This window comes from Malus domestica, chromosome 17 (genome assembly GCF_042453785.1).
Source record: "Malus domestica chromosome 17, GDT2T_hap1".
In the NCBI taxonomy this organism is placed as follows: Eukaryota; Viridiplantae; Streptophyta; class Magnoliopsida; order Rosales; family Rosaceae; genus Malus; species Malus domestica.
In genome coordinates this window covers 15,450,419-15,571,301 of record NC_091677.1, presented here as the reverse complement: position 1 = coordinate 15,571,301, position 120,883 = coordinate 15,450,419, and the positions used below count along the sequence as shown (strand labels likewise).

Here is a 120,883-nt window from a genome sequence, read left to right as displayed (position 1 = left end):
GGATGTTGTTGAGAGATGTATTCAACTTGGTGTAGGAAGAAGGTGAGGATAAAGTCCCGCGAGACTCTCGCTTCGATTCAAACTGAAGCTCTAACTAATCCTCCCATCGGGGGCGCCTCTGTTTTCCCCCAATGCGCTCCTATTGGGGTTCACTGGCCTTTCTTTCCATTGCCTATGGGTTCTAGTGGATTCCATCTTAAGTGTGTTCGTACTCTTCATGTACTCCTTATACCATATGATTATTTCTTCTGCCTTATCAAAACACTCCGCTAGAGTGATGTACTCATACTTAAGCTTATGGAGCTTCCTTCTAAGCTCGAATTTAATGGGAATTCTCTTTTTTAATGTACTGGAAGCTATACTGTCGTCGGTTCTATCTACCTGCGTAAACTCTATGCAGAATCGCTTAATGTAGTCTCTGAGACTTTCATCGTCCCTGTAGCGGATCAGGAATATGATGTTTTTTCCTCGCTTCACCTCCTTGTATGCAAAGAAGGCCTTAAAAAATTACTTACTTAAGGTTTTGAAGTCCGTGATAGATCCTGAGGGAAGGTTGGCGTACCATTTCATGGTGTTTCCTTCAAGGGTAGAATGGAACATTTTGCCTATTATTGACAGCTAGGACAGTATGGGAGAGAAGGAATATTGCTCGTGAAAAGGAATGTTGTATATTCCTTGACAGATAGACTATCACATGGTTTGTGAAAATGAATGTTGTATATTCCTTGACAGATAGTCTATCACATGGCTTTGCTGTTTTTCTTTTTCTCTAGTTGCTGCATCATGACAGCAAGCACAACACCTGTATTGCTTTTCTTTATTGCATGCGTGTATGTAAAATGTATATAAACAATGCTGCCATTGCAGCAGAATTAATAAGATGAAAACAACAAAGTTGAAACCAAAACTTCAATATGGTATCAGAGCAGGAACCGTAGGGTCCTGCCTCTGTTGATTATCCTTCTAGCTTGTTCTTCTTCCTCTGTTCATCATTTGCTGTGATGGCAGAAGATATCTCATTTAGTTCTGAGGCTACAAGTTCCTCAACCCTAAAACCAGCCAACATGATACACGGGGAGAGCAACCCACGACTGTGCTCTGTGTTGTTGAATGAGTTCAACTACTTGCCGTGGTCACGAGCTATATCTCTTGCCCTAGGAGGAAGATCGAAACTAGGGTACGTAAATGGAACCATCAAACCTCCAGAGTCTTCCTCAGCTACCTTTGATGCATGGCACTCAAATGACCAGGTTGTTATGTCCTGGATACTTAACTCGATGGAGCCCAAGTTGTCCGAGATCTTCAGCTACTCAGATTCTTCACACATCTTATGGGAATCGATCAAGGAAATGTACGGCAGTCAACACAATGCTGCTCGTGTATTTGAACTGAAGAAAAGCCTCGCTGGGCTTAAGCAAGGTGATCAAACTTTCATTCAGCATCTTGGAAGCATGAAATCTATGTGGAATGAACTTGATCTATACCGTCCACACACCACTGAATCCGCTGTACTCTTGAAAAGGGCTGATGAAGATAAAGTGTTCCAACTATTGGCAAGTTTGGGAGTTGAGTATGAAGACTTGCGTAGCCACTTACTAATGACCCCTGAGCTACCATCTTTCGTCAACGTGTGTCATGCAGTCCAAAGAGAAGAAACTCGAAGGAAAGTAATGCATGTTGAGCCCCGGTCTAGCCCAGAAGCTAGGGTTTTCACTAGTAACCACAACTTCACTAGTGAAAGGTCTTCTAATGGAAGGAAAGCTGACTGGAAATGCACATACTGCAACACCAAGGGGCACGTACGGGAAAAATGCTGGATTTTACATCCTGAGTTAAAACCTAAGTTTAACAAGGAAGGAAAAATGATCAGGGATGGGAAAGGGTTTGCGCCTAAAGCCTTCCAATCTCTGAGTTATCCATCTAATGAGATGTCAAACTTCACCTCAAACCCTATCTCCCTGATCAATGAGTTTGCTGCCTTTCTCCAAAAGAAGAGTGATATCGCTGAGGGTAACAATGTCACCACGAAAAATCCCACAGAAATGCTTGGAAAATTTGCTGGTTTTTTGGCAAATTCAAACACCATTACATCCGGCAATATCCCAGGTATCATTTGTGCACTTTCCACGGCTCTCAATGTATATCTCACACACGATTTTTGGATTATAGACTCAGGTGCCACTGACCATATAACCAACAAACAAGCTTGTCTACATGAGTTTCAAAAATTACCTAATCCTACTCATGTGTCTGTAGCGAATGGGAAAGGGGAACCAGTTCTAGGAAAAGGAAAAATTAAATTGATGGGGAGTGATGTAGAGTCTACGGCACTATATGTACCCTCATTTCCATTTCAGCTTCTGTCCATAGGAAAAATCACACATACTTTGAACTGTCTTGCTATTTTTTCTCCTCACACAGTTGTATTTTAGGATCGACTCACTCAGAAGAAGATTGGTGAGGGTTTTTTCTTAAATGGTCTGTACTACCTCTCAAAGGAGTTCAATCAAGTTAAGGAACCCATTGCCAACCTAAGTCATGTCCAGAAGCATCAACTTTGGCACCAACGCCTAGCTCATCCCTCCGAACCAGTAATGTCTAAATTATTTCCAAATTATTGTACCAACACACATGAGTGTGAGATCTGTCAAATGTCAAAAGCCACTAGGCTACCTTTTGTACCCTCTAAATCTAGAACTAGTAAGCCTTTTGAAGTTGTACACTCAGATATTTGGGGACCTTCTCGTGTTGAGTCATTTGATGGGTACAAGTATTTTGTTACATTCATAGATGACTACTCTAGGGTTACTTGGTTATATCTCTTAAAGTCTAAAAGTGAAGTTTTTACAGCTTTTCAAGACTTTCATAAGCTAATAACCAATCACTTCTCCTCAAAAATATTTACCTTACGGTCAGATAATGGCACCGAGTATACCTCCAATAATCTGTCAAATTACTTGAGCAGCCATGGTATCTTGCATCAAACTAGTTGTGTGGGTACACCACAACAAAATGGTGTGGCTGAACGCAAGAATAGGGATTTATTGGAGAAAACTAGGTCTCTTATGTTTCAGATGCAAGTTCCCAAGAGATTCTGGTCCCAAGCACTCCTTACTGCAGCATATATCATTAACAGACTTCCCACTCGTGTCCTGAATTCCAAATCACCTTTTGAAGTTATGAAGGGAAGAACTGCTGATTTAACTCATTTCAGGATTTTTGGGTGCACTTGTTATGTTCACGTTCAAGCAAATCATCATGATAAACTCGAACCTCGAGCTATCAAGTGTGTGTTTATGGGGTACTCGAGTTCTCAAAAGGGATACAAATGTTATAACCCACACACTGGGAAACTGGTTGTCTCTAGGGATGTACGGTTTGATGAACACGTTCCTTTCTTCAACAATCACTCCCCAAATAGTTCTCAGGGGGAGAGTCTAATGGATATTTTTCCACTACCAACTCTTGCTGAAATCCATACAGACACCCCCCCATACCACCCTATAAGTGATCCTCCAGTTGATGAGATGGTCAGTGAAGATATACCTCGTGCCCCAGCACCAGTTGTTGCCACACAACCAATTGTAGCAGCACCAAAAAGGAATCCAACTCGCGATCGCAACCCTCCTCGACGGCTACAAGAGTACATCACTTACAGTGCAAGGCATCCCATTTCTGAAGCCCTCACTTATCACAAACTGTCAGCATCTCATGCATCCTTCCTAAGTCAGTTGGCAAACAATGTTGAGCCTAAAAACTTTCAAGAAGCAGTATGTATGCCTGTGTGGAAAGATGCCATGCATGATGAGCTCAAAGCACTGAATGAAAATAAAACCTGGAGTGTAGTAGATCTTCCCAAAGGGAAGAAAGCCGTAGGGAGTAGATGGATTTACAAGACCAAATTCAACTCTAATGGTACCATTGAAAGACACAAGGCCCGGTTGGTTGCTCGGGGTTTCACTCAAACTTACGGCATTGACTACAAGGAGACCTTTGCTCCCGTTGCCAAAATGAACACCGTGAGGGTGTTGTTATCAGTAGCAGTCAACCACGACTGGCCCTTGTTTCAAATGGATGTTAAAAACGCATTTCTTCACGGTGAGCTTCAAGAAGAGGTGTACATGAAACTACCTCCAGGACACCCTCAAGAAAAAGAACCTACCAAAGTATGCAAGCTTCATAAAGCGATATATGGACTTAAACAGTCTCCACGAGCTTGGTATGCCAAACTGAGCTCCGTTCTTGAAATAGCAGGGTTCACAAGGAGTCATGCTGACTCCTCTCTCTTTGTTCGAAGTGGTGACCAAGGGAAGCTTCTAGTCCTTATATATGTTGACGACCTTATCATCACGGGAGACAACATGGATGAACTCGAGGCTCTTAAAAGGTCACTTCACCAACAGTTTTCCATTAAAGATTTGGGATCCTTGAAATATTTTCTGGGAATTGAGATGGCAACCTCCTCCAAGGGTTTATTCTTAAATCAAAGGAAGTATGTTCTTGACCTTCTTGATGAAGCACATATGGTCAACTGCAAACCTGCCCGCACCCCACTTGCTAGCAAACTTCAACTGGATGCTCCAGGTAATCTTCTTTCAAATCCTAATGTGTATCAACGCATGGTTGGGAAACTCATTTACCTCACTATCACAAGGCCTGATATTGCTTACTCCGTAAGCCTTATCAGTCAGTTTATGCATTCTCCTACATCGGTTCATTGGGAAATTGTCAAGAGAATACTTCGATACCTCAAGGGCTCGATCGGCAGAGACATACTCATGCAGAAAAATGAGTCTAATCACATTCTGGCCTATACCGATGCGGACTGGGCTGGTAATTCCCTTGATCGAAAATCCACCACCGGTTTTTGTACCTTTGTAGGTGGAAACCTTGTCACCTGGAAAAGAAAAAAACAAACAGTGGTTGCACGGTCCAGTGCTGAAGCTGAATATCGGGCCATGGCCGCAACAGCTTCTGAACTCATCTGGTTGAAGAGTCTCCTTCTTGATTTTGGCTTCACCAGCAAGGAACCCATGTCCTTATTCTGTGACAATCAGGCTGCCATGCATATTGCATCCAATCCTGTATTCCATGAACGGACTAAACACATTGAAGTCGACTGCCACTACATCCGCACTCAAGTTCAATCCAAAGTCATTGAAACTGTGTACACTCGAAGTCATGATCAACTTGCGGACCTTTTCACGAAAGCTCTTGATTTTACACAGTTTCAACGGTTATTGTTCAAGCTTGGATCAATTAACCCCCTTGATCCAGCTTGAGGGGGAGTATTGACAGCTAGGACAGTATGGGAGAGAAGGAATATTGCTCGTGAAAAGGAATGTTGTATATTCCTTGACAGATAGACTATCACATGGTTTGTGAAAAGGAATGTTGTATATTCCTTGACAGATAGTCTATCACATGGCTTTGCTGTTTTTCTTTTTCTCTAGTTGCTGCATCATGACAGCAAGCACAACACCTGTATTGCTTTTCTTTATTGCATGCGTGTATGTAAAATGTATATAAACAATGCTGCCATTGCAGCAGAATTAATAAGATGAAAACAACAAAGTTGAAACCAAAACTTCAATACCTATCAAGGCATCGTTATGGCTGTATAAAGCCATGGTATTCCTGTTTGACATAACATGACTAGAGGGATCAGAGTCTCCCTTGAAATACCTCACTCTGATTGCATAAACTTGCCTGACGAAACTTCCTACACTAGGGCGTTGAAGATGGGATCACCTTCGTAATGCGACTGCTCGCCTCCTTCCATAAGCATTTACCTGGGGCCACCGAGGTCAAAGGTTATAATCGTGGGTTGCTAAGAGGAGTTAGGGCATAGAATGCGTGAGCCCAGCTGGTGGAGGTAGGGTATCCATTCTAGGAAAGCTTGGATTGTATGATGGCTCAAGACGATCAACCATGTGTGAAGACGAGAGTGTTTGCAATGGACTATCAAATTGAACTCTTAATGAAAGCACCAAACTACTGTTGGTGCATATTTTAGATAGCCACTGTGAATGTGACTTGCACAGATGAAAGCTAAACAATGAGCGTTAAGCCTTACACCTGGGGTGGTGGTTCGTTGTGTAAGGACTCCAATGGTTAAGCCAAGTTGAGTATAACTAAAGGTATGATAAGTGTTTAACCCCTTGAGAAGAAGTGGATTGCCTATTTATAGTTAAGGATAAGCTAGTATGAATCATCCTGATCATGCCCTAATTGATCAATGTGAATAAGAGTTAGTCCTATCAATGTAGTACAGTCTGTCTATCACAGGGCATGGGATGGCGTACCTTCCATGCCTATAAGTCAAAACAAACACCTCTTACGAGAAGGAATGTACGATTCTGATGGGACAAGGCAGCTGGCTTTCTGAGTGGGAGCAGTTGGTGTGATTGGGCAGTGTTATTAACTCATTCCACCAGGAGTGAGTTCGCTTCAGCAGAGCGTGTATTGATTATCGTGCCGAATAACCACCTGATAAAACTATCTCCTCGTAAGAAGGTATCTGGCCTCATCCTCACTCCGGGTTGGAGCATGTGGAATGGATTCGAATGTTAATTGTTCCGATAAGTGAAAATCAGGGTGTTACATAGTACACTTAGGCCATATCTAACCAAATGAGGGCCAGATGGCTCCTTTTAGCCTTATAGCCCTCCAAGAAATTATATTTTAATGAACAGTGTCATGCCATATTTCACTCCAACCAAGGGGGCCAAAGGGCCATAGCCAAACATAATTTATTATTTTAATTGAATTAATGTTTTTCGGATAGGATTTCTTGTCAAGATGTATAATAACAGAAATGTTTAGTAATAATAGAAATACCACATGGCACTATTTCAGTAGTGGAGTTTGTTAGTATAGTTAGAAGGGTATTATTGTAAGGGATTGTATAGCTATTATTTCATTAAGTTCTGTTGTATACATTTTCTCTAATCAATCAATACAATCTCTCTTGTTTCATTCTATTGTCTTCCTCTTTCTCTGTACCAACTTCATCTTTTGCAATGCAGTTAACATGGTATCAGAGCCACCAGGCTCACGCTATGGATTCTGGTGGTTTCTCTTCATAGTAGTTTACATTTTTTTTTCTCCTAGTTTAGTTTCTCTTCAAATTTCCATTAGATTTTCAATGTTTCTACGAGCTTGGGTTGTTGGGATCGTGATTGTTGAAATTGTTGGGTTGAAGTTCTGGTTTAGAAATTTCACCACCGAGAGCTTCTTTTTCTTGGCTTTGGGTTCTGATCCCAGTCTCTCTTGGGTAGTTCTTGTTTTTTTGATATTTTCTTGAATCTGTAATTTTCTCTTAGGTAGTTATTGTTTTTCTTTGTAATTTTTTTTCTTCGAAATTTTGGTTCTTGCAATTCTGGGTCACTTTGATTTTAGCTTATCTTTCACTTTTCATTTCTGGGCAATCTGAGATCTCAATTTCTGAAACTGGGTTGTGGTGATTTCGATCCAATTCGATTGTTTTTCTTCGAAATTTAAATCCCAAGGCAATGTTACAGGGCTATGCAATTGAGCTTTACTTCGATCCAGCCCTCGAAAACTAGGTCTTGAAGGCTTGGAATGTACTCGCCCGCTGTCAAATTGGTACCCGGCTATTCGAAATCGAATCACGACCTCACATCACCCTCTTCTCAAGTCTTTTTATCGAATCCGCCAAGCTCAAAAATGTGATCAGAACCTTCGCTTCCTAGCAAGAGTCTCTGGCCTTGTCTTTCTCTTCGATTGGGAGCCTCCCAAGTGACACCAACGTCATGTTTCTATCGCCAACTCCATATGTTTCGTTGCTGCAGTTTCAGTCCTAATTGTGTGAGACAATGAAGAAAGAAGTCCATGTGTTTGATGAAATGCCCAGCTTCCTTATGGGCAACTTCCTAGAGAATCTTATTTCCATTGACATATGTAATTGCATGTTGATGGCCACTTTCACTGGCAAGATCAAGATCTACAGATTTTGGTATGGTTGTAGTTGAAGAAATTTATGAAGTTGCTTTTTCAGAGAGTTGTCAATTGGTTCATCACTATTTCCGATCCTGAAGATGCTTTTCATTGACTTGTTTGGTGCTGGAGTTGGAAGTTCGAAGGTCTGAAAAGTGGGTTGTTCGTCTGAAATTGCACAGTTTGAAGATTTGGGGAAGTTCACGCTAAAAATCAGGTGAATTCGTCTCTGCTAATGATTCTGTAGTGTTTGGAAGTTTTGGTTGAGAAATTTGATATGCTAATATCATAAAGTGTCATTCTTTCTGTGTATATCTTGGAGTGTCATTCTCTAGGATTTGAGCTTCTTAGTTGAAGATTACGATTTGTAAATGCAAAGGCAAGAAGTGTCATTCTTTCTGCGTGTATCTTGGAGTGTCATTCTCCTTGGTTAATTTTGGTGTTAGTATCTGGGAAGATTTAGTAAGCTATCAGGAGCGTCAATCTCCTTGGTTGATTTGGTTTCTTGGAGTGTCATTCTCTTTGGTTGATTTGGTTTCTTGGAGTGTTAGTCTCCTTAGTTGATTTGGTGCCAGTCTCTGTAAAGTTTAGGTAGTTCCAAAAATATTTTTTTGCTCAAACTCCTCTGTAGATGACAAACACTTCAACAGATTAGGATTAGAAACTATATTGTGCAGAGCATTTTTCAGCAGCAACATACATTTCAGCAAGCCTCATAGGTTGATTAATTGAACTCTCAAGGATAAAAGTATGCTTGTCTGGCTTTCAAGAAGTGGTTTCCTCGCTTCTTACAATGTCTGCCAAAGCCCACTTTAATATGCTTTTTCCTCTCTGAAAAGTGATTTCAGGGCTTTTGTTGGCTTAGAACTGGATCATTCGCGCATTGGTTTCTCTAAGCTCTAACTTCATCAAATCTTTCTCCAACACCATTAAGCATGTCCCTATTGGAAAACTCGGATCTCTCAGTCACATGGTCCTCCTACCAAATCCCAGGCTTTACCACAACCTTTGTCATGCATTCAAAACGTCTTGCAGTTCCAGATCAGTTTCAGAGCTCTAGCGAGTTCAACCTTCACTTGACTACACCAAGTTCAGTTTGAGGGGGGAGTAATAACAGAAATGCCATATGGAACTATTTCAGTAGTGGAGTTTGTTAGTATAGTTAGAAAGGTATTATTGTAATTGGGATATATGGCTATATAAGGGATTGTATAGCTATTATTTCATTAAGTTCTGTTGTATACATTTTCTCTAATCAATCAATACAATATCTTTTGTTTCTCTCTATTGTCTTCCTCTTTCTTTGTACCAACTTCATCTTTTGCAATGTAGTTAACAATGTAATCTTAATAATTTTTCAGAAAGGATTTCGAGTGACACATGTCGCTCAAGTGAGTAACTCTCCAAATTTCTTGTCAATATGTAATCTCAATAATTATTAGGATAGGATTTCAAGTGTCATGTGTCGCTAAAGTAAGTAACTCTCTAGATTTCTTGTCGATATGTAATCTTAATAATTTTTCAAATAGGATTTCGAGTGCCATGTGTCGAGATGTAATTGGTTGTGCAAATTTTAGATAGGATTCTTATCTATGTGACACTTCTTATCTTTAACTTCCAATATCCCTAAATAGGCTGGATATTGAGGTATAATTCACACACCTTCATCTTTGCCCTCTCCAATATCTCTTTCAATTCAAGTTTGCAATGAATTCCAACTTCGAATCCTCTTCCCATTCCAACTGGGAATCCTCATCCAATTCTGAATTAGAAGATAAATAGGTGCAGATGAGACGAGAAAATGAGGAGTCCGATGAAGAAGATGAAGCATGGCACAACATAACATCTATAGCAGCAATGGATGGGGTCATGGCATGTAAGGTAACTGAAAAACAACCTCAATGGGATGGCTATGTTGTTTGTCGCTCTTATAAACCACTAAATAGAGAGATGGCGCATGAGACTCTATGAACAACTACTTCAACTTCAACTCGACGTACACAGAAGAGGGTTTTAAACCTCGCTTACAGATGAGGCGTCACGTCTTTAAGCGTTTACTTCATGATGTCCAACATGTCAATCCATATTTTCAACAGAAGATGGACAGAGTAGGCTACCCTAGTTTCTCACCTTATCAAAAGGTTACTATTGCACTCCAAATGTTGGCCTATGCCTCCCCAGCTGATGTGATAAATGATACATATGGTATGTCTGAGTTTACATACATTGATAATCTTATTGAATTTTGTCACACAGTTGTTCAGATTTACAAAAATGAGTACCTCTGTGAACCAAAACAAGCATATCTGGATCGCTTCTTCGCAAAGTTGAAGACTGTGGCTTTCCGGGCATGATAGAGTCATTAGATTGCATGCATTGGCAGTGGAAGAACTGTCCCACCAGATGGCAAGGAGGATTTAGCAAAAGATCGAGACAGCCGACTATTGTGTTAGAGCCGATTGCCTCGTTTGACACATTGATCTAGCATGCTTTCTTTGGAGTCCTAAGATCCCAAAATGACATTACAATACGTAGGCGTTCACCCCTCTTCAATAACCTGACGGAGGGTAAATCACCTCAACTTGACTACTACATCAATGGGCGTCAGTACAATATGGGGTAGTACTTGGCAAATGGCATCTACCCAAAGTGGGCAACACTTGTCCAAGCAATTGCAAACGTTGTGGATGATGCCCAAAAGTGGTTTACCTTTCACCAAAAGGCATACCTAAAAGATATTGAGAGAGCTTTCGGTATTCTACAAGCACGATGAAAGATCAGTAAGGAACTGTCAAGGGGGCGGAGTCGAGATAAATTGAACTCCATCATGATGTCGTGTATCATATTACACAACATGATTGTGGAGGATGAGCAAGGTGGCTATATTGATAGAGAGTCTGATGACGACCAAGATTATCCAAATAGGTCAAGGAAGGCTTATGTGAAAATATATGATGGGCCTAATTTGCCCTTAGATCTAAGAACTGGTAATATCTCTTTAAATGAGTACATGAGGCGCCATAGGATGACACGTTCACATGCCACAAACAAGTACCTACAATAGGATCTTGTTGCACATCTTTGGGCCAAAAAGACTGTGGAGTAAGCGTTTAAGTTTTATGTTGTTAAATTTTTTTTTAATGTTGTTTAAGTTTGAATAACTCCCCCAAGTAGTACTAGGGTGGAGATTGTGTTGTTAAATGTTGTTTAATGGCTTAGGTAGCTATAGGAAAAAAATAGAATAATTTTTTTTCTAACAAAATTTGTCCCAATAATAAAAAAAAATTAAAAAAAGGCTAGCTGACGCCATGTAGCTGTTGCTAGCTGGTGTCATGCTGATGTCAGGTAGCTGTTGCTTTTGAATTTTTGGCCAGCCTGGGGCTGGCTAGCTCACTCATTTTGGCCAGCTAGTTGGCCTGTTTTCCAATTTTTAGCCCGGTTGGGCCCACGAGCCCTTTGGCCTACCCCTCGGTTGGAGACAGTTCTCATGTCATTTCGAGCTATTTTTAAACCTATAACCCTTTGGCCGGGTCGGTTGGAGATGGCCTTAGGCTTCCATTCAAATCAGCATTTACCACAATTAAGCTTATCATAGTGCTTACAGGCATTCTTATTATACTCTAGTCCTGCAATTTGCTTGGGTACAAAATTTGGCTTATTTTTCCAGTTCTTTCCAGCCTTTTGATTGCCAAAAAGACCAGTACATTTAGGGAATTTTGATCCTACATTCAAAATAGCAAAAGCTCTCTTAGTGGAGCTCTCAGTATGTCTATCCAATCATTGCTCAAAACCCTTCCCAAATCCTTAAAATGCTCAATCACAGAACATATAGAATCATAGACATAGGCAAGCCAATAAGCAATTTCTATACTACTCTATCTCTAGATAACTCTTCACCGTAACTCTTCATTTGATAAATGATATCAAACATACACGAAAAGGGATTCATCATCTTTCATTCTAGTGTATTCAAAATCTCTACATAATCCTTGTAGCTTCACACTCTTATCCTGTTTATCAGCTCTAAATTCTTGCTATAACATTTCCCAAGCTCCTTTGATGTTTACTCATTTGAGATTCTGGTAAAGATTTGATCAGAGACAGCTCCTTGAATCAATCCAAGGGCCTTGGCATCTTTCGTCTGCACCTCAGCAAGAGTGCTTGATTCCTTTTTCTCCTTCTTTGCATCAGTGGCTCTTTCAGCCAACTCCTTCAATTCAGGGATTCAAACCCTTTCTCAATGAGATCCCAAAGTCCATGAGACTTGAGAATGGTTTTCATTCTGATTCTCCAGAATTTGTAGTTTCCGCCATTGAAAACTAGTGTACTAAGTTTAGAACTAGTTGATCTAGCCATATTAGACTCAAATCTGACAGATTTCAGTGTTTACAAAGCTCAGTATTGCAGAGATGAAGCTTGTTGTGAGCTTGATCTGCTAGCACAAATTCACTCCCAAATGAAAGTTTAATTGAACCTAGGGTCTAAGGCCATGTTATATTATGTAATTTAGGTGGTTTATGATGGTTTTATTGCAATAAAATTCAACAAGAAATTGAAATGAAGAAAGTTGCAGAGAACAATGGAGAAGGGGAGAGGTAGAAGATGATGGTGCTGTTACACAAATTCCTTACTTCTCGATGAAGCATTACAAGCATGTAAGGTGTGAAAGGCCATAGGCGTATAGCCGTTGGACCTCCACTACTAAACAAACAGAAGTGATCATGCGTAATGCACATGGATCACTGGAGTAACTCATCCAATATAACAGATGGCACCCATTAAGCTTATAAGTTTTTTATAATCCTGACCATCCATTTACGAACACTTAAACTGAAATGCAAAGCTTTTCAAATGAATCAAAACATTAAGTTGAATATCAGAGTGCGCAACGAACAAGACTAACAAATAATAAGAATATTATTAAACAAACGAGAATGCCGAAACGGCTATAAAACCCGAAGAGACTGCATTGTAACTAACTTCTTCTTAACTGAATAACAAGCATGCTATTTATAATAAACTAACCCTAACCCTAAAAGGTCAGAAACCGAAACTCTAATGCTAACGGGCTAAGCCCAGAAGACCAAACATTGTAATAAACCAAAATACAAATATTTTCCAACACTCCCCGTCAAACTCATGTCGATATACGACATGGATTTGCAAACAAGCAAATGCGGACTGGCTCCGTTAGACGGACAGACAGACAGGCAAGCTCTGCAACGCGGACAGATAGACGGGCAGGCTCCCCAACATGGACAAACAGACGAACTAGCGAATTGGCAAACTGATTATGGTTGGCAAACTAGCTAGTATTGAGAGTAAGAAAAGAACCCGTCACTAAACGGACGAGATTTTCATACCTCAATTGTACCAACAAATGAACAACGCCAACAACTCGTGTTGCCCTAAAACAAACTTAACTATGTTTTTTTTCCTTGCCCGTGTGGGCCTAAAACCAACAGCAAACAATTTTCTTTTCCTTTTTTCTTTTTTTTTCTTTCTTATTTTCTTTTCCATTTTTTTCCTTACTTCCCTCTTCCCTTTTCCCTTTTTTCATTTTTCCTTCTTTCTGGACTGACAAACTGGAGATGCATGCCATACACCTCCAGCATTAGTGCGGCGGCAGTACGATTGCAGGCGCAAAGCAAGCAGACTTCGACAAGGAACAGAGGTTCAAAGGCGGTCAAGCTGCAGGGTCGATTAAGCAGTGGTGTAGGCGTGATGCTCAGGCAGACGCATCCACGGTAGTGATTTCTAGGTTTCATTCAAATACAGTGATGGATCGGGGTTAAAAGTGGGTTTTGCGGCAACAGTGCGATGTGGGTTTGAAGACAGTCAACAAGACGGCAAGGCAGGATCTGGAGGAAAGGAAGGTTCAGGTTTTTGTTTTCTTTTGCAAACTAAACCAACGACAAAAACAAGAATACATACATACTGACAAACAGAATACCAACACGACCAAGCAGATTAAATCTCGAAGGATTGAACCTGCTCTGATACCAAATTGAATATCAGAGTGCGCAACGAATAAGACTAATAAATAATAAGAATATTATTAAACAAACGAGAATGCCAAAACGGCTATAAAACCCTAAGACACTACATTGTAACCAACTTCTTCTCAACTAAATAACAAGCATGCTATTTATAATAAACTAATCATACTAAATAACAAGCATGCTATTTATAATAAACTAATCATAACCCTAAAAGGTAAGAAACCGAAACTCTAATACTAACGGGCTAAGCCCAGAAGACCAAACATTCTAATAAACCAAAATAAAAATATTTTCCAACATTTTCTTCATAAACATGGCTGCAAAGCTTAGACATGAACAAATGGAACGCGCCTGCAGTATTCTGCAAGAGCCCACAGGGGAAAAATATTTCTATAAGAAGGATAATGTAGCATGCAGTTCTTCTTGAATGATCCAGTGATTTCCTGCCATACATAATTAGTGATTAGAAGTTATAAATCGTTTGAAGTACAAATTTGAGCATACGTAGAAACAACACAACACGATATGTTATTTTGTTCATATTTGAACTCGTCAAGTTTGCGATACTAGTAATAATAAGAATTTTTTTTTTTTTTTTTTTTTTTTTTTTTTTTTTGGTGGGTTGGAACTAATGTGGTAAGCAAGATACCTGCTGAGGAAAATCACCATTTTCCATCTGAGAATTGATTATCAACTTTGCTGCACAATGAAGAGGTGTGGGGTCTCTTTCCGCCTGCCCTGCATGAATCAAACCCATCATAACCCAAGCTGTGTGTACTAAATTTGATCGGTTTCCTTCAAGAGGAACGTACTCCTGTATCACCCGTCATAAAGTGAAATACTTTAGTCCAAGACAATGAGATTAATTAAGAATTACTTGCAGCTAGCTTCAATCATAATCCACCTCTCATATTTTACCTTTTTTGGACATGAAAGGTAGCTCTCTCCCCAACCACCATTCTCTTTCTGGATTGCGAGTAGAAAACTAATAGCTTTGCGGATGGCTGCACAATTGTTGAAGGTCTTACCAGCAGCAGTTAGACCTCCAAGGGCAAACCAGGTACCATATGTGAAGCAAATTCCCCATTCCCCGTACCTGTGCAAACGTTTCTTCACTAAGTTCTTTTTCTTCACTAGTTTTTAATCAAAGAAAATTATTAAATCAATTTTGATTTAATCATATGATATACCATGAACCATCTGCCATTTGTACATTTTCAAGGTACAGTACAGCAGCCGTAATAAATTGATCAATCTCTTCCTTCCTGTGGCCAGGGTATAACTTCTTAAACAAAACAAAAACCTGGATTGCAGATGCAGTGCACTCAACGTATTCATGCTCAACCACAATGGCCTCAAAGAATTCTGTGGGATTCAACATCTGAGGGGAAAAAAGGACAATATCCTAGTTGGTATATACTAAATAATAATGATTTAAAAAATTTTAGTTTGTTACGCGTCTGACTAAGACTCTAATTCCTTAAAATTCTTACTTCCAACCATTCTGCTGCTCCTGCTGGTTCCCAACCTGATAAGCCACCATTCTTACTCTACAATGAGACATATAGTGAGATTTGTAATGAATAGAGAGACCTAATAGACCATGAACTGAAGAAAAAATGTATTGAAATGTTAAAAGTTTATAAAAATTTTAAAGTAAGGCAGCCATGCATTAGCTCCAAATTTGATTGCGGCAACAAAATGCAACTCAAACTCATATCTATGACTGTCAGAAATAATAGTTGTCACCTGTAGGGAAATTAGGACATTGACAGCATCGTATAACCGCTCAGGCTCCATTTTTTCACCAACTATCTCTGGTGGCATCATCGATAAAAGCAGGCAACACTGTAGAGGGGGTTATGGTGAGAAAAATTGAGATAACATTTAGACATCTAAGTTGAATTTTTTACCTTTAAACCCTCTGCAGTGCAATCAGAAAGTTGCCATCCATGGTCTTGATCAGAGAAAGTCCACGATCCTTTGGAAATGTGGCGGTACATGCTTTTGAAATCACCTGACGGATTGTCCTTGACCTTAACAATTTCAATCCAAAACAGTCACTAGTTAGAACAAAATAATGGATGCACATTTACATTTTACAATTATGAAAGTTGAGTTGACCATATAAAAACGAACCTGAGATTTCTTGATGAAGTCATGTCCTCTAGCGAGTGTGGGTGCAATTTCATCAGTTAGATTGGAAGCGAGCAAAGCTTGAATGGCAAAACCAGTATCCCACAGTTGACTGCCAAAACTCTGCATGTATCAATAAAATGTATCAATTTACAATGCTTTCCAATTATTTAGAAGAGTAAACCTTTGAAACAGAAAAAAAGGATCAAAAACAATTCATCGTATCATATACTGTATTAACAAAATGTATACTAACTTGCATCTTCATCCCATCCTCAGCAACCCATAAATAATCCGGTATCCTGGCAAGATGCTTTTTAAAATAATCCCCATTTGGATCTTCCACCCAACAAGCCAGCATGCATAACACCTTTTCCACAGCTCCAATGGTAATGTATCTGCTGTTTTCATCTTCATAATGAACATGCTTCATTGTTACTTCAAGAGCCCTTTTCCTGATCAGCTTGTTAAACGGCCAGCGAGTAAGAAGAGGCTCCGTACATACGTACAGACTATCCCATAGAAAGTCCTGTATCCAAGGATGAGGGTAGTAGATGTCCACCTGCAATCAAATTATTACTGCAATCAATTTATTTACCAAAACAAGGAAACATGAACTAATTAGCTAACTTAATCAAGTTAAACTCACTTTAGCGCAGTGATGACGCACTCCCTTCCAATTAATTTCGTCATAAGGTTGAGCATAGAGTTCTTCCCTTAATTGTAGTATGAGAGGTGTGATTGGACCAACAAATCTTTTCCCATATAAATATGACATAGGCATGTAAACCATCCTACAGTAGCACCACATTTTTGCTGCATTTGCATGATGTAGAAGAGATTAAAAAAGAAGACTAAGGGTCGAGAGAGACTAATTAAATCAATCAACATGTGAAAGATTGAATTATTTGTACTTGTGGAGTACGGAATTGCGCGAACCTGGATGCACAGGAAGAAATGAAGGTAGAATCCAAAACTCTGGGGGCATTGGGTTGCTTCCGGACCACTCAAACACACCAAGTATCTACAAGAATCAATTAAGCAAGATTAATCAGAAAGAGAAATGCTCTTATGGTTGCAGTGCAGTGTTCTCAAACTGCACTAGTACTAAAGTGAAGCAACTGTTTCCAAAAAAAGAAAAAAAAAGTGAAGCAACTAGTCACGTTTTATTTTCGATAAAAAGAAAGTATTATTACATTGATAAAGTAAACACAATTTAGACACACAATGCCAAATATGACTCCATCATTCTTCAATATACCGAAATAGTCAGGGTTAAATATGATTTTGGTGTGCTACATGCAAAGTCATATTTGACTTAATCTATTGTTAATAGGGGCCCACCACTATTATAGGGTGTATCAACAATAATATTAGTTTTGTGTGTCTAACTAACATTATTAAGAATTAAGAGCGATACATCTTTATACGTTATCGATATTGCCCCGTTATCGCTATTTGCTAGCAAATAATCTCATGAAATTCAGCTATATATGGCATAGATAAAGTATCAATATGTCGTTGACGATTTTCTATAGTGATAGTGCTAAAGCCTAATAAAAGCAATTAATCTTAGTGTTACACATAGGCATACCGAAAGCCAAGTTTTACCCCAAGAGGGGATGTGGGTAACACTGCCATGATCAAGAATCCACTTTCTAGCTCTTGCACAAGCATTGTCTTGGCCACCATCAGGGCCTTCTCCAAGAATACGCATACAAATGTAGTTGAGAGCTGTGCAGAACATGGTGCTGTGTCCTTCAATGTGAAATCCCCAACCACCATCTTGGTTCTGTAATACCCGAAAAAGTAATGGATATTAATTAGCATTATTTATTCAGTATTTTTTTAGGGTCATTTTGATTCCGGTCCCTAATCAACCTAGTTGTTAGAATGAAACCTTAATTGTTTAAATAGTTTGATCAAGGTCCCTAGCATTATTTAAGAGATTTAACTCATGCATTTATGCATTCAATATCCCACAAATTATGAAATTTAAATAAATCCAAATAATATTGTTACAAATATAACAATTACTTAAAAATCAATAATAGAGTAATTTGTTCTACGCGTACTTCTAGCAAAAAAAATGTACCCACGTATTATTAATATAATGCAAGTAATAACTATTGCTATATTTTAAAACATAAAATAAACACATATAATTAGCATGGGTACATTCATAAAAAAAATATTGGTACAAATTAAATTAAAAATATGGGTACATATTAAAATTCAAAACTATGAGTACAAATTAAATTGAAAATATGGGTACATATTGAAATTCAAAATTATGGGTAGAAATTAAAACTAAAAAGAATATTGGTATAAATTAAAAAACAAAAAAAAGGATACAAATTATAAATAGATATGAGAAAAAAATACTAAAAAAATTATATCTGAAAATGATTAATAAACATTTTTAAATTGACTTATAATAACTTGTAAATAATTTAATATTCAAATAATGACATGAAGAAAAGTCAAGGGACATTGATCAAAAATGAAAAAGGAATACGGTTTTAATTAAGGGTATTTTTTATATAGGCGCCTCTTTTAATAATTTAATTAAACATTCTTCTTACAATTAAGGTGCCACTTATTTTGTAAGTAACATCCTTTTAATGCCATATTACACGATTTGCCATTATGATGTACCTTTAATTAATTAATAATTATCATGTTAATATCCCAAATCTCCTAAAATGTAGTAGATTAGTTTTAAAAATCTTAACACATCAAACCTGGTCTAATTATGCTTCTAACGTGCATTTTATTCCTAACTCCATACCATACAAGTAACTAACGTTCTATCTTATTCTACAACCATTAGCAATTTTTTCATGTCACTGCTTTCCTCAATTGGCCGATCAAACCCTCTTTCGTTCTCCCTTGTTGGTCATATTCATTTCCTTCATATTTCATTTTATGTACACCTCTTAATCTGAGTATCTATATCAAGGGGTATGCTTTTTGTTTTTGCACACTTTTTACCCATCTTTCCATCTTTTTCACGTAACATGGTACATTTGGGAAATAGAATTTAGTGGTACATTTTTTTTAAAAGGATAATTTGGTACGTTTCAAACCAATATATTGGTATGTTTTAAGTTAGACTGGGTACGTTTCAATTTAGCATTGGTACGTTTCAAGTTGTTATTGAATGTTTCAAGGTGAAATGGGTACGTTTTAATTTAGCATCGGTATGTTTCAAGTTGTTATTGGTACGTTTCAAATTGACCTGAATACGTTTCAAATTGATTTCAATTTAAAATTCACATTTATATATGGGTACGTTTCAATTTAGCATCGGTACGTTTCAAGTTGTTATTGAACATTTCAAGATGAAATGGGTACGTTTCAATTTAGCATCGGTACGTTTCAGGTTGTTATTGGTATGTTTCAAATTGACCTAAATACGTTTCAAATTGATTTCAATTTAAAATTCACATTTATATATCTTGTGCCGCCGAATAGCACTAATCTCAGTCCAAAGACTCCAAACTCATCCTTTTTATCAATAACTTTTATATTTCAATAATAATTTTATGATGTGAACGAGCCAACAAAAGGGGTATAAACCCTGACACCAAAAAAAAATTCAAAATACAAAGTTTATAGATAATATTGGTGATTTAGTTAATAGCCATTAATAATATCCCTAAAAAAAAGGTATAAATCCTGACAAGCCAAAAAAATTCCCCTTATCAACTAAAAGGATAAAGTGGGAAATCAACATATAGCATTTTTATTTAAAAAATTAAACTAATGACATGTAAATAAAATAAATTTAAAAATGATTAGATGGACACTAGTTAAAGCGTCTTAATCAAATTTTTAAAAGAAACAAATGTTTAATAAAAATTATGTAAAAAAAGAATGGGGGATTCTAATTTTCCCTTTAATTAATGAGAAGGAGAAATGAGGGATAGGAACCTAATTTATCCTTTGTTTTAATACAAGTGGGACTTTAGATGTAGAAGTGAAAACTCTTGGGCAACTTAACTGCAACCCTTGTTAGTAGTTTAACACAAAAAAGCACATTTTGAAAAATTAAAAATTTGATGCAATTTGTGTGAGCAAAGACCATATATATATATATATATATATATATATATATATATATATATATATATATATATATATATATATATATATATGTATGTATGTATATATATATGTATGTATGTATGTATGTATGTACCTGATGATAGTATATGTAACGCAAAAATTCTTTGCGGTGTTCTGCAGGGAATACAATATTAAGATGTCCCGTAATGTATGTGCACATGACCTGCAAATTGAGTAGGAAATTGGAAAGTAATTAGCAACCCCCTAAAATTCGGAATTTGGTAAAACTCGAGAATATATGTGCTATATATTTTTAAGCCCCAAAATGGGAACATGAGATTCAAATAACATGATAGTAAATAGTAAATGCTCACCAAAGGAGGAAGGAAAAACAACGGGCCAGTATTTTCAGCCGGCCAATGGCCATCACTAGCTTGCAAAGCTGAAAGGAAGTGGACAGACCTTCTCAATGCAGACGTGGCCTTTTCGTATGTGATTTTCTCTCCATCCTCAACTTTCACTGGGGGAATTGTTTGTTTGAAGTTTTTCTCCCTTAGGAACTGCTGGTTAGTGAACAAAAAATTAAGAGCGATACTAATGAGAGGATTAAAGTTATGATGATGATATTATTACTAATTAAATGTTATTAAACCCTAAAATTTTAATGGTGTTGCCCATCAGATAAGAAATGAAAACTTGTAAGTACCAGAAACAAGACAAACAAAAAGTAGATGTTTGTTTGTTTGTTTGGTGGTTTGTCCTTTTTACAACTTGATGTGCATTTGCCGAACAAGGCTCCTTTATTTTCCCCAACTAGGAATAAGATCGAGAGAAGCCCAAAAGCCCCCAACCAAGAAGGGGTATATTTATATTAAGGGTGGGGAATAAATTGGTATCAAACTCGACATTACAAGATTCGAACATAAGTACGTGAAGAGGAATATTATTAAACCCTAGTACCAACCACGGTATATTCATCTTGAGAATGTTAATTGTTACCAAAACCATTGATCATGTTCGACGAACACAGCTTACAACTTTCATCGTACTGTGCTCTCCAACATATGGTTGACTAAACAATCTCTAAATTTAAATTGATTATTATTATTTTTTTTTTTTTTTGCAAACATAATCTTAAGATGACGTGAAAAAGTAAAATAACGTCTCTGATTATGCAATTATTATATGGTACATTAATAATAAGTGGTGGATAAGTAGGTGCACAAATAGAGTGGGCACATGTATTGTTTCTAATTAAAAACTACATGGGGTGGAACCTAGATAACTAGAACTCACATTTAGTAGAAACATGATCAAATAAGTATCATAGGTTCATATTGGTGGGAAATGTTATTCTTGTCAAATTGTGGCTTATATTTGCAGTAAATTAATTGACAACATTATAAGTTTGGACGAACTAATTAAAGTATACCTGCATTCGCCATAGGAGGTCACTATTAGGTTTAACCTGATAGCGATTATTGTAGAAATGAAGACGAGCTTCTTCCACCTCAGCTCGCTCTTCGGTAGTTCCTGCTTCAGGGTCAAACTCAAATATCTGCCTACCCACGAAGTTGTTTGTGCTGTAGATGTATGGATCATTGCCACCATCTGCGACCTTAAGCTTCCACATTTTTCAATATTCGTTATTTCTTTCTTCTTATCAAGCACCTGTTGCATGCAAGCAATTTATAAGTCATAATGTATCTTTATAGGAAGTGTAACTCGCACACTCATTTTTACCTCCTACATACCTTGTTAATTTTTATTCAATGATCTTCTTCAATTCATTTGATCTGATAGTCGAAAATTAAGAAGGATGTGCGGTAAGCAAAAATAGGTGTAGATAGCACTACCCTATTTATATCATCACTTTTTGAGAGAGAGAGAGAGAGAGAGAGAGAGAGAGAGAGAGAGAGAGAGAGAGAGAGAGAGAGAGAGAGAGAGAGAGCGTTGTATATAGAAACGTAACTATGCTTTCAATGGGCGAATGTACAAGTTAACTTCCTTTCTATATATATAGATAGAAACTTAACTGTTTTCTTAATGTGATCACCTTCCTTTGGATATATATAGATAGAAAGTTAACTGTTTCCTTAAATGTTTTGTTATTAAGAAGTTACTGTGTGGAAAGTAAGTTTATTTTGATTGCAATAAAATAAATTAATTAATTGAGTTTGTTTTCTTAAATCTTACGCATCCATAATAATAATTTTTATGAATATTATTATAAATTTGATATGTACGATCAAATTCGGTTATCATTTTAAAATCATATGATAGTATACTAATGTCAAGTATAATCATTTTTTTAATACAAGTATAACCAAAATTTTATCAAGGAAAGAGATTAAAAAGATAACAAACAAAGAGTATCAAATATTGATTTTAATTTACTGAAAAAGTCAAACAAATTGTTAGGCACCTTTAAGGCCGAGTTGTTTGGACTGAAAACATTTGTTAGGCACGTTCTAGCCCAACCAACTGAACTTTAACTAATGACTTAGTGCGGTCCAAGTTTTCAAAGGTACTTTATGATGTAGGGATGTGGAAGGCAAAGATACCCTTTTTCACATCGAAAGAAGGTAATTCAGTTGATTTTTTTTTAATTTTCATAGAGGACAGTTGCTATCTGGTGGAAAAATTGTAGTTTCAAAAGGACAAAAGCTCGAGCTGTGAGATGAAAACTCATCCTTTGGCAGTAGTCAAATCAGCAACTTATATTGGATCATAAGGAATGAACTAAGAGGGAAGTATAAGGGGATCTTTTCTACTAAGGTCATCGAATCAAGTGATCTGAACTCTTGAAATTTGGTCTAATAGCTAAAATTATTATAACTTTTAAAGGGGATCCTTATTTTTAGTCATTGGATCAAATTTCAAGAGTCCGGATCATTTGATCCGATGATCTTGGTGGAAGAGATCAAAGCTCTGCACAAAAAGACACTTACTCAACACAAAAAGACTTCAAAACTCTGCAAACCTACTTGTTACAAAATCTTTTTGTTGTTCAGACACTCATTTTCTTTAGGGAACTTTAACGAAAATCTTCCGGTACTGTTCACTTTAACCAAAAACCACATTTTTACACTAAAAAGTCAATCATGGTACTATTCACTTTACCTTTTATTTTGTCATTACCATTAAAACTAAAAGTTTTCAAGATCTTTTCATTAGTTTTCCTTTTTTCTTTATAGATCTGCAATATCACTTGTAGAATAGATTTTTTGTATTAACTTCCTTTCTAAAAAAAATTCCCTTGCTTGCAAGAATTTGCCTACTTGTAGTCAATTTTTGCCTGAATAAGTTTGTAGTCATTTTTTGCCTAAATAAGTTTAAACTTTGCCTGAACACTTGTATTTGTCATTTCTTTTCAAATTATTAGCCTTATATGCAATTTACTTTCTTGTTAATTAACATTTGATGAACAACTAACCATCCTTTACTTCCCGGTCTTTCCTTTCTATCATTACTTGCATTACTTTTTGTCTTTCAATTTACTTTGCGGTTGCAAACTAAGATCCGATTATTTTAGGATTGTCTCTTGTCATAAACACCAAAAAAATACAAAGTCCTTGATGACAAGGCATAGGAAAAAACTTAAACTATAGATTAAACTCCTCTATGACACAATCTTATGATTAAAAAGTTCAATTTGTTTGTGACACAAGCAAACGGCCAAAATGAATACCGATTGTTTTAAGAAAAGTAACTTTGAACTGAAAAAAGACAAAACTTATGATGGGAAAACCCAAAAGCACAACTCTTATCTTTTTTTGTTAAAGTCAAACTATACTCGGAAAATAAACAAAATGAATACAACCAAAATGACAAAAGATTTGGTGCTAAGTTGTCGGACATACATCTGGTCCCTCACCATACTTCCACCTCTTTGTTTCAACCTTTTGTTTTCGTTGGAAATAGAGAGACAACGATATGGGACTAATTACGGTACACACATTATATACACTTACATACATACATATATATATTTATTTTCGAACAATCGATATTGTCTACACTAAGAGAAAAGAGTAGACTTAGTCTCACAATGTGCTAACAATAATATGGTTCAAATTCGTTTTTGGCAAGAATCGAAGCAAAGACTTCTCACTTACAAGTGAAAAAAAATACTACTAGACCGTAGTACTAAGTAGCATTTATTTAATATATTTAACATCTAACAATTAAGTAAGCAACCAAAAAAAAAAAAGAATATATCATTTTTAATTACATATGACTGTTAAATAATTTGTGTATTAAGTAAATGCATAAACACTAGTACTAATAAAACACATGAATTTGTCAATTAGTCATTGTCATGTACTATAATAAAAACTAGTTATAAAGAACTAGGCAATCCGAGTATTAAGTAAATACATGAACCCTAATCAAACATCAAACGAATACGGATGAATAATCACAAACATGAATATGAAACATCTCAGCACAAGAGAAACGAAATTTTCGTCCCATTTCTATTCAATTTCCATATCATTAGCCTAAATAATTCTTAGATTTTTTCTTCAAGTCTAGGTTTGCGTCTAGTGTTCAATTTGGGAGTTTCTGTTAATTAGGGGTTTTAGGATTGATGTATGAACTATGCCAAGTCGCCAACGTCACTTAAATGTTGTTGGCATTTTATACTGAGATATATAAGTCATTTAGTTTTAGTACAATGATATTATTTACACTTAAGAATAAGCGATTGAGCTAAGTCACACAATGAATCAGCAATAATAATATAGTTTAAATATGTCTTAAGCTAAATAAATATGAATAATTAATTTTTATATGGAATGGAGTGTATTCAATAATATGTAGGACACTAATAAAAAAAACTCATTTGTTAATTTGTCAATGTCATGGATAAAGAACCAGTTAACAATTGATGGCCATGGTGACGTAGTATGTCCAAATCAAACTTTCTCTTTTGTTCAACCACTTAAACCATTAATTAATGAAACTCAATTGTATGCTTAATTGTGTAGTAAGAAAGATGTAGGAGCAAGTATGGAGAGTCGTGAAAGCACAAAACCCAGAAATGTGCTAGTTTGACTTGTGCAACTATATATGGAGAAAACGAAAAGTAGAAATGTGCAAGTAAGTTGATAGCAGGAAAAATACGCCAATAGCTAGCTGGTAATATAGCGAAAAAATTAAGAAATGTATGGCGTGCACTATACTGCAGATAACTAGCTAAAGAGATATAGCAGAAGAAACCACGCAGATTTCCAGGATTTGAAGATTGAATGGGCCTCGTGGATTAGCAAAGTTTTTTTTTTCTTCTAATATCTTAGTCAACATTTTGTGTGATGGAATCTCTTATATATTTTGACACAAATGCATGCATGTTATTATAAAACCTGATAGTTTTTACAGGATATGAAAACGACACTAAAATAACGAGTTTCGAGTCAAAATAATAATTAATCGGATCGTTATCGGATCATCCATTAAAAACGGGTCCTTAACGGGTTTACGCTCACGTAACCTGTGGGTAACACGTTTCGACTGTTAAGAAAAAAATTATTTTGATGATTTTAAAGTTAAACTACTAAATAAAAAACTTACTATAAAATACAACAACCATAGTGTATATATTGTATATTAAATATGTATTATTGTATTTTTATTCTATATAAGTTTAAAAAATTTAAGTTTTATTTATTTATTTATTTTAATTGTGAGATTTTCTTATTATCGTTAATGTTATAAATTTTACTTGATCTATTACCAAATTTTTTTTTTTTTGAGAGAAAGACGATATTAGATATTCATTGCAAATAACGCAACACGAGTACAAATTGAGAACAAATTGAAGATAGCGTGCATATTGGGTAGGGGTGAGGCCCACTGTTCTTTAAAGACAAAATATATCTTCTTTTTTTTTTACCCCCTCAGGTTTTTTTTTTTTAATAAATAGGGTAAATTATTATAATATTTTAAATGAATAAAAAAAAATTTGCCACGTGGCATAAATTTGGCAGTCATGACAACACAAATATGACAGTCACGTCAGCTCTTAACGAATCAATGGATGAAAAATGTAACGGATGTACTATATTGAAATAAAATAGTAGGTGAGGTATGAAAGTGAAATGTTTTAAAGTTGTTGTAAATAATTGAAATCAACCCCAAACATGAGGGGGTAAAATGTAATTTACCCAATTATTAACCTTATATGTAATTTACTTTCTTGTTAATTAACATTTGATGAACATCTAACCATCCTTTACTTCCCTGTCTTTCCTTTCTATCGTTACTTGCATTACTTTTTGTCTTTCAACTTACTTTGCGGTTGCAAACTAAGATCCGATTAGTTTAGGATTGTCTCTTGGCATAAACACAAAGAAAATACAAAGTACTTGGTGCTAAGGCATAGGAAAAAGCTTAACTATAGATTAAACCCCTCTATGGCACAATCTTATGATAAAGAAGTTCGATTTATTTGTGGCGCAAACAAACGATCTATTACTTATTTTTTCAATATTGAAGAAGTTCCTGAATTTAAATCTCCTCCGAATACCGATTGTTTTAAGAAAAGTAACTTTCAACTAAACAAGACAACTCTTATGGTGGGAAAAACCAAAAAGACAACTCTTGTATTTTTTGTTGAAGTCAAACCATACTCGAAAAATAAACAAAAAGAATAAAACCAAAACAACAAAAGATTTGGTGCTAACTTGTTATATATACATCTGGTCCCTCACCATATTTGCACCTCTTTGTTTCAACCTTTTGTTTTCTTTGGAAATAGAGACAACAATCTGGGACTAATTACGGTATACACACATTTATCTAATATATATATATATATATATATATATATATATATATATATACACATACATACATACATATATGTATATATATATATATATATGTATCTATATATATGTATATATATTAAGGGGAGGGGGTGGACTTAGCCTCACAATGAGCTAGCAATAATGTGATTCAAATTCGCCTTTGGCGAGAATCAAATCTAAGACTTCTCACTTACAAGTAAAGAGAAATACCACTAGACCATAGTACTAAGTGACATTTATTTAATATATTTAACATCTAACAATTAAGTATTTAACCCAAAAAAAAAAGAGTATATCATATTTAATTACATATGACTGTTAAATAATTTGTGTATTAAGCAAGGTTCTAAAATACACTAGGTGCTAGTCGGGCGGTCAGTTGAGGCCTAGCACCTAGGCGCCCAGGCAGAAGCCTAGACGGTTTAGGCGGATTTAAGTAACAAATCATATAAATTTACTATATAACATATGAAATCACATTGAATCATACATTATTTTTTGAAATAAATAATACATATGCATGTATGTATGTAAAATTTTAGACTTTCTAAATTAGTTTTGTATCATTTTAGAAAAGCCCATATTAATGGGCCTTTATTCTCATTAATAAAAGTGAAGAAGGTTGGACTTTTCATTGTTGTTTTAATATATTACTAGCAGAGAGCACACACTTTGTGTGTGTGAACAATTTCTCTTAACAGAGAGCACACATTTTGTATGTGTGAACAATTTCTCTTAATAAGTGCATATTTTTTTTAATATTACATAATTATTGTTCTGTCCTCCTTATGTAAATATTGTGTATCAAAAGTGAGGGTAAAATTGGAAAAATAAGTATACGATTGTCATTTTCTAAAAAAAAGGGTAAAATAGGAAAAATAAGGATATGATTGTCATTTTGTCAAAAGGTACAAAATTACTATTTTGCCCTCCTTTTTGTCAATAGTGTGTATCAAAAGTGAGGGCAAAATAGAAAAAAAAAGGGAAAAAAGTTTACAATGAGGGTTCTCTTTATAGTATAGATAGATAACTTCCACCACCTCAGTTGCTTAAAAGAAAAACCTAATAGCTAAACTGCTATAGCCTAAAGTAACCAACTGCTTGAAAGTTAAAACCCTAACAAAAGCTGCAGCACCCATCTCTGCAATTGCAGATTTATCATCTACAACTTGCGACCGTCACCCTTCTCTGCAAGACTGCAATTGCAAGCTTCAAAGCTCTCTCTCTCTCTCTCTCTCTGCAAGACTGCAATTGCAAGCTTCACATCTACAAAGCCCTCTCTCTCGGACTGCAATTGCAAGCTTCACATCTACAAAGCTCTCTCTCTCTCTCTCTCTCTCTCTCTTTCAAGACTGCAATTGCGGCCGTCACCCTTCTCTGCAAGACTGCAATTGCAAGCTTCACATCTACAAAGCTCTCTCTCTCTCGTAGACCATGTCGAGGCTCATTTCAAGCAAACTAAGAGGGCGATGGCAAGGCGGAGACACTGGGATTGTGAGTCGCGACAATATGTTTTTCCCCTCTCTCTCTCTCTCTCTCTCTCTCTCTCTCTCTCTCGTAGACCATGTCAAGGCTCATTTCAAGCAAACTGAGAGGGTGACGGCAAGGCGGAGACAATAGGATTATGAGTCACGATAATATGTTTTTTCCTAGACCGCCCAGCATCTGCCAAAGCCACCTAGCCCACTTAGGCGGCCGCCTTACGCCACCTAATATCTTTGGCGATTTTCATAAGCGATGTGGCCGCCTAGACTATTTTTTAGAACAATGGTATTAAGTAAATGCGTAAACACTAGTACTAATAAAACACATGAATTTGTCAATTAGTCATTGCCATGTACTATAATAAAAACTAGTTATAAAGAACTAGACAATACGAGTATTAAGTAAATACATGAACAGTAATCAAACATCAAATGAATACGGATGAATAATCACAAACATGAATATGAAACATCTCAGCACAAGAGAAACGAAAATTTCCTCCCATTTCTATTCAATTTCCATATTATTAGCCTAAATAATTCTTAGATTTTTATGCAAATCTAGGTTTGCGTCTAGTGTTCAATTTGGGGGTTTCTGTTAATTAGCGGTTTTAGGATTGACTAGAAATTGATGCCCGCGCGTTGCTGCGAGATTAAAGGAACTATAAGGCATAGTTCTATCTTTACCTTTCCAAAAGCATTTAAATTGAATTTCTATCAACAATTAGAAACAACACAATTGTAAACATAAAGTTAGGTGGCCTAATGGTTAAAAACTATGTAAACCGCCTAGTAGACATCAAAAAATAAGTACACGAAAATTAAGGACTTGCTTCAGCTCGGAGCTCACAGGATTAACTTAAGTAAATCTCCCCCTAAGATCCTTAGATGTTATTTATGCTATATATACAGGTACCTGCTTATGAGAAAGAATTTAATCATTATGTATGTGTTTTATGGATATTTTATAAACTAATACAAATTTTGAAGCAGCAGCAGAGTTTGTTTGCAATTACCACATAGATAACAGAAGGCAGGCAGGAAAAGAAGAAGAAGAAAGAAATAGAAAACAATAAAAGAAAAACAACCATTTCAAGGAGAAAGAAATAGAAAACAACAAAACAAAAATAACCAAGGAAATGTTACTTTTCAATTCTTAATAATGTCATCCAATCGTTTAGTATAAAGATAAACTGAATTTGCCTGTTGAAAATTTCTAGAAAATTTGCTATAAAATGTTACCTCACATTAGACTTCTTAATTGCATTCATCATATGTACATGGAGATGAGAAAGAGAAAAAACCTTTGCAAATGCTATATACCGAGCCGCCCTACAATACTGAATATTTCAGATAGCCACATTGTCTGTTTCAAGATACCAACACGAAAAAATGAAAAATACCTAAACAACGTAGTGCATACTCAGAAATATGTAAAGTTCCCCAAAAAAAAATATTATGTTTCAGAAAATTGTGTTCAAATTTCAAAGTTGATATAACAAAGGCAGCACTAAAACGCAATAATTTAGAACAGAAAAGGAAATGTAACTAAAAAAAGTTGACCGTTGAAATAAATCGGTTGTATCTGGAAAGCCTTTTTGTTGAATTCTTTAACAACCTAATGCAACTCAAACAATGAAGCTGAAAAGAAGGAAAAAAAAATTCACTGAGTGGACTAAGTTTTAAACACAAACCAAATACAAAGTTGCATTTACACCATTGCAACATGCTATCACTCCGGAATTCTCACGTAAAACCATACGACACAGAAAATAGAGTGAATGAACAGAAGTGAAACACTAATACAAACTAATAATGTCCAAATTACTTATACAAACTCTCTATAATATAGATATCCAGTCCAGTTTGTTAGATATTTTGGTCCCAAGGTATTGCACTATCTTTCATATGACTAATGAAAAATAAGCAAAATTGAAAAGGTATGATAAGCAGAAAACAGAAGGCTGGATGGGAATGGGTACTCCTTTTACTGTTTGTTTTGTTGAAGGATTAATTACATTTACCATTTCACACATCACTCAATGTATCCATATAAAATCACTTCTTCGTATAGAAGCACCGCATCGTGACTTATCAACCTCATGAAAACAACCATGTTCAGTTAAAGAAATTCCCTAGACTATCTTAAACTACTTCTTAACTTTGTCAGCCATACCAATCTAGTAAAAAATACACGTTTCATTCAATCCTTATTAATTCTAACTCCAAGTATCTCACCCTGCATATTATAGAAAAATCATAACAGAACATATAAATGAATTAAAAAACAGTGAAATCCAAGTATGCAAACCAAGTTTTATGCAATAATATAAAATGTGCTTTAGCACCACTCCTTATCCTAACCTTAATTCTCAGAACACCAAAATTCCCAACACCAATTGACAATCCAACCATGAATTTGCAAAACTTTCCCAAATCCCAATCTGGAGCATGCATTAAATCCTATCTAAAACTTGAATTCATTTTTACATAACGAAAAGTAGAAACATTGGGAAGGCCTAATTTCCTAAACTAGCTCTTGCTTTCTCACTCTTCAGCAAAAGAAAAAACAACAACAACAACAATAAAGCATTTTCCCACTAAGTGGGGTCGGCTATATGAATCCTAGAACGCCATTGCGCTCGGTTTTGTATCATGTCCTCCGCTAGATCCAAGTACTCTAAGTCTTTTCTTAGGGTCTCTTCCAAAGTTTTCCTAGGTCTTCCTCTACGCCTTCGACCCTGAACCTCTACCCGTAGTCACATCTTCGAATCGGAGCGTCAGTAGGCCTTCTTTGCACATGTCCAAACCCATTTTGTGTACGTGTTGATGCTTCACCGCCCAACATTCTGTGCCATACAGCATCGCCGGCTTTATTGTCGTCCTATAAAATTTTCCCTTGAGCTTCAGTGGCCTACGACGGTCACACAACACACCGAATGCACTCTTCCACTTCATCCATCCAGCTTGTATTCTATGGTTCAGATCTCCATCTAATTCTCCGTTCTTTTACAAGATAGATCCTAGGTAGCTAAAACGGTCGCTCTTTGGTATTTCCTGATCTCCGATCCTCACCCCCTAACTCATTTTGGCCTCCATTTACGCTGAACTTGCACTCCATATATTCTGTCTTTGATCGGCTTAGGCGAAAACCTTTAGATTCCAACACTTCTCTCCAAAGGTTAAGCTTCACATTTACCCCTCCTGAGTTTCATCTATCAATACTATATCGTTTGCGAAAAGCATACACCAAGGAATATCATCTTGAATATGTTCTGTTAACTCATCCATTACCAACGCAAAAAGGTAAGGACTTAAGGATTGTTGATGCACAAAATCAGTGAGGACTTTGGTACAACAGAAAGTATTACGTTTGTGATCTTCGCTAGATTGTTTCGGTCATTAGTGTGGATAAGTATGTAAATGGATAGAGACAGGAAAACAAACACAAGACGACGTGGTTCACCCAGATTGGCTACGTCCACGGAGTAGAGGAGTTCTCATTAATTGTGAAGGGTTTACACAAGTACATAGGTTCAAGCTCTCCTTTAGTGAGTACAAGTGAATGATTTAGTACAAATGACATTAGGAAATATTGTGGGAGAATGATCTCGTAATCACGAAACTTCTAATTACCGAAGTGTGGTATCGTCTTCACTTGCCTTATCTGTCTCATAGGTAGATGTGGCATATCATCTTCACTTGCCATATCGTCTTCACTTTTCACCATAATTAAAAGACAAGTCTTATGGTGGGAGTATGATTTAGTTTTTAGTCTATTACTTATTGGTGGGAGTATGATTTAATTTTTAGTCTATTACTTATTTTTTTCAATATTGAAAAAGTTCCTGAATTTAAATCTCCTTTGAATACCGATTGTTTTAAGGAAAGTAACTTTCAACTAAAAAAGACAAATCTTAGACCATCTCCAACTCTTGGAGTAAAACCTAAAATTTTTAGTCCAGAAAATTTTTGTTTTAACTCATAAACAGATTTTCTACTCCAACCACTCTAGCCTAAAATTTTAACCCCAGATTATTAAATAATGAATTTAGGCTAATTTTTTTTCAAATTAACTTTAAAAAAATTATGTATTTAAAATTAACTTAAAAAAAATATGTAGACCATCCTAAATTAATTTTATGAACATTTTAACCTAAAAATATTTAAATTCCGATAATTATTGAAAAATTACTAAATCGATACATGAAACACTATGGAAGAATAAAAAAATCAAGATAAAGATGTATAAACACAAAATACGTGAAACACGCAAGACACACAGAACACATATGAAGCACATACAAAAAACATGATAGAGATGTACAACACACCAAACATGTGAAACACATGACACACACGAAACACATACCAAATACATACAAAACACATGACGAAACGCATGAAACACAAACCTACACACATGAAATGCAAACCTTCAATCGTCTTCTATATAAGCATAGGTTGAATATCTAACCATCACACAACATATTCACCAATCATCCAACTTTCAAGTGTTTTTGTTTCCTCAAAATCATCAATATCTCATTAATGGGTGATAAAAGAATGCGTTGCTTGGCAATGCAAATGGCACAATACCAAGCAAGCCTTACAATTGCAAATGCAAAAATGAACAAAGAAGCCGAATTTGCAAACTCACTTATGCAATATGAGCACCATGTCGAATCTAGCTATTGTGGTTGTCACATCCTAGTCTCGACTCCGCTGTAGCACGATATTGTCCGTTTTAGGCCCTGGCCATGCTTTCACGGTTTTGTTTCTGGGAACTCACACGAGAACTTCCCAGGAGGTCACCCATCTTGGGAATGCTCTAGCCCAAACTCACTTAACTTCGGAGTTCTGATGGAATCCAAAGCCAGTGAGTTCCCAAAAGGCCTTGTGCTATAAAGAGGTGAGCATGTAAGCTCAGCCAACCCGAATCTCACCAAATCCTGGTGAACAGTCTGGGCACCTACCTCGATGGCTTTTTGAACCGAAATCCGAGTCAGCTGTCCTCCATTGTTAAGACCGTGCAAGATGATATAGCCAACGTGGTCATCGTAGTAACGTGCTTGTATCATGTTGGCTTCGAACGGCTGATTGTCGGCCAGATAGACCACGACCGATTTACTGTCCCAAAAAATGAGAACCTGATATAATGAAGAAGGGATACAGTTTGTTTGATGGATCCAATCTCGACCGAGCAATGCATTATACTTGGTCTTGGAGTCGACTATGAAGAATGCGATTATGTGATTGCGACCTGCAACGCTTACAACTCTCATTTGGTTTGGGACGTGTCACCGACAAAGCTGCTCATGGTTATCCTTGATGGAATAAGTTCATCGTGAGATCGTCGTAGTGCCTTCATGACGGAGACAGGTATAATGTTAATCGTCACCCCACAATTGACAAAATTTTTAGAAATTGGATAACCTTCAATGTGAGTCGTGACATACAACGACTTCAGATGTTGAAGATTAACCGAAGAAGAGCGAGGAAATAGTTCGGCCAAGGCTACTTTAAGCTTGTCTTCTTTGCTTGCTTGCCCATCTTTTTCAATGGCGATGAAATCGACCTGTGTTGCCTCCTCGATAATCACGTCCCCATCCAAGAAGTTTGGTTGGTGCGCGGTGGGTTAAAACTAGACAGGTAAAACATAGACCATGTTGAATTCCATATTTTCAAGAACTGAAGGGCCCATTGGATCTTGATCGTTGTTTTCTGGGTCATCGAGTGCAATAACGTGCTCTGGAGCATCTTCGACTTGATTATCTCGTTCTTGTGGAACGTTGACTAAACCTATTTCATTCTGGTTATCGTCCTCGAGATTGCTTGTTGCTGGGGTTTGATTTTGTCCCTGTACCGCTTTACGAGCCATTTCCTCTTAAGCGATTCGAGCATTTCTTGTGTCTAGGTAAGTATCCAAACGCACCACTCATTCTTTTTCATCGGCCGTAAGGCCGAAGAGAGATACAGCTGAGAAAACTTTGAAATGATGTCGTAAATACTGAAGGTCTTCAAGAGAAAAAATGTGCTCGGTGGTATCTAAATCAGTGTATGGGTTGACCTCGAAGTCGAGGACTCGAGCTTCGCATATATGTTGGAACTTGGCCTTCATCGCTGGATCAGTGGTTTTCTGGATAATCTGTTTAGCATCAGGGCAAGTTAACGCTAGGTCGAGGGCTTCTTGACATGTCTTGGGCAAACTGTACAAGTCATTGGCGGAATGGTTTTTATGAAAGTCCCGCATGTACTCTAAAGCCTCGCCGAGAAACGGGGGGTGCAGATTTTATCATATTTTAATTAGTGGCTCTGGCAAAGGCAACGGATGGAGTTTAATTTCCACTTCTTCTCTGAATTGCTCAAAACGAGCTTTCATTTTCTAGGGTCGAAGAAAGAGTTTGATGCACTTATCAGATTCCTCGATTGTAGTGTCAAAGTAGCGATTGATCACCTTTTTTTCCTAAAGCAATTCGTCCATAACTGATGGGGGCTATAGGCCGTCTTTACGACCTATTACTTCTTTCGGTTGCCACTTGGTAGCCGAAGTTGCCTGCGCCGCTTGTCGTCGAACCATGCAGTTGATCCGTTAGCATCGCCGCTTCTGAGACTTAGATAACGCGGTATATACGCTGGTAGGAGAATTGTAGCTATACCATCGTTGGTCTCGTGGCTCAGGCGGCTTAACGGGTTTTTGGTTCGATGAACTCGAGCTACTAGAGTTGTGCGAATAATAATCCTCATTGTAGAACGGCGCGTCAAAGTCAAGACGATATCTAGCCGAGGGCAGGTCGTCAGGTCATTTTTTAGGGCATAGCCTTTCGAACACCTTCTGGCACTGTCCTACGCGGAATACCGTCGGGGATGTCGTTGCGACCGTAGATGGTTGTCGCAGTGTTTGAGCATAAAGAGGTTTTCCTTTTGGCTCAGTTAGGACAACACGTGTTTGGCAATGACTGCATAAAACCATCGACTTATCGGTTTCCTCTATGCTAGAGTCTGACATTGATTCCACTATGGCTGGTCCCGACAATTCTGTAGATGGTTCGTTTGAAGATAAATCGATCTTAAGTCGCTGCCAAGAGTTATGCTTTGGGATATGTTGTATCGGAACGAACCTAGCCTATCATTTCCCTTCATTTTTAGGTAAATGAGCATCCACCATACCAACTGTCGTCGAAGGGAAAGGGTCGACGTCAATAGTCATTTGTTTCTCAGGAAATTTTAACTTTCCTTCATCGATCCAGCTCTGAATGGCATCACGAAAAACGACACAGTTGTTTGTCGTATGCTTACTTGAGTTATGGTATTTGTAATATGTTTTTCCCTTCAACTCTTCGGCCTTAGGAACGTTATGCCCTTGCCGGAGTTTGATAATCTTTGCAAGCAACAACTGGTCGAAAATTGCATCAGCCTTAGTGATATTAAAAGTATAAACTTTTGATGTTTTGATTGTGGCTTCTTCAGAGGCTGGACGATTTTTGGCATCCTTGGAGTTAGGATGGGTCAATGCCTTACATATGTATAGCTTATCGATTACAATTTTGACTGCGTTTACACTGGCAAATTAGGAGTCTTCTCCTTCAACCGATGCATAACTGACCGAATGATTCTTGTAGATTGTTCCTCAGGTCGGAGATTTCGATATTTTTTCTTCCTGGAGTAGATAATCATATTGCTCGACATGTTGAGCCAGTTCATACATATCCTGAAATTTCCCCCCCAAGAATTTCTTTTTGTATTTTACGTCTAACCCATTCAAAGCAAGCCTAACAAACTCGACTTCAGGCAGAGGTACTCGGTGCCAATTTCTGGCCGATTTAAACCTTGTAAGATAATCCATTGGTGACTCATCAGATGCTTGAGCCATCCTGGCCAATGAAGACACTGACATTTCTATTCCCGGCCGATAAAATTGCTCATGGAATTTCTCGACTAGTTCCTCCCAATTTTGGATGGAGTTAGGCGGGAGGTTGATGTACCATGCGAATGCCGAGCCTGTTAACGATAAGTTAAATAGTCGCAGTTTATGGAAGTCACTATTAACATCTCCGCATTGCACAGTGAACCGGGCTACATGTTCTAATGAGGACAGGGACGATTCTCTAGCAAAAAGGCTGAAATCTGGAATCTTAAAGCCTTTTGGATATTCGAACTTTTCTACATAAGCTAGGTATAGATAGATGAACTTTGGGAATTTCGGCCCTTTTTCCAGGGCTGAATCAATCATTTTTTTGGACCTCAATTACATCGATGGATGCCGTTTCTGCGCCTTGGACAAAGTCGTTCATCTTGCTGCTTGATCCACCCTTTTTTTCCAGATCAATCATTCTGAGCCGAGCAAATCCTGTCTCGGCTAGTGACGCTGTTATTGAACTGTTCTTTGGAATAGGTTGTCTAGATTGGTTGGCGTAACCAATATTATATGTATTGCTAACTAGGACCTCGAGCAGTCTAGTATGCACGGCGCTGTAACTACGTACTTCTTCGAGTATTCCTTTTATTTCTCGGCTGAACGTATGCTTAAACTGCTAAGATTATTCTTCAAGCCGTCTTCGAAAAAATGACCTAGTCGGTGGATCAGAGCCTTCACCACCATCCTCATCACAATCTTCTATTAAAACACCCCCGATTTTGTTAGGGGTTCCTGCATTGTGAGGTTGGTCGCCGAGACCAACCTCTTTTTCTCGGAGCATCGCGCTTATGGCCTTAGGTGTCACGGCGACAAGAGGATTATGTGCCTGTGACGAGTCCTCTTGTCATGGGTTCTGGACTGCAAGGTTGGTCGTGGACTTTCACATGACTGTTTTGTTTTTAACCGATCGTGTCTCAATGGTCATGAACTTTGTATTTTTTAGCACTATGGTCCCACCGGGCGTGCCAAAATGTTGACCCTAAAAACTACCTAGCCTACGTGGTGCGCAGGCCGAGTAACTAATAAGTTAACTACGTCATTCGGTTGACATCGGTGAGGAACCAAACCATGCAAGAGCTTATAAGAGGTTGGGCTTCTACTTCCAATTGGTCTTATGGTGAAACCTAAACTTTCTTCATCGTATTAGAGCAGGTTGTCCCCCTGTGTGAAGCTCAATGGCCATAGATGCTCCACGTCACCCGGTTTGCCTTATCCACGTGTCAGGCTTGAAAATTTGTCACAAATGAAGGAGCATGTTGAGAATGAATTTTGCATTGATGGGAGGAAGGACCTTTGCATGGGCTTATAAGTAAGTTGGGCTACTCCCCATATTGTCAATTGGTTTTATGGTGGAACCTCAACTTTCTTCATGGCATCAGAGCAGGTTAGCCCATGTGTGAAGCCTATCGGCTATACGTGCTCCAATTCACTGAATTTGTGTTGTTCACGTGTTAGGCTTGAAAATTTGCCACACGTGAGGGGGCATGTGAGAAAGTGAGGACAAAGTCTCAAATCGGTGATAAACCAAACCATACAAGAGCTAATAAGATATTGGACTACTCTCCATATTGTCAAGTAGTTTTATGATGGAACTTCTAACTTTTTTTCATGTGATACTCGAACCATCATGCCTCCAATCAATGCAGGTTAGTACCATTCATCCTTCTCGTCCTTGTTTCGTGATGCTTATCAAACTTTGATCCTAGAACCATGTTGTTTAAATCTTTAACACATTCTAACACGGGAACAATGTTTGAGTGCACCCTAGGGTTCACCTTCTTAATTATCCACCCATTTGTAGCTAATTAACGAACTCTTATTGTACTTGTACACATGTCAATAATCAGATTATTTATTTAATTTAACACCGTTTAATTTTTTTTTTCTACAAATAATTAATCAAATTGATCGTCTATATTTATCACAAATGGAAGGTACTTTATCAAAATGATTTTAATTACCAAAATCGTCATCTTCTTCACACATAAATATTAAACGGTCTTTAGTTTGATTGATTTTTTACGGAAATAATCTTAAATAGTATTTGGTAAGTGAATTATTTCAGTTATGGAATGTGTACGACAATGGTATGTTATTACAAGTGAGTTGTACGTATGGTGTATCCAGGGAGATGAGTTTAGGGAGAAAATGTTGATTCGTAGGAAACAAGTTTGAAAGGTGAATAGGAGTAACTAAATGGGTAAGATTCATTGTGTAAATGCAAAAATAATAGATGTAGAAGCTCGTGATTCCTTTTGTTGTTGAGATATTATTATGTTTAGGTTTACTTTGAGTTGCAACAAAATAAATTAATTGAGTTTGGTTTGGGCAGTTGAGTTTGAATTCAACTACCAAGTTGCATTTATTTGGAATATTGAAATCACTCCGGCGCCGCCGCCGCGGGGGGGGGGGGGGGGCGTGTTTGGAGAAATAATATAATTCAACCAATTTCCAATTTTTACAATACGGGTCAAGGAATTAATAAAGGGGTGTGATATCCACACATTCTTTTTTATTTTTCTCATACTTTTTTTATTTTCGATATTCAGATCGGATGAATTTAAAAATATCAACAGACATAAATTAATAAAGGGTGTGTAAAAAGTAAAAAATGATGTGTGGATAACACACTCCTTAATAAATTAGTACCGAAGTGGTCATCACGAGATTCAAATTTAACACACTCCTTAATAAAATGATGTGTGGATAACACACCCTTTAATAAATAAAAAATCACTAAATATCATTAGACAACAATATTAAATAGCAGTACTCAACCAACTTAAAGTAGACAGCTCATGTGTTGTTGCATTATTAGCCAAAACGGAAAGTCTGTTTTTTTTTTTTTCATCTCATGCATTTATTGGGCTTGTACTCGGCCATATCAAGCATTCACATGGTTGTGCTTAAACAAATTAATTGATAGTTGTTTTTATTTTTTTATTTTTTTTTTATTTTTAAAAAACGATATAATCTATCATAGCAAAAAGAGGATAAGCTTAAACTCACAATAGGTTAGCAATAATATGATTTAAACTCGCATTTGACGAGAATCAAACCTAAAACCTCTCGCTTACAAGTAAAGATGAATATTATTAGATTGTAATACCAAGTGACTGATTAAAAGTTGTTTAAGAGAGACAAGAAGAATGCTTAATTAGAAGAAATTGTCAAAAACAAGCAAATACTGTGTGTTCAATATGAAGGAAGGTAGATGAAGGGAGTTAGTATGCCAATAATATCTACACTAAAGGCCAGGAGGATGGGCTTTGCCATAATAATATGGTTCAATCACGCCATTGGCAAGAATCGAACATAAAACCTCTCACTTAGAGTAACTCCACGGTTGCAAAGGCCCCCCCCCCGGGGTTATTCATTATTTAGTCCACCCAGTGAACAGTAATTGCCCTTAAATAAACAGTAACTGTCTTTTGCATCTCCATCCCTACACTAAATAGCCCTGACAATAGGTAATAAAATATTTTTTTTATTTTAATTTATAATTAACATTATATTATTTACTTTGTATAAATTAATATTAGATTATTACTTTTGAAACTTCTACCATTTTGTTTTTTGCTGCACTTCTGACACACAGCAGAGCAGCACACCTTAATGCCCTTCTTAATTTTTGCTGCACTTCTGTAGTTTATGGCTTCGCTAAATGGTGTGGTGCAGAGGGGTGCCGTGAAGCTGGATCGCCCGGTTAATTTCAAATTGTCATCATTCAAGTCCTGGCTCCCTCATTCTCAATCTCCTGGATCCGCACTGCGTTATTTGGCTCCACAGCTTCCAAGGACGACGGAGGTCAGTTTTTGTTTCCCCAAATGGGATTCGATTGAATTTTGGAGAAAAATGGAAGCATTATTTCAATTCATCATTTAAATAAATGTTTAGAATTTGAAAATTTTGAGGTAATAGAATAAGCATGGCAAATTCAAATGAGTAAATGAAATGTTGCTTGTATGCCTGTTGTTTAACTTTTTTCAAATCAAATAGTACCCGGAAGAGATCGAGTAGTTGTAAGGTTGAGGCCCAGAAATGCAGTGGAGATGATGGCTGATGTCGCCTAGACGTCAATCTTGTGTCACATGGCCTTTGAGCTTTCGAGCTAGCAACTCCTGTCGGGCCTCTCCCTCGGACCCACTCGGGCTTTCTGACCCTGTTTAAGAGCCAGTTCCTCGGGCAATAGCCCACAGTGGAACTGCTCTTACAAATGAAGAGAAATACCACTAGACTGGAGTACTAAGTGACATTATGCTTTAATTATTTGTTCGCAATAGTTTTCATAGATCCATTCACATAGGTTTCATGTTTAAGTCTCACAATATACAGTAGGTGGTGATTGATCAAATATTCAAAATTGATAATTTTAATTTGGTTTCCAAGTCGTGGGAAAAAGTATGCATCGATCAGAGGCTATTGTTCTAAATAAAAATACGATGTGTATGCCTATCAATAGTTGGACAATATGTAATACTTTATTTTTATTTTTTTTTAAAGGATAAATCTCAGTTTACTACCCTCAAGTTTCGTGGTTTTCAACATTTGGTACATGAAGTTTTTTTTGTCCTAAAGTCATACCTGAAGTGTTAATTTTGAAACAGTCTCATATATCTGTTAGTTTGGCTGTTAAGTCTCCCGTTAATTGATGACATGGCGCTCATGTGGACAATGATTGGGCGCCACGTGTCATTAAGGGGTCTACGTGGAAATAAAAAATTTAAAAAAAATTTAAAAAAAAAAAACCAAATCCCCTTCGTCTTCCCCATAATCCCCACCCGTACCCACCCTCCCACCCCTTCTTCCACTCCCAACACTCTTTCTTTCGCACCACTTGTACCCGGACTCCCTCGACTCTTCCCCTCGCTCTCGCGAAATCGACTGCAACACCCTCTCGTGGGACGACCAAACCCCCTTTTGCAACCTCCACCTACAAAGTCAAGTTCATATGCAGCTATGGCAGCAAAATCCAACCCCGCCCCTACGACCACCAGCTTGCCTACGTCGGCGATGACACCAAAATCCTCGTTGTCGATCACAATATCAAGCTCTCTGTTTTCATCTCTAAGCTCTCCTCCCTTTGCGACACCTCTAACGACGTCGTTTGCTTCAAGTACCAGCTTCCCGGCAAAGATCTCGATGTTCTCATATATGTCACCAACGACGAAGACCGTGACCACATGATGGTCGAGTACGGCCGGCTCTACAGTGCTTCTGCTAAGCCCACCAGGCTCCAACTCTTTCTTTTCCCTCTGGACAGCAACACTTCCGCTAGCTTCGGCTCCAGCTAGACCAAGTCCGAGGGCCAGTGGTTCGTCGACACTTTGAATTCGATTCAGATCGGGTCTCCTGATGGATCATCTTCGACGGTTCCGGTCATGGCCTCGCCGACAAACCCCAATTTCCTGGGGATCGCCACACTAAAGAACCGGTGATGTCTCAGGCGGAGATTCAAAGGTAGATCCAGGAGTTGCAGATGATGCAAATCGTTGCTGGTCACGAGCCGACCACCATCTATCACCGGAAAAAAGATGAAATGGGAAACCCTAGGGGTTACACCGACGATTATTACACACAAAAACTTCCAAACAACATTTAACCGGCCAAGGGTCGTCTCCCGTGGGAATGCCACCACTTGTGCCATTTCCAACTACGTATATGCCAGAGAGGCACATGAACATTGGGGGTTTTTTTATGACGACTGAGGTGGGAGGGTTTGCTAAGAAGGGGTAGGTGATGGGGGGTGGGAGGGTGGGCACGGTTAAGGATTCTGGGGAAGACGAAAGGGATTTGGGTTTTTTTTTAATTTTTTTAATGTTTAATTTCCACGAGGACCCCTTAATGACATGTGGCGCCCAGTCATTGTCCACATGGACATCACGTCATCAGTTAAGGAGAGATTTAACAACCAGACTAACGGATGTGTGAGTCTGTCCCAAAATTAATACTTTAGGTATGACTCTGGGATGAAAAAAACTGCATGTACCAAATGTTGAAAACCACGAAACTTAGAGCAACTTCAGCGTTGTTGGTTGCTCGGGGGACAGGCAAGGAAAAAGGGCCCAACGGCCGGGGGATGGGGATCCAGCGTTGCTGGTTGCTCGGGGGACAGACGAGGAGAAAGGGCCCGAGCGACAAGCCCGGCGGGGATTGCCAGCCCGAGAGAGCCTGAGGGCTGTGTGACGTATGGCTGATGTGCGGCATCGGTGCATGCGCTCGGTGTTCTCTGCGTCCTCCTTCCTCCTCGTCCTCCTTCCCCTCCTCGCCCTTCTTCCTCCTCGGTGTTCCATGGCTGCTGCTGAGAAAAAGAGAGAGAGAGAGAGAGAGAGAGAGAGAGAGAGAGAGAGAGAGAGAGAGGACCGGTCCTCCTTCCTCCTTCCTCCTCGTCCTCCTTCCGCTCCTCATCCTCCTTCCTCCTCGGTGTTCCATGGTTGTTGATGTGAGAGAAAGAGAGAGAGTACCGGTCAAAATTAGGAAAAAATAATAATATTTTATGGATTGGGTGAGAAAAATAATAATATTTTATGGACTGGGTGAGAAAAAAATATTAATATTTTATTACTAATTGCCAGGGGAAAGGTTTCCAAGGGTGGAGATGCAAATGACAATTACTATTTATTAAGGGCAGTTACTGTTCATTAGGTGGATTGAATAGTGGATTGCCAGGGGGAAGGGCTCCAAGGGTGGAGTTGCTCTTAAGGGTACTAAACTGAGATTTAATTGAGTTGTGGGTTGGTGATTTATCAATAACTAAGAGTGATTCCACTTTAGTGTATGCCTCAAATATAGCTATATTCTTTATATCATGGTAGTGCTACCAACTACAATTGTAGTGAATATTTAAAAGAAAACTAATAAAAAGAGCTTGAAAATTTTGAGTTTTAACGATAAAGACAGAATAAAGGGTAAAGTAAATAGTATTAGGATTAATTTTTTAGTATAAAATATGATTTTTTGTTGAAGTGAACAGTATCAAAAACTTATCGTTAAAGTTCCTAATATTTAAACCTCGGTTGAACATTTTGTTGGACGATATTTTTATTTTTAAAGAGGTTGTAGGGCCCCTTTCATTCAACGAATCAAGTAATTCGCTATCAAAATTTATTCAGCGGTGTTAAAACGTTAAATAACAGAAAGCTTTTATTTTTGTTGTAAAGGCAAACAAAAATGGATTTTATGAAGAGTTTCGGAAAAGTTTCATATTTTTAATGTAAAATATATTTGTTTTTCTTTTTAGTTCTGCTAAGTTGTCTCACTCAGTCTCTATCATGTCATTGTCTATGTGCACTGGCACAATATTCAAATCTTTCATCGTATGCAGATCCCGAGCAGGTTGCAGTCAAATATGTTTAGCCTATCGGCTAGCGTATATGTATATATAGATTTAGAGGAATATTTTAACAAAAGGAATTCTCATTTAAAAAAAAAAAATTGAGATATCTTCTTGATCGTTGGATTTGACTTTAATGAAATTATATGGTCTATGATTTAATCTGAATCACACAATTTCATTAAAGTCAATTCAACTGTCAAGAGAGTGTCCCTATTTTTTTTTTTAAATAAGGATCCCTCTTGTTAAAGGGTCTGTAGATTTGGATTTTATCCGGATTCAAATTGTGAGGATCTTAAGAATTCTCACATTCTAATTATTTATCATAAATCGTACGATGATAAATTATTTTAATTTTTTTTATTTAATAATAAATATAAATAATATTTAACGAAAACTAATCGAACGATATACGATGAATAATCATGATGTAAGAATTTCTAAGATTCTCACAAAGAAGATCCAGAGAAAATCATCATGCTACACACACAACACACACACACACATACATACATATATCCTTGGAGACAACTTTCTTATCATTTGTCAAGCAATTTCATTGATGCTCGGAACATGCAGAAATTACAGATTCCTATATTTGTTATTTTTTATTTTTTCGAAGTATCTAGAATTGATTGTTCATGATCTTGGGTGATCGATTATTAAATCATATTATATATTATAATTTTGGTCCGTAGTGTAGCAAATATATTCCATTTTTTGGAGAGATTAAAGTGATACGATGTTCCCAACACAATACAACCAAAGATGCTGTGAAATTTCACCAAAAAAACAGAAAAAAAGAAGTTAATGTGCTCATTGGTACCAGAAAATGTCATCTCTCAAATGAAGTTAAGTGGCAAAAGAACCCTTTTAAATTTGTTTCAGTTAATTTTAAGGCCCAATTCATTGTAGCTAATTGTGATGAATTAGATGGAATGACTGCATGAAGCAATCCCTCCTCAACCAATTCAAAATTGAGAACCTAGCCATATTAACCAATATGAAGATTGAGATGTAGAAATACATTTCAACAATAATAGGTTAATGAGGTTAAGTTTAGGTCCTTGAATGAGTGTTGATTATCTTAGGCCTATCCCTTTCAGAGCTCATTCTTTTACGAAAAACAACACCCGAATCAAGCTCGTATGAGCAAGATCGTGAAAGGTGATGAACCAATATTTATACTATATATATTTTGCACTTTTACATTTCTTTTCTTGTCTAGTTTAGTTGGAAGTTTTAAGTATTTGTGATACTTTTGCCATATTGTGTTTTTAGGAGCAGTAGGATCGAGTTTGGTGGAAAAGTATGCAAATGATAGAATTTTTGAGTGATTCCAGTTGGAGCTGATTCACAAGAGATTGAAGATGATCGTTTCAAGTTTTTAGCTTAAAATTCCCAGCCAATCATTCCCAGTTTAAGAATGAAGACAAGGCAGCGTGCTGACAAGACAATTTGGATCTCTAAAGGTTGCATGAGAGATAAGCATAATTAAAGCCTAAATTGAGGAAACTTTCTTGCTAGCTTGTGAAGCAAACATTTCAAGCCTTCTAAGGACAGCTCATTCATTGAAATCTAGGGACTTTTGGTCTACCAAACGTATGGAGGCAGGGCACGTTCTGTTTGTCCATTTAAATTAGGAAATCAATTTTAATTGACATTTATTTTGTGTCTCCTAATCTGATCCGGAATGTGGATGATTGGAGTCTTTTTAAGTACGCATTAGGGGAATTTAAATAGTGAGGCGATAATGGCAAAAGGAGGAGTTTCTTTTTTTCAGAGGAGAAGAGAGAGCTTAGGGAGAATTCTTGTAAAAAACGGTGGTTCTCTTTCCTTGATTCTTCATGGATAATTCTTTATGCATTCAAACATGTATAACTAATTTCCTTTTGCTAAAGTGAGGTTGTGAGCCTCAACATGATTACGTAGGTTTCTCTTTTAATTGCTTAAGTGTTGTTACATGCTTGCTTTGATATTTTCAATCACTGAATTAAACTATCTATGTGTTTTGATGTTTGATCACCATTATGATGCTTAGAAAAGTCATCGGATGCAATTTTGAACGAATATCACGTTAAAATTGGTTATGCTTCTTGTGATTGAGGATTATAATTTCTCCTAAGATAAATTTCATACTTTTTAGGGATTACATGGTTTACCAAAAGGATTTTCACAAAGATTAATGAATCACTCATGTTTATATTTAATCCAAATGTCATGGATAAATTGCATGTTGTGGTATGTGTTTTAGCTTGAACTAGCAAGGATGACTGCACATTACTGCAGGATTGAAAATTGTATAACACATTTAGAAGTTCTAAAAAAAATTATATATATGTATATACAGTAGACAATATTATTCACATACATGTGCAAATTTATTTACAACTCTTTCAAAAATACGGAACAACATAGGTGTTCATGGGCAAAATGAAGTTTATGGATATAAATTTTCAAATTCCATACATGTCAAACTTCATTTAGGAAACTGGAACCATAAAGAATAAGGTGATAAACACACAAAGACAGTTCACAATATGAAACCGTTGCTTCACTAAATAAGGAGTACCAACAAAATCATGCTTGTTTTGCTGCAAAAGAACAAAGTAGAAAAAGGGAAACAAATAGTCATTTCTATTTTTATGTTCTGTGGAAAAAACTTGGAAGAAGAAGGAATAGTGAAAATATCATATTTATTTCAATTTTTTAGACAGAGAAAAATAGTACATAAACCAACAATGAAGGCACATTCTGAGAAAGAATTGATGAAAACACATTATACACATACCTACTTAAACCTTTCCTCCTTTTGCTCAGCCTATATTTGGAGTAGATTAGACAGACTTGGGCATAAATTCAGAAATCAGTTAAGAATGATACCGAAAAGTAAATTGCAGTTTCTTATTATCATTTCTTTTAGAAAAGACTAACAAAATTGTTTCTTAAAATAACAATATGTATATAAGCAGGATTGTGCTTAATTTTCTCTAATTAAAGAAATGGTTTGCACAATTTAGAACCTGATATAACAAAACCATAACAAAAAAGATTTCCAGAACTTGAAGTGCCTTTTGAAAGCTCGGTCCTACTACGAAAATCTACAAAGGAAAAAATTGTAAACCCAAATTAAAACTTCTTCTCTCACTCAAAAGAAAAATGGAAACTTTATATGAAAAAAAATTGAAATTCTGCATAATCAAAAGTGGATCAAAACTCTAAATAGATTATCTTAACGCGTAGAAGTTCATTGTTAGAGTTTGAAAACAATTGAAACTTCATTTTAAACACACACTTAATCAATTGATTTACATTTAACTGGAAAGAAGGTAGTGGTCAGTTTTACCTATCTTTTGTTTAGTGTTGCTCCATTTATAATTTGTATTAAAAGCTTGAAGTTTTACTTTCCTTCCATTTCCCTGTGCATAACAATACATTAGCTCTCGTTTACCTACAACAAATTGAAAACCATTTGGGGAAAACACCTAAGCCTTTGGTTATTAGATTCTTGGTAGCTAGGCAAAGCAAGAAATTTACACACAACAAAACTATTAAAACTTTAAAACCACTTCCCAAATTAGGTTCTCTGCCTGGCTAATGATCATATTGGATACAAATTATCATCCCAAACACTGCAATCCTTGAATTTATTTTTTTTCTTTGGGATTCTAGTTATCATTATTTAACTGAAGAATACAATTCATAGAACAATAATTAGTAGATAAAACGGAAGGCAACAAAAATAGCAAAATTTGCAGTTAACAACATAGAGCTAAGTGAATAATACACAAAATTGAGATAGGAATGCAACCAAATGTGACTCTTACCTGGTTTTGGTTACGCTTCTATCAAGTGCTGCCCTTAACTAACGAAATAAGCAATCTCTTCACGTAGCACATTTAGTCATCAATCCCTACATACTAAGATATTATGTATTACATTCTAATTTTTCTTTACTTACATTTTCATTCTATTTCTTTCGGTGTGTAAACTTATACTAATTCTCCATAATTTTCAGTCAATTCCATTGTAATTTAAATAAATATTGAGTATATACATGCTTATAAACACACAAAATTCAGTTTTCCATACGAAAGCACATATGTCAAGGCAATGTTCCTACAGTATTCATTTAATCAAATACAACAACAACAACAAAGCCTTTTCCCACTAAGTGGGGTCGGCTATATGAATCCTAGAACGCCATTGCGCTCGGTTTTGTGTCATGTCCTCCGTTAGATCCAAGTACTCTAAGTCTTTTCTTAGAGTCTCTTCCAAAGTTTTCCTAGGTCTTCCTCTACCCCTTCGGCCCTGAACCTCTGTCCCGTAGTCACATCTTCGAACCGGAGCGTTAGTCGGCCTTCTTTGCACATGTCCAAATCACCGGAGCCGATTTTCTCTCATCTTTCCTACAATTTCGGCTACTCCTACTTTACCTCGGATATCCTCATTCCCAATCTTATCCTTTCTCGTGTGCCCACACATCCCACGAAGCATCCTCATCTCCACTACACCCATTTTGTGTACGTGTTGATGCTTCACCGCCCAACATTCTGTGCCATACAACATCGCTGGCCTTATTGCCGTCCTATAAAATTTTCCCTTGAGCTTCAGTGGCCTACGACGGTCACACAACACGCCGGATGCACTCTTACACTTCATCCATCCAGCTCGTATTCTATGGTTGAGATCTTCATCTAATTCTCCGTTCTCTTGCAAGATAGATCCTAGGTAGCGAAAACGGTCGTTTTTTGTGATCTTCGCTAGATTGCTCCGGTCATTAGTGTGGATAAGTATATAAATGGATAGAGATAGGAAAGCAAACACAAGATGTACGTGGTTCACCCAGATTGGCTACGTCCACGGAATAGAAGAGTTCTCATTAATTGTGAAGGGTTTACACAAGTACATAGGTTCAAGCTCTCCTTTAGTGAGTACAAGTGAATGATTTAGTACAAATGACGTTAGGAAATATTGTAGGAGAATGATCTCGTAATCACGAAACTTCTAAGTATCGGAGTGTGATGTCGTCTTGACTTGCCTTATCTGTCTCATAGGTAGATGTGGCATCTTCTCTGGAAGTACTCTTCCTCCATCCAGGGGTGGTATCTTTAACTGGTGGAGATGCACAAGGTAATGTATCAATTTCACTTGAAGCTTACTTGTAGTTTCAGGCTTGGTCAAGCGCGATACAAACCATGTAGTAGGAGTCCCCCAAGTCGCCGAGCTAGGGGGTCTGCTGATGCATAAAATATAAAAATTAAATTATACCTCTCATTTATAACCTTTTGATTTCGCTTCATCAGCAGCTAAACCAAAATTTAGATAGTACCCAATATAATTGTCAAATACCAGATAGCAACACCATGTAAAAATCATATTGGGTGACCACACCCACACTAATACTTTACAAATAAATTTGAACTTTGAATTACATGGGCTTCAAAAATATTTGCAAATAAATTCGAAAGAAGATGAATAAATTAAAGAAAAATCATATCTACTAGCAATTCAGACTCACCCAAAGTTGCTATCGAGCTCTGCCGAAGACAACTCTGCGTGTTGACAAAGTCTAGAACAACCTGGAAATTCAAAGAGGTCAAATTTAAAGCCAAATAAGCAATCATTTACTGAAAAATTTTCATAAAATAAGTGCTAGTTTCACAAATAAATGAAACCCAGATTAAATTTCTTGATAAAAACTAAGAACTTCAAAGCTTAAGAAAAAACCCATGAATCCAACCATAAAAAAGATGCAAACTTTCGCCCTGGCAAACCATGCATAAACCAAAAATGATATCTTAAACAAAACACATGATTCCAACTCAAAAAAGCTCAAATTTAAATCAACCAAAACAAAAAAAATATCAAACATGGTTCATTGTCTCTCTTTGGATTTTAAATCACACAGTGTTACCCATATATTATCGTCTTACCATTTCAAATACTCATGCATTAGATAAAAAAAATGATATCTATGTTAAAATTACATGGACTGCTTTATCATGGTTTAAGAACGCAACCACAAATCATAGTATCTACATGTTCCTCAAATTATCTAAAACACTAAAACCAAACCCTCACTTCCCACTACATGTTTAAGATACGTGAATCCATACAAACCTCTTCACCATTCACCAATACCCTTGGTGCTATAAATCCAAAAAAAAAAAAATCAATAAATAAAATGGCTACTAACCAAAGCATCCTTTGAACAACAACAACAACAACAACAAAGCCTTTTCCCACTAAGTGGGGTCGGCTATATGAATCCTAGAACGCCATTGCGCTCGGTTTTGTGTCATGTCCACCGTTAGATCCAAGTACTCTAAGTCTTTTCTTAGAGTCTCTTCCAAAGTTGTCCTAGGTCTTCCTCTACCACTTCGGCCCTGAACCTCTGTCCCGTAGTCACATCTTCGAACCGGAGCGTCAGTCGGCCTTCTTTGCACATGTTCAAAATCACCGGAGCCGATTTTCTCTCATCTTTCCTACAATTTCGGCTACTCCTACTTTACCTCGGATATCCTCATTCCCAATCTTATCCTTTCTCGTGTGCCCACACATCCCACGAAGCATCCTCATCTCCGCTACACCCATTTTGTGTACGTGTTGATGCTTCACCACCCAACATTCTGTGCCATACAACATCGCTAGCCTTATTGCCGTCCTATAAAATTTTCCCTTGAGCTTCAGTGGCCTACGACGGTCACACAACACGCCGGATGCACTCTTTCCATCCAGCTCGTATTCTATGGTTGAGATCTCCATCTAATTCTCCGTTCTCTTGCAAGATAGATCCTAGGTAGCGAAAACGATCGCTTTTTGTGATCTTCGCTAGATTGCTCCAGTCATTAGTGTGGATAAGTATATAAATGGATAGAGATAGGAAAGCAAACACAAGATGTACGTGGTTCACCCAGATTGGCTACGTCCACGGAATAGAAGAGTTCTCATTAATTGTGAAGGGTTTACACAAGTACATAGGTTCAAGCTCTCATTTAGTGAGTACAAGTGAATGATTTAGTACAAATGACATTAGGAAATATTGTGGGAGAATGATCTCGTAATCACGAAACTTCTAAGTATCGGAGTGTGGTGTCGTCTTGACTTGCCTTATCTGTCTCATAGGTAGATGTGGCATCTTCTCTGGAAGTACTCTTCCTCCATCCAGGGGTGGTATCTTTAACTGGTGGAGATGCACAAGGTAATGTATCAATTTCACTTGAAGCTTACTTGTAGTTTCAGGCTTGGTCAAGCGCGATACAAACCATGTAGTAGGAGTCCCCCAAGTCGCCGAGCTAGGGGGTCTGCTGAAAGAGGTGACAGACAAGGTAAGCAATCAGAGCTCCGACTGATTGTTCACCTTCTCCCCATCTTGCAGCAGCATGAAGGATAAAGAGAAGAAAAATGAGAAGAGATGATATGATATACTTTTGCTTTTGAAGAAGTAACTTTCCACAGGCTTATTCTTGAACTGAGCTGGAGGGTTTTCTGGTTTCCTCCAGAGTATAAGGCCGACTGAAGAATTTGAGGGTCAAAACAAGTCCATCAAATCTAGAGTACGTTCCACCCTGCTGATATGGGATACTTTTGCTTTTGACAAAGTAATGAATGTATCGGCACGTGTGCTGTTACGCTTGTCTCCACATGCTTCCTTGTATCCTTCGCACTTGCCCTATCTGTTCCTCAAGCAGATGCGGAATCTTCCCTGGAAACATAAGATGTTGAAGATGAGTACTCGAGAGCAATGCCAAGTAAGTAATCAGGTAAGGGGTTCCAGGCAGTCAGTTCCTGGCTGGAAGCTTGATTCCAAGTGCTGACTGATTGCTCTCTTTCTCCTTGTCTTGCAGGTAAAAACAAGGCCAAAAGAAAAGACAGGGAAAAAGCATGATATGGGATACTCTTGCTTTTAACCCTGATGATATGAGATATTCTTGCTCTAGTATAGCTTGTTTGCAGAGGTATTATCGGGGGGAAAGAAAGCTGAATATTTCGAAAGGCTTCGTTGGGAGTGCCCTCTCAGATATGATGAAGGGTTGAGCATTTTTGCAGGTCTGCCTGTCCGTTGGGGATGGAGGTCGACATATATAGGAGTCTCCCTAACAACAAGTAGTAATGCTATTCCTTTACCCTGCTTGGTCATAGCACGGTAGTGGGAGCTGCCAGTTTCACATGTTTTAACTCTGTCAGAGCACTTTGAAAAAGTGGTCTGTGGTATCTGGCTCTCGAGATTCGGAGAACGATGCCTCTTCGATTTTTGAGAAAGCAATCATGCTGGGGGTATGACTCTCGAGATTCGGAGAGCAGTGTCTCTTCGATTTTTGAGGAAGTAATCATGTTGGGAGTCTGGCTCTCGAGATTCGGAGGGTGGTGCCTCTTCGATTTTGGAGCAAGCAATCTTGTTGGGAGTGTTGTCTCGAATGTGAGTAAAGGTTGGGCATGTTTGCTAGTCTACCTTGCCACGAAGCACAAAGGTTGACACACAGGGACTTTCCAATTATCCAGCAATGGTACTGTTCCTTTACCCTCTCTTCGATTTTGAGAAAGTAGTCATGTTGGGAGTCTGGCTCTCGAGATTCGGAGGACGGTGCCTCTTCGATTTTGGAGCAAGCAATCTTATTGGGAGTGTTTTCTCGAATGTGAGTAAAGGTTGGGCATGTTTGCTAGTCTACCTTGCCACGAAGCACAGAGGTTGACACACAGGGACTTTCCAATTATCCAGCAGTGGTACTGTTCCTTTACAGTTGTGGGTAATAATATGGTAACTAGACCTTCAAAATTTATGTGTCTAAACTTTTGTTAGTGCTGTTTCTTTGCTATTCTTTTACCTTTCTTGGTCAGAGCGATGTAGTGAGAGCTGCAAGCTTCACGTGCTCAACTTTGGCAGAGAACTTTGGCAAAGTTATTTGTGGTACCCATGAGCTATTGTTGCGTGTGGGAAGTGGGTGATTGAACAGTAAGATTCATGTGCTTTCTACTTCACCAGAAGTCTTCGACAGAATGCCCATAATTTCTGCAAAGCTGAGTGTGCGTGTGACAGGTGTTGACAAGGCTAGAAAAGTAGGTGCCTCTTCGATTTCTGAGATCGGCCCTCATGGTCTCTGAGCAGCCCAGCTTTTGAGAAAGCGAGCGCCTCTTCGATTGATTCGGAGAACGATGCCTCATCGATTTTTGAGAAAGCAATCATGCTGGGGGTCTGGCTCTCGAGATTCGGGGAGCAGTGTCTCTTCGATTTTTGAGAAAGTAATCATGTTGGGAGTCTGGCTCTCGAGATTCGGAGGGCGGTGCCTCTTCGATTTTGGAGCAAGCAATCTTGTTGGGAGTGTTTTCTCGAATGTGAGTAAAGGTTGGGCATGTTTGCTAGTCTACCTTGCCACGAAGCACAGAGGTTGACACACAGGGACTTTCCAATTATCCAGCAATGGTACTGTTCCTTTACCCTCTCTTCGATTTTTAAGAAAGTAGTCATGTTGGGAGTCTGGCTCTCGAGATTCGGAGGACGGTGCCTCTTCGATTTTGGAGCAAGCAATCTTATTGGGAGTGTTTTCTCGAATGTGAGTAAAGGTTGGGCATGTTTGCTAGTCTACCTTGCCACGAAGCACAGAGGTTGACACACAGGGACTTTCCAATTATCCAGCAGTGGTACTGTTCCTTTACCCTTGTGGGTAATAATATGGTAGCTAGACCTTCAAAATTTATGGGTCTAAACTTTGTTAGTGCTGTTTCTTTGCTATTCTTTTACCCTTCTTGGTCAGAGCGATGTAGTGGGAGCTGCAAGCTTCACGTGCTCAACTTTGGCAGAGAACTTTGGCAAAGTTATCTGTGGTACCCATGAGCTATTGTTGCGTGTAGGAAGTGGGTGATTGAACAGTAAGATTCATGTGTTTTCTACTTCCCCAGAAGTCTTTGACAGAATGCCCATAATTTCCGCAAAACTGAGTGTGCGTGTGACAGGTGCTGACAAGGCTGGAAAAGGTTGGAAAAGTAGGTGCCTCTTCGATTTCTGATATCGGCCCTCGTGGTCTCTAGGGAGCCCAGCTTTTGAGAAAGCGAGCGCCTCTTCGATTTTTGAGATTGGCCTTCGTGGTCTTTGAGCAGCCCAACTTTTGAGAAAGCAAACGCCTCTTCGATTTCTGAGATCAACCCTCGTGATCTCTAAGCAGCCCAGCTTTTGAGAAAGCAAACGCCTCTTCGATTTCTGAGCAGGCGCCTCTTCGATTTCTGAAGCTTCGTCGAGTGCAGATTTTTATAGGGGCTGGCATTAAGTTCCAAAGCACACTTAAATCTCCACCAGTAGAAGCTTCATTCTTGCACTTCTAAGATCTTGATTTGTCCGACCTCTTCTCTCTTCAACACCTTTGAAAATGTCTGGCCCCTCCGACCGTCGTTTTGACTTGAACCTTGTTGAAGAGGCAGCCCCGCCTTCTCCAGACAACATATGGCGCCCATCCTTCGTCTCCCCTACTGGTCCTCTTACCGTTGGGGATTCCGTGATGAAGAATGATATGACCGCTGCGGTGGTGGCCAGGAACCTTCTCACTCCCAAAGATAACAGACTACTTTCCAAACGGTCTGATGAGTTAGCTGTTAAGGATTCGCTGGCTCTCAGTGTTCAGTGTGCAGGTTCTGTGTCTAATATGGCCCAACGCCTATTTGCTCGAACCCGCCAAGTTGAATCATTGGCGGCTGAAGTGATGAGTCTCAAACAGGAGATTAGAGGGCTCAAGCATGAGAATAAACAGTTGCACCGGCTCGCACATGACTATGCTACAAACATGAAGAGGAAGCTTGACCAGATGAAGGAAACTGATGGTCAGGTTTTACTTGATCATCAGAGATTTGTGGGTTTGTTCCAAAGGCATTTATTGCCTTCGTCTTCTGGGGCTGTACCGCGTAATGAAGCTCCAAATGATCAACCTCTGATGCCTCATCCTTCTAGGGTTCTGTCCAGTACTGAGGCTCCAAATGATCCCCCTCCGGTGCCTTCTCTTTCTGGGGCTCTACCGACTGCTGAGACTTCTCCTAAGCAACCTTTGTGAAGGCTCCCTCTTGTGTGCTTATTTTGACTCATGTATATGTACATATTTGTAGCTTATCGGGGATATCAATAAATAAGCTTTCCTTCATTTCAACGTATTGTGTTAAATACACCAAAGCCTTCTTCGCTAAGTTCTTTGAATTTTCTTTTGTTAAAGCTTGTATGTTGAAGCTTTCTGAGTGGAGCATGTATGTTGGGGTAGTGTTCTCTTAATTTCCCGAATGAGGAAAACTTCTCGGTTGGAGACTTGGAAAATCCAAGTCACTGAGAAATTCAAATAAAATTAAACACCCAGAAAAAAAAAACATACAAAAAAGATATGCTCGAATTGTCAAGGAAATCAAGATACTAATAAATATAAAGGTATGTTTGAATTGTTAATGAAATAAATAAATAAGACAAAGCATTTACAAACGTTGATTATGTCTGATGAGTTAATGATATGTGATTGCCCTGGATTAGTCTTTCTATCCTTTTCAAGCCATGAGATGATTGCTTCTGGTGTATTACCAAGAATATGGAGGCTGTGCAGATAGCGGCCAGTCTAGTTCCAAGACATGTTATCGAAGCGGTTTACAGGATTGATCTGCCCAAACCCAAATCATATGAAATCGAATCGAGAAAGTGTGAAAATAATCAAACCTGATCTTCCGCAATCGTCCAAGTAGAGAAAATTTGGACTTTCTGTGGCGAATTTCTGGAAAATTTTTTTATAGGCGAAGGCTGATGGCGATTTCTTTGGCTCGAGAAAGTTCGGTTTTGGCATTCTAGGGATTTTAAGTGGAGTTGATAGTGAAATTTTGGACGAATACGGCAAATGGAAAACGAAGGGTTTGTGGGAGAAAGATTTGGAGTCGTCGTGGTTTCTGGAAGATTGGAGAACGAAGAGTCGTTTCGCCCCCCCCTTCCCACTCCAAGATGACGCACAGGTGAAGAGTGTTTTGTCGAAGGAGAAAGTGAGAAAGTGAAGCGATGATCACTCGTAGGCAAGGAGAGTAAAACAGTCTTTTTGTTGTGTTAAAAGAGAAAAATTAACTAATAACAAAAGAATTGGAGGGCATTTTAGTCCGTTCACTATTAATGAATAGTGTTCTCTCTTAGGATGAACGGTCTTTTATGCTGGTTTTTAGTATATGTATAATGTTACAAATAAAACTACACAAGGAAAAACTCAACCTTCAAAGCATGTGTGTTTTCGATTACTTAAACAATTGGAAGAACTACGTAGGACTGTTGTTGATAAAGGTTAAACTCTAATGCCTTGTCAATCTAATTTTCTTCAATTATTTATATTATCTTGAGTTTCTACATTTACTTGTTTTGTTTAGTTGGATCACTATTTCTATAAGCCAATTCCCATTTTAGATATTTCTTTAAGTCACGTACAATATGATTTAGTTTTGTCAAATTATTGTAGTTCTTAGAGTTAACTAAGTTAAATACTCCAAAAATCGTAAATTGTTTATACCAGTCCTTGAGGAGATCGACCTTGTTTGAGCCATTCTATACTACAAAAACTTGTTATCTTACAAACAAATTATATGGTTTAACCCTTGTTTTACAGGTGGTAAAATCTTTATCAAAAGGACTATCTAAGAAGAGCTTAGAAAGACCCATGAACAAGTGCACTACTCATTTTATAAGGTTGAGATTACTGAAGCCACAACTCTCTCTAGGAACTCTAGGAATCCACCTCAATTAGAATTCACGTGGGATGACGTTGAATCTAACATCTGTGTCAGCAAAATTTAAACCATATAAGGAATTTATTGAGAAAGATTATCTCAATAAAGAAAATGCTATGAAAAGAGAAGGGCTAGAAAAGGCCCACATCCAAGAAAGAAGAGTTTTATTGGAGAAATGTCACTACACCTTCATGATTGAAAAAGGAAATACTATAAGATTCTTTCCTTGATATGAATGGTGTGCTAAAAGGTACAAATTTTCTGAATACACTCAATGTATAAGTACTTTTGATATCCCATTAAAAACTTATATAATGAAAGAAGGAAAAGCAGAAATGTTAATACATCCACCACAAAAAGACTATTCAGATAAATCCACACAGAACAATTGCTTCTCCTTATAAGGAAGTCCCAGAAGGAGGACAAAATGCTTATGTACAAAATTTAGTTGCAACTGTGATAGCAAAATAATTATACATATTTGTTTCTCCAATCTTTAGGTCAACGAGCTTCTAGGATAGAGAACTTATTAAAGGAAAATGATTCTCTCAAATCTAGAATTTGAATCCTAGAGAACCAGGAGCATCTTCCAATTTTTCTGAAGGAAAGAAGAATAAAAAAAGAAAAGGATAAGGTCAGCCAAACCATGTTCGAACTAATCATGATCTTACGGACTTAGGAAAAACCCTAACCAATGACAAATTTGTTGATGCTTTGGCCAAAAGATTAAGCTCGATGAAGATAACTGAGCCAAAAGTATCAGTCATTACTGAAACCTAAATTGCTGATTTATAAGATGAATTTACCAAGTCAACCTTAGACCCACAAGTGAATAGGATAAAATAGAGCCACAAGGTCACAAGAACACCCATTTAAAAAAATTATTATCATAGGCCAACTCCAATAGATTTTCAATTTGAAGATAATGATATGGGTGAAAATGTGCAGTATGATGGACGATCAATTGTTAAATGAAACATTGATGGGCAAACAGAATATCAAATCATTAATACTATGAGATAGATGATGATGTTCTCATCAGTCAGCAAATTACAACGAAATTTTGATAGAGCTATTGCACATGCAATTGTCATCAGATTTATTGGACAACTTCGCTTATGGTGGGATTTTCACCTAAGCGAACAAGCAAAGGGAATTTTTTTTTTATTGCCATTAAGGACATTTGAAAACGTTAATGGAGAGCGAGTAGTTCATGAGGACGCAATGAATACCTTGATTTATACCATTACCCTCCATTTCGTTGGATGTACTGAGCTCCAACTTGATCGTTCTAGAGAACTTCTAATGAACCTAAAATGGCTGACTCTGTCTCATTTTAGGTGGTATAAAGATGTTTTCTATGCCAAGGTTTTCACTAGATCTGATTGTAATGCTTATTTATAGAAAAAAAAAAGTTTCTTTCTGGATTACCTTCCTTATTTGCTAAAAAGGTACGAAGTTGTATAAAGGCAAAGTTCGGAGGAGTTATACCTTACAGGTTGTATACTTATGGAGAGCTTACTTTTGAAATATGTGTTGAAGGTTTAGAACTTTGTAACGGTATGAAGCCAAAAACACAGCTTAATAAACAAAGATCTTTTGGATCAAAAGAAATGGAAGATTTTTGTTAACAATTTGGGTTGGAACCTAAAGGCCGAACATCGTCTAAAAACCCCTTTAGGAAAACCAAAAATTTCAAAAAAAATATTTAGAAGATAGTCTACATGGATCCTTAAAACCTTATAGGATGTTTCGCAAACGAAAATTCCAACTTGGCAAACAAGAAGGGGGAAAGAAAGGATTGTTTGCTATAAGTCTAGAAATGTTGGATATATGAGACCTCAATGTCGAATGAAAGAAAAAAATTAATAACCTAAATCTCAATGAAGGTTTGAAGAAATAATTATGTCAGCTGATGCTAAACTCTTTTGATTCCGAACAAAGCAAAATTGAAGTTATAGTCCTCGAAGATGAAAAAATGTTTACTTCAACAATCGAAGCAAGCAATTTTGACTCGGATGAAGAATGTACTTGCAAACTAAACATCTGTGTTATCACTAAAAAAACAAGTCTGGTCTTAGACTTAATAGATAGGTTAGAAGATCCATCAGAGAAAAGAGAAATTCTAGAAAAATATTTAGATTTGGCTAGAGAAAAGGAAAAACGAAAGCTTAACAAGAACATCTCAAAACAATTGTTGATAGGATAGCTGAAAAAACAAGTTGGTAAGAACCCACAATATCTAAAATACGACATGAAATTAATGATACGAAAGATGAAATCAAGGGATTAAAGCATAAGGTTCAAGTTCTAGAACTCTATCATTTCTCGATTGAAGATGAAGTTCGGAGTTTTAAGACGTAAAACTGAAACTGAAAGTGACTTTCAACATTTGATAGATAACTTGGTAAAAAAGAAGAAGATTAAGTCACCAGAGTATGAACTAGTCTTGGAACTAGCCGATCCAAACAACAACATCTCCATCCTGAAGTATGTTAGTAGCATCGATAAGGTAATTTCTCTAACGTGGTATTCTATAATTACCTTTATTATTTACAAAACTTTTAGATTTTCTAGAAATACTCATTGACTCCAGAGCAGACCTAAATTGTATAAATGAAGGAGTTATGCCCACAAAGTACTTCTAGAAAACTTCTCAATGTCTGCAAAGTGCAACTAACCAACTTATGAAAATCCAGTATAAGGTGTTGGGTGCCGCCTTAATTCAAGACGAGGTTTGTTTTGAAATTCTTTTTGTTATGGTTAAAGGACTAAGCCATGCTGTGATTTTAGGTACTCCCCTTATCAATACGTTTTACCCATTTAAAGTTTCTGAATAAGGTATTGAAACTGAAGTTGAAGGAACAAAGATAAAATTCACTTTCTCAAAGGAACCCCAAATGCAGTATGTAAATACCATACAAAAGAATATTCAAAACAAACAAAAATTTCTTCATTCTTTGAAAGAAGAAATGTATTTTAAAAGGCTTGAATAACAACTCACCACAAAATTAGTAAAAGAAAATGTTGAGTCCATTCAAAAGGAATGTGAAAAACAAGTTTTTGCTAAAATTTCTAGTGCCTTTTAGGATCATAAAAGGCATATTGTTGTATTATCGTATGAGCTTGATTTTGATGAAAAGAAAATCTCCACTAAGGCTCGACCAATTCAGATGAATAGAAAATTGATGGAGATCTGAAAAAAAGAAGATTAACGAACTTCTTGAAAAGAAGTTATTTCGAAAAAGCTACCCTTCTTGGAGCTGTTCAGCATTCTACGTGAAAAATACCGCTGAACTCGAGCGAGTAGCGCCCAATTAGTCATTAATTATAAACCTTTAAATAAAGCATTCAGATGGATTAGGTATCCTATTCCAAATAAGAAAAATTTATTAGACAAGCTGACTCAAGCTATAATATTTTCTAAATTCGACATGAAATCTGGATAATGGCATATTCAGATTGCTGAGAAAGACAGGTATAAAATTGCTTCAATGTACCATTCAGACATTATGAATAGAATGTAATGTTATTTAGGGTTAAAGAATGCTCCTTTATAGTTTCAAAATAGAATGAATGATATCTTTAATCCTTACTCCACTTTTACCATTGTTTATACTGATGATGTTTTAGTTTATTCTAATTCGTTAGAACAATACTTTAAACATCTAAATATTTTAATGAAAGTGGTAAAAAATACAGGTTTGGTTGTCTAACTTGAAAGATGAAACTCTTTCAAACAAAGTTTCAATTTTTAGGTCATAATATTCAATAAGAAATTATTTTGCCTATTGATCGAGCTATTGATTTTGCTGACAAATTTCCAGATGAATCTGGATTAAAAAAAAAAAACAATTGCAAAGGTTTTTGGGAAGCCTTAATTATGTAGGAGACTTTTATAAAGACCTAGCGAAGGATAGCAAGCCACTCTACCAAAGGTTGAAGAAGAACCTTGTTCCTTGGCCAAAAGAACAAACTCGAGCAGTAAAACTTTTGAAAAGAAAAGTCAAAGAACAACCGTGTTTAGCGTTAGCAAACCCATAAGCCTTCAAAATTTTGGAAACTGATGCTTTTAATGAAGGCTATGGAGAAATCATGAAGTAAAGAACTTAAGACAACTATGAGTCTTTAGTCGTTTTGCTTCTAGTGTCTGGAAACCAGCCCAAAAAAAACTATTCTACTGTTAAGAAAGAACTTTTGTCAATAGTTCATGCTATGACAAAATTCGAAAGTGATCTTCTTAACAAATGTTTTCTGATTAGGGTGGATTGTAAGGCCACTAAGGATATTTTGTTGAAAGATGTTAAGAATTTAGCATCAAAATAAATATTTGCTAGATGGCAAGGGATTTTGTCAGCTTTTGATTTTGATATTGAATATATTAAAGGTGAATCTAACTCTTCGCCTGATTTTTTTAACACGTCAATTTTTGCAAGGCACACATAGGGAATAATGAGCAGAATCTAGCTCTCTCTAAAAGGGGCTCCACCTTCATCCAAAGAGGTTTTGCTTCATCCACCCAGGCAAATCCAAATCCAATTTCAACTGCTATCCATTATAACAAAGACAGTGAGAAAGCCATCACCAACAACCCTTTTACATAGTCGATTGCAATTCCTTTGATGAACATAGAGGATTCAAATTTATTACCATCTCCTAGACAAATTGGTGAAAAACACCATTGTGATCATATCCTTCCTTTTTATAACCAAAGATATTAGTATGAACATATTTTAATTGAAATTAAATCAGTTGATATTGTTCACAGATATAGAAGTGAATCAAACAATATGACTTCTTTCTCAAAAATTCAAATACTAAAAGTTACCTCCCTAGAAGAATGGAGAAATAGCCCTTACCACATGCGGTTGTACTCTAGTCCTGATATGAGTCAAAGAGGCTACAATTTTTGGAATTACCAAAACGCGTGGGATTTAGTTTTATGTTTTCAAAACATTCGATATTCCCACACATGGTTTATTCGATTCTGACTTAGATCTCTCTGAAAGAGGTCCCAAATTGGTTCCGAACTTAGTTTATTGTTTGGGGTCTTAATATGAATTACTTGCCTCAAACAATTATTGATTTTTTTTTATAGAAAACTTTAGAAAAGAAAATTTTTGATTATCTTTAAAAGATGCAATTTTTTCTATGGTTCATGATAATATATGAACTTCCTTAGATCTTGAAATAGGATTATGGTTTTGTTGATGATGATTGTGCATGGGAATTTGTTCTGCAACTTAAAAGAAAAATATTTATTCGCTGGTGGGATAAATTCCATCTTGATCATCTCAAACCACCAACTTGCAAAACCTAAAGAATCCTGCCTGATAGGCAGCTTGTAGATGAATTACCCTGCTCTACCCCTGAATCATCTACAAATATTGAAACACTTAATTTTTTGATAGATTTCTGCCCTTCTTGTTCTAAGAAGGATTTGAAAGAAAAGGGTCTTAAAATTCTAGAATTCGAAGGTTTAGACGATGAGGAAATGGAGTATAAAGCTCCTATTTGTCCAAAGAAGTAAAACATAAAATGGTTTTTCTCTGATAAAAGAGAAAGAGTTAAAGAAAAGAAACGATGTTGTTTGATATCTAGACGCCAACAATTATTCCTTCCTCGAATAATTGTCCTTGGTTCCTATAGTTATTTGTCAGTGTGTTTTTTTTTTTTTTTGGAATCTTTCTATGTAACCACGTGAAGCTGAGTCAGATCCACTTTATAAAGTGAAGATGTCGCCCAATGTGCAAGGCTGCTTTATGGTGCTCCTCTGCTTGTGCGACAACTGGTCTTTAAGTTTGCTTTTAGTTTTTTATTTAAAGAGCTTTCTAGCTTAATTGTGTGTACACTTAGAAATTCCACTTTGTAAAATACTCTCTTGAGTGCTTTCTTTGTTGAGTACTGCCCATGTATCAAAACTTTGGAGTGCTTCCTTGTAGCCTTAAAGATCAATAAATTGATGTGAGTTTACTTTATCTTTATCTACTTTATGCCTATTTTAACTTTTTTTTAATCTCAGTCTTTAACTATCCTTTACTTTATCTTTGTTTATTCCAATTTTTAATTATAGTGTTTTTATCTTTATACATATATTCTCTGCCTATTTATAAATTTAATTATAAATTAAAGCAAGATTAGACATTTTTAGCAACAATTAGCTACTCTGACGTCTATGGGCCATATTTGGTATCAGAGCCAAACTTGCTAGTTATAGGGCTTTTAATCAAGCTAAAAATTAAACTACATCATTAGATCAATATACTCTACAAGAACTTCTCACTAAGGTGGGGGCAAGTTGTCAAAAGGTCGTATTGCGGTGTGAAGTCGAAGTGAGGTGTGTTAAGGTAGAGGTAGTAAGTCTGTTGATACAATTAGCTAATATGACGTCTCTGGGCTAAGTTTTTGCTGAAATTCCTAGATTGGCTTGGAATAAAATTGTTTGTCCCTTGCTATCCATAACTTTAGCTCTGGGTACAATGGTTCATCGTTTTATATGCAATCCAATAAATCACAATGAGATTTTGTGATCCAGGGTCCCTATCATTACCCTTGGGTATCTACGCTTAAGGTAAGAGTTTTTAAAATTCTTGGGTCGGATAATGACGTTGAAAAGTTTGGGTAACAATTAAAATAAATTGGCCCTTCACTTAAGGAAGACTTTACTAATCCCAACATGGAATTAACAAAATTCCTATGACGTTTATCCCGAAGGCAGAGTAGAATTGAGGTATCTAACCCTATTCTGGTTAACGGTTTCACCGCAACCTGTATCAGACTTATATGCAAATAGTTATGACCCTTTTGCATATGCTGATCTATCTAGTGTTAAGAGAGTAGTTGAAAGTCTGCACTAGCATCGGTGACTGAAATGGTTTTTACTGTTTTAATTAAATAATCTGATTAAATTTGAATGTCCCTTTCTGATATATGTCGCATGTCTGAACTTTAGGGATATTTTAGTTTTCTAAATCCTATTTATATTCAGGATGGTTACTCCTTCAACATTCTTAACTCTCATATTTCTCAAGCTATTACTGTCGTTAGAATCACTACTGCTACCTATAATTCTCTTACTCAATGATCTAAGTAAACTAGCCATTAGATGAGAGTTTCTCTACTTCTGTTCCCTAGGTGATGTATGGACATACTTACTACCTACGCCTGAACACGCCTCACTTCGGCTTCACATGGTGATACGGCCCGTTGATGACTTCCCCCCACATTAGTGAGAACTTATTGCAGAGTATCTTGATTTAATGATGTAGTTTCTTTTACCTTGATTAAGAGCCTTATAACTAGTGGGTTTGGCTTTGATACCAAACATAGCCCAGAGACTTCAGAGTAGCTCATTGTAGCTAAAAATGTCTAAGCTTTAATTTATAATTAAATTTATAAACGGGCAGAGAATATTAAATATGGCTTAGAGACATCAGAGTAGCTAATTGTAGATAAAAACCTCTAATTTTGCTTTAATTTATAATAAATTTATAAATAGGCAAAGAATATATGTATAAAGATAAAAACACTATAATTTTTTTATAAACAAAGATGAAGTAAATGATAGTTAAAGACTGAGATTAAAAAAAAAAATAGGCATAAAGTATAAAAATATAAACTCACATTAATTTATTGATCTTCAAGGTTATAGGGAAGCACTCCAAAATTTTGATACAAAGGCAACACTCAACAAAGAAAGCACTCAAGAGAGTATTTTACAAAGTGAAATTTCTAAGTGTACAGACAACTGAGCTAGGAAACTCTTTAAATAAAAAAATAAAAGCAAAATTAAAGACTAGGTGTCACAGAAACAGAGGTGCTCCATAAAGCAGCCTTGCACATTGGGGGCATCTTCACTTTATGAAGTGGATTCGACTCAACTTCACGTAGTTGCACAGAAAAATTTCAAAAAAAAAAAAAACACACCGACAAACAACTACATGAACCAAGGACAATTATTCAAGAAGGAAAATTGTTGGCGTCTAGATATTAGACATCTTTTCTTTTCTTTAATACTTTCTCTTTTATTAGTGAAAAAGCACTTCATGCTTTACTTCTTTGGATGGACAAAATGACACATTCTGTAATCGTCATCTTTGTCATCATCACCAAAATCTTCATCCATGTGATGCTTGGATGACGCGGCTTGAAACTCCATTTCCTCAATTTCTAAGCCGTTGAGTTTAAGAATTTTAAGAACCTTTCCTTTTCAGATCTTTCTTAGAACAAGAAGGTTGGACTCGATCAAAGACTTAAGTTTTTCTGTCTTTGTAGATGATTTAGGGGTAGATCAGGGTAATTCAACTACAAGTTGCCTATCAAGCAAGATTCTTCAGGCTTTAAAAGATGCTGGTTTGAGTTGATCACAATGAAATTTATCTGACCAGCGAATAAATATTTTCCTTTTGAATTGTGGAACAAAGTCCCATGCACCACAATCATTATCAACAAAACCATAATCTCATTCCAGGATCTAGGGAAGTTCATATATTATCATGAATCATAGAAAAAGTTTCCTCTTTTCAGGATAATCAAAATTTTCTTTTCTGAAGTTTTCTAGAAAAGAATCAATAATTGTTTGAGGCAAGTAATCCATATTAGGACCCTAAACAATAAACCAAGTTTGGAAAAAGCTTCATCTTTCGAGTTGAGATAACCAAACCTGCATTTTTTACCACTTTCAAGAAAATATTTAGATGTTTAAAGTGTTGTTCTAACGAATTAGAATAAACCGAAACATCATCAATATAAACAATGGTAAAAGTTGAGTAAAGATTAAAGATATCATTCATTATATTTTGAAACACTAAGGGAGCGTTCTTTAATACCAATGGCATTACATCCCATGCATAATGTTCGAATGGTACATTGAATGCAGTTTTGTACCTGTCTTTCTCAACAATTTAAATCGCCAATATCCACATTTCATGTCGAATTTTGAACATACTACGGCTTGATTCAACTTGTCTAATAAGTTTTTCTTATTTGGAATAGGATACCTAATCCATCTGAGAGCATTATTTAAATGTTTGTAATTAATGACTAACTTGGGCGCTCCTCGTTTGAGTTCAACAACATTTTCCATGTAGAATGCTGAACAACTCCAAGGAGAGTAGCTCTTTCGGATTAACTTCTTTCCAAGAAGTTCATTAATCTCTTTTTTGCAGATCTCCATCGGTCTACTATTCATTTGAATTGGTCGAGCCTTAGTGAGGATTTTCTTTTCATCAAAATTAGGCTCATAGGGTAGTTCAACAATATGCCTTTTACGATCCCAAACGAAACTAGGAATTTTAGCACAAACTTGTTTTTCAAATTCCTTTTGAATGGACTCAACTTTTTCTTTTACTAATTTTGTAGTGAGTTGTTCTTGAGTCTTTTTAAAATGCATTTCTTTTGTTTAGATAACAAATAAATTTTTCTTTGTTTTGAATATTCTTTTGTATGGTATTTACATATTGCATTTGGGGTTCTTTTCTAGCTGTTTTTTTAGCTATTCTATCAACAAATCTAAATATTTTTCTAAAATTTCTTTTTTCTCTGATGGATCTTTTAACCTATCTATTAAGTCTAAGATTAGACTTTCTTCTTTAGTGATAACACAATGGTCTAGTTTGCAAGTACATTCATCATCCAAGTAAGAATTGTTGGCTTCGGTTGGTGAAGTAAACAGTTCTTCATCTTCAAGGAATTGTAACTTCATTTCGCTTTCTTAGGAACTAGAAGAGTTTCCCATTAGCCGACATAATTGTTTTTTCAGACCTTCATCGAGATTTAATTTATTAATTTATTCTTTCATTCGACATTGAGGTTTTATTAGGGGTGGGCACTTAGAACCGAAACACGAACCAAATCAAACCGCACCGAACGGTTTGGTTTTGCGATTTTGAAACGGTTTTGGTTTTGAAACCAAACTGCAACATAGAAAATGGTTTGGTTTCAGTTTTGTCTTTTGAAAACCACACCAAAACTGAACCGCACCACAAATATTAATAAACATTTAATTAAATGTCCATATTATATTTCATGTTTTAATTGGTTGTTTGTTAGAATCCATACACTTAGTATGGGACTCAACCACACTAGAATATCATCATTCATCACTTTCTTTCGTTCATTAACTTGAAGGACCTTTATTATTTTATACCATCACACACACATATATGTACACGGGTGGACTAATTTTGTGATCAAGAGTTGAACAATGATCTAATTAAGTCCACTCATTTGAAGCATGATATCACATATTCTAGTATCAAAGTTTCGCTCACGTTTAATGAATTCAAATTTATTCAACTTGTTTTATAATAAACATTGTAAGGGACACCCTACAAACATGTTTTAACATCACAACTGCATGCAACATGCTAATTGTTTACATAACAAATGTCTTTTTCCTATTGCTATTGGGAAATGCTTATTAATATGTTAAATTGCAAATTGTACATTTTTTCTCAAAAACCAAACTGAAACTGTTTGAAACCACACCGCACCGAACCAAACGGTTTGGTTTCATTTCGGTTTTGGCTTCAAAACCGCACCAAACCAAACTGCAAAAAAATTCGATTTCGGTTTCGGTTTCACTCAAAACTGCAACAAACCAAACCGTGCCCACCCCTAGGTTTTATATGTCACATTTCCACAATTTTGCAAACAAGGGGTTTTTTTTTCTTTTTCCGATCCTTTCTTCCCCTTACTTGTTTGTGAGACTATCCTATAAGGTTTTGAGAATCTATGTGGACTGTCTTTCGATTTTTTTTTTGTGAAATTTTTTGGTTTTCCCAAAGGGATTTTTTAGAAGATGATCAACCTTTAGGTTCAAACCCAAATTGTTCACAAAAATCTCCCATTTCTTTTAATCCTAAAGATTGTTGTTTATGAAGCTGTTTTTTCAGTTTCATATCGTTACAAAGTTCTAAAATTTCAGCACAAATTTCAAAAGTAAGTTCTACATAGGTATACTACCCGTAAGGTATGACTCCTCCGAACTTTGCCCTTATACGACTTCGTACCTTTTTGGCAAATAAGGGAAGTAATCTAGAAAGAAACTTTCTTTCCAGAAATCAACATTAAATCAAATCTAGTGAAAGCCTTGGCATAAAAAACATTTTATACCACCTAAAATGAGGAAGAGTTAAGACATTTTTAGGTTTATTGGGAGTTCTGTAGAACGATCAAGTTAGAGCTTAGTAGATCCAACGAAATGGAGAGTAATGGTATAAATCAAGGTATTCATCATGTTCTCATGAACTACTCACTCTCCATTAACATTTTCAATTGTCCTTGTAGCAGCAAAAAATTTTCCCTTTAATCTAGCTAAAGTAACGAGATCATATACAAGTTGCAGACATGCCTGCAAGGATAGACGTACTTAACAGACGTCGAGTCAACATCCTTTGAGGGTGTGCCACCCCTATTGGATGGTTTGGACGCCCCTGGACGGTCCGGTACACTGACAGATAGCCAATCAATATGTCTTGGCCTGGAGCACGACAGATCATTCGGTTCGTAGGATTCACTTCCCTAGAAGAGGAAGATACGACACAATAATGAATCTAAACTCAATCGCTGTCTTAAATCATTTTCATCTCATGAGATTAATCCGGATTTCGCCCGAGACTTAAATTTCTTAGTCCAGTATACTAGTTTGGATGAGCTAAATGGAATTGAAATGAGATTATCATCAATGATGTTTTCACTTATATGGTAGTTATCGACATAAATGAAAAGCGACGATATCGAACTGTGTTCTGTTGATTAAGTGACAATGTAGAACTGATTGGACAACTAAAGTTACAATCTAGGTAAAATTCCTTACCAATGTGTGTATTGGACCTATCGTTCCTACACTGCCCAAGGTAACCCTGTTGTGTTACAAGTGGGAAAAGAAGTGTTATGAGATGAATGAAATAGTGCAATATGATGCACGCCTTACGGCGTAAGGTTTCTCTTAAACGTCATGTGATTAAGAGCAGCATTATGAAATGTGGTTAGTGTTTTCTCCATAGGGATATAGATACGGAGATTTACATGTAAGTTCTCGAAGAATTACATGGACTATTTCAAATAGTTCCAAAACCACGGAACATCCTTTGAACTTGTTTTGAGGCGTTCACTTATGGATTGAAAAATCCGACTGATGTGGTATACTCGTCTAAGCGATTATTTGATCAGTTAGGGATGAATTATGGTGTGATAAACTATGAAGTCTTATTCCAAATTGCTAGAGTTACAGTTTATGTCGTTGACACGAATCTCACTAAGACTCCGGAAGAGCTTGATAAAACTGCATCGCACCTGAAGATGGAATTTGAGATGAAGGATCTTAGGAAAACTTGTTTATGCCTTGACCTAAAGTTGAAGCATTGTTCTGACGATATTTTGGTCTACCAGTCGAACTACACCCTGAATGTGTTACCCTTGAGTATACCTATGATCGTCCATATGTTATATGCAAATGAGACCCTTGAAGAGGTTATGGAATTCGAAATTCCATATCTAAGTTCAACTTTGCGCTTCGTTGTACTTAGCTCATTGTATTTAGATAGGACATTTTCTTCGCTATTGATCTTGGTAAAGATGCAGCACCGCGCCTATACACAACCACTGAATTGGTATTAAAGACGTACCCTGAAGGTACTACATGGGCAAATCCCAACGCATCTTAGCGGATCCAACCCTTTGATCCTCGAAATGATGCTTGCCTTGTTTGTTATGCTGACACATGTTAGTTATCAAACCCATACAAGGCAAAATCACCAAATGGTTATGTCTTTACCGTTAGGGATATTGCAATATCTTAGAGGTCTATAATATGACCTTAGTTGCAAAATCTTCGAATCGTTCCAAGACTCACCTTACTTCACTATGCCACAAGTGAGACATGGTTAGGAGTTCTTGTTGAGCATATTCGAAGTACTTGCTGTGTTTTCATCCATCGTTGAGTCCCAACAACGATCCATGAAGATTATGTCGTATGTATCAACCCGACCAAGTCATGATACATCAACAAAGTCAACACCAAGACATATTGCGTCCACATCTACATCAGCAAAGCATCAGGAGATTGAAGTCATGCAAGCCGATCCCAGACAACCTTGCCGACCTCTACATGACGTCACTGCCGAAGTCAACCTTCTAGAAGCTTGTCCAAGGAATTGGTATGCCTAACTATTCATATGCAATGCTTGTAGTTCTCATTTGGAAGTTATGTCAAACTCAAGAGGAGTATCCAGAAGTATACTCACTTGATCTTAATATATTATTTTTCCCTACGATTAGGAGCATTTTTCCCACTGGGTTTTTGCTACCTAACTAGGTTTTAACGAGGCACCCATCCTGGGCTGATCATACCCTTGTGGGCTATTCTACTTGCGTCCAAAAGACGTATAATTTTGACTTAATGCAACTTCTCACTTTTCTCTTTAGTCTATGGGTTTTTCTCCTACCTTGGGTTTTACCATAGCAAGGTTTTGTGAGTTTTACTTTTTATTCATTCTTCTGTTGATTTGAGACCCGCATTTACTCATTGTTTCGACGACTTCATCAACTATACTTACTTCATCACTGAAGATCTGATGAGCTATTTACTTTAGTATTTACACACTCAATAGGGAGTGTTGCAGTCCTATTAGATTAGGAATGTGATTGTGTAAATCTTAGTATATCTTGGAATATCTCTTATATTCCTATTAGGAGTAGATTACCTATTAAATGTTGTAATCCTAAAGGGTAAGGAATTAACCTTCCCTACTACTATAAATAAAGGCACAATGGGGTGGAATAGAACACATCCACAATAACACATCTCTCTCTTTCTCTCTATCTATGCCGCACCTCTCTCTCTCTCTTTGGCCTCCATAATTGTTCAGTAAATTATGCCTACAACAGAAAATACGGTACACAGAGCCTTAAAAACGATATTGGTGTATATACACACACACACACACACACACATTTCAACGCCATATTAACAAGTTATATTTACATATTGATTCCAAATATTGATGTCTTATTAACATTTATCAAATATTGATGATATCAACGATATCCACTGAATTTGAGCACTTCCAGCGCCACCGATGCTGACGAACAAGATCGGAAGTAAATTTTTATTGCATCTCCTTCTACTTTCTAGCAGAAAAAGCATCAATCTTTGTTGAAACTTGTATCTCTCACGGTAGAACTTTTCTAGAGTAACGAATTTGTGAATTTATGAAGGTAGACGTATGGATGAGTCGGTCGTAGGAGATGCAGTACACAATTTCAGGTCGTGCAAAGGTAATTTTTTGGGTTATTAAATTTATTTGTATAACCCAAACAAAAAAAATCTCAGTGTTTGATTTTGGTTTTAAACTTTTGAATAGTTTTCACTTAGTATTATAGCCTAATCGTATTCCTTTACTTATAAGTGAGAGCTCTGAGGTTCGAATCTCGTGAATAACCAGTTTAATACCAATTTATTCTCTCACTCGGACTATCCTCTTAATGTAAATATAACATTATGTCAAAGAATTTTTTGGATTCTCTCCTCTGTGAGAGCTATTCCCTCCGTCTGTGGGGGTTTCTCTCTCCTTTTGTGAGAGAATTTTAACAGCTTCAATTTCTCACTCCCCCTTGTTTGCACTCGAAATATACCCATTTTTACTTATTTGGACAATTTGGGTAAAATATGGCATTTGGAGGATTAATATGCAAGAAAGCTAACTTGGAAAGATATTTAGATGCAAGTGGAGGGGTTTTGACACTATAATATTGTTCTTCCAATTTGTTTTGGTGGTGGAGATTTGTCAAGCTTTGTTTAATCAAGATACATGCATCCTTGCAAATGGGTTGGAAGGCAACATACGGATGTGGATGCAAAGAATATGTGAAAGAAGCCAACTTGCTTCTTTTGAATGTTAGTTTATTACAAGTGGGGAGACATGTGATGAAAGCATGTGGTAGAAATGCAAGTTTCCCTTTTAATATTGTTTCTACATGCAAGTTGGCAAAACCAATGCAAGTTGCCCAAGCAATGAAATGCAAGCTACCCAAGTTTCTTTTGGGCAGATGCAATGTCCTCAGCAGGAGGGTTTCCTTTAGACCTCTATATAAAGGAGCACAAGCACAAGGATTATGGACACTCAAAACAACCAATCAAAACTCTACTCAAATTAGCTCATCAGCTTCCTTGTAGACATTTATTTTTAGCCAAGCATCCTTTGCTTTTCTTGTTTATTAGCTCTGCTACTCACTTGTAGTATCGATCTTATTTGTAGCTTTTATGTACAACCCTCTTTCAATCATTTAATCTACAAGCAATCTGCAATATTAGTCATTTTCCCTTGTCATTTACATATTGTTCTATCTCTCCATATAAGTAAAGTCCTTATTTTTAAGGCAAACAAAGAACCTTAATTTGAGCAACTCCCACTCAATGGTACAATCTCTTGGTTCGAAGTCAAAAGGCACAATCTCAATCATTCAAATCCCGTCTACTAACGGCATCTAGTAGTGGCACGCCCGCACCCACCAATCTCGTATGTGAAGTAAATCCCCGGCTTGCCCGCAAGGCCCCATGGCGAATTTAGGGAGCAAACACCCCTCCTGTTTCTTCCTCCCCTCTCTTCAACTTCTCCATCCGATTGCCGTTTTGAGAGTCGGCAGCTTGGAATTTTCTTTTTACTTTATGCATTCTTTTCCCACCTTAGTTCCTATCTTGCACCCTTATCCCTCAACCCCACTCCCTGCATTTTTCCATCACCAACCTACGGTTTAGTCAATTTCAACCACTTTCTTCTGCACCATCTTCCTTCTTCCTCACCAAAAAAGTAGATCTTAAAGTTTTGGACTCGATCTGGAATTTCGATTGTTATACTTTAAGATTTGATTCTTGCTGAGGGTGTGCTTGCCATTTTTGGGTTGATTTTGTTGTGCCTTGGTCTTTGCCGATCCACTATGGATTTGGTTTCTCCAAGGTAGCTATTATGATGGGTGTTGGCTAGAGACATGCAGCGTCAGGATGTTTCTACTTTATGGGGACTAAGGTTTCGGATGTTTTTACTTTTGGGCTTACTCTTTTTTATGTCTTATTGTTTTCGTTTGCTGCTAGTGCCCCTCTTAGTCCTTCTCATATTTGTGGATTTCACGTCTACAGTGGTGGGTCGGATTGTTCGAGAGTCATGTTTGACTCATCCTTTGATCACTTGAAGATGAAGCATATTGCTAGTTCCGGTTGGATGTTGCAATACCATCTTCTACAAATCTCCTGTCGAGGATTTAGTCTCCTATTTGGTTCACCGGTTTTCGGCGATGGCTGTTGTCGGAAGATTAAAGAAGTTGCTAGGATTTCTTTGTCTTTTTTTTCCCCCTGTTATGGGCTTCATTTTCTTTTGTTAGACCTCATTTTCTATAAACTTACTTTGTTGGTAATGAAACCCTTGAACAAAAACAAAAACAAAAAGAATTTTTTGAATAGTTATGGTCAATTTGATATGTGAAATTGAATGGGTCCTTTGATTTATGAAGGATTAAAGGTTCCGCCCCGACTGTATAATAAAGGAAATAGTTCAGTGTAAGAATATAAGCATAAGTCTGAATCTATGAACTTAGTTATTGGTCTTGAGATTGAATGAGAAGTCTTATTGGGAATGGATTTTGTAATCCATATCACACTGGACTACTATTTAAGGGATTAGTTTCCTGTAAAGATTCTAATAGGGGAATCCTTATGGGATATGGCAAGGATTATGTTGTGTATATATAGTGGTCTCTGCTCTCACAGTTGACATGCTCGATTACGGACTAAGACCTATTAATAGTTAAGAGCAAAACCAATTACTGGAGAGAGGAGAAAGTGCACTGCAACCCTACAGTGAAACTTGGACATGGCTGCTTCTTTGAGTTCATCTGCAGGTATGATCTTCTCCGTACATTAGTTTAATGAAAATCAGTTTGTATTTTGATCACAGTAATTCATATTACTTGTTCTTGGTTTGTGTTTCATATAACATTCAGCCCCTATAATGTGTGCAGTCTTCCCCCTCGCACCCAACACACTCTAGTAAATGTAGGAAGTATCTCTCGTGCAGTACGGATTCAAAATTTTGTTCATGTGAAGATAAAACAATAGAGTCAACTTATATATAGTTTATGAAATGTTAATGTATGGTCACTTATCGTTGAATATAATATTAAATATGAAGATTAGATACATGTGCTTCTAATGTTTAAATCTCATCATTTGATATCAAATGTAAAGGTGAGTGACAATTAATTATTCATATCACCGATGATCAAGAGAGCATTACTGTATGTAATTCGTTAACAAACTCAAACTTTGAATACGAATAACATTTCTAATGAGTAGATTTGCAGTTATGGTCTCTTGGCTTACAAGGGCCCCTTTGCAAGTATGCTCTTCGGATTTCGTCTCAATATTTTTACCAACAAATTGTTCTAACATTACCCTTTTTTTTAAATATTTTTCCTTACCGTTTGGAAAACGAATTTATATAGTATGTTAATACCACTACAAGAAAATTGGGTTATACTTGTATATTAGAAGTTCTAGTGTTCCACTTCCACGCTTACTTGGTCAGGATGTGCCCGAGTGGACTGGGGACATTTAATATGTTTTTTCTTTTTCTTAGTACAACAATATATTTTACATTAAAGGAATGGGAAGTACGGTTAAATCACATAATAGATAATTTATTCTGATATCGAATTCGTTATTTACGAAATTCAAACCTAAAATCTCTTATTTATAAGTGAAGAAGAAGATCATTAGATCGAGTACTGAGTGGTGGGACTTTTTTAAGTTAATAAGTCAATCAATTGATTAATTGGTGAGTTGAATGTGGGTCATCCTCTGCTCTTTGGATCCAATTCTTGCTACATTCAACTCGGTATTACAGTGCAACACGTTGTAATCTCGTTACTTGGTTCACATGCTCCTCTGCAAAGCAAAACAAAAGATTAAATTCCCAAGATATCCAGTTTGGTACTTCAACTTACACAAACGTGGCTTGTGGGCCTTTGCTGATCCTTAGTTTCTAGAACAAAATAGTAAAACACTAGTCGTTCAAAAAAAAAAAAAAACAAAATAGTAAAACACTAATACTGTTAATGAAAACCGAACACATAATAAAACACAAATCCCACCACTACCAGAAAATAGGACTTGTCCTACAAAAACTTGCTCGACCGAGAAGAATTTTGTCGGGTAAAAGCTCTTTACCGGATATATATTTCTGTTGGTAGGGCAAAGTTAATCAACATTTCGAGTTTATGGAAATCTTTACGAGACAAAACAAGTTCAAGGACAAGGTAACATTCGTCGAGCAAGTTCTTAGCGCTAAGAGAAATAAAATGGCGCGTGATATTTGAAGGTTTGTGCGACGACAAACTGGAACGTCGACTAGGTCAGCTTTAATCGACAGATAGTTTTGTCAATTCATTGTTTCCCTCCGTTGTGCAAAGGCTTAATTAGGTCTTAAGGTAGGGCGACCAACCTTTCCCAACGAACTTCCACCAAACTGGCCCTACTATTTGCTTCAATTATGAGAACTAGGGAGCAGTATTCGTGATAGAAATCAGAGGAGTGGGTGCAAGAAGAGGGATGTGCGTGGTAGCCAATTGTGGGGGTTCGCATTGGGCATCTCTAAGATTTCTAATGGAAATAGTAGAACTAGTAGTTGGAAGGGATATAAACATGTTTGCATATACTTCGAGATCTCCTACGCTAGGAATCATCCAAAAAAAACATTCGGGGTTAGATAATGGGATGAAATCATTTAACGGTTAGAAAAGAAAAATCACAATTTGAAGGTCACTTTAACTCTGATTTTTTACACAATCCTTAACCCTAGAAGAATACAATGAACGAACCTGTATCATCAAATTAAAATATTTAAACTAGTGGATACAAAAACAACCTACATTCTACTTAATGGAAGTATAGAATAAACTCTTAAGTGTTTTGGAATCCATTCTTTTGACGAGACACACATTCTACAAAACTAGTTTCCATGATCCAATGGTCAAACATGTTTCCATATACTTCGAGATCTCCTACACCAAGAATCACCTAAAAAAAAGTTCGAAGATTAGGTAATGGGACAAAATCATTCAACAATTTGAAAAGAAAAATCACGATTTAACAGTCATTTTAACTTCAATTTTGTTGATTTTTTACAAATGCAATCCTCTACCCTAGAAAAATACAATGAATGAACCCGATTATCAATTTAAAATCTTTAAACCAGTGGATATAAATCCGACTGTGAATCACACAGACGCACAAGAACACAAAGATATATCGTGGTTCACCTCAAGTTGAGGCTACGTCCACACTAGTGTTGATTCCGTTTCACTATGTAAATGAATGCTAAATATACATGGAGGCCATAGAGGCAGTGTTCGCTTTTTTTGCTATTTTGTTTGCTCTCCCATTTCCCCTCTGTGTGTTTCCCCTCTATATGTTTTCCTCTCCCATTAAGTGAGTGTGAGGGAGTCCTTTTATAGAATAAGGGTTTCATCCCCTCTTACATAAATCATAGGCTAAGTAATGAAGCCCAAATACTGAGGCCAAATATATTGTATAACAGGAGTCCCAAAGTGAATAGATGTCGTCTAGAACTAGTACTCAACATGAGAGGGTGCTTAACGTCAAGCAATACTCAGCTAGAGGTAGCACACGTTGCGAGGTTGCTCGGCTGGAGGCGGTGCCTGTTGCGAGACAGCTCGGCTTGTGGCGTTCTTCATCGCAAGTATGCACTCAATGTCAGTGTGAGCTCATTATGAGTTAATTCTCGACATGACTCGGATCCGCTTGTTAGGTTTGTATATGGGTCCATGCGTTGGTTGGAGACTTCAAATCCAATCCATGTACTGGCCGAAGTGACTACATGTCGTCTAGAACTAGTATTCGACATGAGACGGTGCTTAACGTCAAGCAATACTCAGCTAGAGGTAGCACACGTTGCGAGGCTGCTCTACTAGAAGCAATGCTTTCGGCGAGGTGGTTGCTCGGCTTGTGGCTTTCTTCATTATGAGTATGCACTCGACGTCAGCGTGCGTTCATTATGAGTTAACTCTTGACATGACTCAGGTCCGCTTGTCGGGTCTTTGAGTCAGAGCCATCCGTAGGGTCTATGAGTTGGGTCCACAAGTTGGGTCCGTGAGTCGGGGTTCGAGCTCAAGGGTGTCCAAGCACATAGATGTCCAAATGAGCGAGTGTCCGAGCAAGTGGGTGTTCGGTCAGATAAGAGATCATCGTTCAGACTAAATCTTTGTCACTATAAGCATGTGGCTCATCGATCTATAAGTTGATCAGTAACAATGTTGATCAACGGAAACCTGTCAATAAATAATAGTATAAGCATGAATGCATAATTAATAAATCAATCACAGAGTTTGGCAAAAGTATAATGTCATACTATGCAAATTGTGTGGTAAATGACTTGTTTCATATGTGACACAGTTAAAGGCATCACAGTATCACTAGGCAATGAATAAATATTGCATAAGTAATTGCCTAAATATGTAGGTCACTAATGAAATATGATAGAAAGCGTTCTGAGCATACGTGACTATTGTATCATGTAATCTTAATATAATGACAGTAGGGAGACACACAATATATTATATAAATATATTTTCATTCAAATAATGAGGATACCTAATTTGGTCAGACCATGCCACGAGTTATGGGAAATAGTCATGTGATAAACCATTAATAATAATGTAAAACATATTATGATAACATGTCATCCCGTTCATTTAGGCAATAGTGCTGGCGTTTCCACTGTTTTTGTCAAAAAGCAACTCCTGCTTTTCCATTTGGTACTTTTCAAAAAGCAGTTTCCCTTTTCAAAATGATGATATTGATAAAGGTCTCGGGTTGCAAACATAATAGTAATAAAATAATGATAGTATTTGATGTCATAATAAACACATAGCAGTAGTGGAAAAGCAGAAGTTGGTACTTTTCCAGTGGGGACGCACTATATATGTATGTATATATATATATATATTGTGAGGTGCCGTACTATATGCAAACAGATCATATATATATATATATATATATATATAATATTGTAACTGTAAAGCAAATGTTGTAAAGCAAATGCATGATGTTGTCTCCTGTTAAAGAATATACACACATATGTAAAGCAAACGCTACAGTAACAAGACCAACACAAAATAATAATAAATTATTAAATAATAAACTAGTTAATGAATTAGAATGAGACTCATCCTCTTCGTTGGTTTTCCACTAGTGGTCGTGGCAAGTTTGCAGCGCCTTCGTCTGGGTTTCGTAGGCCGATCCACGGTGGTGCGGCATTTTCATAAAATACAACCAATTCACTGCTGCACTCCGGACCGCCAGTCAACCAAATAACAACAGGATCCTTCTTGTTGGTGCGGGATTCGAAGAAGAGGTAAAACATGTTAGCAGCATGAGAATGCTCGATCTTTTATTTACCGGCATGGTGGCCGAGGTATTTGACGGAGACACTAGAATCCATGAGGTTGGGGAACCCATCAGCCTCGACGCGTCGGTGATTGGCGTAGAGCAAGGCGACGGGGCCCAAGTAAGACTCAGGGTTCCACCAGTAGCTAGGGCAGGATGTGCTACAGCAAGCGCATAGAATGCACTCATACATCCCATCCAGCTTCGCCCTATCCTTCTTGCTCTGCTTTATCTCATTCCCATTCAACTCCGCCGTCGGGTTCTTCGGCTTCAGCCACGGCTCGATGCTCTTATACTGGTTGTAAAAGTTCGTCATATCCACTACCAGGTCCTTGATCACAAAAATGTACGGCAACGGAGTGATCATCGAGGCGTCCGCCTCCGACGGTGCTATCTTCGTCAAGTAGGCCAGGCCGTTGCAACCGTCAATGTTCATGGCATAAGAGTTGTATATCCCTTCCCGGCAAGATCACCGGAAGGTGAGGGTGGGGTCCATCTCGTTCTTGATCTTAATAAGGGATTCAAGCACCATAGGCCCACACTCATTGAGGTCGATCTCATACTCTTTAAGCTCCGGCTTCTTCGGGTTGTCCGAGTTCCACCAGTAGATTGAGAAGGTTTTGATGTCCATTTTATCTTGGGCCTTGAGGTCCACCTGCTGGGCCTGGGCTTCCAACGTCATAGCTCGGACACAGACGTAACAAAACGACGATGTCGCAGAAGCTATGGCCCTTCGTATCAACCCCGTTGCCATTGTTGCATCTACGAGCTTCAACAACTGCGGACAAAGAGAGAGATAGTGAGAGAGAGGCCGTGATTGTGTTTCCATCGATGCCGCCGTGACCGAGAGTTGGAACGGAAGACATGGGTTTTGCAGTGACTGTGCAGGTGTTTGGTTCTTGGGTTTCTGCAGATTTATGGTGGAGGTTGTGAGGTTTGATGAAAAAATGAAAGAGAACTGACATAGCTTTTCATGTCGATTCTCACAGACGGCGTCAAATGTTGATGCACAAAATCGGTGAGGACTTTGGTACAACAGAAAGTGTCAAGTTTGTGACCCTAGCTAGATTGCTCTAGTCACTAGTGTGGATAAGCATGTAAATGGATAGAGGCAGGGAAGCAAACACAAGATGTACATGGTTCACCTAGATTGGCTACGTCCACGGAGTAAAGGAGTTCTCATTAATTGTGAAGGGTTTATACAAGTACATAGGTTCAAGCTCTCCTTTAGTAAGTACTAGTGAATGATTTAGTACAAATGACATTAGGAAATATTTTGGGAGAATGATCCCCTTTTGTAGAATAGAGTTCTAGCTTTGTTCTGACATTGACATGTGTCGTGTTGTGATTGGCTTCTGATGTTAACACGTGTCGCGCTATGATTGGCTTCTGATGTCGACATGTGTCACTCTGTGATTGGCCTTCTGGTTGGAGGGAAACTCTTCTGTGTCCTTGACGGTATAACGTTGATCGGTGCTCGGTAGTTTCGAAATTGGTCAAGTATTATACAAACAGAAGTATAGAATAAATTCCAAGTGCTTTGTAACCATTCTTTTGATGGGATGCATTCTACGATACTAGTTTCCACAATCCAACCGTCAAACATGTTTGCATATACTTCAAGATCTCCTACCATAAGAATCACCCAAAAAAAAAGTTTGAAGATTAGGTAATGGGACAAAATCATTCGACGGTTAGAAATGAAAAATCATGATTTAATGGTTGTTTTAACTCTGATTTTGTTGCTTTTTAACAAATACAATCCTCAACCTAGATAATACGATAATGAACCCGATCATTAGTTTAAAATATTTAAACTAGTGGATATAACAAAAGCTTACATTCTACTTAAGAGAAGTATAGAATAAACTCGAAGTGTTTTTGCAATCCATTCTTTTGACATGACATGTATTCTACGAAACTAGTTCCACTATCCAACAGTCAAACATGTTTGCATGTACTTTGAGATCTCCTATGCCAAAAATACCCAAAAAAGCGTTCGAAGATAGGTAAAGGGACGAAATCATTTGATGATTAGAAACAAAAAAATCACGATTTAACAGTCGTTTTAACTCTGAACTTGGCTAATTTTTACAAGGCCCCAAATTGAGAGTAAAAACACACACAAAATTGACATGGCCATCAGATTCGATGATTTTTTTGACCCACTTGAACTTAATGTTCAAAAGACGAAATACTTGTCTTTGTTGGGTCAACTTTCTAAATTCTATCGGCTAGCAGTTAACGTTCGTCGGGCAAAGCAAAAGAAAATCCACACAAAAATTTTCCAAAAATTCAAATTCGCCCTATAACAAAGGTAAATCGACAAAACCAAAATTTCATTAGCCAAACTCTATGTCCCACCAACTTTTTTACTAAACTAAAGATTTTAGGTGACCTTGCTTGACAAACTCTTAGGTCATCTCCAACCGAAGGAGGGCCAGAGGGCTCGTTTTAGCTTTATAACCTTCAAAGAAATTAATATTTTAATGAACAGTGCCAGACCATATTTCTTACCGTGTCCAACTGAGGGGCCAGAGGGCCATAGGCCAAACATAGCCCTGTGACAAAAAAAAATCTTCAACCCAAAGGGCCAAGGGACGGTAAGACCAAATATAATTTATTATTTTAATTTATGAAGATCCTCCCTGTTAACGGTGGGTCTGAAGTCCTAAAATGAGAGTCTATTGGTATCAAAGTTTACTGTCCGTATCGCCAAACGCGTCCCTCCAATAATCTCGTTTCTTCCCTGTCAACCCTCGAATTTACATATTCCAGATAAACACAAATAAAACAAAAACAAACTAATCACACGCCGAGAGACAAACAGAAAATTACAATATTTTTATATACCAATAATCTAAACAAAAATGCTTACATACAAAATACACAAAAAATTGCAATATTTTTATATACCAATAATCTACAACCTCAATTTTACTTTCCTTTTTCTTTTTCTTTTTTCTACTAAAAATCTGAAAATTAGAGATTAAGAAAATTAATGAGAAACAGAAAAAAAAAAGAAAAAAAAAAGTGAAATTTCAAAAGGGCACTCGGGCCACGAATAATGCGGTTCTTCTTGTTGTCCCTTGCAGCGTTTCCAGCGAGCTCCAACACCTAAACAAAATTTCACAAGAAAAAAATCAGATCAAACGCATAAAAGTTCGAGATATACAATGCCAATAAACATGAAAATCTTAACCAATCAAACTCCAGGGAATCAAAACCCACCAATAACGAACAAATGTTGAATTTCAAAAACTAATAACACATTACTAAACCGATTTGTATCCAGAAATCGGATTAAACCGAGAAAATTATACTCATAATTAGATCGACCCAAATTCTAAAAACATGAAATTGCAGAATCAAAATCAAACCCAAAACTAAAAACAATAGAACCCACATAGATGAAAAAACAAACTAACCTCAGCGGCGAGGTATTGTAGCACAACGACAGCGGCTCTCCCGCCGCGTACTCCGTCGCCCGATCCAAGATCTTCAGAATCGTCTTCACCAGCAGCGGCACAGTCAGCCCGTGCGCCGGCCGATACGGCCTTGTTTCGGGTCTCTTTCACAAGACACAGAGGTTTTGCTATACTCGTGGGGGAGATGCACATTGTACGAAACGTGTTTGGGAGATGGAGGAAGTCAACCTGGGGCTAGCTGGCTGGCTCTTTAGACCAGCCGGTTTGCCTGATTCCTATTTTTTTGTCTCGTGGGGCTACGAGTTTTTTGGCTTATTCCTTAGTTAGAAATGATTTTCATGTTATATGTTGGATTATTTTGGACCTTCTGATTCTTTGGTTGGATTGGAGATGATCTTAGTTTTTGTCCCACCAAAATTTAGGATTTTCAATACGTGTCAAAATTTAAAAGTTTTTACTCTAGGAACCGTCCGCCAGGCAAAGATTTAAAATGTATAACCCTCAGACCCTTCTTCTTTCTTCCTCCTCGTGCCGTGCAACACTCAAAGCCTCTCTGCTATCACTCCCTCTCTGTCCTCTCTCTTTCTGAACTCCTCTGTCTGTCTGTCTCTCTCTCTCTCTCTCAAATCCTCCCCTCTCTCTGTCTCCCATTTCTCAACTATAAGTTTGTTTCTCTCTCCCTATTTTTATTTTATTTAGAGAGATTATATTCAAATACTCCAAATTACTTTTCCCATACCTTTTTAATTTTTTCATATTTTTCTACCAAGTGTTAGTAGGGTTTAAAATATCAAAAAAATATAAAAATAAAAAATAAGAAGGTTAGGGAAGTAATTTGGGGTGTGAATATAATCTCTCTTTTATATTATTTTTAATTTGAAATTGTTAGGATTTGATTATTCTATGATTAGTGGATTGATTATATTAGGATTTGATTTCAAATTGTGATTGATTATGGTGTGATTTGACTTGGAAATACTTTGTGATATGTGGGTGGGGTGAGTACAGTGGTGGTAGTGGTGGTGGGGTGGGTATGGTGGTGGTGGGGTGGGAGTAGGAGGTAGTGAGGTGTATAGTGGTGGTGGGGTGGGTGTGGTGGTGGTGGTAGGGTGGATACAATGGTGGTGGGAAATTGATTTAATTAGAGAAATTTGTAGGAGATTTATGAAAATTTGTGAAATTTGTAGGAAATGTTTACATTTTAGAAACATTTGAAATATTGTAGGAAATTTTTGGAAATTTGTGAAATTTGTAGGAAATGTTTTAAGTTTAGTAAAATTTTAGAAATATGAGAAATAGTAGGAAATTTTAGAAATCATGATTTTTTTTTTCATAGATGTCTTCATGCCTGATCATTATTGGCAGCTCTGCCTTTGCCTCTGCTTAGAGTGAGGGGTTGACCCCAAAGGCCACTTAGGAGACCAACAAGATCCAAACAGCCACTGCCAAGTCGGCCCCCGGTGCGAGTAGTTATGTGCCATTAACCTAGATGGCATGATTTGCCAAGTGGCCTCATAGTCGCAAACACCACAAGCATGTGGCAACCCCTGGCATAGCCTCATCCTACCCTTCTCAAGGTAGTCCTAGTGCAGAGAACGATTCAGCGGCCGTGGAAGAGGTGGGAGATAGAGAGCTCCCCATCGGCCCGAGGACCAAAAAAATCGGGGGATTTGTAGGTTGTTGGCGATCAACTTGATCACTAAAGTTACACATAAGCGAATTCGAGTTGCATACCTCCCTAGTCACCGTTGAACAAGTGACAAAGTCAAAAGTTTGTTGACTCACGACATGGGTGTCATCTTCCGTAACAAATGCCACATGGCAGTTGATTGCTGGAAGATGCATAGCCCCCAAGTTCGTGAAAGGTGAACCAACAGCTTTTGGTCAGTATACAATAACTTTTTTTTAAAAAAAATCCTTTACTTATTTGATGTGGTAGAAAACTAAACTATTTGGTTATTTTTTATTTTTTATTTTATGGAATTCATGCCAACTCCGAGTGGGATGAGCATAACAAGGCTTGTCTCAAGTACATAAATCGGGTGTAGATGGAGCAGTGTAAGGAACGGAAGTATGAGTTACACAAGTACTACTAGATTTGTGTGTCACATGAGGCAGCTCCTACAAGTCCACCCTAGGAATTTGTGGAGAAGGTGGGCGAATGGCAGTGGTTGTGCACTCATTTTCAAAGTACAAAATTTCAGGTAATTAAATTTTATTTATATTTCAATATTAGTTCAATTTTATATTTTTTTTAGTTAAGTTTAATTAATATTTTTAATTGACATAAAAAATTGGCGACAAATAAAGGTAACCTGGAGAAGAAGTCATACCTTCATCACTTTGATTCTCGACCCCTATCTTACTGGGTCGAGGAACAGTGGGCGACTGGTTCACATTTCCCAAAGGTCGAGGTTTGGGGGGAGACGCATGCCAATTATGGCAACGAGGTTGCAGACAACATTTTTGTAAGTATTTCTTTCTATATTTTAATTGTAAGTTTCATGACAATAAATAATGTTTAAATTATGATCAATAATCTTAATTGGTTTCCCTTGCTCAGAAATTGAAATTCAATATATACTAAAACCCAAAATCAACTAAATTATTGTTCATAAGCACAGTCTTCTCCTGATTTTACCCTTGCATTTTTGCTCTAATTCTGATTATTTCTTCAACCTTATCATATACATACTGTATTTCTTTCTAATTTTTTTTCCTTCTCCTTTTTCTCTTCCTTCTTGCTTTTCTCCTCATGACTCAACTAGCGACGACTGACCACAAAAAAACCAGAAACAAACTATCCTCACACTCAATTTAACCTTCAAATCGATTTCTAGAAATTCTTAGCTGTTTTCGATTAAGCAGTTAGGGTTCTGGTGCCCTAAGACCGACGAGCTGTTTTTGGCCAAATACTGGCGAATCGAACTTCCACGTTACCACCAATCATCTCTTATTCACTTTAGGGACTAAAAACACCAATCATCTCTTATTTTTAATTTGAAATTGTTAGGATTTGATTATTCTATGATTTGTGGATTGATTATATTAGGATTTGATTTCAAATTGTGATTGATTATGGTGTGATTTGACTTGGAAATACGTTGTGATATGTGGGTGGGGTGAGTACAGTGGTGATAGCGGTGGTGGGGTGGGTATGGTGGTGGTGGGGTGGGAGTAGGAGGTAGTGAGGTGTATGGTGGTGGTGGGGTGGGTGTGGTGGTGGTGGTAGGGTGGATACAATGGTGGTGGGAAATTAATTAAATTTGAGAAATTTGTAGGAGATTTATGAAAATTTGTGAAATTTGTAGGAAATGTTTACATTTTAGAAACATTTGAAATATTGTAGGAAATTTTTGGAAATTTGTGAAATTTGTAGGAAATGTTTTAAGTTTAGTAAAATTTTAGAAATATGAGAAATAGTAGGAAATTTTAGAAATCATGATTTTTTTTTCATAGATGTCTTCATGCCTGGTCATTATTGGCAGCTCTGCCTTCGCCTCTGCTTAGAGTGAGGGGTTGACCCCAAATGCCACTTAGGAGACCAGCGAGATCCAAACAACCACTACCAAGTCGGCCCCCGGTGCAAGTAGTTATGCGCCATTAACCTAGATGGCATGATTTGCCAAGCGGCCTCATAGTCACAAACGTCACAAGCATATGGCAGCCCCCGGCATAGCCTCATCCTACCCTTCTCAAGGCAGTCCTAGCGCAGAGAACGATTCAACGGTCGTGGAAGAGGTGGGAGATAGAGAGCTCCCCATCGGCTCGAGGACCAAAAAAATCGGGGGATTTGTAGGTTGTTGGCGATCAACTTGATCACTAAAGTTACACATAAGCGAATTCGAGTTGTATACCTCCCCAGTCACTGTTGAACAAGTGACAAAGTCAAAAGTTTGTTGACTCACGACATGGGTGCCATCTTCCGCAACAAATGCCACATGGCAGTTGATTCCTGGAAGATGCATAGCCCTCAAGTTTCGTGCAAGGCGAACCGACAGCTTTTGGTCAATATACAATAACTTTTTTTTAAAAAAAAATCCTTTACTTATTTGATGTGGTAGAAAACTAAACTATTTGGTTATTTTTTATTTTATGGAATTCATGCCAACTTCGAGTGGGATGAGCATAACAAGGCTTGGCTCAAGTACATAAATCGGGTGTAGAGGGAGCAGTGTAAGGAATAGAAGTATGGTTACACAAGTACTACTAGATTTGTGTGTCACATGAGGCAGCTCCTACGAGTCCACCCTAGGAATTTGTGGATAAGGTGGGCGAATGGCAGTGGTTGTGCACTCATTTTCAGAGTACAAAATTTCATGTAATTAAATTTTATTTATATTTCAATATTAGTTCAATTTTATATTTTTTTAGTTAAGTTTAATTAATATTTTTAATTGACATAAAAAATCGGCGGCAAATAAAGGTAACCTGGAGAAGAAGTCATACCTTCATCACTTTGATTCTCGACCCCTATCTTACTGGGTCGAGGAACAATGGGCGACTAGTTTACATTTCCCAAAGGTCGAGGTTTGGGGGGACACGCATGCCAATTATGGCAACGAGGTTGCGAACAACATTTTTGTAAGCATTTCTTTCTATATTTTAATTGTAAGTTTCATGACAATAAATAATGTTTAAATTATGATCAATAATCTTAATTGGTTTCCCTTGCTCAGAAATTGAAATTCAATATATACTAAAACCCAAAATCAACTAAATTATTGTTCATAAGCACAGTCTTCTCCTGATTTTACCCTTGCATTTTTGCTCTAATTTTGATTATGTCTTCAGACCTCATCATATACATATTGTATTTCTTTCTAATTTTTTTTCCTTCTCCTTTTTCTCTTCCTTCTTGCTCTTCTCCCCGTGACTCAACTAGCGACAACTGACCACAAAAAAACCAGAAACAAACTATCCTCTCACTCAATTTAACCTTCAAATCGATTTCTAGAAATTCTTAGCCGTTTTCGATTAAGCAGTTAGGGTTCTGGTGCCCCAAGACCGACGAGCTATTTTTGGCCGAATACCAGCGAATCGAACTTCCATGTTACCACCAATCATCTCTTATTCACCTTAGGGACTAAAAACACCTGTTGCATGCCTCGATTTGTGACGGTTCCAGCGTGATATTTTAGAACCATCGAGTTCATGGTTACAACATATGATAGCCCAATCAATTGCCTAGAACGGGGATTTAATGGTTACAGTCGCACTAATTCAAATCTTACAGGTATGCCTAACCATGTTATGTCTTGTTTTAAATGCCGGATAAAATTTTGAATAAGCTAAATAAGGAGTGTAGGGATTTCTTTTGAGGTATAGATAGGAGGATTTTTCCCATTGCTTGGGATAGTGTGAGCACTCCTAAGAAATTCAGTGGCCTTGGAGTTAGGTATCTAGACCTGTTTAATAATGCTTGTCCAGTTAAGTTGGGTTGGAAGGTTCTAACGGATGAGAATAATTTGTGGGTGAGGTTGGTCAAAAGTAAGTACCTTCGAGAGAAGGGTTTTTTGGGAAATAAAGTTAGACAAAATTATTCTTTGGCTTGGAAGAGCATTTTGAAGAGCAGTGATGTCATTTTTAAGGGGATTAGGTGGAGAGTGGGTAATGGCCATGACATATTGTTCTAGACCCACAATTGGGTTTTTCTTTATCCTCTCTTCCATATCTTACCTGATATTGATTCTCAAAATATTGATTGGAACTTGAGAGTGAGTGATTTCATTATTAATAATTGTTGGGACATGGAGAAACTGGTCCAAATAGTCTGTAATGACGTGATGAAAAAAATAGGCAATATTCTAATTCTTATTCTTGACACCAAATATAAGATCATTTGAGGTCCTACCACTAACGGTAAATTTTCCATTAAATTGGAAACTTGGATCCAAAATGGCTCTCTGGTGCAGTCAATTAGACATAAGGTGATCAATAAAATGTGGAAGCTCAATATTCCTCCTAAAGTTAAAATGTTTGCTTGGTTGTTTATTAGAAAAAGATTACAAACGAAGAAAAAACTAAGTCTTTTTTTGTCTAATACTGATAGTCTGTGCCCTTTTTGCAATATGGATGAAAAGAACCAAATGCATTTATTTTGTTAAGTGTAGTGTTTCTCGTCTCTTTGGAACTTGGTTTCTAACGCTCCTGATGTTGTTTATACTAATAACTTTGTTTCTGTTGTTGAGTGTATGGGTTCTCTAAATCATGTGGATAAGAAAGGTCTGAGTGAGCTTAGTTTGTTTTTATTATTATGTTGGCAAATTTGGCATGATAGAAATAATAAGGTTTTAAGAGGAGTTATGCCTACTCCATGGAGATCTAAATTCTTGGCTCTATCTTTGGGTGAAAGATATTCTAATTACAACAATAAGTGTACTAAGAAGATTTCAAATGATGAATTGACAATTATTAAATGGCATCCACCGGATAAGGACTTTGTTAAATTAAATTTTGATGGTTCCGTAGTCGGGGTCAAGGCAACGGATAGCTTTGCCATCAGGGAACATAATGAAATTCTTATTGCTGGTGGGGCTTTAAATCTTGACTGAGCCATTATTTTCGAAGTCGAAGCTAAGGGTCTAAGAGAGGGTCTAATGTTTGCCCTTAGAAAAGGTGTGTCAAAGATCACGGTGGAAGGCGATTCTAAGCTGGTCATCCAGGCTGTGCAGGGAGTGTGTTCGATGCTGTGGAATCTGGAGCATACCATTGAAGATATTAAATGGACACCGACCAAATTTAGTATTATCTATTGGAACCATATCTTTAGAGAGGCAAACTTCGTTGCTAATACCTTTGCTCGTTAGGGTCTTCTAATAACTGGTTGTAATTTATGGGAGCATCATGTTCCTCCTTTTGCTTTAGATGCTCTTCGTTTTGATTATGGTAGGAATTGTTGTATCAAAGGGTTTTCTATGTATGGTTCTTTTGGCTAAAAAAAATAATAGCATTGTCATTTGGCTAGCTAAAATAGAAAAAAATTAGCTATTATTATTGAAGATATACTAATTAGTATTTGGAATAGATTTAAATTAAGATAAGATATTTTACAGCAAAGTACAATGGCGGAGCTAGGAATTTTTCACCAGGTGGGCTAGCTTAAAGATTTGAAATCTTTATAAACAAAGAAACTTGATACTGTATTTTTCACAGTATCAACTAGCTTAAGAAAATTTTCAAAAGGTGAGCCCATAATTTTCGTTATTAAATAAATACGTGTTAAAATTCAAACAAATTCAAACATATACATTTACAAGAAGTGATGAGAAAAAGGATGTAAGAAGAAGAGATGATTTGTAAACTGTATTATATAATTTTATATAATTAAACTGTGAGAATTCGGATTAATGACTAAATATATGATGTGCTACATTCAAAAATCAATTAAATTTACATGTAAAATTTTATTTTTCAAGGGTAGCCTTTACCGTGGCTCTGCTAGTGGCAAAGTATATTTAAAAATTGATCTTTGTTTGTCAAACATTTAAATTAATAGCACATATAGTATTATGCTCTTTTTGGTTATTTTACACAATTACAGCTGTTTTATAAAAGGAGTAATTAGGTTTTCATCCTTATTTTTACTACTCTATTGATTAAAACCTTATTACTTTTCAATTTTTGATCAAGATCCTTTGTATTAATAATATCATTAATTATTTCAATAATAAAATATTTTTTATTTCTAAATATATTCATTTAATATTAAAAATGTTACAATTAGTATATTTATATTTATGGCTAAATTTTTTATCATATATTTTTATTTTTAGTTTGTACCCATTTTTAATTTGCAACCCTTTTTTAATTTGTACCAATTTTCCTTTCAGTTTTAATTTGTACCCATATATTAATTTCTTTTTGTGCCCATATTTTTTAAAGTTTTATTTGTATTGTACCCATATTTTTTTATTTATTTGTACCCATTTTTATTTTTGCTAAATGTACCCATTTTGAAGAATGTACCCATGTTTTGATACAATAATTTTTTGGTTTTTTTTGATGAATGTACCCATGTTTACACACACACAATAGTATATTTATATTTTAATATTTTTAATCCCACAAATTATGGTTTTTTATTTAAAATCTCATTACTATAAACAACTATAAATTTTAATTTTTAATTTAAAAAATATAGTAACATACATAGAAATAAATTATCAATTAATTTCAGGGACTTGGATCAAAAATTGAAAACCAACAAGGTTTCAGTCAAAAACTGTTCATAACTAGGGACCGCATCCAAAGTCTATCTTTATAAAAAGATTTACCAAACACTGTAATACTTCTTTTTTTGCCAAAAGTACCTTTACAACTATAGTTTACCAAACACATTATTGCTTTATTTCACATCTGCTTATTTTCACAGCACAACAAAAACATTTTTTTTTAAAGCATAACATTACTAAACTAGTCCTCAGCTCAATAAGTTATTGAAAAAATATATAAAAAGTTTAGTCTCATCAACTATGGCAAAGTCACAAATAGATCTGTAGAAAAGTTTTCTTCTTTGAATAGAGTCAAGCTCAACAACATCGTCTTTCTCTTTTGAATATTGTATAGTTGTTTTTCGAGACCTTTTGTTTTGTCACAAATTACAATAATATATTTACATCATGAGAGTAAAGAAATGCATGGTTGTGAACTCTTCTTTCCTAATACTTGGTCTTCCTACAAAGTTTAACATAACATGCCGCTTCCCACAAAGGCTAAGCAAAAGTCGGCCAAATACTTTGGTTAGAAAAAGTTTGGCCGGCTGTCTAACTTTCCAGTGGGCTCTCTGACCATGACTACTTTCCTTCATGATTATTGCCATTATTTTACTTGTTGGTCCGATTAACACTCTTTGTTTTGGTTGACAACGGGTATACAACGTGATAGAAAACAAAAATTATATAATAATATCACGAGGTCGAGCGACTTAACTATACTAGCAGACAGTAACAGACAATAAAGAGAAGCTTTCTCAAAAAGGATGAAATCCAAATTGCAGTATAAACACAATGGGTAAAGAGCTCATCTACAAAACTCGTTTTGCGACGAATATATATGCCAAACTTCACAAAACTAACTTCAATAAATAAGATCACGACAAATAATACTCCAATAACTTATTAAAACATACATTAATTACGTGCAATGGTCCATGGTAAAATGAACAATACGTTACTAATTTTGTAAAATATTAATTTACGACGGTCCATGTCTTTTATGGTTGACAAAATCTCTTGGTGCACATGAATGGATGCATTACAATATTAGCTTTAGGTGTCGGACGATCCTGGCGGTTAATAAGCCATTCTGACGGATAAAAGATATCCGACACATAATTTATTTACTGTCGGATTAAAGTTACTTTCTGTCGGATATATCCGACAGAAATTCCTAGCGGATTTTTCCTAGCGGATTTAACCCTCAGTATTTTTGAATTCTTTTTTTTTTTTTTTTTTTAATATTTTTAACATATTCTGGCGGTTTTTAAGTTAATAGTGGCGGTTATAACCGACAGAAATTGACTATTTTATTATTTTAGTTTCTGGCGGTTACTATTTTATTATTCTGATGGTTATAACCGACAGAAATTGACTATTATATTATTTAAAATGTTATATTGATTAAAAATAAATAAATAAATAAACAAATGGTTTAAATATTTTTTTTTCACTCACGGTCCCGTTACCTAATCTCTGAATGTGTTTTTTTGGAGACTTTTTACACATGCTATCTCGGAGTATATACAAACATATTTGACTGTTGGATCGTTGAAACTAGTTTCGTAGAATGCATATCCTATCAAATTGATAGATTTAACAAACACTTAAGAGTTAATGTTATACTTCCATTAAGTATAAAAAATTATCCACTAGTGTAAATATTTTAAATTAAAGATCGAATTTGTTCAATGCCTTCTTATAGGGTCAAGGAGTGTAGTTGTAAAAAATCATCAAAATCGGAGCTAAAATAATTGTTAAATTGTGATTTTTCGTTTATAACCGTCGAAAACTTTTGTTTTGTTACCTAATCTCTGAATGTTTGTTTTTCGTGATTTTTTAGGTATGCGATCTTGGGGTATATACAAACATATTTGACGGTTGGATCGTTGAAACTAGTTTCGTAGAATGCATATCCTATCAAATTAATAGATTTAACAAACACTTAAGAGTTAATATTATACTTCCATTTAGTATAAAAAATAATCCACTAGTGTAAATATTTTAAATTGAAGATCGAATTTGTTCAATACATTCTTATAGGGTCGAGGAGTGTAGCTGTAAAAAATCATCAAAATCGGAGCTCAAATAACCGTTAAATTGTGATTTTTCGTTTATAACCGTCGAAAACTTTTGTTCTGTTACCTAATCTCTAAGTGTTTGTTTTTTGTGATTTTTTAGGTATGCGATCTCGGAGTATATACAAATATATTTGACTGTTGGATCATTGAAACTAGTTTCATAGAATACATATCCTATCAAATTGATAGATTTAACAAACACTTAAGAGTTAATGTTATACTTCCATTAAGTATAAAAAATTATCCACTAGTGTAAATACTTTAAATTGAAGATTGAATTTATTCAATGCATTCTTATAGGGTCGAGGAGTGTAGTTGTAAAAAATCATCAAAATCGGAGCTCAAATAACTGTTAAATTGTGATTTTTCGTTTATAACCATCGAAATTTTTTGTTCCGTTACCTAATCTCTCAATGTTTGTTTTTTACGATTTTTTACATATGTGATCTTGGAGTGTGTACAAACAAGTTTGACGGTTTGATTGTTGAAAAACGTTTCATAGAATGCGTATCACTTCAAAACGGTAGATTAAACCAACACTTAGAGTTAATATTATACTTCTATTAAGTATAAAATAAGATTTTGTGGTATCAACTAGTGTAAATATTTTAAATTGAAGATCAAATTCGTTCATTGCATTCTTATACGGTCGAGGAGTGTAGCTGTAAAAAAAATCATCAAAACCGGAGCTAAAATAACCGTTAAATTGTGATTTTTCGTTTATAACCGTCGAAAACTTTTGTTCCGTTACCTAATCTCTTAACGTTTGTTTTTTGTGATTTTTTACATAACTGGTCTCGGAGTGTGTACAAACAAGTTTGACGGTTAGATCATTGAAAAAAGTTTCGTACAATGTGTATCACATCAAAATTGAGGAGTGTAGCAAAATTGAGTGGTATTCTATTATTTATATAATTGATAATTTTAGTAAGATAAGATTTCATTTTGTTGTTGTTGTATGGCAACAGTAGGGTGATTTCCAAACAAATTTTTTTTTTTGAAATTTTCAGATCATCATCATAATTTAAAATTTCTAAGTTTCGGATATTTGTACATGAATCTTTGTGCTTCTATATATGCAATTCAATAATATTTGGTAAATATTTTATGTAGAATTATTATACATTTTGTAGTAAATAAGTATGAATATATATATATTAGACAAAACAAAATAGTATGTATGTTTATAATCAATCTCACGCTCAAAATAAATAAAAATAACAATCAATCACACTCTCATTTTCAATAAACGAATATAAAAATAATTAACAAAAGATATCCAATTTAACAAAGAACATGGCAAAATATAAAAAACGTTTACAAGATACACACAATTAGTAAATAATAGCAAAATGTTCAATTTTTTTTGGAATATTTTAATTGGATTATCCAAATTAACAATGAACATGACAAAAAAAAAAGTTTACAAGATGTAGTTAATAGTTATCTATTAAACCAAACAATTATTTATTTTCGACGAAAAAAAAACAATTATTTATTTAATTTTTAAAAACTTATTCTACTTAAATAATTTTATTTATTTATTTATTAAACCAAACAATTATTATTTTATGTTTTAAAATAGTAACAAAATTTTGGGGGGAATTTAAAATTTTGGGAGGGAATTTTGGGGGGAATTTTGCCGGCATTTTTTGTACTGTTGGTTTTAACCGACAGGAATGAAAATTTTCGGTTAGTTTATATTTTTAAAAAAACTTTCTGTCGGTTTTAACCGACAGTAATGAATTTTTTTTTATTCCCACATCCTCGGTCCCTCTGTTTAGATTTTCGAAGTGGGATTAACCCACTCTCGATCCCTCTGGTTTCCTCATTCTGGAAACATTATCTCTCTTTGTAAACTCTCTCCCTCTCTTGAACTCGCTCATTCTCTCTCTCTCTCTCTGTCACCGAGAACCACCATCACCATCTCCACTTCTCTATGCACGAAACCAAGCCACCACCACCATTTTCTACATCCTCATGCTTTGGGTATTTTGCTCGTACCCTTGCATGTGTGATCAGTGACGAAGAGTTCAAGCTCGAGAGCTCCGAGTTCCCATTACGAGACTCAGGTGAGGCTTATGAACTAAAACCTACAAATTTACAATCTTTACTTGTTTTCGTGGTGATTGGTGACTAAATTTTAGTTGGGGTTCGAAGGTTTAACCCATGTGTCTCTCTCTGTATGCTTTCCAAATTCCAACGAGGAAATCCGACCAAATACGAACGAGTTTGTAACTGATGGTGCACAGACTCACCTGAGACCGATTCTATGTAACTAAACACTTCTTTGCATGTGTGTTTTAATTGGAAAACCTGGTGAAACTTACATGCTCTTTGTCCTTCGTTTTCAGAATCAGGCAAGGGAAAACAGACGAACTTCAACGAGTTCGAGACGCATTCTCCCCTCATTTCCACTTCTCTTTACTTAAGTAAGTTTCTGAGGTTTTAGTTGTGCTATGGGGTTGCAAAATAAATTAAAATTTGGGGCTAACTCAACCTCTCCGTCCTCCGCTTCACACTCGGTAACTCTCTCGTTCTCTTTCTCTCTCTTTCTCTGGACTGAGATTTCGATTGTGATGGATTGATGGGTTTTGGGTAGGAATACCTGGGCTGGACGAATCCTATCTACCCAGATGGATTGGATATGGGTTTGGTTCGCTTTTGATTATGAGCCATTTTGTTGGTTCCACTGCAACCCCAGCACAGCTTGTAAGAGAATGAAACGTTTTTTCTTGTGTTGTATTTGTTTCGGTTTGTGTTGGATTTTATGTTAATTTTTGTGGGTTTGTGTGTTGCTTCTTCTTCTTTTTCCCCCTTTTGGTTCCCCCCTCTTGCAGGAAATGATAATGAAGGATACACATAAAATAAAATGTAGGGGAGGGAGGGAGAGGGTGGTGGCAATGGCGGCTGGGAAGGACTGACGAAGGATACTACTAGGAGAAGAGTAAAAGACGTGAATGTTTGAAAAGGTCGAAAATTGGGCTGCTTGGGAAGTTATGGGGGGGTATAAAAATTGCTTCATTTCTTCTGATATTTTCTCTCTCTCGCTCTCTTCAAAATCCCACAACAGGTTTCCAAGATCGAGCTCCGGCGAGGTTTCGAATGGTGAATGCAGGGGATATGGAAAATGCAGAAATATTTTTTTTTATTATTAACATATTGTCTGTCGGTTTTATCCGACAAGAATGATTTTTTTATATTTTAAAATAAATTCTCTGTCGGTTTTAATCGACATAATTACTGGCGGTTTTAGGGTTTGCTATCGGTTTTATCCGACAATAATTGTTTTATTTATTATAAATACATATCCTGTCGGTTATAACCAACAGGATTTCTGTCGGTTTTAGAGTATTTTCTGTCGGAAAATTTATTTCCTGACGCAAGCAATTCTGTCGCTTATTATATCCGTCACTGCATCCATTTTCTGTCGGATTTTGCTTAAAATCCGACAGTACTATACGTTTTTTGTCGTTTTTTAAACCGCCAGTTATAGATAATTTTGTAGTAGTGATGGAGATCAAGCTGTCCTTTATTTTCCCTTCATGCATGCTCCTAAGATCCCATTGCCAGCATGCGGGTGCCTTTTGGAGATCAAATTTTTGCTTTTAAATTAATTATTATTTCCCTAGAGTTTGTTTAGCTCTTGATATAAATATATGAAAAAAAAAAAAAATCAGAGAATTGATTGTATCAAAATAAATGCATTTATAAATTTTGTGTTCTCCTGGCGGATATATCATTTGCTTAAACTTAAAAAAAAAAAGAAAAAAAAAGCCATATCTCGAGAAAAAATAATCCAATCTTTATCTTTGGATTGTGTTCCTTGAGGTGCAAGGAAGCTCATATCTAAAATAATGTCTTGATAATATAGAGTTGTGATTGGTGGTGGCCCTAGGATAGAAATAAAATGGTTATGTGGTGAGCAAGAACAATACTGGCAGTGATGTAGTGAATAGTGGCTAAGATTTGTGTCTATATCATTATCCAGTTATACTGGTAGCTGTTTGAAATTAGATATGAATATTTTAATGCAAATTATGCATAAAGAACCAATTTTCAATTCAACTCACCAAACCTTAGTCTAAAATAGTATTTGTTTGTTTATACAACAATGGGGAGACGTATTCTTTTGAGGATATGAAGAAATATCTCACGTCAAAAATTTAGCACGTTTTACCAGGGTTTATATAAGAAGTTAAACCATTTCTTATATTCTATTTAGTTTATTTTTACGATGAAAATCAACTTCATTCAATTCTCACATCAAAAGTTTATTAGGTTTTGCCAAGATTTATAAGGATTTGAACAACTTCTCCTATTTCTGCTTAGTTTATTGTGAAAACTTAACCTCATTCAATTTTCAACTTAAGTATAATAAAACGTGTACACTGTTATATCAAACAAGTATTTAACTATTTATTAGAAGAATAATGATTTTTTTCGTAAATACACAATGATTGATGTGCTCACATGGCCAACAAAAGGGAAGAAAGAAATCTCAAAAATTGATGCGTTCACAACTTCATGTGGATTTAGGTATCGTTTGGTAAGTTAGTCATTCCATCTTTTGGTTCCATTCCATCCGGCGCGTACCAAATGCAGAACGAAACAACCGTCTCGTCTGTACTGCACGTACCAAACATAACACATAACTTCTGTTCCATCTTGTCCTGTTCCGTCCTGTCCGTCTGCGTACCAAACGATACCTTAGCTACGTATTCAAAGTATATACAATCTCATTGGCAGAGAGAGAGAGAACAAAGTAAAAAGTGTGGAAGCTGAAGGTAGGGGCAGAGACAGTGGGAGGAGAAGGTGGCGGTCAACGGCTGAAGAGTGTGAACAACCACTTGGTCCGCCAGGTGTGGGAGTTCCATCCAGAGACTGGAACCCCAGAAGAGCTTCAGCAAATTGAAGATGCCCGCAAGGCTTTCTGGAACCACCGTTTCGAAAGGCGGCAGAGCTCGGACCTCCTCATGAGAATTCAGGTTCTTTCATCTGGGTTTTTCTTCATTTTTCAATTCATCGACACTTTTTCTCAAGAAATTGAATACTACATATGGGTGATAAAGGTTAATTATTTACTGAAATTTGAGTGCAAACTTTTCAAATTATGGTTGCGGTGCTCTGGATCATTGAATTATGTATATAATCAGTTAGAACTGTGCTCAATTTGACAATGTTGTTGAACAATGCGGTCAGGTTTTTCACACAGTATTGTAGGAACTAGGATTTCATTTGTAGTATTAGGCATTGTAAGTCTGAATGATGTTTTTCTTTCCGGTGATCTGTGTTTGAGATACCTTGTTCTCCAATTGAGCTCTTTGAGGTGTATTTGTATAAAACTTAAAGTTGTCGGCGTGTTTGATCCATTCTTAAGAGTTAGTGTCCTCAAATATGCCTAATTTGTTAAACCCTTTCCAATATGAGCAAGGAATTTTAGTGGTTTCGGGCCAAATCATATGAGTTTTGAAGTTAACATGTTTTGTAACACTACTTCCCATTTTTTATGTATGTGTTTTGTTCTTATTTCTGAAATGTAGTTTGCAAAGGAGAATCCATGTGCCACTAATCTTCCACAACTCAAAGTCTTTTGATAGCAAGCGCGGTTGGTTCACTCGCAAATCCATTTAAAGATCAAGAAGAGAAGACTGAAGAGGCAGTGACAACCACATTATAAAGGGCTGTCAGTTTCTATTCAACAATCCAAGCGCATGACCGTCTTTGGGCTGGGGATTATGGGGTCCCATATTTCTGCTTCCTGGTTTGGTAAGGGAGAAAAGTAGTAATCACTGTGTAATCCAGAAGATGAAAATAGGAAAATCTGTATGTCATGGTTAAATATGAGAAATAAGTTTGACATTCCTAAAGATGGCTGCATATTCATTTCGGAACTTCATAGCCTTTCTTCTTAGTGAAAAATGAATTAACCAAGACTTTTTTTTCTTTATTGTTTGGTCCATTCGGTAGTTGTTGGGTGACTAAGTATTACTTACCAATTGCAACAGATCATTACACTTTCAATTACTGGATCTCTAAATGTTGTGTTATCGAAAGAGCATCAACGCGAGATGTGCAGATATCTCTATAATCATTAGGTAAGAATGGTTTTCATGAAATTTGTTGATGCACAAAATTAGTGGGGACTTTGGTACAACAGAAAGTGTTAAGTTTGTGACCTTCGCTAGATTGCTCCGGTCACTAGTGTGGATAAGTATGTAAATGGATAGAGACAGGGAAGCAAACACAAGATATACGTGGTTCACCCAGATTGGCTACGTCCACGGAGTAGAGGAGTTCTCATTAATTGTGAGGGTTTTACACAAGTACATAGGTTCAAGCTCTCCTTTAGTGAGTACTAGTGAATGATTTAGTACAAATGACATTAGGAAATATTGTGGGAGAATGATCTCCTTTTATAGAAGAAAGTTTATAGCTTTGTTCTGACATTGACATGTGTCGTGTTGTGATTGGCTTTTGATGTTGACACATGTCGCGCTATGATTGGCTTCTGATGTCGACATGTGTCGTGCTGTGATTGGCCTCCTGGTTGGAGAGAAACTCTTCTGGGTACTTGACGGTATAACGTTGACCGATGCTCAGTAGTTTTGGGATTGATCAAGTATGGTACAAACAAAATTAATGCCCTTTAAGAAAGCTTCCATTTCCGTATAGGAAAATGAAGAAATTCACTGATGAATTGTTTTTTGCAGAATGAAGATGGGGGATGGGGTCTGCATATTGAGGGGCCAAGTACCATGTTTGGCACTGCACTTAATTATGTCACTTTGAGGTTGCTTGGTGAAGGTGCTGATGATGGACAAGGGGCAATCGAACTAGCACGCAAGTGGATATTAGACCATGGTGGCGTGACTGCAATTACTTCATGGGGGAAAATGTGGCTTTCAATATGAACTCAGTGTTTTTCTTGTTGGATTCTACCAAGGGTGTAGTCCTTTGAAAATATTAGCTGACGCTTTGGTGGTTATAGGTACTTGGGGCATATGAATGGTCTGGGAATAATCCACTTCCGCCTGAAGTGTGGCTATGTCCTTACTCTCTTCCATTTCATCCAGGTCTCTGTTCATAATCGTTACGTTTGACATTGATGCTATATGTTCATTCTAGGCAGGATAGAAGAAATTCAAGCCTCATTTCATAAAATTATCTCGATCAAATAAATAACATAGGTCCCATTAACATTATTATATTCATACACTTGTTCATGTTGTTAACTGCCTAACTGCTACTCTTTACGGTTTATGAATTTTCAAATTTTCCACATACAGGAAGAATGTGGTGTCATTGCCGAATGGTGTATTTGCCCATTTCATATTTGTATGGGAAGAGGTTTGTTGGACCTATCACACCCACAATCCGGTCATTGGGGAAGGAGCTTTATACAGTCCCCTATCATGAAGTTGATTGGCATAATGCTCGCAATCTATGTGCAAGGGTTGGTAAGAAACATCTGCCGCTTTGAATATACTCTGCTTTTTCCAGCTCCCCTGGATAAAGCTCCCGTCGTGCTTGTGAGTTTAATTATACATTTTTACTTTTCATAGGGCTATTCACAGGTGAAATACATGATAGCTATTTGTGAAAGTACATTTTTGATTTAGGGATTTAGTCCGATGGATGTTTAATTGTTAGATTGCTTTCCTATAACTCTTCAAATACAATATAGCACAATTTCTCTGCATCTGTTTTACTGGAGTTTAGTTGTACAGGTAATTATTGATGACAATTCATTTTGCACATGTTTTTAATTCTTACCTGGATGTTTTATACAACTTCTAGGAAGATCTATACTATCTGCACCCAATGGTACAAGATATCTTGTGGGGGTCTGTTCACTATGTTTATGAACCTATTTTCACACGTTGGCCAGCAAAAGAATTGAGGAAGAGTTCTTTGAAGACTGTAATGCAGCATATACATTATGAAGATGAAAATACTCGGTACTTATGCATAGGGCCTGTTAACAAGGTATGCATTCAGAATAAATTTTATGCATATGATCATCTGCCAATAGATATACATTTATCGACAAGGTTGCCATTGGAATTGCTGAATTGACATGTTTCTTTGGTTTACAGATTCATTCAGTACGTAGTTGTGTGCTTCTTGTTTGCCTATTTCTTAAATGATGTAGGTGTTAAATATGCTTTGTTGTTGGGCGGAGGATCCAAACTCAGAGGCATCCAAGTTGCATCTCCCGAGAATCCCTGATTATTTATGGATCGCTGAAGATGGCATGAAGATGCAGGTCAGTTATAGCATTAAATTGTCTTGAACTGATTTTAAGATTCTTCCCATCTTTTCCCGACTCCCTCTTTCTTACCTGAAGCCATCTCAATTTGGTCTGGTATCGGTAGAGTTTGTTACAAACTTACAACTTTGCTGACATGCTGCTAATTGTTTTTTCTATCTAATGTTTTTTTTTCCTTTTACTGCAGGGCTACAATGGAAGTCAAGCATGGGATACTTCTTTTGCCATTCAAGCGATCATATCAACTAACCTTGTTGAAGAGTATGGACCAACTTAAAGAAAAGTGCATCAGTATATCAAAGATTCCCAGGTTTTCGTGAGCCGAAAATTTTACTGTATCATTTAACAATATTGCTCATTATCCTTGCTTGACTAGTACTTTTGCTTTGAAGGTTTTAGAAGATTGTCCTGGAGATCGGAACTTTTGGTATCGTCACATTTCAAAAGGTGCTTGGCCATTCTCAATAGCCGATCATGGATGGCCTATCTCTGACTGCACAGCAGAAGGGCTGTAGGTAGCTTGAACACTCAGCATTTCACATACAGACATTTATTACAAATTAAAATTTATTTCTTTGTCCAGGCTGCCTTATTACTATCGAAACTTCCAGCAGAAACAGTTGGGGAATCATTAGATATAAAGCGCTTTTATGATGATGTAAATGTTACCCTTTCCTTACAGTTAAATCACTGGCTATACGGGAGTTGAATCTTACCGGACATAATGTGTCAACCTGTATTCTCTTTATAATATATATTTCAAAAGAACCCTCCTTGTCAATATGTCACAATTCTTATCAGCAGCTCGAGTCTTAATTTGTTGACAGAATATTTACATATTCTTGCATTTTGGTTTTATGAGTATTAACTATTCCCCTAATCTTTGGATTCTTGAAGTACTGCAGAATGACGATGGTGGTTTTGCGACTTATGAACTAACTAGATCATACCAGTGGTTGGAGGTAAGTATCATTTATATGCTGCCTAGCCTGCTCAGGTTTTTTACCATCGTCTATATGAATCCATAATGCATATGCTCAACTCTATCCTATTTTCAGATAATCAACCCTGCCGAAACTTTTGGTGACATTGTTATTGATTATCCGTAAGATTTCTGTACACTTTATTTTATATTTATCATAATGCCTGAAGTCATCTTAACTGGAACGGGGATGCAGATATGTTGAATGCACCTCAGCGGCAATTCAAGCACTTGCATTGTTCAAAAAATTATGTCCTGGGCATAGGAGTGAAGAAATAGAAAACTGTATTGCTCGTGCTGCAAAGTTCATTGAAACGATACAAGCAACGGATGGATCTTGGTTTGTTTCCGAATTCAATGCAATCCCGCTAGCAGTGGTCTTTGGCATCCACGACTTGCACAATTGAGAACTCATGCATGCATACACATTTATTGCATAATGCTCTCTTGTCAGACAGTCAGACATGTAAATCACGGTCAAGCTTAAAACACTGCATATTCGAACATCATTCCATCTTGCCAACAATCTTTATCAACAGTCGAACAACATAACATGTTAGACTGTTTGGTAGGACAGAATCTCCCACCTCTTTCTCCCTCTTTAATGTCTGACAATTTAGAAACATAGTGATCTTGAAAGTAGTCGCACCAATTTACACGGAGATTTATGATAGGTATGGTTCCTGGGGAGCATGCTTCACCTATGCTGGATGGTTTGGAATAAAGGGGTTGGTTGCTGCGGGAAGGACATACCGCTCTAGCATTTGTAAAGCATGTGACTTTTTGTTATCCAAAGAGCTTCCTTCAGGTGGATGGGGAGAAAGCTATCTATCATGTCAAAACAAGGTTTAATGATTCCTCAAATTTGAAATATACTTTCTCTGTCTTTCATACCCACGGAGCTTGCTTCATTCCTTCAGTCAATTGCTGGTTTTCACTCCCATACTCATTTGACAAAATGTATGATCTATGTTACACTTGCATCACTCTAATGCCGACTGTTTATATGTCAGGTGTACACAAATCTCAAGGACAATAGGCCACATATAGTTCATACTGAATGGGCTATGTTGGCCCTCATTGGTGCCGGGCAGGTACATTTGGACATCAAATTCATCTCTCCTCCTTCCCATGCGATTTATCAAATTTATCCTTCAAGTTCTTCATCCACTTATCGAACTGGCTGCTGGCTGCTGCATAATGAATCAATGCTTCTGGCTGCTGCGTTTTGAATATGCTTCTGGCAGCTGCATAATGAATCAATGATTTGCAGCTAAACATAGTTTTTGGAACCTTTTACGAATAACTGTATGAACTTCGACATGTTGCTTACTTTAATACCTGTATTTTCTTCTCATGCTCGTCTCTTTGAAAGGCTAAGAGAGACCCAACTCCGTTGCATCGGGCATTTAGGGTACCAATCAATTCTCAAATGGAAAATGGAGATTTCCCTCAAAAGGTAATCTAGCAACTTTTTCCTCAATTTTTCACATAAAGTTCTTTGTACCTTCTTGACCGTGCAATCTACAATTACCAGTTAACATGGTTTTTCTGTCGCCATAGAAATCCATTGTGTTTGGTTTGATTATAGACATGTTAACTGCAATTTTCAACACATCTAGCCAATGTAGAAGAAAACTGTACAGAGAGAAATGCAGGTGTAAAGACCTTTAAAAAAGAAAAAGATATATCGTGAATCCTTGATAGCCCCCTGTGAATTCGAAACTGCATAGGTAATATTCAACCTATTTGTAACTAGCACTACCAGTAATGTTTTCATTCCCCATACAGGAGATCACTGGTGTCTTCAACAAGAACTGTATGATCAGCTATTCAGCCTACCGAAACATTTTTCCCGTTTGGGCCCTCGGAGAATATCGTTGCCAGGTGTTGGACGCCCTCTGAATGATGTCTGTTTATTGTTCAACGCTTAGTCCTCCGGATAATGAACTGATGTTTATAAACCTGTATGAGAGCTCCTTCAACTCAGCTCAAAACCATGTAATTCTATTGCTAACATACTTCATAATCTTTATGTTTATTAATTCAAAATTGTCTTAGATCTATTCAGAGATAAAAGAAGACTTGAATTTCGTTATCCATCAGTTGTAATCCTGTCGCGTTCGATCATGATTTTCTGTAACGAGAAAGTGTAATAATTCTTCAGAGTTGAATTTCTGTGCAACCTACTTCGTTGTTGTCTGCCACACTTTTGGTGGAAAGAAGAATTAAGTTTGTCGGTCACCGTTCCCGGTCTAAAAAAGGGTGAGATCAATGAACAGGAAAGAGAATAAATAGTAACAGAAGGAGAAAATTTAGCTCAGTAGGGATAAACGCAAAGCTTTTCTTATTCTTTAATTAATCGTATATACATCGATGTAAACATCCGTGCATGAAGCAACACCGTTGACGATGGAAATGACCAAAAGACATGAAAAGTAGTAAATGTACATTTCAACCGGCGATTCGTTTAGGATTTGGAAGGCAACAGAACCCTCCGGTGGTATTCTGCAAGAGCCCAGAGCGGGTAGATATTTCGATAATTTGGATAATGTAGGATGCAGTTCGTGCTGAGGACTCCAGTGATTTCATGCAGTATAATTTAGTGATTGATTACAAATTTATTTTTATTCCAACATGGAATGTGTAATATGCATTTGATCTTTTTCCTCATGAGTCTTGCAATGCAAGTTAGGTCTGCACGATGAAGAGGTTCGGGATCTCTTTCTGCCTGTCCAGCATGAATCAGACCCATCATAGCCCACGCAGTGTGCACTAAATTTGATCGGTTTCGTTCAAGAGGAACGTATTCCTGTACCACCCACCACCGAGACAGATTCTAAGAATTTCGTTAACTTGACAACGTTTTAATAAGGCACCTCTCTTGGGCTGATCCTGTACCACCCACCACCGAGACAGATTCTAAGAATTTCGTTAACTTGACAACGTTTTAATAAGGCACCTCTCTTGGGCTGATCATACGCTGATGTGAGCGTTAATCGCAGCTTGATTACTTCAAGCGTCGACTTTGTAACCTTTTTCCCCGAGACTTTGTGCTTTGTCCCGCATTGGCACGTTGGGTTTACCATTGTCAGGTTTTGGTGAGTTTATGTTTTCTTACATGCATCCCTAATTTAGATTTGCATGTGTATTGCCTATACTGATCGAAGACTTCAACAATCATCCATGAAAACTTGATGAGCCTACTTCTTAAGCTTTACGCACTCAAGGGAGAGTGTAGTAGCAACAATTTTTCTCTCTTGTGCATCACCCACATGCGAATGGGTTGCACATCAGCTTGTGAAAAACGCACTACAAGAACATTATCAATGAACCATTCAATCAGTACAAAGACACTAGAAGTGCACTAGAAAAACCTGAACAAAGGACTTGGTGCCATTTAAAAATTATTTCAAATGTATTGCATCTAATCATTTTAAGGAAAACTAATGAAAATGGCTTGAAAACTTTGAGTTTTAATGATAAGGACAAAATAAAGGGTAAAGTGAATAGTACCAGGATTGACTTTTTAGTGTAAAAATGTGGTTTTTCGTTAAAGTGAACAGTACCGGGTGCTTTTCGTTAAAGTTCCCATCATTTTAAGCCCCTCCATGTTCTTTTTGTAGTACATTCTTAACAACTGTGGCCTAAATTCCCTGGAACGCAACTTGAGCAACATCTCTCACAATATATTCGCCCTGTAATACTGTAATTGTAGTCATCTACTAAGAAAATAAAGAATTAAAATATATCCGGCACAAGTAAATTTTTTATTTTTTATTTTTTATATTTTCAGTTTGAACAAGAAGTATAATTTCATTGATTCCAAACAGCTAAATTTTACTTCCTCATCTGATAGTATAATACATAATTTTAACAATTGGCTTTTGTGCTTAATATTTTATGCTGCATGCAAGAGCTGCACAACACAGAAAAAACCTAATTAGGCTATGGAAGGCAATGGTATTAGATTCTTCAATTTAGGTGGTTCATGATGGTTTTACTGCAAAATATTCAACAAGAAATTGAAATGAAGAAAGTTGCAGAGAACAATGGAGAGGGAGAAAGGTAGAAGATGATGGTGCTGTTACACCAATTCCTTAATTCTCGGTGAAGCATTACAAGCATGTAAGGTGGAAGAGGCCATAGACTGGACCTCCGGTACCGGACAGACAGAAATGATCATGTGCAATGCACATGGATCACTTAAGTGACTCATCCAATATGACAGTCTGCGAGCTTCTTATAATCCTGACCATCCATTTACAAACACTTAAACTAAAATACAAAAGTAAGCTTTTCAAATGAATCAAAACATTCTTTTCTTCGTGAACATGGCTGCAAAGCTTACGCGTCAACACTCCCTCCTAAGCTTGCAGCTGATTTTATCCGACCATTCCTTTCAAGTACAAGAACTTGTCCTTCGGTAGGGCCTTTGTACGAATGTCTGCCATTTGTTCCTTAGTTTTGCAGCATACCAACTCAATTTCATTTTGTTGGATTGCTTCTTTGATGAAGTGAAACTTTCTGTGAACGTGCCTTGTCTTTTGGTGAAAGACAGGGTTCTTGGCAATGGCAATTGCTGATATATTGTCACACAGCAACAGAGTAGGCTTAATTTGTTCTTCACCAAAATCCTCCAATACAAATCTCAGCGATTTAGCCTGTGATGTTGCCTCTGCACCACTAACATATTTTGCCTCTACATTTTAAAGTGCAAGAGTATTCTGCTTTATTGAAGCCCAAGAAAACACACCTAAACCGAGGTTGAATGCATATCCAGGGTTACCCCTCATAAGATCTTCATTACCATCCCAATCACTTTCACAATGGCCTATTAGTAAGTTGATTTCCCTTTGATATACTCAATTCCATGATCCACACTTTCTTAAATGTATCTCAACACTCTTTTGGTTGTTCCCATATGTTTCTTTGTGGGATTATGCATGAATCTAGACAACAGACTTGCATCAAACATAATATATGGCCTCATAGCAATCAAATACAACATACTTCTTACAAGATTTTTGTATTCAGATTCATTTGTTGGTTCAGTGCCATCATTTTTGCTCAATCTATCATTCACTGCAAGTGGTGTTCCCACTGATATACAATCCTTCAAGACAAACTTCTCAAGCAATTTCAATGCATATTTCTTTTGATGAATGAAAATGAAATTCTTAGTTTGAACAACTCCCATGCACAAGTAATGATGCAACAATCCAAAGTCTGTCATCTCATATTGGTTTATCTTAACATTTTTAAATTTCTCAAGCATTGATGGACAACTTCCAATGTAGAAAATGTCATCAATATAAAGAGACACAATGATGATACTTGAGGTTCCATTTCTTTTGATATAAAGTGTAGCTTCACTAGGACTCTTCTGAAAGCGATCATTGATAAAATGGGCATCTACCTCATCTCACCATGCTTTAAGTGCTTGCTTCAATCCATGAAGAGCCTTGTTCAGCTTATATACTTTGTCCTCCTCATTTTTAATCACAAAAACCTATGGTTAATCTGTCACATCCCGGCCCAGGCCCTCACCACATCCCGGGCTTGACTCTGCCGTAGCACGATATTGTCCGCTTTGGGCCCCGACCACGCCCTCACGGTTTTGTTTCTGGGAAAACACACGAGAACTTCCTAGTGGGTCACCCATCCTAGGAATGCTTTCGCCCGAACTTGCTTAACTTTGGAGTTTCGATGGAATCCGAAGCCAGTGAGCTCCCAAAAGGCCTCGTGCTAGGAAGAGATGAGAATATACATATAAGGCATAGAGGATCTACTCCCCTGGGTGATGTGGGATGTTACATAATCCACATACACTTCCTCTTTAAGTACTTCATTTAAGAATGCAGACTTCATAGCAAGTTTATAGAGACTCCAACACTTTTGAGTTGCTGAGGCAATCAAGGTCTTGATTGTGTCAAGCCTTGCCATAGGGGCAAAGGTTTCATTGAAATCCACTCTAAGCTTTTGTGAATATTTTTCACACCAATAATAGGTTTATCTCATGGTCCATTCACCAAATCCCAAGTGTAGTTCTTCTTAATCATGTCAATTTCAACTTGCATAACTTTTTTTTCCATATATCATCTTGTGCAGCTTCCTTATAGCTGTCCGGTTCAATAATGCATACATTGCAGTGTGCACGTACATCAATTAAATTCCTCCACTTTTTGTGGAGTGAAGTCATAACTTTGTGATAACGCCACATCTCTCTGTGAGCAGGCACCATATGCATCTTGAATGTCCTTACTTTGTTCACTAAAAGGAGTTGAAACTTGAGTATCATCAGCTTCGGTAGTACCTTCAATATGTTCACTAGTTGTTCCTTCCTCCTTAGCAAGGATTCGAACACTAACATCTCCCTCAGAGTTTTCACTCCAATTCCAGCAGTTATCTTCATCAAATGCAATTTCTTGAGAGTATGATCTTCTTTGAGAGAAGCTCATATAGTTTGTACCCTTTCTCACTAGTAAAATAGTTAACAAAAATGCATATATGATTGTTGCTCTCTAGCTTGTGTCTCGAGTTAGAGGGAATGTGCACATAGCATAGTGAGCCAAAAATCTTGAGATGTGCAATTCCTAGCTTCCTTCCATTGTAGGCTTCAAATGGAGTCATCTTATCAAAAGCCTTGGTAGGGCTTCTGTTCAACAAATAGACATCAATATGTGATGCTTTAACCAAAATTGATATGGCATGCTCTTCTCATGTAGCATTGCCTTGGCCATCTCCACAACAATTCTATTTTTTCTCTCAGCAACACCATTTGGCTGTCGAGTATAAAACATGGTCAATTGCCTTTGCACTTTAGTGGAATTGCAGAATTCAACAAATACATTGGACATGAATTCACCACCTTTGTCACTTCTAAGCCATTTCACCTTATAACCACTTTATAGCTCGGTCATAGCTTTAAATTTCTTGAAGCATTCAAATGCTCTTGAATTGTGTTTAAAGAAATAAACCCATTCTTGTGCAGCCATCTGCATTGTACCACAAATGTTTATGTGTACCAATTCCAGGGGTAATTTTGCTCTCCAATTATCCATTCTTGGAAAATCATCTCTGTGCTGTTTGCCAAGCATGCATCCTTCACATACTGCCCTTGATTCCTCTAGTGAAAGTAATCCATGAACCATGTCTTGTTCTACAAGTAAAGTGAGACTTCTTCCATTCAAGGGACTAAATCTCTTGTGCCAAATCTGTGAGCAATGTGAGACACTTGTCTTCAATGGCATAGAGTTTGCAGGTACCATAGTAATGGAGAGCATCTGTTACCTGTCATCTGCCTCTAACCACCAGATTGTCTATGGTCCATCCATCAAATACATTAACCACACCTCCTCCAAACAGTAAATAATACCCATGCTCCATCATTTGTCCCACATTTGGAAGATTTTTCTCTAATTCGGGTAACAATATCACATCTTGAATGTGTTTTCTTTCTAGCTTGATTTCAATTACAAGGAGTCCCCTTACTAGCAACATTGACAATTTCACCTGTTGCCATTTTCACTCAAGCAGTGAGGTTCTTCTTCACCCAAAAACTTTTCATTTCTTGTCATATTGTTACTACACCCATTGTCAATGTATCCTGTGCTGTTAACTTTCACCTATGTGACTGCATTACATGCATAGAAAAGAGTTCCAAGTTCATCCGCTTGATTTGCATAATTTGCCTTCTGCACAATTTTTTGTTTCCTTTGCAGTTTCTAGCTTCGTGACCAAAATTGCCACATCTAGTACGCTTAGGCTTTCCTTCAAACCAACATTTATCATAATGAAGCTTACCACAGTGCTTACAGGCATTCTTGTTAATTGTTGTACTCTTGTCCTGCAATTTGTTTTGGTACAAAGTGTGTCTTATTTTTCCATTTATTCCCCTTATTTTTCCAATTCTTTCTTGTCTTTTGATTGCCAGAAAAACCACTAGTTTAGGGAATTTTGATCCTACATTCAAACTAGCAAAAGCTCTATCAATGGAGCTCTCAGCATTTCTATCCAACCGTTGCCCAAAATCCTTCAAGGATGCAACAACTTCTTGCACTTTTAGCGTATCCTTAGAATGCTCAATCACTGAAAATATAGAATCATAGGACCTAGGCAAGCTAATAAGCAATTTTTGTACCACTCTTTCTCTAGATAACTCTTCACCATAACTCTTCATTTGATTAATGATATCAAACAAACGAGCAAGATACACATAAGGGGATTCATCATCTCTCATTCTAGTGTATTCAAAATCTCTACATAATCCTTGTAATTTCACACTCCTAACCTGGTTATCACCTCTGAATTCTTGCAATAATATTTCCGAAGCTCCCTTTGATGTTTCTTCATTTGAGATTGTGGGAAAGATTTGACTAGAGATGACTCCTTGAATCAATCCAAAGGCCTTGGTATCCTTCATCAGCACCTCAGCTAGAGTGCTTGATTCCTCATTCTCCTTCTTTGCATCAGTGGCTCTTTTAGCCAGCTCCTTCTTTGATTCAGGAACTTCAAACCCTTTCTCAATGAGATCCCAAAGTCCATGAGACTTGAGAATGGTGTGTTGGAACCCCAGTGTTGTCCCACATCGGCCAGAGGGCCCAAGTGAAAATGCTTTAAATAAAAATACCCCTCTCTAACTAACATCGAGGCCTTTTGTGATAAAACCCCACACCTGAGGATTGTGCAGGTGGTTAAGTGGGGACAGTATCGGTGTTGTTAGAGTGGGCCCTCGGCCCGTCGACCTGAAAATTTCCACATGGTATCAGAGCCAGGAGGCGGGCCCGTACTGCCACGTGATGGGTGGGTCCCCTTTGGCCCCGCGTGATGTCCACGTAGGCCAAAGATGCCACGTGTTTGGGTGGGTCCCCAATGGCCCCGCGTGATGGGTGAGTCCCCAATGGCTCCACGTGGTTGCCGATGTGGATTTTCACGTGTGACCCATAAATGGGGTCTCACGTGCGGGGGAGTGTTGGAACCCCAGTGTTGTCCCACATCGGCCAGAGGGCCCAAGTGAAAATGCTTTAAATAGAAATACCCCTCTCTAACTAACATCGAGGCCTTTTGTGATAAAACCCCACACCTGAGGATTGTGCAGGTGGTTAAGTGGGGACAGTATCGGTGTTGTTAGAGTGGGCCCTCGGCCCGTCGACCTGAAAATTTCCACTTGATTCTCCAGAGTTAGTATTTTTCTCCATTGAAAACTGCTGTACTAAGTTCAGAACTAGTTGATCCAGCCATGTTAGACTCGGGTTTCATGGATTTCAATGTTTATAAAGCTCAGTATTGCAGAGATGAAGCTCAATGTGAGCTTGATTCTACAAGCACAGATTCACTCCCAGATGAAAGTTTAATCGAACCTAGGCTCTGAGCCATATTAGATTCTGTAATTTAGGTGGTTTATGATGGTTTTACTGCAATAACATTCAACAAGAAATTGAAATGAAGAAGGTTGCAGAGAACAATGGAGAGGGAGAGAGGTAGAAGATGATGGTGCTGTTACACCAATTCCTTAGTTCTCGGTAAAGCATTACAAGCATGTAAGGTGTGAGAGGCCATAGGCTTATAGCCGTTGGACCTCCGCTACCGAACAAACAGAACTGATCATGTGCAAATGCACATGGATTACTTAGTGACTCATCCAACATGACAGATGGCACACATCAAGCCTATGAGCTTATTATAATCCATTTACAAACGCTTAAACTGAAATACAAAGCTTTTCCAATGAATCAAAACATTCTTTTCTTCGTGAACATGGCTGCAAAGCTTAGACATCAACGAACGGAACCCGCCTGCGGTATTCTGCAAGTGCCCACATGGGAAAGATATTTCTATAAGCTGCATAATGTAGCATGCAGTTCTTCAAGAATACTCCAGTGATTTCCTGCCATACATAATTAGTGGTTAGAAGTTATACAAGGTTTCAAGTAAAATTTTGAGCATACGTATAAACAACACAACACAACATGATATGCTATTTTGTGCTTCATATTCGTACTCGTCAAGCTTGCAATGCAAGTAATACTAAGGCAACTTTTTTTAAAAATTTTGGTTGGAACTAATGTGGTAAGCAAGATACCTGTTGAGGAAAATCACCATTTTCCATCTGAGAATTGATTATCAACTTTGCTGCACGATGAAGAGGTGTGGGGTCTCTTTCCGCCTGCCCTGCATGAATCAAACCCATCATAGCCCAAGCTGTGTGCACTAAATTTGATCGGTTTCCTTCAAGAGGAACGTACTCCTGTATCACGCGCCATAGAGTGAAATACTTAGTCCAAGACAATGAGATTAATTAAGAAATACTTGCAGCTAGCTTCAATCATAATCCACCTCTCATATTTTACCTTTTTTGGACATGAAAGGTAGCTCTCTCCCCAACCACCATTCTCTTTCTGGATTGCGAGTAGAAAACTAATAGCTTTGCGCATGGCTGCACAATTGTTGAAGGTCTTACCAGCAGCAGTTAGCCCCCCAAGAGCAAACCAGGTACCATATATGAAGCAAACTCCCCAACTCCCGTACCTATGCAAACGTTTCTTCACTAAGTTCTTTTTCTTCTCCAGTTTCTAATCAAAGAAAATTATATAATCAAATTTTGATTTAATCATATGATATACCATGAACCATCTGCCATTTGTACGTTTTCAAGGTACAGTGCAGCGGCGGTAATAAATTGATCAATCTCTTCCTTCCTGTGGCCAGGGTATAACTTCTTAAATAAAACTAAAGCCTGGATTGCAGATGAAGTGCACTCAGCATATTCATGCTCAACCACAATGTCCGCGAGGAATTCTGTGGGATTTAACATCTGAAGGGAAAAAATGGACAATATCCTAGTAAGTATATACTAAATAATGATTTAAAAAGTTTTAGTTTCTTACGCATCTGACTAAGTTCGACAACATGACTCCAATTTTTTAAAATTCTTACTTCTAACCATTCTGCTGCTCCTGCTGGTTCCCAGGCTGCTAAGCCACCATTCTTACTCTACAATGAGACATATAGTGAGATTTGTAATGACTAGAGAAACCTAATAGACCATGCACTGAAGAAAAAATGTATTGAAATGTTAAAAGTTTTCAAAACTTTTAAAGTAAGGCAGCCATGCATTAGATCCAAATCTGATTGTGGCAACAAAATGCAAATCAAACTCATATCTATGACTGTCAGAAATAAAAGTTGTCACCTGTAGGGAAATTAGGACATTGACAGCATCGTATAACCGCTCAGGCTCCATTTTTTCACCAACTATCTCTGGTGGCATCATCGATAAAAGCAGGCAACACTGTAGAGGGGGTTATGGTGAGAAAAATTGAGATAACATTTTAGACAACTAAGTTGAATTTGTTACCTTTAAACCCTCTGCCGTGCAATCAGAAACTTGCCATCCATGATCTTGATCAGAGAAAGTCCACGATCCTTTGGAAATGTGGCGGTACATGCTTTTGAAGTCACCCGACGGATTGTCCTTGACCTTAACAATCAATCCAAAACAGTCACTATTTAGAACAAAATAATGGATGCACATTTACATTTTACAAATATGAAAGTTGAATTGACTATATAAAAACGAACCTGAGATTTCTTGACGAAGTCATGTCCTCTAGCAAGAGTGGGTGCAATTTCATCGGTTAGATTGGAAGCAAGCAAAGCTTGAATGGCAAGACCAGTATCCCACAGTTGACTGCCAAAACCCTGCATGTATCAATAAAATGTATCAATTTATAATGTTTTCCAATGATTTAGAAGAGTAAGCTTTTGAAACAGAAAAAAAGGATCAAGAACAATTCATCGTATCATGTAATGTATTAACAAAATGTGTTATACATGCATCTTCATCCCATCCTCAGCAACCCATAAATAATCCGGTATCCTGGCAAGATGCTTTTTAAAATAATCCCCATTTGGATCTTCCACCCAACAAGCCAACATGCATAACACCTTTTCCACACATCCAATGGTAATGTATCTGCTGTTTTCATCTTCATAATGAACATGCTCCATTGTTACTTCAAGAGCCCTTTTCCTGATCAGCTTGTTAAACGGCCAGCGAGTAAGAAGAGGCTCCGTACATACGTACAGACAATCCCATAGAAAGTCCTGTATCCAAGGATGAGGGTAGTAGATGTCCACCTGCAATCAAATTATTAACAAGAAAACATGAACTAATCAGCTAACTTAATCAAGTTAAACTCACCTTAGCGCAGTGATGACGCACTCCCTTCCAATTAATTTCGTCATAAGGTTGAGCATAGAGTTCTTCCCTTAATTGTAGTGTGAGAGATGTTATTGGACCAACAAATCTTTTCCCATATAAATATGACATAGGCATGTAAACCATCCTACAGTAGCACCACATTTTTGCTGCATTTGCATGATGTAGAACAGATTAAAAAAGAAGACTATAGGTAGAGAGAATAATTAAATCAATCAACATGTGAAAGTTTGAATTATTTGTACTTGTGGTGTTTAGAATGGTGCCAACCTGGATGCATAGGAAGAAATGAAGGCAGAATCCAAAACTCTGGGGGCATTGGGTTGCTTCCGGACCACTCAAACACACCAAGTATCTACAAGAATCAATTAAGCAAGATTAATTAGAAAGGGAAATGCTCTTACATAGTTGCAGTGCAGTGTTCTCAAACAGCACTAGTACTAAATTGAAGCAACTAGTCATGTTTTATTTTCGATAAAAAGAAAGTATAATTACATTGATAAAGTAAACGCAATTTAGACACACAATGCCAAATATGACTCCATTCTGCAATTTACCGAAATATTCAGGGTTAATTATGATTTTTGGTGTGCTACATGTAAAGTCATATTTGAGTTAATATATTGTTAATCGGGGCCCACCACTATTATGGAGTGTATAAAAAATAATGTTAGTTTTGTGCGTCTAACTAACATTATTAAGAATTAAAAGTGATACATCTTTATACGTTGTCAATATTGCCCCGTTATCGATAGCAAATAATCTCATGTAATTCAGCTATATAGGGTATAGATAAAGTATCAATATGTAGTTGACGATTTGCTATAGTGATAGTGCTATTTAAGAACAGTTAACTGAATCCTAATAAAAGCAATTAGTCTTAGTGTTGCACATAGGCATACCGAAAGCCAAGTTTTACCCCAAGAGGGGATGTGGGTAACACTGCCATGATCAAGAATCCACTTTCTAGCTCTTGCACAAGCATTGTCTTGGCCACCATCAGGGCCTTCTCCAAGAATACGCATGCAAATGTAGTTGAGAGCTGTGCAGAACATGGTGCTGTGTCCTTCAATGTGTAATCCCCAACCACCATCTTGGTTCTGAAATACCCGAAAAAGTAATGCGTATTAATTAGCTTTATTTATTCAGTGTTTTTTTTTTATTCGAGCGGGACTTCGGATGTAGAAGTGAAAACTCTTGGGCAACTTCACTGCAACCCTTGTTAGTAGTTTAACACAAATAAGCACATTCTGAAAAATTAAAATTTGATGCAATTTGTGTGAACAAAGGCCAATATATATAATATATATATACACACATATATATGTATATATATATATGTGTATATATATACATACATATATATATAATATATATAATATATATACACACACACATATATATATATATATATACATACATATATATATATATATTATATATAATATATATATACACACACACACACACTCATATATATATATATGTACACATACATACATACGTATATATGTACGTACGTATATATATATATATATATATATATTTATGTACCTGATGATAGTTTATGTAACGCAAAATTTCTTTGCAGTGTTCTGTAGAGAATACAGTGTTAAGATGTCCCGTAATGTAAGTGCACATGACCTGAAAATTTTGAGTAGGAAATTGTAAAGTAATTAGTAACCCCCTAAAATTTGAACTTTGGTAAAAACTTGAGAATATATGTGCTATATATTTTTAAGCCCCAAAACGGGAACATGAGATTCAAATAACATGATAGTAAATAGTAAAGGCTCACCAAAGGAGGAAGGAAAAACAACACGCCGGCATTTTCAGCCGGCCAATGGCCATCACTAGCCTGCAAAGCTGAAAAGAAGTGGATAGACCTTCTCAATGTAACGGTGGCCTTTTCGTATGTGATTTCCTCTCCATCATCAACTTTCACCGGGGGAATTGTCTGTTTGAAGTTCTTCTCCCTTAGTAACTGTCGGTTAGTGAACATAAAATTAAGAGCGATACAAATGAGAGGATTAAAGTTATGATGATGTTATTATTACTAAATAAATGTTATTAAACCCTAAAATTTTTATGGTGTTGCCCATCAGATAGGAAATGAAAACTTGTAAGTACCAGAAACAAGACAGACAAAAAGTAGATGTTTGTTTGTTTGTTTGGTGGTTTGTTCTTTTTACAACTTGCTATGCACCTGCCGAACAAGGCTCATTTCTTTTCCCCAACTACGAATAAGATTGGGAGAAGCCCAAAAGCCCCCAACCAAGAACGAGTATATTTATATTAAGGGGTGGGGAGTAAATTGGTATCAAACTCGACATTACAAGATTCAAACATATGTAAGTGAAGAGGAATATCATTAAACCCTAGTACCAAGAATGGGTATATTCATCATGAGAATGTTACTTGTTACCAAAACCATTGATCATGTTCGATGAACACAACTTAGAACTTTCATCTTATTGTGCTCTCCTACATATGGTTGACTAAACAATCTCTACATTTAAATTGATTATTTTTTTTTTTTGCAAACATAATATTTAGATGACGTGAAAAAGTAAAATAACGTGTCTGATTTTACAGTTTATACGGTATGTTAATGATAAGTGGTGGATAAGTAGGTACACCTATAGCGTGGACACATGTGTTGTTTCTAATTAAAAACTACATGGGTGGAACCAGGATAACTAGAACTCACATTTAGTAGACCCGACAGTTTCTGACATGACACGAAAACGACACGAAAATAATGGGTTTCGGGTCAACACGATAACTTATCGGGTCATTATCGGGTGACCCGTTCAGAACCCGTTAATAATGGGTTCTTAACGGGTATACAAGCGGGTAACACGTGGGTAACCCGTTTTGACCCCGTTAAGAAAAAAAATTATTTTGATAATTTTAAAGTTTAATTACTAAAAGATTTATTATAAAATACAATAGCCATATTAATATATACAATATATTCTATATTAAATAAGTTTTTTAAAAAAAGTTTTAGTCATTATTTATTTTTATTATGAGAGTTCCTTATTATCATTACTAGGATAAATTTTACTTAACATGTTGTTGTCAGAAATTAAAATAAACTAATATAGTTTTTGTATATGCAAGAACTAAGAAGACATACATACAAGTATGAAAAATATGAAAGCATATATAAACACTCGTGATTCATCATTATTCCTCCACAAGTGGTTACACTTACATTATCGTTTAGATTTTTAAAATCCTCCAAATCTTCATCAATAATGTTTTTTATTTGAGGGCAAAATTAATAAAATTAATAATAATTATTGTAGAAGTGTAAAAAATGTAAAAAAAAAAAAATACAATCACTCATAGTGACAAACGTTACAACTTTCATGAATGGGTCAGCTTCGAAATCCAACACTGTAATTCATAAATCTTAAATTTATATTTAACCGTCGATTGCCATTTATGCTTTATTCTTCTTATTGAATTTCATTTTTAAAATTTTCTTTTTTGAAAACATGATCATCTGGCGGATGTAAGAAGATGAACGGTTTAGATCTTTGATATCATGTTTTGATATTTACGATTAATTGAAATATGAGTTGATGTCATATAGTTTGTAGAAACTTTATAAACATCAAGCAATATTTTCACTAATTGTAAAACTCTAAATATAATATCAACGATCCAAACGTTCTTCCTGCATCCTTTAATAGATCAAGTTTTCAAAAAAGAAAATCTGAAAAAAAACAAAATTTGATGAGAACAATGAAGCGTAAATGTAAACAACAATCAACGGTTAAATTTTGATCTATGATTTATATGATTATAGTGGCGAATTTCGAAGTTAAGCTCTTTATGAAAGTTGTAAAGCTTGTCATTACGAGCATTTATATATTTTTTCTTTATTTTTTTACACTCCTACATTAATTAAAAAACTATTAAAGACTTTAGGTAAGTGAAAATATACTTAAAAGAAAAATGTGTTTTTATGTTTTGGATGTGACAATATGATATGTATATACTTATTTACTATTATGTTTTTCATTTGATTATTTTTTGGTTTAAAATATATCCTTAACGGGTAACGGGTCGGGTCATATTACCTGTTAATATTATCGGGTCGATTTCGGGTCGGGTCATTTTACCCGTTTATTTTAACAGGTGTTACACGAGATGGCTCGTTAAGATATCGGATATGACACGAAAATGACACGAACACGAAAAACATGACATGAATGCCAGGTCTAACATTTAGTAGAAACATGATCAAATAAGTATCATAGGTTCATATTGGTGGGAAATGTTATTCTTGTCAAATTGTGGCTTATATTTGCGATTATTTATCAAATATAACCAAAAATTAACCTTTAATTTAAAAAATGTCACTTTTTATAAAATCGTTCAAATATATCCAAAATTCCACCTAAATAGACACAAATACCCTCAAATTTAACAATCAATAAATTAAAGGCTTTTTAGTCAAAATGATGCGTGACATTGACATAACTCCTTAATTTGATCCTTAACAATTAATGATAATCAATAGTAGTGTTTTTGAATTTTTCTATTGTGAAAAATCTATCAATTGCTCTTTTAGTGTGATGATGTGGCACCACGTGGGTCTCACAAATACAATCATATAACGACATGTGGATTAACTTCAAAAATTATTTTTATATTTAAAATTAAAAATGATATTAATAAGAAAAAAGGCGTTGAAGGCATGATTGAAATTCTGCTGCTCCTACTTGCAGTAACCGCGACGGCGCTCAATGTCAGTGATGAGGGGGTCGAAGGGAATAGGGTTGTGGTGGTGGAGTGTAGAAGCAAAAGTTAGACCGGAGCTTGAGACGACAGTAGCTAAAAAGCCTTTAATTTATTTAATTGTTAAATTTGAGGGTATTTGTGTCTATATAAGTTAAATTTTGGATATATTTGAAAGTTTTTATAAAAAGTGACATTTTTGAAATTAAGAGTTAATTTTTGGCTATATTTGAAAAATACTCCAAAGTAAACTAATTGACAACATTATAAGTTTGGACGAACTAATTAAAGTATACCTGCATTCGCCATAGGAGGTCACTATTGGGCTTAACCTGATAGCGATTATTGTAGAAATGAAGACGAGCTTCTTCCACCTCAGCTCGCTGTTCGGTAGTTCCTGCTTCAGGGTCAAACTCAAATATCTGCCTACCCACGAAGTTGTTTGTGCTGTAGATGTATGGATCATTGCCACCATCTGCGACCTTAAGCTTCCACATTTTTCAATATTCTTTATTTCGTTCTTCTTATCAAGTACCTGTCGCATGCAAGCAATTTATAAGTCACAATGTATCTTTATAGGAAGTGTAATTCGCATACTCATTTTTACCTCCTACATACCTTGTTAATTTTTAGTCAATGATCTTCTTCAATTTATTTGATCTGATGGTCGAAAATTAAGAAGGGTGTGTGTTAAGCAAAAATGAGTGTGGATAGCACTACCCTATTTATATCATCACTTTTTGAGAGAGAGAGAGAGCTGCATATAGAAACGTAACTCTGCTTTCAATGGAGAGAGAGAGAGAGAGAGAGAGAGAGAGAGAGAGAGAGAGAGAGAGAGAGAGAGAGAGAGAGCTGTATATAGAAACGTAACTATGCTTTCAATGGGCGAATGTATAGGTGAACTTCCTTTCTGTATATATTGATAGAAACTTAACTGTTTTCTTAATGTGATCACCTTCCTTTGGATATATATAGATAGAAAGTTAACTATTTCCTTAAATGTTTGTTATTAAGAAGTTATTGTGTAGAAAGTAAGTTTATTTTGATTGTAATAAAATAAATTAATTAATTGAGTTTGTTTTCTTAAATCTTACGCATCAATAATAATCATTTTTATGAATATTATTATAAATTTGATATTTACGATCAAATTCGGTTATCATTCTAAAATCATAAGATAGTATACTAATGTCAAGCATAATCATTTTTTTAATACAAGTATAACCAAAATAAGGAAAGAGATTAAAAAGATAACAAACAAAGAGTATCAAATATTGATTTTAATTTACTGAAAAAGTCACACAAATTGTTAGGCACCTTTAAGGTCGAGTTGTTTGGACTGAAAACATTTGTTAGGCACGTTCTAGCCCAACCCACTGACCTGTAACTAATGACTTAGTGCGGTCCAAGTTTTCAAAGGTACTTTATGATGTAGCGAAGTGGACGGTAAATATACCCTTTTTCACATCGAAAGAAGGTAATTCAGTTGATTTTTTTTTTATTTTCACAGAGGACAGTTGCTATATGGTGGAAAAATTGTAGTTTCAAAGGGACAAAAACTCGAGCTACGAGATGAAAACTCATCCTTTGGCAGTAGTCAAATCAGCAACTTATTGGATCATAAGGAATGAACTAAGAGGGAAGTATAAAGGAATCTTTTTCACTAAGGTCATCGAATCAAGTGATCCGGACTCTTGAAATTTGGTCTAATAGCTAAAATTATTATAACTTTTAAAGGGGACCCCTATTTTTAGCCATTGGATCAAATTTCAAGGGTTCGAATCACTTGATCCGATGATCTTGGTGGAAGAGATCAAAGCTCAGCACAAAAAGACACTCAACACAAAAAGACTTCAAAGCTCTGCAAACCTACTTGTTACAAATTCTTTTTGTTGTTCAGACACTCATTTTCTTTAGGGAATTTTAACGAAAAACTCCCAGTACTGTTCACTTTAACGAAAAACCACATTTTTACTCTAAAAAGTCAATCATGGTACTATTCACTTTACCCTTTATTTTGTCATTATCATTAAAACTCAAAGTTTTCAAGATCTTTTTGTTAGTTTTCCTTTTTCTTTATAGATCTGCAATATCACTTGTAGAATCGCTTTTTTGTATTAACTTCCTTTCTAAACAAATTTCCCTTGCTTGCAAGAATTTGCCTACTAGTAGTCAATTTTTTCCTGAATAAGTTTGTAGTCAATTTTTGCCTAAATAAGTTTTAACGTTGCCTGAACACTTGTATTTGTCATTTCTTTTCAAAGTATTAGCCTTTTATGCAATTTACTTTCTTGTTAATTAACATTTGATGAACATCTAACCATCCTTTACTTCCCCGTCTTTCCTTTCTATCATTGCTTGCATTACTTTTTGTCTTTCAACTTACTTTGCAGTTCCAAACTAAGATCCGATTATTTTAGGATTGTCTCTTGGCATAAACACCAAAAAAATACAAAGTCCTTGGTGACAAGGCATAGGAAAAAACTTAAAACTATAGATTAAACTCCTCTATGACACAATCTTATGATTAAAAAGTTCAATTTGTTTGTGGCACAAGCAAACAACCTATTACTTATTTTTTCAATATTGAAAAAGTTCTCGAATTTAAACCTCCTCCGAATACCAATTGTTTTAAGAAAAGTAACTTTCAATTGAAAAAGACAACTCTTATGATGGGAAAACCCAAAAACACAACTCTTATCTTTTTTGTTAAAGTCAAACTATACTCGGAAAATAAACAAAATGAAGACAACCAAAAGGACACATTTGGTGCTAAGTTGTAATACATACATCTGGTCCCTCACCATACCTACACCTCTTCGTTTCAACCTTTTGTTTTCGTTGGAAATAGAGAGTCAACGATATGAGACTAATTACGGTACACACATTATATACACTTACATACATACATATATATATATATATATTTATTCATTTTCGAACAACCGATATTGTCTACACTAAGAGAAAAGAGTGGACTTAGCCTTACAATATGCTAGCAATAATGTGGTTAAATTCGTTTTTGGCG

The 120,883-nt window shown here is 36.6% G+C and overlaps 2 protein-coding genes, 4 long non-coding RNA genes and 2 pseudogenes across 13 annotated transcripts; 3 read left to right on the top strand and 5 right to left on the bottom strand.

Annotated features, from left to right (window-relative positions):
• Positions 1-13,990: 13,990 nt before the first annotated feature.
• LOC114822557 (beta-amyrin synthase-like) lies at positions 13,991-22,213 on the bottom strand. Of its 3 annotated transcripts, none has more exons than XM_070816655.1 (16): positions 21,923-22,213; positions 21,601-21,839; positions 20,543-20,728; positions 20,302-20,391; positions 17,692-17,889; positions 17,037-17,121; positions 16,747-16,913; positions 16,354-16,659; positions 16,101-16,220; positions 15,875-15,997; positions 15,711-15,809; positions 15,455-15,511; positions 15,152-15,342; positions 14,880-15,057; positions 14,611-14,775; positions 13,991-14,404 (listed from the first exon to the last, which is right to left on the bottom strand). In XM_070816655.1, exons 2-16 carry the CDS (start codon positions 21,799-21,801, stop codon positions 14,288-14,290), a joined length of 2,283 nt encoding a protein of 760 aa, XP_070672756.1. In that variant the 5' UTR covers positions 21,802-21,839; positions 21,923-22,213; the 3' UTR covers positions 13,991-14,287. The 3 variants fall into 3 exon arrangements, with proteins under 3 accessions (XP_070672756.1, XP_070672755.1, XP_070672757.1); XM_070816654.1 differs by having other exon boundaries at positions 20,543-20,731; positions 21,923-22,156; XM_070816656.1 differs by having other exon boundaries at positions 14,611-14,699; positions 20,543-20,731; positions 21,923-22,063.
• A 26,335-nt stretch (positions 22,214-48,548) lies between these two features.
• LOC139193752 (uncharacterized) lies at positions 48,549-55,741 on the bottom strand. The gene is made up of 3 exons (XR_011578218.1): positions 55,264-55,741; positions 49,237-49,297; positions 48,549-48,951 (listed from the first exon to the last, which is right to left on the bottom strand). It is a non-coding gene; the product is annotated as an uncharacterized lncRNA (long non-coding RNA).
• Positions 55,742-77,902: 22,161 nt separating this feature from the next.
• LOC103405741 (succinate dehydrogenase [ubiquinone] iron-sulfur subunit 2, mitochondrial-like) lies at positions 77,903-78,652 on the bottom strand (annotated as a pseudogene).
• Positions 78,653-80,723: 2,071 nt separating this feature from the next.
• On the bottom strand, positions 80,724-81,647 carry LOC103405692 (uncharacterized). Its single transcript, XR_011578428.1, has 2 exons — positions 81,327-81,647; positions 80,724-81,015 (listed from the first exon to the last, which is right to left on the bottom strand). It is a non-coding gene; the product is annotated as an uncharacterized lncRNA (long non-coding RNA).
• A 12,327-nt stretch (positions 81,648-93,974) lies between these two features.
• Positions 93,975-94,506, top strand: LOC139193576 (uncharacterized). Its single transcript, XR_011577833.1, has 3 exons — positions 93,975-94,055; positions 94,226-94,335; positions 94,464-94,506. It is a non-coding gene; the product is annotated as an uncharacterized lncRNA (long non-coding RNA).
• Positions 94,507-96,355: 1,849 nt separating this feature from the next.
• Positions 96,356-97,446, top strand: LOC139187570 (uncharacterized). Its single transcript, XR_011578226.1, has 2 exons — positions 96,356-96,611; positions 97,167-97,446. It is a non-coding gene; the product is annotated as an uncharacterized lncRNA (long non-coding RNA).
• A 772-nt stretch (positions 97,447-98,218) lies between these two features.
• On the top strand, positions 98,219-102,943 carry LOC108172334 (cycloartenol synthase-like; annotated as a pseudogene).
• Positions 102,944-110,358: 7,415 nt separating this feature from the next.
• On the bottom strand, positions 110,359-118,799 carry LOC103417397 (beta-amyrin synthase-like). 6 transcript variants are annotated; one of them, XM_029097094.2, is made up of 16 exons: positions 118,474-118,799; positions 118,152-118,390; positions 114,899-115,084; positions 114,655-114,744; positions 114,003-114,200; positions 113,371-113,455; positions 113,083-113,249; positions 112,713-113,018; positions 112,461-112,580; positions 112,237-112,359; positions 112,072-112,170; positions 111,816-111,872; positions 111,503-111,693; positions 111,230-111,407; positions 110,962-111,126; positions 110,359-110,766 (listed from the first exon to the last, which is right to left on the bottom strand). In XM_029097094.2, exons 2-16 carry the CDS (start codon positions 118,350-118,352, stop codon positions 110,650-110,652), a joined length of 2,283 nt encoding a protein of 760 aa, XP_028952927.1. In that variant the 5' UTR covers positions 118,353-118,390; positions 118,474-118,799; the 3' UTR covers positions 110,359-110,649. The 6 variants fall into 6 exon arrangements, with proteins under 6 accessions (XP_028952927.1, XP_028952928.1, XP_028952932.1 ...); XM_029097095.2 differs by having other exon boundaries at positions 112,713-112,985; XM_029097099.2 differs by lacking the exon at positions 112,713-113,018.
• Positions 118,800-120,883: the final 2,084 nt, after the last annotated feature.

Coding starts and splice junctions, on each gene's coding strand:
- LOC103417397 (XM_029097094.2), bottom strand. CDS start 118,352: ATGTGGAAGCTTAAGGTCGCAGATGGTGGCAATGATCCATACATCTAC. Junction 114,201..114,654: donor GTTACATAAACTATCATCAG/GTACATAAATAT, acceptor CGGGTATTTCAG/AACCAAGATGGTGGTTGGGG. Junction 110,767..110,961: donor ATGGTGATTTTCCTCAACAG/GTATCTTGCTTA, acceptor TATGTATGGCAG/GAAATCACTGGAGTATTCTT.
- LOC114822557 (XM_070816654.1), bottom strand. CDS start 21,801: ATGTGGAAGCTTAAGGTCGCAGATGGTGGCAATGATCCATACATCTAC. Junction 16,221..16,353: donor AGGATGGGATGAAGATGCAA/GTTAGTATACAT, acceptor TGATACATGCAG/AGTTTTGGCAGTCAACTGTG. Junction 14,405..14,610: donor ATGGTGATTTTCCTCAGCAG/GTATCTTGCTTA, acceptor TATGTATGGCAG/GAAATCACTGGATCATTCAA.